Raw genomic sequence first — 144,179 nt, 5'->3', positions numbered from 1 at the left:
ATTTTATTTTTTTCCTGGTGACTGTGATGTGACTGTAGTTCATTTCATAAGAAGAACTAGAAAGCCAAAGGGTCTTAGTACATATACATGACAGCTTTCACATGATTGGCATGGCTTTCTTTGAAAATTTTTGGAAAAGTGTTCTGAATTGGTGTGTATTTTTTTAGGTCAAGTATAAGATTTAATTTTATAGTTTTGTTTCTTATTCATCTGAGGATATCTATATTGTCGTAATTTAAGTTGAAAGTAATTTACTCTAAAAGTTTAGTTTGTTTTATAGAATGTGGTTTCTGTGTCAGTAGCATAGCCTATTTTTAAACTATTTTCATGATGGTGTGGAATATTAAATAAGACAATAACAAACTTTCAGACACGTCTGCATGCTCCTACCAGAGTAACTATGTAAGCCTGTCATATTATAACTGCATTTTTTCGTACATATCACACAGTTTAGTTTTCAGAATTCCTCTTTAGAATCAGAAGAGATTACACATATTATAAAGCCAGTACAGTATAATGTTGTATACTACAACATATAATAAAGAAATTGGAGTTAAATAGTGGTGAGGGGAGGTAGTATTACGCAACATTATGCAAGCAGCATAGGGGAGGGTGTCTGACACAGCTAGAGATGTAGGTGGTTGTGAGCCAGCAGATGCACTGGGAACCAAACTCTAGCCATAACCCCTGAACCGTCTCTCCAGTCTGTATCATCATTCCTACAGTGCATGGTACTCAGTAAATTAGCAGCAGCAGGTAAGAGATTGTACATGCTTCTGTGCCATAAATACCCCATAAGAAATCACCTTTTTCATTTTTAAAAACTGTATTCATCAAATTTAGTGTCTTAAATTCTCTGAGTTGTATCTCCTGTGGTTTCAGTAGATCACTTACTATAATCACTTCATGCTTACTTCTGCAGTACTTTTATCTAGATGGTTCAGAATTTCTGATTTAAAGGTAATTTTTCGTTTTTTTAAACATATATAAAAGTGATACTTTTTTTCATTTCATAGTTTTGGAAGTTGAAGAAATACTTAAGCAAGCAGACTACCTCTATGAAAGTGGAGAAACAGAAAAGCTTTATCAGCTGCTTACACAGTACAAGGAAAGGTAAGCAGTGTATGATTGGCCTGGGTTTGAGGTTAACTCAAAAATATTTTGTTAAAAGTAAAATGGTTCGTGGTATTAAAATGGTATTAAAACTTTTACATAACACTTTTTTCTTCTTCAAAGTAGTATATCTTAGAATTCAGTTTATAATAAATAATCATTTAAAGTAAATGACTGAAAAGTGCTATTTAAATCTTATTGATTTGTAAAGATTGCTCTTTACTGGAATGTTGGAATTTTTTTTTTATTTTGCTTCAGTTCATAAAAGTGTCACTAAATATACACATTTCCTTATCACTCACATTTCTTGGCTTTTACAACAGTAATTTCTGACTGGTATAAGATTTAAATGAATTTACTAGAGTTTAGGTTGGTACTATGGCACTAAATGGCAGTTGTGTTTAGAAAGAGTTATCAAAGAAACACAAATGGTTGGGTTTTATGCTTTGATTTCTAGACTACATGGTTTGTGTAGAATGTCAGTGTGTGCTCTTTCAAAGGGGAGGCAGGAAAAAGGACATTTCCAGGTATTTACTTCATTCTCCTAATGTAGAAATATTGAGTTGTTTTTCATCTACTTTTGTTAGTAGTTTCAAAAGCCCTCCCACCCCCATTCCCACCAACTTTAGTTGATAGATGTCTATAGAATCAGTCTTTATCTTCAATCTGTCTTCATGAGTTAGCTTTTTTGGAATTTTACCCTGCTTTGTTGAGAAGTAAGCTGTGAGGTGTAATTATTCTGTGTAACTGAATAATAAACATACTGTTGATACCTTTGGATTCAACATTTGAGTTGAATTAAAAACAATTAAAGTGACTGCTATTGTTTGTTAACAAAGAAAAATATAGCCAGGCAATGGTGGCGCATGCCTTTAATCCCAGCACTTGGGAGGGAGAGGCAAGCAGATTTCTGAGTTCGAGGTCAGCCTGGTCTACAGAGTGAGTTCCAGGACAGCCAGGGCTATACAGAGAAACCCTGTCTTGAAAAAACCAAAAAAAAAAAAAAAAAAAACCAAAAAAACAAAACAAAAAAAAAAAAACCCAAACAAACAAACAAAGAAAAATATGTTAGGTTTAAATGCACACATTTAATAAAAAGTAATTCAAGGTTAAAAATTTTTATCAACTGTGATATTTAATTTGTTAGCCATTTTTGCTTTAGATGATTGCATGTGCATAACAGTTCCTCGAAGTGTCCACTGTCCTTACTTAATATAGGCCATTCAACATCATGGCACTGCAACTTAGTTCCAGATTGCATTATTTCAATCACTTATTCATGTACAGATAAGAACTATCACACACCTGTTGTTTGGCAAATATATTTGAGGAAAAGGATTTGGATCCTGGCCATAAAGCTAGTGTGTTTTATGGTACTCTCTGAACCAGGTAGGAATTGCATGAAATAGTATTAATAAGTCAAGTCTCATGTTACATTTTGAGCTTGAGGACAAGCGTTTACAGAACTGAAATACAAAAATATTTTCTAAGGAAGTCAGTGTTTTAGATATTACATATTGGTAAGCTAATATATGCAAATAATTTGGAAATTTTCAACAGATTTTAGCGAATGTGGATTTTATGAAAGAAAATAGTAGTATTGATAATGTCTCATATGATAATTGCTATATCCTAGTTAAGCTGAAAGAACTGTCATTAATGGTGTGTCCTTTAACAGTTTTTCAATGTGAAGTAAGATGTTTTTCTATCTTGTCTAAAATTAGTGATGATGGAGAGCTACTGTGGCGGTTGGCACGGGCATCACGTGACATAGCACAGCTTAGTAAGACTTCAGAAGAAGAAAAGAAAGTGTTGGTGTATGAAGCTCTAGAGTATGCCAGAAGAGCAATAGAGAAAAAAGAGGCAAGCTTTGCTGCTCATAAGGTGAGTCAGTCAGTAACAATGTTATCTGATGAAGGCTACATTGGGCTCTACTCACCTGTTCTCAGCAAGTTATGGAAGGAAAAGAAATTCATGTATTGTAAAGGATTCCTGTATTATAAATAGAATGGTTTCAATTTTGAGTTTTAACAGGTAGCCTAAATAGTTTAGTATGTTTGATCAATTAAGTTTGTGAATGCTTATAAGAGGCTGTTTTTATTCAGATGGTAGGTTAGCAATGTTTATTTGCAGTAGTACACCAAGCATTTGACACAGTATATTTAATGCCAAGCATGTTGGTATCGACCTGTAATGTTGGCCCTGGGGAAGTAAAGCCAGAATGGAGAGTTACAGGATAGCTTAGGCCACATTGTAAGACTCTGTCTGAACCATCCCCTATTGGCATTATATTCCATTGATTGTATATCAATTTGAGAAGTATGGCTGTCGAGTATTCTAACTCAGTTTCTATTTATTTAGATCCTTAATGTTTTTCAACAGTATTTTGTATTTTCAAAGTTCATTCGTGGACTTAACTTGATTAAATTTATTTTCAAATATTTTTAATTCTTTTAATTATTTACTTGAAATCTTTTTGAGATTATTTATTGCTCGTGTATAGGAATCCAACACCCTCTGTACCCCAATCTTATTTTTTTTAAAAAATGTGACATTTATTTAAATCATTTTATTCCAAGTGTGTTGCTTTTATCAGTAAGTCCTATTAAATTGGTATATATTAATCATACAAAACAGGGTTCACTTTGAAATTTTTATAGGTGCATATAAAATCATACTCACTACCCTCTCTTATCACCACCCATTTTATTTCCTCCCATATCTCTAATTGTCTTCTTTTAAATTCCTCTTGGAGGATTGTGTAAAGACAGTTTCAGTGGAGCATGTAATTTGGCCATATTCATCTCTTATACACTTCCTCTATTTTCTCTCCCATTTCCTTTTGATAGATACTTTCCTTTCTCCAGTTTCTTTGTTTTCATGTCATATACTTGCTTTTATCTGTATAAAATCTAGGATCCACAAGTGAGAAATAAAAACAGATGACTGTTTTCCTGACGCTGGCTGATTTTGCTTAGTAAAATGTGTCCATTTCCTAGCAAATCACATAATCTAGTTCTTTATAGCTTCTTAGGATTCCTTTATGTGTATATGCCATATTTTCTTTAGAAACTATCTCATTACTTATGTTAGCATATAGTTATACACTTTATCGTGACCGTATTTTCAGTGTTTATTCATTGTTGATAGACACCTAGGCTAATTCTATAACATGGAGATGTGGACTAGTGCTGCAGGAAACATCTCTGTGATATGCTCACTAAAATTTCTTTGTACCCAGAAATTGGGTCATATATTAGTGCTCTGTGTGTGTGTGTGTGTGTGTGTCTGTGTGTCTGTGTATGTATGTGTGTGTGTGTGTTTCTGCCCGCATGTGCGTGTGTTTGTGTAAAAGAAAGGGAGAGATTGTGTATGTGTGTATGTCTGTCTATCTGCAATCATGTAAGTATCTTGTCTTCAGCCTTTCATATTTTGTTGTCTATGTACGTATCTGATCTACTAGTGAGTCTTTCCACTGAGCTCTTTATTGGCCAATCGATACTTTCATTCATAAAGTTTCATTTTTGACTGTTTCTTTTTGTTGATTTTTTTCATGTTCTCAGAGTCATTTATACTTTCTATGTATTCATTCAGAGGTTTTTTTTTTGTGTGTGTGTGTGTGTGTCTTGCTTGACATCATTGGATATTCTTGCAGTCATCCTTTTGAGTTCTCTGGCATGTCATTTTACTCATTCTCACCAGGATCCATTACTTGGAATTGGTAGTTTTTTTGGAAGAGTCAGGTTGCCTTGGTTTTTTATATTTGTTTTGTTTCTTACAGTTACCTGGTATTAGCTTACTGATTTAAAAATGTATTTATTTTTATCTACTGTATTCTTTCAGCTAAAATGTTTGTGATTTTTTTTTCAGATTGACTAGTTGTAGTAAGGTTGAAGTGTTATTGTTCCTCAAATACTAAACAGTTCAGTAATGTAACCCCTCAGTTCATGTGCCAGGGCCCTGGACACAATCTCTCAGAATCATTCCACAGTGGTTAGAACCTCTAGAAAATACAGTAATAGTCTAAATCAAAGCCAACTTCCACTTCAACTCCAGCAACTTTGGGAGATTAAAAGAACAAGGACATCACAGTATATATTAATGCACTTATTGCCAGGGGTAGGTCTGGAAGGAAAATAAAGTGAGTAAGCCTAGTAATCTGTATGAGAGACTGACTGAGAAATGGTATGAGAGGAAAGGTGTAAAGAAGAGGGCCCCCCCCCAAAAAAAAGAAAAATAAATAAAAAAAAAAAAAAAAGAAGAGGGCCCATGGACAACAAAACAGATTCCTCTCTGCTCTTCTCACCCGAAATCACTCCAGTGCATTGTTGTGGCCCGAGCTGCCCCACGCTTGGGGGCCAGAAATGTTGAGAACTGCACTACCACACGTTTGGGGGCCAAAATGTCGCGGACCGTTCTGTCAATGTTGGGACCCGCACTGCCAAAAGCCTTGGGGACTAACTTGTTAACCCGTACTGCCCCAAGCAGCTCTGGTCTGCGGGTCGGGGTTCAGCAAGAGAGAGAGTGAGGACGGACTCGAAGAATGGAGACCAGACAGAGTGTGATTCAATCCCGTTTATTCTTCAGTCTCTCTTCCTAGTCCAAGTCCCAAGTCTTGATTTCCTAGTCCCTAGTCCCTAGTTCCTAGTTCCTCCAAGTTCCAAGTTCTAAGTTCTAGTCTGGAGTCTCATCCAAATGCCTGTGTCTAATGCCTAATACTTAATAATAATTTCTTCTGTCTGCCTCTTGCCTTTTATATGTCTCACTTCTAAGCCACACCTCTAAGTCACACCTTTACGTCATGCCCTTAGGTCTTATCTCTAAATCTGATCTCTAAGTCAAGCCCTTAAGTCACACACCTTAAGTCTCACACACCCAAGGGAAGATCCTGGGTATCTAAAGCAAGATGTTATCAGAGTGTGCTCAGCTGTTGTAGGCTATGGTAATGAAGTCTGTTGTCAGGGTATACGCTCAAGATGGCTGCAAGGATGATAGCTGCCTTCTATTGGCTCCCCACAGTGCATGGGCTTCCTTTCCCAGAGCGAGCGTCTCATTCCTATATAACCTTGCTATTTCAGCCATGCCCTCTCTTGGTTTTCTTCCTCCCCTGCCTCCATCTTCCTCTCTAACTTTCTTGCTTCCTCCACCCCATCTTCTCACAACCTGGTTCAAGTCTTTTGGCCATGTTCAATGTACCACTTTCTCTCCTTGCTCTGGACTCTTCTAGATACCTTTGGCTGTACTCCCCTCATATCTATGATAAAAACCAAACCAAACCAACAACAACAAAAAAAACCTTACCCTCAACTATACCTTAGAGCAGTCATGCTCTAGTCACTTTATGCGGGTAGCATCAATAGTGGAATGGATAGACTTGTAACCATACAACCTTAAAACAGTCCCTGTGCGGAAGAGGGTGAGGCAGGGATATCTCCTGCTCCAGGACAGCCTGGGTCCTTTTGGAAAGACTGTCTCCAGAGTAAGAGGGAGAGAGGAAGAGTGAGAACAATAATTAAAATCTTCTAATCGGATAGTAAATAGTGTCTGTGTTTATATAGTCACTCTCATGAGTACAGTTGCAGACTGAGTAGTCCCTTGTGTGTGTTCAGGGACAACATGTCTCTGGTCTTTTGTACTTATACAGGCACATACTATCTCTGTATAGTGTGTGGTTCACATGTGCAATAGCTCTTCAGACACCTGCTTTATCATAGATACAGGATGTCTAGTATAGTCTCTGGCATATGCCCAGGTGGAGGTTTTCTCTATGTCAGTGGTTCTCAACCTTCCTAATTCTGTGACCCTTTAATGCAGTTCCTCATGTTGTGTGACCCAAACCATAAAATTATTCCATTGCTACTTCATAATGGTAATGTAAATGTCTAATATGCAGGATGACTGATATGAGACCTCCAAATGGGTCAGGACCCACAGGCTGAAAACTGCAGTTACTTGTCTAAATGTATGTGCATTGTCTCAGTGCCATCATTTGTCTTAGTATAGATACAGATCTTTCTCTGTGTGTGTGTTCCAAGCTGGCAGGTAGATTCTGCTCCCTCCCTCCCTCCCTCCGTCTGTCTGTCTGTCTGTCTGTCTCTCTCTCTCTCTCTCTCTCTCTCTCTCTCTCTCTCTCTCTCTCTCTCTCTCTCTGGGTGTGTGCTCTACACAGCTTTTTATTGCTATTCTAAAAACTCCCTGGTTGACACAGCTCTCTATGCTAGTATAAATTCTAAAAACTCTCTGGATAGCTCATGGGTTTTCGGACCAATGTTAGAAAAACTGCTATTAAAAATTCTTGCATCTTCCAACCAAGTCAGAAATCCTGATAGAAAAATTCTAAAAGTAATGCTTGTGTCATTCTGATCAAAATCAGAAAGCCAGAAAAATTCTAAAAGAGCTGTGTCAGCTCTCTAGGTAATTCTTGAGATTTCTGACCTTATCCTGGTAGAAAAAAATTCTTGAAGAGCTGGTTTTGCTCTCCAGAGATCTTTAGACAGCTCAGCTTATACTAGAGAAAAATTCTAAAGAACTGATACTGTTTTCTGTTAGCTCATTTCTGTAGACCAAAAGCCCAGTTTGTATTTACATATCAATTCAGTTATTTATTTTTATTAATTATTTTATTTATTTACATTCCAAATGTTGCCCACCTTCCTGATCCAGCTCTCCATGAGTTCTTCACCCCCTAGCTCCTCCCCAACATACACCATAGACACATACATACACACATACACACAGACACACACAGACACACACACACACACACACACACACACACACACCCAACAAAAGTTTAAATGTAGACCCGCTATAGATAGTGAGCATTTTATAAGTTGAAATGGATAGATATGGAAATAGAATACACCAGTTAACATACTTCTTGATATCCATTCTTGATAGTATAAGCATTGTAGAATAGTTTTATAAATGACAAGCTCATCAAGGAGAAAATGCTTAGGAACCACCATGTTTGTTTTGAGTAGAGGTAATAAATACATAAATAAATTTCTGGAAGCTGGAAAGATGGTTCAGAGGTTAAGAACACTTGTTATTCTTGTAGAGGACCCAGGTTTTGTTCCCAGCACATGGTAGCTAACAGCCACCTGTAACTCCAGTTCCCGGGAGTCTGACACCCTGTTCTGCCCTCAGATACACACGTGGTACATATATATATACGTACAGATAAAACACCCATACACATGAAATAAATATCTTTTAAAAAAAGTTTTGTGGTTTTGGTATAGTGGATTGCACATGATAGCCCAACACACTGAACTATATACCCTTACCCCCTCATAAGGGATTATTTTATGCAATAGCTCGGATATGTGGGAGAAGACCTTTACAATCCTGTTTAAAATCTTGGGTAACCCTTCTAATGGACTGAATTTATACAACTGGATAACAATGGAGACTAAATGATAATAGTCTGTAGAGAAGTGTGTATATGTGTGCAGTTCAAAATGTGCCATTTTCAGTAAACATGACAGAACACAAAAAGCTTCTGTGGAAAGTATATTTAAGTAAATTTATATATTTTATTGTGTTTATTAGTATCTTATACAAATAGCTCACACAGAGGGCAGAAATAATAAGAAACTGTTATAGGTACAGAATTCAAAGAAAGGTCCTTCTGATATCCAAGAAAAACTAGCCCAGTTGTTCTGAGGCATCATAGAACATTTCCATTTCTGAGGAACATTTCTGAGGCTTCATATCCATTTTTTACTGAAGATTTTCCCCCCAATCCTACCCTAAATCTGCTGAGTCTCCAATGCACCTGATTTTTGAAGTTTATATATTTTATATGTAGGTTTTGGTAGAGAAACTCAAATTGGTCCAACAGTGGCTATGAAGTGACCTCACAGTTGACAGCTGTGGCTGTTTCTCTAATAGCAATACAAATGTTGAAAAGGGAGATGAGACGATAAATGAGTCATTCAGTTACAAACCTGTTTCAATTTCATACTTGGATGTGTTTTCTCTATTTGTTGGCAATTGTCTTAGTTGTCACTACTTTCTACCTTGTATTACAGGTCACTATAATGTGTTTTACCCTCTTGTTACTAGATGGTCATGTCTGCTTTTATTTGTATCTTTTATTCTTAACTCATCATTATGCTAAGTAACATTTTGCTAAAAGAAAATAACAATTGAAGAGTACTTATATAACTTTTTTGTATTATGTAAAATATTAACAGTATTCTCACCCTTTATTTTTCCTACTTTTAGTGGTATGCAATCTGCATTAGTGATGTTGGAGATTATGAAGGCATCAAGGTTAAGATTGCAAATGCCTATGTTATCAAGGAGCATTTTGAGGTACTGATTTAAGTTCATGTGTTTAGAAAGTCAATATTTTTCTGAGTTGGTATATTTTACTTACCAATTATTATATCTGGAACACATTACTACATACTTGTAGGCCAACTTCTAGAGGCATGAGATTGTTTGAGCCTAGGAGTTAGGAACCCATTTGAGCAAACAGAACAAGACCTATCTTCCAGTGGGATAGAGCAATACTTCATTATTCAAATTTTCTTGGTCAATTTGATGTATTTAGTGCTTCTGCCTTGACCCAGTTAAGGCCTTTCATATGCTTTCCTCAGCTAGGAAAGGTTCAAGATGGTTTCTCTACAAGCCAGAGCTTCTCTACAATATAGGAATTGACCTTCAAGAATGAATGTTTCAAAAGAAAAGTTCCAGTGTGCAAACTTTTCAAACCATTTGTAGCACAATTAATAACATTCTATTGAATTAAAAAATGCTACATATAGTGGCACATGCCTTTAATCTCAGTACTTGGAGGTAGAGATGGGCAAATATCTGTGAGTTCAAGGCCAGAGAGACCCTGTGTCAAAACAAAACACCAGAATGAAAAATAGAAAACAAAACCAAAAACCATGGCTGGACCAGTTTCTGTGAAAGGTTTGAATGCTGGTGGTTTAACTCCAATACAACTGAAGCAGCCCTCTCAGTAGTAAAAATTGTGCTTGAGATTATGCTATGTGTATTTTATATTGTTTCAGATTCTCCCTAAAGATGATCTTCTTGTGTTTAGTAACCTTTGTTCAATGGTAAAAACTCCATAGAAATCTATAGATTTCCTATTCTGTGTGCACACCTTTTCATAATTCTCACACAGAGAACAAACTATCACAAAAATATTCAGCATTTAAAAATCTTTTATTATTGTAGCTAATTCAAAACTACACATGAACGACAGCACAGGTAGGAACTGGCTGGGCCTGCTACTCAGGAGCTCTTCAGGAGCTTACGGACAGAAGTCCCAGGTGCTAGCTAACATAATTACTAGAGAACAATACCACTGGACTAGCAATCAGAAAACCAAACTTCTGAAACAGGCACCATTGCATTTTACAATGACATGTTTATATGCTTCATATTTTAATATATCTGAATTAAAATTGCATTAGAGAATTAGTAGTACCTTATAGTATAAATTGGGAGTTGTATTCTTTATTTTTCTTTGAGTGATTTGCCTGTTCGTAAGTGCACATGCAGTACCTATAGAGGTCACAAGAGGGTGTTAGAACCCCTGGAACTGGAGTAAGAGTGGTAATGAACTGCCACATGGGTACTGGGAACCAAACCCAGATCCTCTGCAAGAACTCTTATGTGCTGAGCTATTGCTCCACCTCTAGGAGCAATATTTTTATTCTTTTAAAACTAATATATGAAATGACTATGTGCCATACTGATTTGGTGGTTTTGTTTGCTTGCTTATTTATTTAAGGCATGTTCTTGCTGTGTAACCGGGACTGGCCTTAAATTCATGCTCTTCCTAAATCAGCCTTACAGATTCTGGGACTTTAGGCATATACCACCATACCTGGCAATGCACTTGTTTTGGTATCTTAGGTTCAGTAAAATACAGTACTATTACTTTGTATTTGAGAATATAGGGGTATGTCACACAAGGGACTCCTCCCTCTGTAGTCCCCTCCCATCTCCATGGTGCTCTGGAGCTGTTTGTTCTGATGAATCTTTACAGCCACCCCCCCCTTTAAGCATATAACGTGAGTTTCAAGGTGAGTAATGAAAAATTGTAGAAAACATATTAGTGACTATTTTTCAGTTTTTAAAAAAACACCAAAGAATAGGATGAGTCTGTGTGTGACTCAGTGCTGTAATGCTTCATATAAGTTTTCAAGTATTTGTTTAAATATGCTAAATATGATTATACTTAGTATTTACATACTGAAAGATATTTTTATTTCCGTTGTTGCATTATTAACATCTTTGAGTTTGTTTTGGAAGGCAAACGGATGGCAAAAAGACCTGCAAAGGTCCTATTTGAAAACAGCCCTGTAGCAAAAATAATGAAGGTTAGGTCTGTAGATCACTTGGTAGGATGCTTGCCTAGCATATCCAGATCTCTGGTTTTGCTTCCTAGCACAGCATAAAACTGGGAAAGCCTGAGATCCACATGTGACTAGCCTTAATTCTACAGCCATCAGGCCTCACTTCCTGTTACCATACTGTCAGCAGTGAACACAGCAATGATTCACTAGACAGCACTGCTGCTAAGCACACTTTGTGACTCATTTCCTTCTCACCATTATACTATAGGACAGTTTTCTCTTCTGCTTTATTCATGGCATTGGGATCCAACCCAAGGCCTCCAACATGCTAGGTAAGTGCTCTGCACTACACTATACTTCCAATTGTTTTTTTATAAAAGCAAAACCTTAGCTGCCACAAAAATACAGAATTTGCAAGGTTAACAAGTCATTGAGCTCTGATTTGAGTCCCAGAAGTCTGTCTACAGCATCATAGCCTTACCCAATATAAATATTTAATTTTGTTCTTCATATATCACCAAACTGTAAGTGAAAATGTGGGCTTATATTAGGAATTTTTAATAAAAATAATCAGAATAAACAATCTGTGAGAGTTCTTTAGTAGTTTTCAAAAAACTAGCAGATAGTACTAACTTTTTAAAAGTTTTTCTGCAGTGTGTGCTTTATAATTGATGCAGTAAATATAAAGATTTTATCAGCATGTTACATATATAATATGTTCTATAAATAGCACCATTTTTACTTTTATTTTGGATATACATGGGAGAGTTTAACAAAATTTTTATATGAAGAAAATTACCTACTTCTAGGTGAGGTCTTTTTTGGGTAGATAATAATAGGAAGACATTTCTTCAATATTCATTTAAAATGTGATAAAAGTGACATATTTATCTTTTTATTATCTTAAAGAAACAATGAAAATTGTACTTCATTAAACTATTTCCAGAATTAGATTAATTTGTGTGGTTTTTTTTTTTTGGTTTTCTTACCTCCTATACCAATTTCTGAATGTGTAAAATATCTTTAAGTCTTTAGTAATGCATTGGAACAAATATAAGCACTTAAGAATATAGGGACTGAAGAACACTCAACTAGCTGCTCTTCAGGAGGACCCAGTTTTAGTTCCCAGCACTCAACATGCCACCTCACAACTGTCATTCCAGTTCTAGAGGATCTGACACTCACAGGACATTTGTGGAGGCAAAACACCAATACACCTAAAAATAAAACCATTACAAAAGGAATATGGAGCTGAGAAGATGGCTATGAAATACTTGACGTGCAAGCATGAAGACCTGAGCTTAGCTTCCAGCATATAAATGTTAGGTGTGCACTTGTAATTCTAGTGTGGGGTGAAGCAATGGCAGAAAGATCCTGGGGGCTTGCTGCCCAGCTAGTCTAACCAGTCTGTAAGCTCCAGGTTACAGGACCCTGTCTTTAAGTACAAGGTGGAAAATGATTAGGGAGACATCTGGCTTTAACCTCTCACCTAACCACATGTAAACACACACAGGGGCGAGATGGGGCCAGTGAAGAGAAGGAAAGTGGATCATGAGGAAGAAAGCTGTTATTGATTATAATGCAGGTTTGTGGCTAGAGAGATGGCTCAGTGGTAACAAGTGTTGAGACTGCTTTCCTACAAGACCCATATTCAGTTCCCAGCAGCCACATTAGCTCACAACTGCTTGTGGCTCCAGCTCCAAATGACCCAGCACCCTTTTCTAGCCTCCACGGGTACCTCCACATATATGACATTTATTCACAGACACATACACACCTAAAAAGTACATCTTTAAAATGTAGTTATAATTTTCTTTTTTTAATTTAATTCACTGCTTCTTTGATGTTTAGAAAGGTTTTCTTATTTCTTAACAGAAAGCAATTGAGCTGAACCCTAAAGATGCTACTTCAATTCACCTTATGGGTATTTGGTAAGAAAATTTCAGTAGTTTCTGTCTTATTTAGTGTGATTTTATTTCACAGTATGTAAAAGCACCTTATTTTATAATTTATGTGTAAGCAAAAATAAACTATTTAAAAATACCATTTATCAGAGTTGAGTACTAAATCACTAAATAGCATTTGTGCATGTATCTCTAGGACACAGTCAAAGTAGTCAGGCATGGTGGTATATGCTTGCAATCCCAACAATTAGATAATGCCAGGAAGATGTAGAGTTCAAGTTCACCGTCACGTACAGAGGGAGTTGGAGGCAGGATGTTTCACAAAACTCTTTTTCACCATGAGAAAAATAAAAACCCAAGAAAACTAAAAATACTTTAGGATTCTTTTGTAGACCTTTATCTTTCCTCTTTTGGGAAAGACCTCATTTCCCATGCTAAGGAAAACCACAGTAGCATAAATACAGTAGGTTGTCCCATGAAGTCTGGTGTATCTTCAAAATCTGTCAGATTGAGATTTGATTAATCTGGAAAACTATGTAATCTTTCTTCAAGTTTTAATGTGATCTTCTGTCCAGTATGAGGAATTACTTTATTGTATGAGAGCATACAAATGTTTTAAATATTCGCTGCCATAAAAGTCCATCAAACTCTTTTACAAAAGAAATAAGTACTTTTCAGGTTAAAATACCCAGTATGGGATTAATAATTATCAAAGGACAGCTACTTAATCAGTAAGCAAACCTGCGATGCAATCTATGCCTCAACGAGTTCAAGTCCCTAGTCAAAGATCCCAAACAGGTTTTTACCTGCTTCAGAAAGTTGTAAATATTTTTGGATATTAATCATCTACTTCACCCTTTTTAAAAGGTGCATAAATCACTGACTGTTAACTGTTATTCATGTACAGTACATTAGTTTTATCATTTAAAAGAATTCTGAATTTCCTTATGTCATAACTAGTAGTAGTAAGCCAGACATAAGCCTAAAGATAAGGCAGAAGGATTAGTAGTTCATGACTAGCTTGGGGTACATATTAACATAACTAAATCTCAAAAGAAAACATAAAACAAATTGTAATAGCAATCCTGTATCACGTAGTTGTTCTAAGGAACAAATAAAGAGAGTAATATTGGCCTATACATGGCACAAAATGACTACTATTGTTTACACTTAATCACCAAGTTGTCCCAACTCCTGAATCACATCAGTTTCCAAATAATTAATTCAGTATGAATATTAGCTTCATCATATAAAGTTAAAATTATTTAAAAATATAACAGAAGATTCCTTTTATAATGTCCATTAAGATGTTTGGTTCCTTCAGTAAAAAGGTACAATTTGAATGCATAATGCCATCTTTTCCCCTGTAGGTGCTATACATTTGCTGAAATGCCTTGGTATCAAAGAAGAATTGCTAAAGTGCTGTTTGCAAATCCTCCTAGTTCCACCTATGAGGAGGTAGTATGATGTCCTTTCTTAAGTTACTATCGATTTCTTAACTACAGTACCATTCTGCAGAGTCCACACATATGGAGATCTGATTCTGTGAGGGACTCGAGCAAGTTTCTAATGATCCAATTCAACAATATCACAAAGGCTTAAAACTTACTGTCCAAGACTGGTGAGTGCTTTTTTTTTCTTGTTTAGGTGAGTGGCTGATAATTCTGGTATACTGTCAGCTAAAGTAGATCATGGCTGAAACAGACCTCAGCTTTCTATTTGTAACTTATATCATATAGAAGCCAAAAAGTAGAATAAGAATACAGTGATTCTTACCCAGCAAGCTTTAGACATAATATGTATAGAAAGTCATTTAGAAAAATGAAGAACATGTGAGAAGGGAAAATTCTTGAGTGTGAAAGGTTCCTCATATGGGTTGTTTGCTTTTCTTATAAAAATAAAATTTAAAAAGAATCTATACATAAGCTCTAAAGCTCACCCTCCAATCCTTTGGATGCTGGGGTTTGAACTCCCTATCCTACTGGATGAAAATCATGAGTTTACTTAGTCAACTAATTTAAAAAAATGTAAAGAAATTGACAATTGAAAACTTATCCTAGTATTTTCCTCATATATTATTGAATATTTGTTGTTGTTTGCACCTGGGGATCTATGGTATACAAGTAGATGTTCTGGGATCTGCTTTCTTTCCATTTCCAGAGAAAACCAAAACAAAATATACACACACAAGACACACAGAGTCCCTAACTACCTCACAAAGTAAAAGCAAAGTGTTATGAATTCATCATTTAATTATGTTTAGTTTGTGTAAAAAGCAACTGTTATGACTTGTAAGAAAGGTAACAGTGGAATTACACATGATCACTATCTTAACTTTGTGCCAGGATAGTTCGGTACTACCACTGTGTAGCAACCAGAAAATTACCAGAAGTGATTCTCATTATGAAAATCCCAGTCTTTGATGATTTAATACTTATATTCCCTGCTGATCTTATCTTTTATTTTATAATCATTTACTTTATGAAACTTTTAATAGTAAGAATAAATCTTCAAAAAAAAACCCTTTTTCTAAAGTTATTGATTCTATTTTATTTGTACTCTTTGTATTCTTAACAGGCGTTGAGATACTTTCACAGGGCAGAAGAAGGTAAAATAATTTTATTTCAGCTATTAATATAATATTATCTAAGTGTTGACTATGTCATGGAACATTTTCAATCAAGAACGTGCTATATCTTTCACACTGGAAATGTAAAAACAAATTTAAACAAAAAAAATTTATGTGTTTGGCTATTTCTCCTGAATATATGTCTATGTACCACATGTATGACTAGTGCCCGCAGAGACCAGAAGAGGGCATCTTTCCAGGACTGGAGTTAAACAGTCAGTTGTGAGTTGCCATGTTGGTGGTGGGAATTAAACCCCGCTCTGAAAGATCATCCAGTAATCTTGTGAGCCCTCTCTCTAGCCCCAAATTTTAACTTTTTTAAAAAATAGGAATTGCATTTAAATTCAGAGTTTCTACTCTGCAATGTTCTCTTCATTTAATGTAATTCTTTATCAGGAGGTTCTGGCAAATTGTCTAACTTGATATTTTATAGTTAATTAGAAGTACCTAAATGAAGACTATTTAAAACCAGGCTAATTTTTGGTATATTGCTGAATATTGCATTCCATTGTGAAGGAATTTAATGTTTTTCTTACTGTGATTAAAAAATGGCTACTCCTATAACACTGCTGCTTGCCTGTCCTACATATTTCGGGAACACTTTATTAAAAAAACCAAAACTAACACTGGGATTGTAACTTGATTGCACACTGCTTTGGTGACATGCACAAGGCCAGTCCTAAGGACTAGAAGAAACAATAAGAGATATGTCTTTGACCAAGTGTACCATAAAACGCACTCCAAATACCTTTTTGTTTTTTAAAATCTTTTTGATAGTTGTCAATATATAGCTCAAGCTGGAGTACGGATCCTCCTGCCTCACCTTCCAAACAATGGAATTATAGGCATGTGACACACGCACAATTTCTTATAACAGAAATTTAAGACATATTCTTTATTAATCTGAGATTCTTAAACTTAACAATAAACTTAAACAATTAGTGAACATTTTTAAAACTTTAAAGATCTATGGTTTAATGTTAAATATCTCTAACTCAAAGTTTTGTTCAGTTCCCTTTTATTGATTTTTCCTGATCAAATTATTTTACAAGTCATGAATATGAAATTATCTCAAGGGGTTTTAAAACTATAATATGAAATCAAAATTGGACCTTAAGGTATTTAAGGGTTGGCAGTCCTGGATAAAGGTGATAAAGCTGTGCTCGCTCCTTTGCTCCTGGAGTTGTGTCCTTGGTGGTTCCACTCACATCAGATTTTATACAAGCAGTCACTGTTTCTAAGTTGAAGGTTGCCCTAGTTCTAGTCCAGAAGCCTCACATAGTCTATGTCACTCACATCTCCAATATCAGCCTCCTTATTCTGATGTTTGTGTGTGTGAGCTTGTACATATGGGTAAGGTGGGATTCTCTTTCCTGTTTATGATTATATTTCTATTGCTTACATACAGTACTTGGATGACTTCCTAGATGAGGTAGTGACTACATAACCTGTACTTAACATACTACATAACACTGTACATAACAGTGTACTTAACCTTAAAATGTTTAAATCAATGAACTTAATGGCCTTTGAGTTTTAAGTAAATGCAGTTAATCATAAATTGTATCCAGGAAAAAAAGCAGGCTATATTCTTTTTTAAACTTATGTGCTAGGCATGTATTCTATACTAAGCTCCAGTCCTGGCCTCAGACAGCATGCTTGGCATACAGAAAGACTAAGATTACTAACAGGGAACTATGTGAAGAGTCAGGGACATTAGAGCTGAGTGTAATGGTGCGTGTCTGTGGTCATCAACACTCAGGAGGCCAAGGACTTGTGACAGTAACTTACATTACTACACTGCAGAATTCTGTTAAAAATTAGAGGATTCTTTTGTACTTTATTCATAAGGTTCTGAAAATTATTTAACATATAATTGTACATATTTATGGAACATTGGTACTCCAATATGTTTATACAAGATGTAAATCAAATCACAGCAGTTATCTCTGTCTCAAGCATTCATCTTTGTTTTGTGAAGTGCTAAAGTCTTCTATTTCTTCTAAAACTCTGCAGTAAGTTGTGCTAGTTCCCTACTGTGTTGGGTTTGTGGCTCCCTATCCAGCCTCTGTGGATTCCTCCTCCTTCCCAGATTCTGATTAACACTATTCTACTCTCACACTCCTGGGCTTTGCTTGCATTTTTTTCAACCAAGAATATTCTCAGCTTTTTCTGTTCAAAATCCTGTTCATCCTCCAAGATGCATAACTCTTAATTCATTGTTTTCTTATGTAGCTTCTTGTAACAATTTAAAGTATATACCTAGTAAACCATTTAGTTGTGTTCATCTTTCCCTCTCTGCTTAACTATAAGAGACATTTAGCAAATGAAGATCAAATTTATGTTAACCATGATTTCATTCATACACTCACATACTCACTCATTGAATGGGTGTTACTTTCTCTACACTGTTCTAGGCAAGTGGAATGTAATAATCATGGGTAGTTAAAAAAATAGTTCTTATATAGCTCATGTTCTATCAGCAGGAAGAAACTTTAAAGTGAGACCTTGGTATAATAATGTGCACAGTCCGTACGTACATTCAATACATCATAATTATTTTAGGTTTTTTTCTGAGATAAGAACATTTGAACAAAAAAGAATTGTATTAGCCTAATCATTGTTTGATTGCATGGTTTTATTAGAATTCAGACCAAAATATTAAAACTATAAAAATAAAGACACTATTTCTTTGGAGTTGACTTTGTTTCCCTTTTATGTACAGTGGATCCAAACTTCTACAGCAAAAACTTGCTGCTTTTAGGAAAGACATACTTGAAGCTAAACAACAAAAAGCTTGCTGCATTCTGGTTGGTAAAAGCCAAGGGTTATCCAGCACACACAGAAGAAGATAAACAGGTAAAATATCTATAATAAAGTAAGGCAGATAGGCTTTCTTTGAGGCATTAGTAAGTAAATGAACTGAGAACTTCTTTAAAAACATAATTATTTAGATGCATAGTATTGTGGAAAACAAAGTGTTCATTTGTATATTTACCTTTATACTTTACCATGAGAACGCCTTGGTGACTATCATCAAATGTTGTAAGCTGCTTGCTGCAGTGTAAAACTGAGGTACATCTATAATGTGTATCTCATCTGAGGTTATTTCTAAAACATCAAAGTCAGCTTGGCCATAGGTACTTACTAACATGCACAAGGACCTGGTTCAATTTCTGACACTGCAAGGGAATAGGATTGGGGCGGGGTGTGGAGGGTTTAAGGAAATGAACTAGAGTTCTCTTAGAATCTCATCTAATCATCGCTATCAAGAGAACTTATTCTTACCATGTGCTATTTTTGTCATGTTGAAACTCTTAGAAACCAGTCTATTTTATAAACTTAAGCTTTATAAATTAGGCTGTACTATTCATATGTAACATGTGTTTTCCACTTTAGATACAGACAGAAGCTGCTCAGTTGCTTACAGGTTTGTGACAAGAACTGAGAACATTTTGGAGAAGGCAACAACATACCTAATACTTTGTATTTCACTGACTTATAAACATGATACATTAACCATCATAATGATTGTATGGCTTTTTTTCTCAGTTCTTTTATGTGTGACCATTTTACAGAATACATGTAAAAAATTCTGGGTTTCTTCACAAGTAAGTAAGAAACTCCCACATTGCTCACAGTGGCATCAATACACTTCCCTGGCTCAGAGAGACATTTGGAACATCAAGAGAAAAAAAAAATGGTATGGGGTATGTAAGTATTGGTCACTTCAGGATGAAATGTTTTCAAAAGGCTTTGTGAACAGGTGGCACATGACAGAATGGTTTTCATGTTGCAATCGACTAAGTTGCTATTTTAGAGAAGCTAGGTGTTTATGATGTTGAGGGTTCCTAGCATAACTAAGTGATGCATGTCTTAGAGGCAACCTGAATAAGGAAAAACTCTGTGGAACATTTTTTTTTAAAAATGTAGTATACCTCCATAGATGGGTTGATTTGTCACTTGACAAACTATAATCCTTTGTAGAATGGAGGGACACAGATTTCAGGGTAAAAGGGAATAAACATTTACCAGGCAGAGTACTAAAATGTGAGTCTGATGTGGCACCACTGTAAACCTACATTTTGCAATAACTAGAGCTGAGAATTGTAATGTTTAATAAATTACAGTAAAATTTGTAGGTGTGTGTTGTTCCTGTTTTACTGTGTAAACTTTAAGACATAAACATTGGAAGTACATCCTGTTCTTGGATTTAAGGTATTAATATTTTGTTATGTGGTTTTTTTATATGTGTATATCTATTCACATATAATGCATCTTTAAACCTTTGAAATTGCAGATTTTATCTAATCCTTAAACTCAGCTGCTTTTCAAAATAAGTACATCTCCCAAAGCAAATACAAATATATTATTATACCTACTACATCACCTCCAAACAATACATACTCAGATTTTCCTAACTGTCCTCAAAACCTGCTTTTGGAGACCAGAATGTGATTTGCAGCACAGTTGGTTTTAATACAGAAAACGTATCACCTCTTCTTATAACACAAGATTTTTTGAGAGGCCAGTGCAATTGTTATTTTTATCAACTGTCCTTCAGTCCAGATCAACCTCTGAGCATCATGTTCCATCTTGTCTTGGACTCTAGTTAATTATATCCAGTCTTCTTTGGCTCTCATATTCATGACTTTTCATTTCCTAAGTTCATTTCCATTTTGATATACTTTGTTTTGCTTTAGGTGGTCTGATTGCTTAAAAACATAATAATTGTCTTCATTTTCTTTATTTTTTGTCTTTTTCTTCATTTCCCCCCTCCTATTCAATAGCCACTTCATGTCTTCCTTGTCTAGTTATGAACTTGAGCTACTTTTCATATCCAGTTTATCTAATTTGTATTAGTATTATTATGCAAAAGAATCTCAATGTTTTTACATTAAGATCCAGGTCCTTGCACTTGCTAAGCAAGGGCTTTACAGATGAATATGCCAGTTGCTCCTGTGCATTTATTTGTTAGAATGACTTTTTTAGTACAATTTTTGTTACCAGCACAAAGTTCTGGAATTATTTCTTAGCTCTCACAAAAAGAAATCTCTGAAGTTATTTTTGTGAAATGAAGTATTTTTCAGTAATATAGACCTTTATAGATGGGGAATCTATCTTTTGATACTTTATAGGACTTTATTCTAAAATAATTAAGATTCACAATAAATTACATAATGTAGTACCAGCGGGTTCTAAATACCCATCTTCTTCTTTGCCCTTGGATGACATGAAACTAAGGTATAATACCAAACTAGGAAACATACTGGTATCTACAGACCTTAATTCGGATTTTATGACATTTAGATGTCCTTACTTTATGTCTAGCTCTTAATGTTATTTTTAAATATTTTTATAACTACCACCACAAGCAAGATACAGATTTATTTCAGAGACCTAGTGCTCTTGATAGTCACACGTAGCCACTTTCAGTCCCTCTCACATTCTGAACAACACTACAACCAATCTATTATATATCTGTTATTTTAAGAGTCATAGGCAAATGTAATCTTAGAGAATATGACTTTTTGAGACATGGCTGTTCTCTTAGCCAGATCCTCTAATAACTAAGTTCAATCAATAGTTTTTCCTTTTAGTGTTAATATTTTATTATATGAATAAACCATTTTATCCATCTGTTGAAGGTATTTAGTTTTTTTTTTTTAATTTCTGGCTATTAAAAATAAAGGTATTTTACATTGATATTTATTGTAGCATTGTTTACAAACAAGTTATGGAATCAGTGTAGACATCCACCAAGTGGACAAACAAAATCTATATATTTGCAAACCAGTTTATTCAGTCATAAAAAGTGAAATTACCTCATTTTGCAGTCAAAGGATGGAACTGAAGATGATCTTGTTAAGCCATTATAGGATCAGATGACTACTGCATGTGGATCCAAATTTGTTTTTTAAAGACATTAAAGTAGAAGGCAGATTACTTGAGAAGAAAAAGTAGGTCACAGGCAATAGGTGATTTCCTCTCCTCAAGTGTGTCTGTTGTCTTTGAGGATGTGTAAAACCTGAATTCGGGTTTGTTTATTGGTAGGGAAGTGGATAGGGGCACCCAGGCCTCTGAGCACACCAGGAGAAAGCTGGTGGTCTTTTTTTGGTTATTCGGTTCCCCTCTTTCCCCTAATGTTCAGCATTGAACCTTTGTCACTTCTTGATAACAGAATATTACCAGTATGGCCTACCAACAGGCAATGGATGTTACAACATAACATAACTTGATAAGACTTATCTCCTTTTATAAAAATGCATAATGAAAGCAAGACACTACGTTAATCACAAGGACCAAGAGAACTGTTCATCAAAAAGACATAGAATCCATACTAAAAAGAAATACCATCATTTTAATTGCATTCTGTTCAATTTTGGAGTAGAACTTTTAGAATTTAGGAAATAGCACACTTAGATTACTGTCATTTCCAGTTGAATTTAAACTTGATTTCTATGTTCAACAGATTAAGGAAAGTTGGATATGTTACAGGAGAACTTTTATTTCATGTTTTAACAACTGATTTGTGACTTCAGTGTTTACTTAGATTATGTTATGTTTAATTAAACGTTAGGATCCAGTAAGCCTTGAGTAAACTACATTTTCTGGCATCCCTTAACTCAGAATACTGCAGTGCAGGAATCTTGACCAGCCACCAGTGCAAGGTTAGGCCTCTGAGAAAATGAACATGTAGTAGTAATGGAGCAGGAACATCACGTGGTTCTCCAAGATCCACAATCTCTTAAAGGGACAGTGTAAGGCATGCAATACTGAGACTTTTCAGATTCAGGGAGATGCAGCTACAGCTCCTTCCTATGTGTCAGGAGCTTTCTCAGCTCAGAAACAGCTTACTACTTAGGGTCTTTTTGAACCCCAAACATAAGCATCTGTTGATGGAGTGGATATACAATACCTAATTTAGAACACCTAGATCTAGGATAATTGAAGTCAGCTGGAGAAAATGTTGACATTTTTATTTTCAACTGCCTAGGAAGTATGGAAAAACAATACAGAAGAGAAGAGAAAAACAAAAAACAAAAACAAATAATAGCTTTTTTCCCCAAAACAGGTGACTGAGCTGATTGGCAAAACTTGTTTTATGCCGATGATCCATTCCCTAAGCTCAAGTTATTGGTGATGTTGGGAACTGTCAGTATAATAAAGTATCATTATTAACCTGCCTTCCGGTCCTCCTCATCTCCCATTTTCACTGACTGTATTCAGCCGGGTGTAGAGGGTCCAGTTCAGAACAGGGATGGGAAGGAGAGATAGCAGGAGGTGAATCACATCTCTTTTAAGACTTTATGTTGACTACTGAGTAGGTAAACAAGTCTTTAGGTCTGAAATCTATAACTGGTATGATGAAAGATAGAATAGTCTGATGAGGTCTGCAAACTAGTCTTCCCCAGAAGGCTGGTCTGATCTTGTGGGTTCTGTTACTCACATGAGGTAACTTAACAAAAGGGAACAGCTCTCTGAAATGGTACCTGAAAGCCACCTTGAACCATATCTGCAAAAGGATAGTCTCAAATACCTCCACTGAATGAAAGCCAATACTTTCTGTCATAGCAAGTTTATTATTTTACAGAATAATTTATGCAGGACTTTTGAAGACTGGCCATCATTTACTATATAACTTGTCATATATTAGAATTAAAAAGAAATCTTTAAGCTTGAGAATAACCAGATTTTCTATAGTTTATTCAACTAAGTAGCCTACTGCTTTTGTTTATTTTTGAATTCTGAATAAAACTGAAGAACACAATCTAAAGTAGAAAAATAAAATCTTAGCAAAACTAAACTAGTGGGTAGAAGTTATAATTCTAAGTGAACTTCATAGTTAGAAAAATTTAAGTTAATGAACTTCGCAGTGCATATTGAAAGGATAAAAATGGAAAATAATGCTTTATATTAATTAGGAAGCCCAGTTTGCTAAAAGTAGCAGTATCATTCACATTAGATTTTAAATTTTTTCATACACCATGAATGCCCTTATAATGAAAAAAAAAAATCAGTGTTATTTGGAGAAGACATGCCCTATATAAAATAGGGGGCATGAAGGGTTTTTTTATATACCTACTGAATTTAGAAACAATTTTGATTTTGAAAGGAAGGGGTGGGGACATTCAAACACTAATAAAAAGTACTTAGTGTGTTTAAATACTTCTGCAGCTTTTCAATCCATTTATAATATCTCTGATTTCATAAAAGTAAACCTTGAGCACAAAAGCAGCAAAGTTCAGTACCTTTTATGTATACCTAAGTATTAAACTATCAATTTATTATTAATTAAATTTGAAGAACATTACAAGTTTAAAAAATGTCAAGTATAGAAATGCCTGATTCTTTAAACTTCCACAAATACCCAACATCCAAAGTAACATGTAAATAGACCTCTGCTGTTCAGCAAATCAATTCCAGCTGCTTCTAGAGGCCACTGGATCTATTACATGACTTCTGTGTTTACTGATATAACAATGATGGGATTTTTTTTTAAAACTATTCATTTAGTACAACTTAGTAAGTTGAAGTACTTGTCTTCAGAAAAGCCAGCAGCATTAAAAAAAAAAAAATACACTTAAAGTAAGAGTTGGCTTAAGCCCTAAATACCTTCCTGAACAGCCATGCAGCTAAACACAATCCAATGTCACCTAGGGAGAAGAACATGTAACATTTGCACTTTTCCCCTGGATAACAGAAACAAGGCAAAGCAAATTCAGAGCTTTGTGAATGAACGCCTGCCATGTTTAATACACCTGGCGCTCTATAAAACTAGAGCCACTGTCATATATGGTTATATAGATACATACTTTTTAATAAATTCTCTTGCTTGCGTCAAAATTTAAGGATGATTTTTTTTTCCTGGTCAGTCATTTCAAGGGAACAATAAATAAAGTAGAAAATGATGAAATGTTTTGCATATTTCTGTGGAAGAACAGAAAACATTTATACTTTGAGAGGTTCAGAAAATTAACTGTACAGAATGAACAGCTTATATACACTGTCTGTGCAATTTTTCTTGGCTGGGGTATTTAAATGCAAGAGCTCCTCCAAGACAAGTCACATTCATTCTTGTCCAAATCCCTCTGTCTCTTCTATTGCAAAAAGAAGTTTTTCCTTTAGTTGTTCATAACTCTTATATGGTGGTAGATCCAAGCGATTAAAACTGAACAAAAACAAAAACAAAATCAGATGTTTTCAATGAAATAAACCAAAAATATTTCTAATATAGTATTCTTTAACAGCACATTGAAACAAGAATATTATGTATGTAAAAACTTTGCCAAAGGTATCCTAACAATATAATAACTAGTATGTTGACTCACCTTAATTAAATAAAGGAATCTATATAAAATTTAAGACATAAGACATCTATATATTTGCCAAAGAATAATGGAATTTTAAATAATGTCAAAATTATAAAGACTGGATTTAAAAATGGGTTTCCTTTTGCTATTCTGTTGTCATGGGTGATGAGTCTCCATAATTTTTCTTAGGTTAATTAATTTCATCCATCCACTCATTCATTTATTTTCTGAGTTTTTTGTGTGCAAGATGTTCCAGTAGCTGGTAATACATTCATGAAAATCCTAAGTCCCTTCGCTCACAGAATTTATGTTCTGATATAGTTCTGATATAGTGAATACATATATACCTTTATCTCCTTAAATAATTTCACCATATTAGATTCTAATCTATAAACTGACCATTTTCTAGTCCTTCTGACATAAATTCTTTTTTTGGGACTGAATTATTAAAAGTAAAATACTAAAACTTAAAACCTTTCTTTACATCGTTCACTTATTGTAGACACTTCTCATCTGTCCTTGCCCACACCCATGTAAGTTAGGAAAGCTCCTAATTAAGTCTAGGAAAAAATAGCCAACTTCAACAGTTATGCAAACCACCAATGATTTACTAATTTTTTCATATTAAAACAGTTGACTATATTGATGGTAGCAACTAAGAACATATATTGATTGCTTTCATTTTAAACTATGCTCCATGAAAGTGTCTTAATCGTAACTGAAGTTAGGAAAACAAACACCCCCCCCCCTTTTTTTCAGTATAGTCTTATACCAAAACAGTCTTACACACCCTTGGCCAGATTCTGTCATTCTGATAATTCCATTTTTGACTTTCTGCTGTCATCACACTTTTGTGTATACTTTTCTGGGAATTTGTGTTGTTTTGGTTTTTTTTCCTTCTCACCTTGTAACCACTTATTTTCTTCACACCCCTGTTGCTTTATATCACCTCCTGAGACACTTCCTTAGCTTAGGATGATAGGTAGAAGCCTAGTATCAACTTATTTTGTGCTTTTTAACATAATACCCATTCTACTCTATCATGTCCTCTGTCTCTCTTTGGCCTACAATATCCTTGCATGTGAAAGTCTCATCTATTCACCCACCAACAATCAGCCTAAATCCTAGAGTTTCTTCTAAGAAGTTTGCCTACAGCATCTTACATAGCTCTTTGTTTCTATTTTAGCATTTTTTATAATGACTGACCGACCCCCCCCCCACTAGATTAAAATAAGCGAGGTCATCTCTGAATTAATAGAAAATACCTAATTTAGTGAATGTTAAGCTGAATAACAGAAGACAAAGGATTATTTGAAAATAACCCAAAGAGATCTTTGTTTCAAGAAATTGACCATTATGCCCGTGTTGTTTTATAAAGGACAGAGACTGAGACTTGCCCATGTGTCTGAGAAAAAATGTTGATTCTAAATCTAGAGAAGTTTAAAGCTGTTATGTCACTATAAAGATGACAGCAGTAGGACCCCATGCATCATCTCATGAACAGTCATTAAGGCTAATTGTTTCGCAGATGAGATCACTGTTTACCTTAGTCATTACAAATTGTTGTTACAAACCAAAATCTTTATGGTCACCTATTTTTATCCAGATCCAGATCAGAATACTAATTTGTATTTTCCCTTGTTTTAAAGAAGTCCCAACCCCTTCTCAAACGTCTTTGGGTCTGGCCTGAGCTTCTATTTCATGGCTTTCAGTCTCTTACAGTCTTAACTCTTCATCTCTTGCCATTAACTGACATCCAGCAAGGTGGAAACATGTCATTTCCTCTGAAGCCAATCAGTAAAGGCATTCATTTTCTGAGGCATACCCTGTTTAGCTATGCAACTTTTCTGAATTTCTTAACTGTATGTTCTTGGTTGTGCTTCATCCATTTAAGGATTTGGTGCAGAGGACTTACTTTATAGCATTTATAGCATTCGTATGGATGAGCAACAGTGCTGTGGCCTTCTACTTCCTTGCCCTTGATCACTCTTGAGTGACTTGTTACTCTATTTTCTTCAGTTACTGACCTCAGGATCTTATCTTTAATATTTCACCACCAATGAAGAACTCTAACTTAATATTGTTTTCTGATCATGTTTTTCAAGTTTATTTCAATGAAAATGAAAACCTGTTAAGCCAATACTCTTTCCACCATACCAAAATTACACTGAGAGACTATAAACAACTGAAGTAGATTAAAACAGTTACCAATGTTCCCTAATTTTTAAGAAGATTTAAATGAACTCACGGATAAATGCCACCAGCCTTTTAAGGAAAACTAACACTAGCACTCCTCAAAACATTCTATTAAATAGAAGAAATTTACCAAATTCATCTTATGAGGCTAGTATTACCCTAGTACCCAAAGTGGCCAAAAAAGAAAGAAAAAAGAAAATTATAGGCCTTTATTACTGATGAACTGATGATATAACAGTTTTCAAGAAAATACTGCTGAATCAAATTCAAAAACACACCAAAAGGATCATTCATGCGGATGGAAAAATGGCTGAACAGTAAAGAACACTATTTGGTCTTTCAGAGGATCCAGTACCTACATAGTGACTCACAACTATCTGTAACTCTAGTTTCTAAGGATTCAATGCCTTCTGGATGATCTCAAATTACACAGACATGGAGCGCAGACATGCACACTCATACACATAAAATGAGGTGTGACATTTATTCATCATGACTGAGTTTCATTTCAGGAATTTAAGAATCATACAAAGTATGTGAATCAGTCACTCAGTAACTCATAGTAATACAGTCAAGATCTGAAACCACCTGATCATATCAATAGATGAAGAAAGGGTCAATATAAGAAAGGCCTTTGATAGTAGAACATTTCTTCAAGATAAAAGCCCTAAAGAGCCAAAGAATTGTAGCAATGCACTTCAACATCCTAAAAGGGTGAAACTATGTAAGATAAACCTGTAATTAACATTGTTGTAAGTAAGCGGGAAACAAAAAACAATAACAGCATTTCCACTAACCCAGAAAGAGAAATGAATACCTACTTTCTCTATTCCTATTTTATACAGTTCTTTTAGTCTTAACTAGAGCAATAATAGATAAAAACAAATAGCAAAGGAAGAAGTCAAAGTACCTTTATTTGCAGAGTATGATTCTGTATGTCAGAGACTATAAACTCCACCAGATGTTTTAGAATTAATAAGCACTTTGAAATTAGCAGGACACAAAACTGACACATAAAAATCGGTAGCTTTCCTATAGGCTAATAACAAACTTGCCAAGATTGAACTTAAGCAAACAGCCCATTCACAATTGTTTTAAAACAAAACAAAAACCATCAATGAACAAAGCTATCCATAAAAGTGAAAGACTTCTATATTGAAACCATTATAAAAACACTCAAGAAGACACTAAAAGAGGAACAGACCACTTACATTCACATATTAGTAGAATTAACATTTTGAAAATGACCATATTATTAAAAGAAATTTACAGATTCAATGCAATCTCCATTAGCATTCCAATGACATTCTATACAGAAATAGAAAACTCAGTTTTAAAATTCCTATGAAAGCTTAGTTATTCCATCCCTCAGCTGTATACTTAAAGGGCTTTAGGTAACATACTACAGTACTCTTATAGCTCTGATTTAAAAGATCCCAGATAGCCAAGGAATCCTGAGCAAAGAAAACAATGCTGGAGATGTCACCTTACCCAATTTCAAATTATACTAGAAACCCAAAGAACTAAAACAGATCATCACAATAAAGTAAAGGACCCAGAAATAAATCCATACAACTAAAGCCATTTGACTTTTGACAAAGATTCCAAAAAGACATGTTAGAAAAGAAGACATCTTTTCACCTGATACTACTGGAAAATGGATGTCCATGTATATATAGAAAATAAAACTAGATCTATTATTTTTCATTCCTTAACTATTATCAATTTAAAGTTTGTCAAGTGTAATACTTAAAACTACTCCAATATAGAGGATTATTGAAAAGGAGTCCTCTAATTCAGAAGTGAAACCAAGAATCAATAAATAGGTTTGCATAGATTTACAAAACTTTGGTATAGCAAGAGAAACAAATGAGTGACAAGGGTAAGAATCTGTCAGCTATACATTTGACAAATGAAAAGAAGATGTTTATTAGGAACAAAAAACTAAATACCAAAAGCCAAGCAATTGAGTCAAGTGAATAAATGAAATAAACAGAGCTTACAAAACAAAAATGCAAAGAAAACGAAGTTCATTGTCCTTAGCTATCAGGGAAATGCAAATCAAAATACGCTGAAATACCACATCATTCTAGTCAGAATAGCTATCATGAAGAAAAGAACCCATGCTGGGGAGGATGTGAGGAAGAGAGCCCTTATGTACTGCTGGCTAAAAAGTACGTAGTCCATCTACTATGGAAATCACTATGGAGAGTTCTCAAAAATAACAAATACAACATCCACATGATGACATCCTTATGCCATCCCTAGGTATACTTAAAGGACTCCAAATCAATACACAGTGATACCTATAGACTATGTTTCAAAAGTATTCACAAAGGCAAACTATACTAACAGCGTAGGGCTGTTAGAGAGCTCAAAACAGATAAATGGACAAAGAAAATGAGGTGTATATATATGCTAACAGTCTTACTCTGCCACAAAGAATGAAGTTATGTCATCTGTAAGAAAATATTCAAACAGATAGTCATATTAAGCAAAATGGAACTTAGACAAGCATCACATGTTCTCCCCCATTTATGGGTTCTAGATTATAATACATGTAAATGGAACATAAAAGTAGAAGCAAGATTGTAGAGGAATGAATGAAAATAATGGGGGAGGGGAACAAGAAAGGGGAAGAAGTTGAATTTGGTCAAAGGATATGATGCATTTACACGAAGATGTCTGTACCAAATCCATTACTATATACAAGGAACAGATGCCAATAAACTTGAGTATTAATGTTAGAAAAGACATATATTCAAAAACCAAGCTTTAGCAAACTTAGTATTTAGTGCTTCATAAAAGACAGGGTTTGTTTTGTTTTTGACAAGTGCATGTTGTTGAAGAGTATCAGGGAACAGCTTGGCACTCCTGCTTTTATTTGTTGTAAGACACTACCAAGTTTTAGCCACTATTGTTTCTGTACATATAGAAACACCAAAGCAACAACAAAAGCTGAATCATGGCTTAGGATGAAAATAGCTTTGAGCTCCTGAAAGAACCACTTATCGCTAAGCTATCACCTGGTAGGGATAATGTTAACATTTCTCTGCAATCTCTTTCATCCACTTGTTACACTCTTACTAGATGATTTCTCTCAAATACCATTACTTGTTATTTATAGTTCTATAAACATTTTAAGTTTCCTTATAAGGAAGTCCAAATTACAATAACAGTATGTGTTAAATCACATTTTTCCAATTATGTTCACTTTTTCTGCCTCCACAAGTTCCAGTCAGATCAGTCAATTATGTTCACGTTTTCTGACTCACTCTGTTCCACTCCCTGTAGTCAAATTCCAGTTCTTGAATCAGGGGTTTTTCTTCAGCATCTATTACAAGAATATTCTACATTTCCCCATACCATGCTATTTATTAAACTTAAGCTAAACATTGTCCTTTCCAGGGATCTGTCTATTTGAGTCCATAGAAGACTCACTCCAATTATTATACTACTCTTTCCTTTTAGCTATTTGTTCATCTCTTCTGCCCTACAAAGATTTCATAAAAATGCAACGAGTAATTCCATCCTACTTGCTATATAGTGGGTACTCCAAATATCTGTTGAACCAACAGACACCTTCTCAAGTATTTTTAGGGAAGCTATACTAACTTCTTCTAGGGCACTCAGTTACAGAACACTGTATGATTCTCCTCAGCAAGCTGAAATTCTATTTCATGAATAAATAGCTATAATGGCTCTTACCTGCTACCAAAACCAAAATAAAACAAGAACCTCTGTGGCCTTCACCTTCCTGTTTAGGACTCTTGAACTTACCATGTATGACTTCTTGGTAACCAGGTGTCTTTGCCAACTTTTTCAATACAAAACTTTTGAGGCCCATTACTTCCTAAATTAGGAACAGAAGATAAGATAATGCTTATTTGGTTGGTCCTTTAAAACTAACAGAACCATGTCACATTGTTATATGAATGATACAGAGAAAACTAAAAATTTCATAATATCTACACCGAGAAGCTTTTTGGAGAGATACTGAAGTTTTACACCCATGGAGAGAAAGGTAACTATTTTTACAGTCTTGGTTCCTTAACAATTATCCTATGGAGTGAAACAGTAGCCATGTCAACTTTGATGACCCTTCCATTTTATCTCACATGTCACTGTGGTTGGAATGAGAATGGCCCCCACAGGCTCACAGAGTTGAATGCTTGGTTGCCAAGGAGAAGCACTATTTGAAAGAATGTGGCCTTGCTGAAGGAAGAGTGTTAGTAGGGTAGGCTCTGAGGTTTCAAAAGCCCTTGCCAGGCTCAGTGTCTTTCTTTTCCTGTTGCCTGTGGATCCAGATGTATAACTCTCAGTTACTCCTCCAGCACCGTGTCTCCTTGAATTCTGGCCATGCTCGCTGCTATAACAATGGACTAAACCTCTGGAGCTGTAAGCAAGGCCCAACTGAATGCTTTCCTTTATAAGAATTGCTGTGACCATGATATTATCTTCACTGTAATAGAACATTAACCAATGTTTTCAGTATCAATAGCTCTTTCTTTTCTATGGTACCAACTTTCCAAATAATTTATATACAAATATACTGTATATCTAATACATACTATTCTCGCAAAATTAACTTCAGAGAAACTGCAATGAATCCGCATTTACCCATGAGTTCAGCAAATCCTCCTAGAGGCAAGCGACAGGTTCCAGTGACAAACTGCAAGAGTCGCATTCGTACTTCATTATCAGTCTCTTTCACAAACTGTATGACAAAATCAAATGTTCTTTAATATACAATAATAGCCAACATCCCATCAACAATGAGTAAACAGGTGAAAATGTTAAAAACAAACAAAAACCCACTGAAACTAGTTTAAGCAATTAGTGTAGTAAAGTGTTTGTAGTACCACAAGGTACACTATAGATATCACTTCAGTAACCCTCACAATAATACCACAACTAGCTACTATAATCTGTCATTCAATCGGGAAATAAATGAGAAGCTTGGAAACCTTATGTCACTCGACTACAGTAATCTCTCTAAGACGGACCCGTGTCTCTGAGGGCTGCAGCTGAGCACTATGCCATGTGTCTTCATTTACTTAGACTTCACAACAGTCTACAAGGCAGCTACAATCATTAGTAATCTCCCCATACATGCAAGAAAAGGGAGGCCCATAGAATTTAGTTAATTTGTCTTTTTTAAATTGCTAAAAAGTAGAACATTTAAACTCCATTCTCATTGAGCTTTCAGCCACTGTTAGGCTGAATCTACCCCTTTTTAAACTACAAAAACAAATGAACACTTCCCCATTGCTCTCTGTGGAATTTTCTGCTATTAAACATTTTCAAACCTTCTATGTCCTTCACTAGTACCTGAAAAACTACAGATGTCTCCAAAATTAACAAGTTTGCTGACAACTTCTTCTAAAAGAGGAATGTTAATGGGAAATATGGTAATGAATATGTTGGTTTGAATAGAACCGAAAGCCTTAAGAAAAGGCTTCTTCAAATAGGGAATGCACGTGTGCTGGCATTATGGACTTGACCGGATTAATAAAAGCCTCAGTGAGGAGCAAGTGTTTGGTGTGTCTTCGAGATGTTTCTAGAGAGGATTAACTGACCTTGGGAGTTACCATGCCACTGGGCTGAGAACCAGGTGTAATAAAAGTAGACGGGAGCAGGCCATCTGTGCTTCCTGATCTGCACAGCTATGAGCAAGCTCCCAAGGTCAAAGCTATAGCTGCTCGTACATCCTGCTTTCCTGTCATGATGGCTGGTACTCTTAAAACTGTTAGTCAAAATAAAGTTTTCTTCCCTTGTTTCTTGTCAAGAATTTGGTTATAGCAATGAGAAAGCAGATAATGTAACAGCTTAGTTAAACATAAGACAAAATGTTTTGCTAATCAGCCCAAAACCTTGGACAAACCGAACCTTGCTGAGGTATACAGCCAGCCCTAAGCTGATGGTCTTGTGCTTTTTGCTTACCCAGAAATGAACTCCTCTATCCTAGTCATTAGTGGTCAGATCTGAGTAATAAATAATTTTACACAGGTCCTATTTGATGACTATGGAGCCAGGCATCCCTTAAGAGCCTTTGACTTTTGTTCTGGAATGCCTGGAGACCCTAGTGGCCTGAAGGTGAGATAAGACAATGAGCTATGAGGTATTAACAGTTGCCTTTGCTTCTGGAAAACCTGCTTATAGCTGTGGGAAAGGGGTGAAGTGGTCTTTTTATTACTCTATAGTGGGAAAATAAGAAACAAATGAAGGAAGTAAAGTAATTTTCCTGCTCAGCTGTGAATTACATAGATAGCTGTAAAAGACACCTTTCTAATATATGCTTTAAAACCTCAGAAAGGGACTTAAGGCTGCCCTCCTACTAGCAGTAAGAAAAAAATTCACTTAATCTCAATTGGAATTGAGTCTAAGTCTCTTATTTCTCAGAGTGGATCTGAACATCATAACACCAAAAGACATGGGAAACACATTTTATTATCAACTTTGACATATATCTCACCATTTTACCTAAAGCAAACAATTCAGTAATACAAATACCTTTGGTTTATATGAACTTAAGTTCTAAATTATTTAGACACATTTTATACATGTTGATGAATATTTTAAGGCAGGTTTCCAGAAGGCAAAATATTATGCAATAAACTAATGGGAATCACTGTTATGAAAAGATGTACCTTTTGGAAAATCTCCCCATAATATAAAACTCTGCTTTTCACATAAATGTGAAAATTACCAGAAGTCCAACCATGTTGCTCAAATGAGCTGTAGGTAGTAAAATACTTATGGAAAGAATATGCCAGGATTAGAGATTTTAAAATCTTTTAACACATAAATTAAAGCAAAACAACATGTCTCTTAAAAAAATGTACTTAAGTATTAGTACGGTGCACCTGGATATTCTGAGACCTACCTGATCACCATTTAAGCCAAAACACAGTAAGAACAAATAAATAGTCATTCTTGTATATCAGTGTCTGAATCATTCCAATTCTTTAGCATATTATCACCTTCAGAAGAATTAAACCTCACACTGACCTTATCACTGAAAACATGCACCTGGCTGGATGTGATGGAGAATGCCTATAATCCCAGCATTGAATAAGCCCATCCTGGGCTGGCCATGCAGAACCTGTCTCAATGTAGAGCCCCAGTAAATCTAAAACCAGCCAAATGAAACCCCATACTCCTTCACTTCTCAAAGTGTGCAGAATTCATATAATACTGTGATACCAGTAAACATTATTCATACCTCCATCTAGAAAATAGTGAAAAGTATTGGAAGGCTAAAATACAGGTCTAAAGTCTCAAAAATTATTAATAAACTACTTAAAACTATTTTTATAAGACAATTCTTCAAATGATTTGTCTCAAGACAGATAAAGCAAGTACCTGCCAAAACCAAATAATTTGCTTGCTGTTTCTTGTATAATGTCGATAAACAGTATTTCTCTGCCAGTCTGCCAAGTCAACCTCTTGCATGCCACACAGCATAACCTAGAGAAGGAACACAGTATCAGCCACAGCAATGATTAGACTATGAGTTTTTGCTGTTGTTTCTTTGTCTTTTTATTATTTATAGGAGTTTCTAAGAATACATTCTGAGTAGTAGAATAGTTTGTCACATTAGTTTCTCCCAGTGTGTTGGTATTCTCCCTCACCTCCTTCCTGAGGCAGGGTCTCATGATGTAGTCCTGGCAGGCCTGGAACTCACCATGTATACAGGCTAGTCTAAAGTCCTAAGAATAGCCTATCTTTCCAGTGCTGGGAATGCAGGTGTCTACCAACAAGCCTAGCCTAGCCTAGCCTAGCCTAGCCTAGCCTAGCCTAGCCTAGCCTAGCCTATCCTGCCTGCCTTTTTTCCTTTCTTCCTTCCTTTGTTTTTGTTTTGTTTTCATAATTATATCCTTTAAAGAACAGAATTTTTACTTTTGATGAGGTCAGGCTGTTTTCTTTACAGTATTAAAAATATTCTGTAAGCAACTTGTACCTATATTATGAATATGTGCATGTTTGTGGAAACATTAAATAGAAGCTTTGCTAGGACATGAGAAAGACATACATTTAACTTTATAACCTGAAAAACTACCAAGACTTTCCAAATTGGAATTTTATCTAGGCTAATATTCTTTTGTTTAATTTTAGGCATTCATATTTATATTTAATATGAATTTTAAATTAATCTTTGTGGCCTAAGGTAGCAGCCAAAGTTAATTTTCTTTCCTGTGGATATCCAGTTGTTTCAACTTTATTTGTTGAAAATGCTTTCCCCCTTTCCACTGAAAATAATTTGGCAATATATGTTGGGCTCTGTTTATATGCCATAAATCAAAATACGAACATCTCTCAAGTATGTTCCTTTAAAAATTATTTTGTCCCTTCTACAGCTTTTGTAGGTTCTCATAATAAATGATTTTATTAACTTCTTTTGGGATGTTGACTGTTGCTATGTTCACAGATCACCTCAGAGAGAACTGACATGCTAACAATAATAAATCTCAAATTTACAACACATTCCATGTCTTATTTTTTATGTCTGTAGTTTTTTTGAGCAGTTTTTTGAGGTTTTAATATAGGGGACTTGTATTTAGTGATATTTTTTACCCTTTTCTGACTATTTATGACAAAAGTATTCAGCTTTAAAAATTATGAAACATGCTACATTGAGGACATTGTGGTAAATTAAATAAACAGTCATAAAAACATATGGGCTGGAGAGATGACTCAGCAGTTAGGAGCACTGACTGTTCTTCCAGAGGACCTGGGTTCAGTTCTCAGCACCCACATGGCAACTCACACCTGTCTGTAACTCCAGTTCCAGAGGATCTGACAATCTCACACAGACATACATACAGGGAAAACACCAATGCACATGAAATAAAAATAAATAAATAATTGAAAAACAGATAGACAGATAAATAAGTAACTAATGAAACCATAAATATGATATGATCCATTTATAGAGCATTTAAACAGTTAATACAAATAAAGTAGAGGGACATGAGGCTTTGTGTTTAATGAGTTTCAGTTTTATAAGATGGAAGGATTCCTAAGACTTGATGTATTATAATGCAGTTATGCTTAATACTAGTGAACTGCATACTTAAAAATCATTAAAGTGGTAAATTTTATATGTATTTTATCTTATAAAAACAGACTCACTTCTGATGTATACCCAATAACCTTCTTTACATGCAGTCAGAACCGCTAGTAATTCATTTAAAAGTCTCATCTTTCAAGAAAGTCACTGTTAAATTAAGATTTCTGAAACTTCCTTAAATTATTAATAGTAATTGAATTCCACTTTTTGACCCCTAATAAATGACAATGACTGATGATATTGTCCTTGAAATACCACTGTTCTTAAAACATAAAACCCAGTGCCACATACTTTTAGATAAATGAGAAGAATCAGTATTGTACTAAAGTGTGTGTAAAAGAATAAAACAAGCTATACATAGTAGAGCACTGCTGGCACATGGAGACTATGGAGGCTGAAACAGGAGAATCATGACTTCAAGGTCCACCTGAGCAGAAGCAGACCTTGTCTTAAAGTAAAGGAACAAACAACACTGAATATGGAGAGTAGAGATAAAGTGAGATTGGAAATGGAGAGGAAACACAAAGCCCACCCATTCCAGCAACAGCACCCCCTACAATCTTATAATAAATGAGCCTAACCTCCAATTCTTTTTCATCAAAGTACTGTAGCCACTGAAGGGGAACAACTTCATTAAAGCCATCAAGGAAAGCTTTGGTCTGTTCTTGTACTCCTCGAGAAAAACGCCATTCTGTCATTAAGCTGAAAATAAAGACAGTATTTGAAAATAGGTCATGTATATATAAAGCTAAGGGACAAAAACACCAAGAAAGCTTTAAATTTCTTTTCCTTTTCTAAATATACTACCCAAATATGTGCACACAACAAGCATGTATGTATATATCTATGTTATTTTTACACTTAACATTTTCCACTAACAAATTCATGTTATCATTTTTAGTTACTTCCATTTTTGAGATTATAATTTTTTGCTTTTTAAAAAAATGTTTTATTTATTTACATTCCAAATGTTGTCCCTCTTTCTTGTCTCCCCTCCAAGAGTTCTTCACCCCATCCACCCTCCCATTTGCCCCTGAGACAATGCTCCCCCACTCACCCTCACCCACCTCAACCTTTCTCCTTTCAATGAAAGAAAAATCCAGAAGAATACATTTCTTGACACATGTGATCTACCATAATTACATGAAGAGAATATAAACAACTTAAATGGGCCTATAAAAAGCAGTGAGATCAAAATAGTAATAAAGTATCTTCCAAGTAATATGGCTCAGGCCTCAATTGACTCACAGAGAACTAATATCAGTGCTCCTCAAAGTAATCCATAAAATCAGAACAAAGTTCATCAAAGTCATTTATAAAGACAGTTATCACCTGACACCAAAACCTCACAAGAATAGACAGACTGAAAACAGACTGAGGGAGAGAGACTGAGAATCTGAGATTATAGAATAGAAATCATGGGATCTCAGTGGATGGAGAAAAGGCCTTTGACAAAGTACAACCCTTCAAGACATAAGCACTAAAGAACGTAGTATCATATAACAACATAATGAAGGCTGTATCTGAGTAATTTACAGCCTTTGCAGTGAGTGGAAAAAAGCCTCAATGCATTACTGACAGGACTGAGACAAGGCACTTACTTAGTATATGACTTGAAGTAATAAAGACTACTGAAGCAAGAAAGAAACAAAGACTATAACTACACTTGTTATAGTAATTCTCAATTGGGGGTTTCTATCCCACCTTTGATCATTCAGTTCCCAGATAAAAGACATACAACCTTTATATTTACAATAAGCCTTTAATGCACCAGAGCTGGGCATATGTTATTATGTCTACTTCCTTAGCATTAACCCTGAGATATGACTACCTATGTTTCATCTGGGCTGCTCTTTAACTCCAATTGGCCAGCAGCCTTCATGTCCATGTTTTCATATTCACCTACTCCAATTTTCCTCTCTCCACCTCCTATCCTTCGTCCTCTTGTGGTCCTCCCTCAGACAACAAGCCTGGAAACCTTAACCCAGTCTTATCTCTCTTCTGCCCAACTATAGGCTGTTGGTGTCTTTATCAACCAAGTTTTAAATTAAGAAGCAACGTCACATAGCAGTTTCTCTTGTCCCTGGAGGCAATCAGGCCTTATGGGTCAGTATTTAACAATACAATACGTAGTATTTAACATTACAGTACAATTTCTATTAACAGAAAATATGATACTGTATATGACAAATGCTGAAGACTCAACACCCGAAAACCTCTTGGAACTAATAAATATGTTTAGCAAAGTAACAGGATACAATCCATACATGCATTGATCAGCTATTAATAATTTTTATAGAACTTAGTTAATAGCTTTTCTATACAGCAATAATGAACATGCTGAAAAACAAATCAGGAAAACAATCATACTGGTAATAGCCAGAAAATAAAGCTTTGGAATAAATCCAAGATATAAAAGTAAAAATACTAAAACACTAAAGAAGGAACCTGAAGACAGAACATGGAAGCCACCTGTGCTCTTGGAGCAGCAGAATTAGTACACTATTAAAAGCAAAGATGAGTGGAAACCTTGTCAAATTCCAATTACATTCTGCAAAAAATTAGTCAAAAGATCCTGTAGGGAAACACAAAAAAGAAAATTGGAACAGGAGATGTGGATCAGCTTTAGAGCACAAGGATCTGACCCAGCAGAGAAAGAACCTGATGGGAGTTTTCCAAATGTTTTGTAAAAGCTAATAAAATTGAGTGTAAATGTAGAAGATTTCTAATTATATTCCAAAACGACTACAGAATGAATTCAATCAGCTCTATCAACCTACCCAATATATTCATCTTTATTTTCTTCAGTCACCAGGATATTGGAACCTCCCAACTTTAAATCATGTGAAGTAACTTTTCCCAGAATCTCCATGTCTACAGAAAAGTACATTTCTAAGCCACATTCTTCAATATTGTTATCTCTGGATTAAAAAACAAAAAAACAGTGTGTGAGTGTGCACATAAACACAGTATAAAAATGGATTCCAAATAAATACCTCAATTAAAAAAATACTTCAAACCTTATCCAGATTAGAGAGTTGTAAAATTCAGTATCAATAGATTCCAAATCCTTGATAGTAAGTTTTTTACTTAGCATACGCTTGTAGAATGGTAAAGAGAAACCAGTATCAATAAACTTTCCATGGAATAGTGCCTGTTTAAAAAAAAAAAATATTTAAACTTTGAAAGTTACAATCTTTAGAGCACAGTGACAAAACAGATATCATGCGGCTTTACACATTAAAAAGCACTATTTAATGGTATAAACTGTTAAGGCTAGCACACTAAAATGCAAAGCATAGAAAACTAGAGTGAAAAATTTATTTCATAGGTCAAACAATGTACATAAGAACTATAAAAAGATGATGAGACTATTACCAACTTCTTCCCCATTTAAATATTTTAATAATTAACTTAAACACAGAAATATAAAGCCCCATGTATTTTTTTCCATTCCTTTCTTGTCTGTAGGACCTCTGTGTCTTCTTCATGCCAAACACGGCATGAATACAGGAAGAAGCACCAGTGAGTTTTGATTACATGAATATCTAAAACTACTCTCAGCCCCTTATTCTACTTACATTCAATCAATAAGTCATTTATACTGCTTCAGACCTTCTCACTGTATTTCTAACAAACCTAGACAAAAATCAACTTAGAATTTACTTTGCCTATACATTGGTAGAACACGCTAGAAGTACACATACCAAGCTAACTAGCTATGACCAGCAAACCTCACAGGAAGCATTGTTTACTTACTACATTCAGTTTCCCTGTCTCAGCTCCTTTGTCCCTGTAGCTCTTTGTCCTCAAATACTTACTAAACTTACTACACACAGGAAATAACAACCAGGAGCACTTTTGTGTAGTCTACCCATCTGCTCACCACTAGCATCTGAACTTTCATACTCCTATTGCAAATAAGCTACTACTTTCGTGAGCAATACAGACTTCTCCCTTTTATTCAAGGTCATTGCTCCAATACTTCTTATATTATGGGGTTCATCCAATTCTTTGTCCTTAGCTGAGCTTGGTGGCACATGGCCATAATCCAGCACACAGGAGGTTAGGGCAGGTTATCAACCTGAACTACAACAATGGAATACTATTAATTGATTGTTAGCAAATTCTCTATGATACTGCACTATGAACTTTTCTAAAGCAGATGCCTATGTTTGAATATTCACCAATCTTCCCAGGCCAGCACTCATAAAGATTTCTCACCTTGCTAAATGGCTGACGCCAGACCCCTCAGTAACATAAGAAAGGGCTAACTATGGCAGTTACTTTCAAATACCCTTCCTTCTACTATTTTCTTCTGAGAATCACTTACTTGATTTTCTAATCTCAGTTAGTTTTTTTTTTTTTTCACTCCTTTTCATTGCCTCAGTTTATAAATATCCATTAATTCCTCTGTCCACATTATTTCCTAACACGACCATGAGCTTTTGATATTCTCTATGTGCTTCAAATCCCCAAATGCCTCTTTCTGACCTGGACATCTTGTCACCAGATTTGGATATCTATCTTTTGTACATCTCCACTCGATACTTATAGGTACCCTGAATGCAGAAGAAATCCAACATTCTTGATTTCCCTTACTTTCAATATTTGTTCTTGTCACCAAAGCACCCTCTTAGGAAATGGCAATTTCAAACAGATGCATAAGCCATTCATTTTGGTGCCTCATTTTTACTCTTATGCCTTCCCCCCAATCTAAGAAAACCTATTTCTTTCAAACTTCAGAATATTACCTGAATTCAAACCACTTCTCACATCTATTACTTCAGCACAGATCCAACATCTCCATGAGGTCTCATTATGACCTCTACAAATGGTTTGTGTCTCTGCCTCTGTTTTCCACTGCCCACAGTAGAGATTTCTTGTTGTTATTATTCAGCTCATGACACTTAAGTGACCACCTCAAAACCTTTACATGAATTCCCTAAAAAGTCCTACATGGTATTTCTAAATCTCATTTCTCACCATATTCTCTCCCATATGAGTCATTTCCAAACCCTGTAAGCATTGACTTGATGCTCCATGAGCCCAAAGTGTTCTTCTCCAAGGTATCCATGTGACCCAGTCTCTTGCCTTCTTCATATTTCCACTTGTGTTCAGACTTTAGAGGGCTTCTTTAATCACTTATATGAAAAAAACAGTGGCCACCCCCAACCCACATTACAGAATTTAGATCCCAAGAGTAGGAACTGTACCATTTTGTTGTTGTTATTCTTTAATACCCAGTGCCTAGAAAAGGGCATGGAATTATTATAAATTTCTAATAGATACTTGCTAAATGAGTTACTGGATAATGTAGTGTAAAAATTATAAACACCTCTCAAAAGACAACAATTCACAAAGGCTACTGCAAAGCTCTGAAAATTCTGAAAGCACTAAGTTAGTCAGTGTACTTACTCAGTAACTCAGATTTTCCTTGAAGTAAATAACACTTTTCTCCACATGAAGTAACAAAGCCTTTTATTTTTTCTTAATTTTACTTATTCTCCCTAAATTTAATCCATACATAATGTACTTTTTAATCATATTCCCATTATCATATTATCCCCCCCCCATCCACTGCACTTTTCTTCCCAAAAATTCTATCCCACTTTCATGTCAGTGTGCGTGTGTGTATATGTGCTAGCACACACATTCCACTGTCTTTAATTTGGGTTGCTTGAGTAAGCATGGGTGGAATATTGTTTACTTAAAACAGAGAAGTTTACTGGTAATGCCCACCACTAAGGAATCTGACACTTCCCCCCAGCAACTGTAAATTGCTTGTAACTAAGGGAGGCTAAAAAGTGTTTTTCAAAATATTTTTATGAAATACACTTTTTTTGCACGTCTGTGTATGTGGTGTACACATGTGTGTGTAGACCCAAGACTGGTATTGATTGTCTCCCTAAATTATTCACCACCATATTGAGACAGAGTCTTTCAATCAAACGAATCAAATCTGAAAGTTGTCGTTTTGGCTAATTTACCTAGCAAGCTTGCTCTGAGGATTAAGTATTGCCTTATAAGTACTGGAATTAGAGGAAGGCCACTGGCGATCAGAATTCCAGTCTTTGAGCCCACTGAGCCATCTCCCTAGCCCCTAAAACACTTTGAAGTAAGCAATATGTAAATAAGATAACTGAAAGTTGGAAACTCACCATTGCAATAAAGCGACCAATAAAACAGAAGTATGAAAGATGGTCAGGATTTATAGTTGATGCTGGATTTATCTGTAAACAATAGTTATTCTTGCCTGCATACTCAAATAAGCAATACATTGGGTTCAAAACTTCATGGGAAAGCAAGAAAAACCATTCTCTATAAGAAAATAAGTCAAGATTACTTTTAGTATTCATATATATGTGGATTTTAAAACGATCTTAAATAGATCCATAAATAAATAAATGCAAGCACGTACGCATACACACACACACACACACACACACACACACACCTCTACTCATTTATTAGTTCTCCTCCATTTCTATTTTATGATCCAGCTTTCCATTCCAAGTTCTGCTAACTCTGCACAAATTGCAAGCTCACTGTTTTTCACACGTATGTCCTTTTCTACATCACAATTTCATTTGGGTATCTTTTTTCACATTTAATTCAACCTATATAGATGACACTTTTTGTGAATTCACATTTCATTCCAATTTTAGCAAATTTTGAAGCAATGTCAGAGCATAGTATCTATCTATCTATCTATCTATCTATCTATCTATCTATCTATCTTTCTATCTATCCATAAATCATTGCATTCATTGTGAAATATCAATCTGAAAAAAATATTTTTATGCACATTAATCTCAAAGGTAAAAGCCATGTGGATATATTTTCAGTATTCTTAACTCTTATAGGCATTCTGTAATATATACTTTAAAAGCTTTTTATTTTGTTTTGGGTTTGTTGTTGTTGACTCTAGGTATGTAATCCAGGATTTCGTTTGTGCTAAGCCAGGGATAAGCCAATCCACTAAGTATTTATTTGAGGCTGACATTACAGCACATAACACTGCTGCTACAAAATGGTAAGGTGTTTTGTCTTGTTTTTTTGAGATAAGGTCTTCCCCTACAGCTCAGGTTAGTCTGGAATTTTATATGTAGCCCAAGCTGGCTTTGAGTCTGTAGCAGCCATCCTGCCTCAGATTCTTAAGGGCTGGCATATCTGGCTTTAACAGAACAGTTCAAATTGCATAGTAAATGTATTCAAAATAATCCTAAAATTAAAAAGTGAAATCTTTAAATGTGATAAGTACTTACTAACTTTTAACCACCTATTTTTGGTTCACTTTAAAAATTTTTAACACACAAAAAAATGTACAAAATGTTCTAAAGTGAGAGTACAAACTCAAATATTTACTGTGATCAGTGAGTTCATGGGTCTTTGCCTTGCCAAAATCCCCATTCCTCATTATGAACCTGCTAATAAATATGATAGACCTTAAAGAAAGAAAATCTCTAGGCACATTAACCTAATCTTTTTAAATACAGTGGTGGGAACTATCTATCATGATGAGTGCATGTTATCCTAACAGACTCATCCAGTTGGTGCCAGTAAAAGAAAAAATTGGGGATACTGTTTTTAAAGAAAAGCCTGCACTGTTAACATTTTTTGCTTGGTCTTTTTGTTTGTTTTTTAAAGACACTATGTAGCTTTGACTGTCCTAGAACTTGCTAAGTAGACTGAGATGGCTTCAAATAAAATCTGTCTGCTTTTGCCTCATGCATGCTGACATTAAATCTATTACCCCATCTGGTCAAGAAAAGACACAATTTTAATTCTTCATTTCAATCTGGTAATACTGTCAAGAAATTTGAAAATTTTAAGTCATCATGGTTCACCTCTATGGTGATTCTTTTGGTCTTCTATTTTGTTTATAAATGATTACTAGAATTTTAAGAATATTCCTGAAACTATCTGAGGGGTACAGAAGACAGTGACAAAATAAAATTAACTATAAATTAATATCAACTCATATAACTAAATCAGGTTCAAAATAGTAAGTTAACTAAGTAACTTCACTTTGTGGTTGGGTTCAATTAACACATTTTCCTCAGAAAAAAGAAATAAATAAATTCTAGTAAAAAATGTGTTTACATGTAAACACACACACAAACACACACATGCTAGAAATAAACTTTTCAATTGTTTCAGATCACTTTTAGAAAGCAGCAAACTAGAGAAAACTACACTGATCCAAAAGAATGTCTATCGATGACAAAAGCCTTTACCCTAATACCAACACAAAGAGTTCCTAACTAGAAAGAACCAAGAGAATCGACTTTCAACACAAGCTCAGCTCCACACTCTCAAACCACACATATGAGGCTGAAAGAATCATGAACCAACACATAGGAGCTAGCAGGGCCTAAGGAAGAAAATGAAGAAAACAGTAAAACAGCAAATGAAGAAAAATCACATGAGAAGCTGCAAAACATAGGGCAATCCTGCAAACAGTGACATGAAGACAGGCTTCAGAGAAGCAAACAGGAAAAGCACTGGGATCAGAATGATTAGAGAAAAGATGACAGACACGTTGACTGACAAAGGAGATTCCACATACCCATGACTGATGTTCCTGAAGAAAGAAAAGAACAAATAGAACAGAAAAAAATATTCAAAGATAAAATAGAAGAAAACTTCCCTGAAATTAAAGCTCTTAATATGTTCCTTAAAAACAAACAAACAAACAAACAAACAAAAAAAGATCAATCTGCAATGAAACTAGTGAACTTTAAAGGACAGCATATGCCCTCAGAGAAGATTTTCTGACAACGGGTTGGTCTCATATTTCATAGTATTCACATTCAATGCTGAAACAACAGTGAAGCAGTACCTAGGACTACTGGATAGACAGTGCTGTGCAAGACATTTCTATCCACTGAAGTTGCTGTTTATATTGAAAACCAACAAAGAAAATATTTCCAAACACATAACAGCTATAAGGAACATATTGCCCTAATGAATTCTTAGATGAGCACCTCAATGAGTCTCACCATCTAATACGTGATTCAAATAAAAAATTAGAAGAAAATAACGATACAGAACAACAGTTTAACTGTTTAAAGTGTTAAAACATATAACTGGAACCAAATTACTAAGACAAACAATAGTTCAAAAAAAGAATTTGAATGTTATCAAAACAGCGAAGGAAAAAAGATATGTTGTCTCATTTCTAAGATGTACATTTCATTTCAATGTCTGGGCATTTCAGAAACTGAGAAAAACTCAAACTACATATACTATGAATATTTCTTGGATAGTAGCTAAGAACTGTAATAATTATTTGGATAGAGAATGATAATAATATAAACACTGACAAACCCACAGCAATTATCTACTTCTATCAGTTGTGACCTGGTCCTGCATTTTGTCAGCTGAATTGAAAGTGTGATTGTTTAGTTCTATAAAATTCTATGAAAATCTGAATTCTTAAGAAGTCTTAATGAAACTATTAAAAACACAAAAACAAACAAATAAAAAAACCCCACCAAATCCTGTTGCCAGGTGTGGTAGCTCATGCCTTTAATCCCAGCACTCAGGAATCAAAGGCAGGCAGTTCTCTGTGAGTTTAAGACCAGCCTGATGGACTGATTTACAGAGCGAGTTCCAGGACAGCCAAGGCTACACAGAGAAATACTGTCTTGAAAACAAAATAAAACAAATGCCACTATAGATGTGTGTGAAGCAACTGATGGGGAAAACATAGAATTTTTACTAACTACTTCACAAGTATCCACTCTTAATAGTATCCAGTCTATTCAGTAAATGAAGAAAATTTCACTTTCCAAATAAACTCAGATCAGAGCAAGAGCACAAATAAAAGTGGCATGCAACATTGAAATAGCAAAATTAATAAAGAACCTTCTGTGAATTATGCTATAGCCATATGTGGAACACTATACAGTCATTTAATAAGAGCATTAGCATGTACAGAAGAGTAATCATAGTGGTTGGACCCTGTGATGGCTCAGTGCATAAAGCACTTACCATGTAGGCAGGAAACCCTGAGTTCTCTCTTCACCAGAGCCTGTGGGCCCTGGGTAGGTGGTCATGACCACCTGTAATCCCAGTACCTGGGATGTGGAGGGAGGAAATGCCAGAAAAAGCTGGCTAATCAGACCAGCTCAAATACTGAATGCTAGATTCAGCAAGACACAATTCCTAGACATAGAAAGGTAGAGGGGGATGTCAACGTCAGGCCTCCACACACATGTGCACATATAGCCATACACGCACGTGTGTGCCACACTCATGCAAGTAGACATACACACATACCATACACATATACATATGCAAAAACTTGTAATAATGGTTATCCAAAATAACTCTGGTTGCTACTAAAAACCGTAAGTTAATATAGTCATATAATTTTAAAGAATAAATCTACCACAGATGACAAAATAGATTTATTCCAAAGCAGTACATTTTTAAGTTTACCTTGCAAGGCCACCATAATCAAGGCCTTCTTCTCCTCTAAATATTACATATAGTCGCCGCCTCAAGTCATATGGTTTTAATGCCATAATCTAATTAAAGACAAAAATATGAATATTTAGACACTTATATATGACATAAGTTACTTACAAAACAATTCAATTTGTATTTTCAAAAGTACACATTTCTTCATCTCATATTTAATTCTGCAGTTCATCTAGTTTGTTCTATAAACTGGCTAAAAACAGATAATCCCTCAAGTTCTCTCTGACTCGCTTTCATATAGTTTTCCCCGTTCTAGTGTTAACCAGTGGTTGTACTTTAGTGGTAAGCAAAGACGAGCTGTATAGTCTTTCCACAGGTGACCAGTAACCTTTTCTCTGTAGCAATACTGTAAATTGGAAGTACTTTTGGAGTCCCACCACAGCACCATCTACACCACACCTATCTCTTGAGGATCGAAATCCATCTGCAATATTTACTTGATGATGTATGTTTATACAACAGCATGTCTTGAAATAAGATCCAAATACATTCTCATAATCTGTAAGTTTTCCTCAGAGCTAATCATAAACATGCTTTACTTGTGGATAAAAACTCTATTACCATCCACCAGAACCACAGCCAACCCAGGTCTGGGTCCTAACGCAGCTCACTAACAGGCTTCCTTAAAGGGCAATCATGGTCTCAATCCATATCTGAACCTCATATCTCAACCCCATATCTGAACAGACTTAAGACAGACAAAGTAAAATAACAACTAACATAAGTTTGGATACACACTTGCTAAAGCAACTCAAATATAACTCTGAGCAAGCCATGTGTAATACACTTGGAAACTTGAGGCAATTTTTTGGCTCAGAATAACTCATACACACAGGCAGCTTTGATAACACCTCCATTAGTTATCTTTTCTAAAGCTTAACAGCTAGTAAAATGAGGCTGTTATAAATGTCTCTAGACCTTCAGTGTTACCATTCCATTTTAACCTGTTAAAAAAAAATAGCAAGCAACATTGCACAACAATTCTAAGGGTGCAGTAGTGGCACAATACCTTGGCATAACAATCTGTAATTAGACCTAAGTCCACCTCAACAAGAGGGGCATCATGCTTAGTACTGGAAAGCTACTAGTCAACTCTACCCAGAGCTAAGAAAGTCAGAGATCTTGAAGGAGAACCTATAACCACCACTTATTAAACCAGCATTATCTCTAACTACATTCTAAATATTTGTCCTTATACACACAGATGTGTAGTTCTCATCGCTCATCAAAGGTTTCTGCAACAGACAGCAACCATTACAGAAAATAACTATAGAGATATACTTGTCTTGTAAGAAAATACAGAAAACAACCAAATATAAGAGATTGTAATATAATTATGTCATTTCCTCCCTCCCCTGGCTTCTTTTCAAATTTATGGCCTCTTTTTCACTTGAAGAGGGAAATGATATAATTTTATTTTAATTTCAAGAATAAAAGAAATAATTAAAAATTAATGAAACTTATTTAAGTATAAAGAAAGTTATAAGTCATTGGACTAGAAAACAGTGAAAGGTCATGAAAAATTCTCCACTTCATCATTAAAAAAAATTTGACATTATTGTTTTAAAAATATTCTGCAAATGACTCCAGAAAGGTAGGCATGTTACATTCATGTACTCATTCATTCATTATTTCCTGAATAACTATTATATTGAAAGCATTATTCTAGGTACTGGACAGAGGTGAAGCAAATCAATAATCCATGCTCTCATGCAGCATACATTCCAGTAAGGAGACAGGGAGGGACGAGCAGTGTTATGAAAATTAAGTATCATGAATGGTTGGAAAGCAGCCATATGTCAGGGAGGAAGGCAGGGCTATCGTTTTAACAACATGCTCATCTTGATCATGGCTCAATGAAACCTAGAGGTCAGAATGAACTTAAGAGTTACTAATGGAATAGTCAATGCATTACACAATCTATCAATTTGATTTGATTCGTTTAAACTTGATTTTCACAAGCTTTACTATTTGAAGTAATAAAATCCTAACAAAGTAAATGTCAAAACAGACTTGTTCCAAATGCTGTTTAAATTTTATTTTAGTAAGAATACACCTAAATTTTTCTTTTCTTTTCTGTTCCTTTCTTTTCTTTTATCCACTCTTCCCGATGCCCCTTTCTTTCCTTCTTAGTTTTTAAGATAGACTTTCACTCTGTAGCTTTATATGACCAAGAATTCACCTGTCTCTGCTTCTAGAACGCTGATCAAAGGCATATGATAGGACACCCAGCTACACTTAAATTTTTGGTGGAAGGACTGTCTTTCAGTGTGACGCCTTTATCTATAAAATGGAGACGACAGCAGACAATGAAACACTGCCCCTTTTTGCAGTATTCTCTGAGTCTTAGGTATGGGAGTTGTTTGGGAGATACAGCAGTTGAGAATGGGCTCTACAAGGATATATTTTAAGATTATATACAACATCTTGGCTATCTAACACCAAATGGCCATTACAGATTCTGTGATGAGGAAAGAAAAGCAATGAAGAAACTGTCAATAATTGGTCAACAGTCATGACTTACTACGTTGTGAAGTTTATTTTTATTTTAGGTATATGAATGATTGGCCTCCATGTCTGTCTCTGGTCCACATAACACTTTAATATAATTATTAATATAGTCACTCAGGGCATGAGGGTTAATATAAATGTTTAAAGAGTCAAAAACTTTTAACTCTCTTTAGAAATTCAGAATTAGACAAAAGTACGGCTTCATTCTGGTAATATCTTCCTTACCTGTTGGAAGGAATCTTCAAATAATGTCTGTCGGGACACATTGATCTTTACATGACTGGGTAGTGCATTAGACTAAAAACAAAAACATTGTATCATGTAAGCCACAGTGTATATATTATATAATGATCTGACTATTGATTATAAATGAGATTTATTTACCACTGTAGTACCTGGCACAAGTAACGGAAGTGAGCAAGCTTCCACCTAAAGCTGCGTTCATAAGCAATCTGTGGACCACCTTTAGTTCTAAAAAGAAACAAAACACATACAAGTATAATATTCAGTTAAATCAGAGTGTACTATATCATTATATGACTAAGAAACGTTATTTGCTGGCAATAAGTACAGGTCTGTTTGCTAGGACAATGGTGGCCTGAGTCATGAAGGTTGCCACAGCAATGGTACATGTGTACAAAGGGAGACCACAATTTGGGATAGGTTTATCAATAAGCCTTTAGTTTACTCATTCCTGAGGTCTACTACAGGCTCCTTAAAGGAAAATTTGATAATACCTAAGGCTAAGGAAGTCAGAGATTCTAGATAAGGAAACCTTGGGCTGGGGATGAGGGGTCTGTCCTTTGTATTAAACCTGATCTGGACAAAGATAAAGCAAGGCAAAATTAAATTCTTTGGAGTGAGTTATATGCAGATCATGTGACTTAACTGGACAATGAGACAAGAGGCAGCTACAAGACGCAGCTCAGAATGCTTGTACTGCCTAGAAAGAGTCTTAACAGATGTGAATAAAGCATTTCCATGCCAGAGTGAACACAAAATGCTGTCCTCTGTTGTCATATTCAGGAGAGTTCGTTCATCCTAGAACATTTACTAGATGCTTAACAGGGACCTGACCTTCTTCTAGACAATGAAAGCTTTATTTGCTAATAACATGGAGAAAGTGACAGTTGTGTGTAACATATGCACTAATGAGCAATCAAACTATATATTGTTTATTTTTTAGAGAATAAACGGCTCATCATTTCTTAGAGAAAAAAAAGGCCTTGTTAAAGAAAAAAATAAACAGCAAAATAATAATAATCTCTTTTAAAGGTTATTAAAAGATAAAAAATGAGCTAACACATTTGGCACATATATGGTATTGTTATATAAAATTTATATATATATAAAATCTGTTATGGAATAATATAGAGCAAAAAGAGTTAAAGTTGGGTGTTACCTGTGTGTGTTTTCTTGAACAAAAGCTATCTTGTTTCTAAATCTGGGGCTACATTCAAGACTAAACTTGTCTTCACTAAATAACAGTTTTAAAGTTCAGACTTCCACTTACACCGATGACTTCCCATTGCGAGGATCTTTGAATGTTGTTGTTCTTGTATTATGATCAACAAAGTACCTAACACCTTCCCGGGTGTACCTAATTTCCCAGCCTTCTGGCAGGGGTTCTTCATTTGGTAAGCTAAAAGATAAAAGTCACAATCATAAGGTGAGTATGTTTTAGGTACTTACAGCCCACTGATTCTATCCATATATCTATCCTGCAAGATGAATTAAGACTGTAGTACACACATACCCTTGAGTTCTTGGATCTTCCCACTGGGTTGTTTTTGTATTATGATTCACAAAGTAAACTCTGTCTGTCGAATCCACTCTTTTTTCTAAAACAAAATATGACATTTAATAACAATTTGATACCTCTATACCTCATACATATTTTTATCAATGTCATATCAGCTTACCCCAGCCTGGTGGTAAGGGTCCATATGGATCATTTTCTGCAGCTAACATTGAAGCCTGGTTAAAAAAGAGGTTGGGGAGAGAAATAAGATAACATTTTTAGCCATAAATATGTTAATATACTGAGCAATTTAACAGTCATATCTTAGAAATTTTTTGAAAAATATATGGCAAATATGAATACAGCAATTTTAAGAAACAAAGTTCCAAAAATATTATGAAGTAAAAGCAGGCATCAGCTAATATAGTTATTAATGATTTATAATAAATGATTTAGAAATAATGTGCTAATATTGTTTAATTTCCTGATCCTTCTAAGGAGTAAGAAGAGATAGGTGAAGAGTATATAGAGAATTATACCATGCTCAAAAATAGAAAACTATTATAGTAATAACTATTATGCAAAATAATTATTCAATGGTAATAAACATATATCTTGATAAATATTTGATATTACTGTCACAGACAGTGCTAACTGTACTCATTATCCATCTTTATCTTGTTTCTCTTGATAATCAAACCACTAAAACCACTAGTTTTGTTTGGAGTACCAATGAGTTCATGTGGAATACTGCACTGAATCTAGATTTGTAAAGTATAAAGTGATCAATTCTGGCCAATGAGATAGAAGCAGAAGGTCCTGATGAGGGTATTCTTTGCTAAGCATGTACAGCAGCTGGCTAAGTACAGGGCTTTCTATAGGAAAGCTCCCCCTTTCAGTTTACCCTTCCCTTTCATGGCAGAGACTCTGGAAATAAGACCAAGGGCAGCAGCTCTTTAAGTTCAAAATACCTGGCAAGATGCATGCCAACAGAAGGTGCAGGTAAGGGGCATGCCAACAGAAGGTGCAGGTAAGATGCATGCCAACAGAAGGTGCAGGTAAGGGGCATGCCAACAGAAGGTGCAGGTAAGATGCATGCCAACAGAAGGTACAGGTAAGGGGCATGCCAACAGAAGGTGCAGGTAAGGGGCATGCCAACAGAAGGTGCAGGTAAGGGGCATGCCAACAGAAGGTGCAGATAAGGGGCATGCCAACAGAAGGTGCAGGTAAGATGCATGCCAACAGAAGGTGCAGGTAAGGGGCATGACAACAGAAGGTGCAGGTAAGGGGCATGCCAACAGAAGGTGCAGGTAAGATGCATGCCAACAGAAGGTGCAGGTAAGGGGCATGCCAACAGAAGGTGCAGGTAAGATGCATGCCAACAGAAGGTGCAGGTAAGGGGCATGCCAACAGAAGGTGCAGGTAAGGGGCATGACAACAGAAGGTGCAGGTAAGGGGCATGCCAACAGAAGGTGCAGGTAAGATGCATGACAACAGAAGGTGCAGGTAAGGGGCATGCCAACAGAAGGTGCAGGTAAGGGGCATGCCAACAGAAGGTGCAGGTAAGGGGCATGACAACAGAAGGTGCAGGTAAGGGGCATGCCAACAGAAGGTGCAGGTAAGGGGCATGACAACAGAAGGTGCAGATAAGGGGCATGCCAACAGAAGGTGCAGGTAAGATGCATGCCAACAGAAGGTGCAGGTAAGATGCATGCCAACAGAAGGTGCAGGTAAGGGGCATGCCAACAGAAGGTGCAGGTAAGGGGCATGCCAACAGAAGGTGCAGGTAAGGGGCATGCCAACAGAAGGTGCAGGTAAGGGGCATGCCAACAGAAGGTGCAGGTAAGGGGCATGCCAACAGAAGGTGCAGGTAAGGGGCATGCCAACAGAAGATGCAGGTAAGGGGCATGACAACAGAAGGTGCAGGTAAGGGGCATGCCAACAGAAGGTGCAGGTAAGGGGCATGCCAACAGAAGGTGCAGGTAAGGGGCATGCCAACAGAAGGTGCAGGTAAGGGGCATGCCAACAGAAGGTGTAGGTAAGGGGCATGCCAACAGAAGGTGCAGGTAAGGGGCATGCCAACAGAAGGTGCAGGTAAGGGGCATGCCAACAGAAGGTGCAGGTAAGGGGCATGCCAACAGAAGGTGCAGGTAAGGGGCATGCCAACAGAAGGTGCAGGTAAGGGGCATGCCAACAGAAGGTGTAGGTAAGGGGCATGCCAACAGAAGGTGCAGGTAAGGGGCATGCCAACAGAAGGTGTAGGTAAGGGGCATGACAACAGAAGGTGCAGGTAAGGGGCATGACAACAGAAGGTGCAGGTAAGGGGCATGACAACAGAAGGTGTAGGTAAGGGGCATGACAACAGAAGGTGCAGGTAAGGGGCATGCCAACAGAAGGTGCAGGTAAGGGGCATGCCAACAGAAGGTGCAGGTAAGGGGCATGCCAACAGAAGGTGCAGATAAGGGGCATGCCAACAGAAGGTGCAGGTAAGATGCATGCCAACAGAAGGTGCAGGTAAGATGCATGCCAACAGAAGGTGCAGGTAAGGGGCATGCCAACAGAAGGTGCAGGTAAGGGGCATGACAACAGAAGGTGCAGGTAAGGGGCATGCCAACAGAAGGTGTAGGTAAGGGGCATGCCAACAGAAGGTGCAGGTAAGGGGCATGCCAACAGAAGGTGTAGGTAAGGGGCATGACAACAGAAGGTGCAGGTAAGGGGCATGCCAACAGAAGGTGCAGGTAAGGGGCATGCCAACAGAAGGTGCAGGTAAGGGGCATGACAACAGAAGGTGCAGGTAAGGGGCATGATAACAGAAGGTGCAGGTAAGGGGCATGCCAACAGAAGGTGTAGGTAAGGGGCATGCCAACAGAAGGTGTAGGTAAGGGGCATGACAACAGAAGGTGCAGGTAAGGGGCATGCCAACAGAAGGTGCAGGTAAGGGGCATGATAACAGAAGGTGCAGGTAAGGGGCATGCCAACAGAAGGTGTAGGTAAGGGGCATGCCAACAGAAGGTGTAGGTAAGGGGCATGCCAACAGAAGGTGCAGGTAAGGGGCATGCCAACAGAAGGTGCAGGTAAGGGGCATGATAACAGAAGGTGTAGGTAAGGGGCATGCCAACAGAAGGTGTAGGTAAGGGGCATGCCAACAGAAGGTGTAGGTAAGGGGCATGATAACAGAAGGTGTAGGTAAGGGGCATGCCAACAGAAGGTGTAGGTAAGGGGCATGCCAACAGAAGGTGTAGGTAAGGGGCATGCCAACAGAAGGTGCAGGTAAGGGGCATGCCAACAGAAGGTGCAGGTAAGGGGCATGACAACAGAAGGTGCAGGTAAGGGGCATGCCAACAGAAGGTGCAGGTAAGGGGCATGATAACAGAAGGTGCAGGTAAGGGGCATGCCAACAGAAGGTGCAGGTAAGGGGCATGATAACAGAAGGTGCAGGTAAGGGGCATGCCAACAGAAGGTGTAGGTAAGGGGCATGCCAACAGAAGGTGTAGGTAAGGGGCATGACAACAGAAGGTGCAGGTAAGGGGCATGCCAACAGAAGGTGCAGGTAAGGGCCATGCCAACAGAAGGTGTAGGTAAGGGGCATGCCAACAGAAGGTGCAGGTAAGGGGCATGCCAACAGAAGGTGTAGGTAAGGGGCATGACAACAGAAGGTGCAGGTAAGATCCAGGTAAGAGGATGTCCTAAAAGACAGAACTCAGCTGCTTGATGGCACTATAAACTAGATAATGATTAATTCTTATCCCATCCCTGGGATTCTATTGGTAACTAAACTTGCATCCATCTAAGAGGATAGCAGAAAGTGTTTTGACACATACCCAATACCTAATTTTTTCTTGTTTCCAAATTTTCATGTACACAAAGTCCTACACAGCACAAAAGAAATCCCATAGTACAAACTTTCTTATTTACTGTATACAGGATGAGCATCCAAATCTAAAATCTAAAATATTCCAAAGCCCCAAAATTTCAGGAATGCTTATTTATGCAAACTACAAATAATATTAAAGATTACCAAAATAAAATGAAGCAAGCAAACAAACCTTTGATATGTAGTTTATATATTTTAGAAAGCTACCAAAAGAAAAAGATGACATTAATGTAGTGGGAAATTCCTGCAAATTGGGAGGAGCTAAGGTGCGAAGAGTAAGGACAGATGTAGGCGGCACCATGGATGACCACGCGTGTACTGGGAGCAGTCCTGGGTAACAACTTATATCTATGTTAGTTAATTGGGAAACACCTCTAATTGTGTGAGCATCTTGTTTATTGAGCATTACCAAACATATAAAGCCTTTGTTAAATCATTAAGTCTTAGAGTCTTATTTTATACTGAGTACTGCGTGGATGGCGGGATGGTCTGGGCTCAGCCCAACCTTGAGGAGACAGTGTGAAAGATTGGCAGAGCCATCTCCCATGCTGGAGTCTCATGGGTGGCAGGGCCAGTGTCTCTGGCGGAGCCGAGCAGTGGCTGTACACAGCGGCTCCCGTGGTCACAGGCCTAGGCTAGTCAGGAACATAGTGGCTGATTAAGAAAAGCCAGATTGAATGCAGCCGTCATAAACATTTCACTCAACACATTAACATTAACACCATCTAATTTGCTAATTACCGAATAGAGGTATCGTTGGTTGAATTGTTGCATAGCTCCCTGCAATTGATTCCGCTGAGACTGCCACTGTTCAAAATTTCGAACAGATTCCATGGTAGGTCGCTGCCAGGTTGTTGTTCTGGTGTTATGATCCACATAATAAACTCTTCCACGGTCATCAACTCTTCTTTCCCAACTACAATAAATAAGCAATAAAAAAGAAGTAATGAATTATCTCCTGATAACTATGCCATCAAATCTGGTTATTTCTTATTGTTCAACAGAGCATATGTAGTATGAAGCATTTATCTTTCCTAAACTACCTTACTCTTCTATCACAGACTTATACCTTGTTTCTTCTTGAGAAACAGCTTTCAGACATGTCTAGAAGAAACATTCACCGTTTCAGTTTCATTTCCCAGTACCATGTGTGTCATTCCTCCATGCCATTCTTTTAACTTCAGAAGGTCGGATGTCCTGTTCTGCATCTCTTAATAAGAATTCTACTCAGGCTCCATATTCTGTTCATTAGTTGTAATTTTTCAACACCTGGGCTCTATTAAGCCAGTTTTTGACATTAACTTTATACTATGACTATCTAAGAATCTTTTCAAGAATCAATTCGAAATTCTTCCAAAGTTATTATTAAAAATATAATAAGTTTCAACAAATAATATGTGTGATTCTCCATAAATAATGACGTACATTATTAGATTTCATGAGATTTAAGGTATGTAAGCGGTATTAAGATCTACAAACTTTGTTACACGTAAGCTCATATGATATTATATCAAAAATTATAGTTTTAAATAAGCAAAAACATACTAAATAAAGTTCCTGATATTATTCAGAGTCAATGATAAACTGATTCCTTTGATTTTTAAAATAATTTTTTACATACTGCCATCAACAGCGAGTTGATTATACTATTGAATTCAAGTCAAACACTCTCCTATGCTTGGAATATATTTCCTTCAGCTTTTGACGCTTGAACCCTTGGCTCTTCAGATGACTGTGAAAATTATTGAAGAAAGAGCTCAACATTTATTCCTATGGTATTGAGAACTTATCACTGGAAAGCGTAAATGTGGTATTTCTGTTTTCTTTTTTTTTTATTGGATATTTTATTTACATTTCAGTTGCCATCCCCTTTTCCCATTCCCCCCCCCCATAGAAAACCCCTATCCCATGCCCCCTTTTCCTTTTTGCTTTTATACACTTTTTAAAAATGTTAATCAAAGGCTTTATAAGTTTGGTAATGCTCAATCAGAGGTGTAACCTAATATCCAACCTAGATATATCAACTATCTTTGACTGGTGGAGACACGTGAACAACTGCCTCCATATCCCCCCTCTCTTTCTCTCTCTTTCTCTCTCTCATCACCTAGCTTCTCCTCTCCTTTTTCTCCTCCTCTCCTTACTCCTTCTCTTTCTCTCGGTAGCCCTCCCACCTTAGCTCCTCCTACATATCACCCTTCCTGTTAAAAAAAAACTTTTCTCTCAAAATACAATTAGAGCATAATTATGCCAATTTGTACCAGTGAGGTACAAGATAGACCTAATACCCAGTCCATCATTTTGTTGACATACCAAAACCTCTGTCATCTCTCCTAACTAAAACACTTAGTTCTGAACCTGGCTTTTTTCTTGGCTTTAGAATGAAAACCATCCACTCAAATCTTTTCTCTCAAAGTAGATAGCCAGGATTGGCTATGACACTATAGGTCTTCAACCCCGTCAGAAACCCAGAATGACTGACTGGTATTTCAATATAGCATATCCTAAGGCTCGTTTTAAATAAGCAGGTGCTCTATGTTATAGTCATGCATTTTATCCAAAGATAACTATAATATAAAGTTTATTTCACCAGAACCATTATCCAAGAATTATAAAGAGATTTTAAAATCATTATTCATGGTAGTATACCAAATAAATTTAAAACTTACACACAACAAAAATATAACTAAAGACACATAAGAATGCTGCATTACCCTGGAGGCAAAGGTTGTGGTCTTTCCCATGTAGTAGTTCTAGTATTATGATCCACATAATAGGTTCTACCATGAGGATCTTTTCTCTGTTCCCACCTGCAATAAAAGTACAAAAATAGAAATAAAAAACAAAAGATTAAAATGTTCTAGAATCAGGAACATTACAAGCAGGCTTTACTTAACAAAGTCCACACATACATAATAAACAAACACACACACGAAAACTATCTAAAGGTATTTTGATTTCTTAATTATTGCTTATTTACAGCAGAAATGGAAACTAAATAATTATAGTTAAGAAAGCATAGAATAGTTAAATAGTTACATTTTTTAATCACCAATTTACACTCTTCCAAATTACCAGAAAAATAAAGCAATCAAGAGTTAAGGGACTGTAGCATAGAACAACCATGAGTCACTAAGTGCTAATAAGCAATATCCAATTTGTCTTGATTTCAAAATTACACATCCAAAAGGTTCTTAGCATAAGCATCCTTGAAGACATGTGGTGGTACTGCTCCTGACAGTTCTGCCACTTTGTGCACACAGGGCCTTACTATGCACATCTTTTCCACTCTTCATTTTGGTAGTCCTTTGAATGAACATCAAAAATTTATCTTTTCCAAAAGTGTCTCAATCCCTCGTTTTCCCTACTTTGATTTGCTTTTATCAGTTCCCCATTTCATCTTCTCTATTTTTTCAATATGATACTTTTGGGGGGGGCAGGGGTTAAAAACATAAGCATCTTGTCATACAGATCTTTCACTTGCTTGGTTAGATTCACACCAAGGTATTTTATATTATTTGTGACTATTGTAAAGGGTGTCATTTCCCTAATTTCTTTCTCAGCCTGTTTATCTTTCGAGTAGAGGAAGGCTACAGAACACCAATGGCTTATGATCTAAGATCAAGAATTGACAAATGGGACCTCATAAAGTTACAAAGCTTCTGTAAGGCAAAGGACACTGTCAATAGGACAAAATGGCAACCAATAGATTGGGAAAAGATCTTTACCAATCCTACATCCGATAGAGGGCTAATATCCAAGATATACAAAGAACTCAAGAAATTATACTCCAGACAACCATATAACCCTATTGAAAAATGGGGTACAGAGCTAAACAAAGAATTCTCAACAGAGGAAACTTGAATGGCTGAGAAGCACCTTAAAAAATGCTCAACATCCTTAGTCATCAGGGAAATGCAAATCAAAACAACCCTGAGATTCCACCTCACACCAGTCAGAATGGCTAAGATAAAAAACTCAGGTGATAGTAGATGTTGGCAAGGATGTAGAGAAAGAGGTATACTTCTCCATTGTTGGTGGGGTTGCAAGATGGTGCAATCACTCTGGAAATCAGTCTGTGGGTTCCTCAGAAAATTGGACATAGCATTACCTGAGGATCCAGCTATACCACTCTGGGGCATATACCCAGAAGATGCTCCGACATATAACAAGGACATAAGCTCCACTAATATGTTCATAGCAGCCTTATTTATAATAGCCAGAAGCTGGAAAGAACCCAGATGTCCTTCAACAGAGGAATGGATACAAAAATGTGGTACCTTTACACAATGGAATATTATTCAGCTATTAAAAACAATGAATTAGAGAAATTCTTTTAGGCAAATGGATGGAACTAGAAAATATCATCCTGAGTGAGGTAACCCAATCACAAAAGAACACACATGGTATGCATTCACTGATAAGTGGATATTAGCCCAAAAGCTCATAATACCCAAGATACAACTCCTAGACTACATGAAGCTCATGAAGAAGGAAGACCAAAGTGTGGGTGCTTTGGTCCTTCTTAGAAGGAGTAACAAAATACACATGAGAGCAAATATGGAGACAAAGCATGGGACAGAAACTGAAGGAGGGGTCATCTGGAGACTGCTTCACCTATGTGCAGTCACCAAAGGCAGACACTGTTGTGGATGCCTGGAAGTGCATGCTGACAAGAGCCTGATATAGCTGTCTCCTTAGAGGTCTGTCAGAGCCTGACATATACAGAGGTGGATGCTCACAGGTAACCATTGAACTGATCATGGGGGTTCCCAATGGAGGAGTGAGAGAGAAGACTAAAGGAGCTGAAAGGGTTTGTGGCCCCATGGGGAGAGCAACAATACCAACCAACCAGAGATCCCAGTGTCTAAACCACCAGCCTGGGAGCACATAGGGCAAGACCCATGGCTCCAGCTGTATATGTAGAAGAGGATGGCATTGTTGGGTGATAGGTGGGAGAGGAAGTCCTTGGTCTAGTGAAGGCTGGATGTCCCAGTGTGGAGGAATTCATGGGTAGGGAGATGGGAGTAGGTAGGTGGGTATGGGCACATCCTCATAGAAGCAGGAGGGGGAGATGGGGTAGGGGGTTCCTGGGTGGGAGGGAAATGGGGAAATAGGATCACATGTGAAATATAAATAAAAAATCCAATCAAAAAGGAAAAAAATAACAAAAAAATATAAGCATCACCCTAATAGCTAACTTTAATAGTGCTTGTGAGAGTTAAACAGGGTGCTTAAAGAGAAAAGAAATTGACAGTCTTACCCAGCACTGGACCCTGCATGCTACAATATTGACCTGCCAGGCAAAATGTGCCCACTGGTCAGACAGTGGTTAGACTGGTTATGGGGTAATCAGTGTGATTGGACTTGAGGCTTGTTCCACTGGAGAGAATTCATGCCTGGTGCTATTTCCTGATCAAATGCCATAGCTAGGATAGTTATAGGCCCTAGGGGAGAAGTCATTGATGCTGTTTGTGAAAGGGTCGGGTTGTCTACTAACATTTATATTTACATGCATATGTTTGTGCTGTTCTCAACTTTGGTCACAGAAGCTTATTAATGCAGAGGTTAGTTGTTAAGGCAGAGCCTTCTAAGTGCTCAAAGTCCTCAGAATAAGTGACTGACTTCTATCCCTCCCCTCCCTCCCGCTAAGGCTCAAGGAACATTATGGAAGAGGCCATGGAAAGAATGTAGATCCAGAGATTGGAGAGGAGCTGTGAAATGTCCTCTGGACATGGCCTGGCTGTTGCACACATAAACTCAAGTGGCAAAGCTACCAGCTTAATAGCTGCACAAGATCAAGCCAGTTAAGACTTTAACACAGAATGCAAAGGAGTTTCCAAAGTCCCACCCCCAGTTGGGGAGCTACTAACAATTGATAGTAAACTGACAGTCACCTGTTGGGGGTACAAGAACTAATGGGTTCACTCTGCCCCCAAAAATGATGCCACACCTATGTGCTTATAAACAGCATTAACTGAGGTAAGCAGAGTAATAGGGAAAAAAAGGACATGAAGTCAGGAGCAAGCTGTATTGCAGGAATGGGGATAGCCGGAAGGAGGGATAGAAGATGATCAAGATGCATTACATGTATGCATACTATTGTTGAAGAATATATTAAAAATCCTAATGTTTCTGCATTTCCCCTTCATTTTCAATTTTGAAGTAAAACAAATTGAAAATGTAAACAGGACTCCAATTTAATTTAACTGATTCTCAGAAACCTTATATTATTGACTTACTGTCCCCTTCAACTGTATTCACATACTCAGACTGCACATAATAGTTATTTTCTAAGGCTAGGTTGTACCCATATACATATACTTAATACCATAAACAAAAATTCATTCAATAACTTACTTGTCACACCTAAGAGAACTAAGTCATAGAATACTCAAGAAATACCCATGAACAATAAAAATTCCCAAGTTTACACTTACACCAAAATCATAGAAGTTATTAAACCTATTAAAATTATCATAGCATACAATACTACACCAACATTTATGCTATTCTGTAGCTTCAAAAAAAAAAAAAAAACCATTCCTCTCAGAGCATATCTCTTAAGTGATATGAACTTTTAAATGTATTCTTTATTCTTTTAAAACTAGCTTTGACTTTTGTCAGAGTAATACACACTTTCAAATAGTGTGTAACCCTTCACGGTAGTTAAATAGACTCCCACAGACTGTGGGTCACACAGCTCAAACAGCATCTGCTGCTCCCATCACTTCATATTGTCATCCCCATGGCAACATTTTCAAACCATCTGTTCAGTTCTGGTATTTACCTCTTTTTGTTTTCTTATTAACATGCCTAGTACTTAATTTCAAGTAAAATATATTGACTTCTGACTGTGAAAAGTGAAGCCACAGGTCTCATTTCTGAATATTGAGCTCTGGATTATATATAAGTCCCTTCAGCACTTAAAATACATTTGCTTCCAGATTCTACTACTGATTCTGACAAGTCTGTTGTCATTATTATTAATATAAAACTTGCTTTTATTTGACTTTTAAAAAATCTCTAGGGGATGGAGAGAAGCTCAGCAGTTACAGGCACTCACTTGTCAAACCTGGGTTTGACTTCAGCACCCACACTCTAGTTCTGAAGCATCAATAACACTTACTTCAGTCCTCCACAGGCATGCAGTGCCTGTGGAACACAGATATACATGCAGGCAAAACAGTCATGTACGTAATACAAAAATAAATCTTTAAGAAAACAAAAAACCTTCATACTTAAGATTTGTTTTATGGCTGGGGACAGGAAGACACTCAATAGAATAAGACGTTCCCAATGAATAATTTAAAAATAGGTCTCTTCACTTACTTTCAGTTTTGGTAAGTCTTTTCTCTAAAGAAAATTTGCCTAACATATTTGTGAGTTTTCTTATTATTTTATTATAAATCTCTTCTTTTTTCTGTTACTTTATTAGACTCTAACTGATGTTTCAACTTGATTTGTACATTACAAATTTATCTTTTCACTGTACTTACCTGCAAATTTCTTTACCTTTACCAATTAAAGCTTTCACTGAGCTACTTTTCCAGGCCTTAAATTTATTGAGCATTCCTTTGGTTAGTACCTGGGTATGCATGTGACACCTACTCCTACCCTCTAACAATATTAAAATAGTCTCTTTTCTTTAGGCAAAGTTTTCTTTTTTAATTAATTTAAAAAATTTATTATTGTTATCATTACCCTGCGTGTATGTACACGCACAAGTATGAAAGCCACTACATGCACATAGAAGTCAGAACAGAATTTGTGGAAGTTTGTTCTCTCCTACTACATGAGTCCCACAGATGGCAGGCTGCCAGGCTTGGTGGCAGTTATCTCTTAAGTCCTAGTGTAGCACCTTCTACATTGAACGTTTTGTCTCTTTTCACATTACAAGGTTTTATGGATGATTAATGAGTAGAATTCTAAAACAGGACTAATGTGGTATAGTATTAATTGAGGGTTAATATAAACTGTATTGTGGCTTTGTTAATAAACGTGGTATTTAGAGTCTTTGTGGTAGGCAGGGGCAGGGTATCTTGAATATAAGTCACTTCCAGTTTCCTGGGTAGAAAGGTAAAAGTCCTAGTTCTCAGGATAGGGTGTCTCTGAGGGAAGCATATTTGAGGCTTCACTGTCTTTAACTCATTAGCATCATAAAGTTCTCATCCATGGTGACGTGACATGAAACAAAACATTCCACATACCTGGTATTGCCAGAAGAGAGGCCCCAACACAGAGTAGAAGAACTAGCTCCAGGGAGGAAGACTAGAGATTTGCTTCTTTTAACTTTTGTCTCTCTTCCCTTTGCAGTACTGGAATTTAACCTAGAGCTTTGCAGCACAAGTGTACTGCCACTGACTATGAATATCCCCACCCTCTAAAATTCTGTATTTTGAGACAGAATGTAAATTGGCCAGGCAGGTCACAACTTCCAATCCTTCTTGTACTTGGCCTTCCAAGTACAAGGGACTAGCAAGCCTGTGCCACCAAGCCCAGCTTTCAAGTCTGTTGAGCTTTCTCACCAACAGCCCTGAATTCAGTTCTGCTGGAATGTTAAGTTAGGCACATTTATGAGTCAGCCCCCACTAAGAGTCTGAATGCCAGTTCATGGGGACACTAAGGTGAAGTACCTGCCATTTCCTGATCTCTGATCAGACATCTCAAGATAACATGTACAGTTTTAAACCACCTAATTTTGAATAAATACTTATGATTTACAGTCAGCTTGAGAACACTTCTGTAAAATATGTTTTAGTCTCTATAGCCTTAGCTTTGGATCACTTTATATAGAGGTAGCTGACCTGTGCATAGGTTTGGGAAATCTGGTAAGTGTGCTAGTATTTGTTATTTCTCCAGAGAAACTAAAAGTAAGTTCTGGATCTTTTCTTGTCCCCAAATAGTACTATATTATTAAAGTGTTCTATTGAGCTTCTCCTCAGCCAATTAGGTAAACCTGCATATGTATGTGTGAATGTGTATACACAACACACACACACACACACACACACACACACACACACACACACACACATATATATATATATATATATATATATATATATATATACACTCACTACTGATGTAATAGTCTGCTCAACCCTATCACCCTTTTAAGATTATTATTTATTTAAAGGCATGTTGTTTGTATCTGTGTTATATCTGTGTACACATATGTGCACATGTGTGCAGGTACCCAAAGTAACCAGAAGAATATGTTCATGGCCTGAAGCTGGAGTTATATAGGTGGTTGGGAAATCCCTCATATGGGTGCTGGAAACTAAACTTGGTACTCTGAAAGAACACAAGTGCTCATAACCACAGAACCATCTCTCCAACCCCTCTGTCCAGAAACCCCACGTTTTTAAAAACATTTATTTGTTTATTTGTATATGTGCTTATGTAGATGTGCATGTGTATTTACCCACCATGCCATCTTTCTTATCCAGTACTTCATCACAGGTATAGGGTACATGATAGGAGACTATCAATGTGAGTGATGTGGACAAAGCCAAGGCATCCTTCATTACCCTACCCTACCCCTAGTACCTTCTTTTCCATTGCTGAAAACCCACTCTGGACAACTCTCGGGTCCCACTGGTAGAATCTTACCACTAAAATGACAGCTCAGCAAGTAGCCTCCCCTTGGAGCAGCTGACAGGGGAGGACATAAGGGCATAGTAGGATCTAGGATTCTCTGGGCAATTAGTGAACCCAGCCAGGTTGCCTTAGTCATAGTGACTGTTCACAATAGAAAAGTAACATTAAGACAGGCGTCATATTTTTGTCATTGCACTGTCAAACTATATTGTACATACATGGTAACAAGTCTAAGCTTATGTCTTGAAGGTAGACAAAATTAATGAATTAATATCGATATCATAAGTAACAAAAAGATATATAAGGAGTAAGCAATATTTAAATAAAGATAAAGAATCATTCTTTACAGAAAAGCATTGGAAACTAAAATATTCATATAAAGAAACTTAAAGGAGAAACTAAGAAAAAACTAAGATTAGAAAAATCCAGGCTTGTAATAGAGTCCTTTGGAGACTGTCCCTGCATTCACTAGTGCTGGGAATAGATGGCCAGCTTCTATGAAAGATGCAGACAGATCATACAGAGAGCTAGAAAACTGGAGTTATGACAAGGTCACTACTATAGACAATGGAAATGAAATCAAAAGGTCTTGCAGATTCACATCTGGTTTGTTCACTTCAAACAATATATGTATTTCGACCAGATAAGTGACTGTTCTTAACTCTAAAATGTGGTTTCACTGGAGCAAATAAGTTGTATGAATGTTACCACTTAGAGTTAAATGTTATGATTTATTTTTATTATTTTTAACTACGTATATGTGTGTGTTAGAGTATGGTTGTGTATATATGTATGCACATGAATGCAGATGCCCATAGAGGTCAGAGGCATGGTATCCTGGAGGCGAGTTTCTAACCTTGTGTTAGGCACACAGGAATGAAATTTGAGCCCTCTGCAAGAACTTGTACTTTTAGCTGCTGAACCATCTCTCTGGTCCCTACCTTAATTTTTTTTTTTTTTTTAAAGAATCATTTCATATAAATATCCAATACTCATACTTCATCAGAAAATTTAGACTTAAATGGAAGTCAAACATTAAAAACATTTTCTTGACATACCCTGATGGCAAAGATTCTGTGTTGGTGTTTCCAGACTGTGGCCGCAGAGGTTCTACACACCCTTCTGGCTGCCTTACTTTGTCAGAAACAGAATTATTTCTAGAATCAGAGTCGGGGTCTATGAGGCTCCGAGCTTCTGGTCCCACTTCTGCACTGACAGAAGAAATACATTCACTGTGTTCTGGGGATGCTGTGGGTTCTTGTACAGGAGGCTCTTGGACGACGGTGCTAGTGCAATTGGAAGTCGAGGTGGTATCTTCAGATGGTAGTGAAGTATCCATGGTTGAAGTATTATCAGCTAGGACAGATGATGATTCTCCATTAACTACAAGGGAAAAATATCAAAATGACCTATGACTCAATTACCTAATCAATGTACTAGACTTCTTCAATACTTATTCAAACTGAGTAATGTACCAGACATTAAAGAACATAAAATAACAAGGGAAATCAATTTTTAAGAATAAAGTAAGTATATAATAAAAACTTTAGGATTTTTGAAAATAAACTGGTAAATGATAAAAATTTAAGTATATATACTAGCATTAACTCCAGTAAAAAGACATCAACATTAGGAAAATAAGTATTTTCCCTCCAAATTATCAACTCTAAATCTCCTATCTTATATGTAACTGGTAGCTAGTCTCAAAGCAAAACAAATGAAAACCATTATTTTGTAGAGTCATACATGATTGCATTAATTCTTACAACAGTACCAAAGGAGACTAAAAATAAAAAGTCCAATAGTCCTATTGTAACCTTTTCTTTCTTAAACTTGATACCCTCTCGCTTTGCCACCTGAGTTGCTAGGATTGCAAGCACACAACAAAACCCAGCTTCCATTCTACATCTACATATTTACGTAAGAAGTAACCTCCTCCTGAGATGTCCTTACAGTCTCACCACAATTGTGAGATGTGCAATATATCTCTGGTGCTACAGAAGGGAGACTTTTATTGACAAGATAGTACTGGCTGCTACTTGATGAAACAAAAGTTTCTACACTTTCCTAGAAACTTGGAAGAAACATTTCTGTACTATTTCCATGAAAGTCTACCTTAAGATGTTCTAGCACCATGGAGTCTCTGAAACAACCCATGGACTCTATCCATGTGGTGGACTGATTGTGGCAAGGTAAACCTAATTTTTTTTTTGAGACTATTGGCTTAGGTGACAAACTTTGAGAAAATTGGCAGTCATCCAAGAGGATGCAGGGGAGCTAGGGCATGAGTGGGGTTTCAGGACTGTCAATCACCAGTGGCATACTGTGTGGACCTACACTCCCCTCCCAAACAGTTGCCACATCCTCCAAGTGGATTCACAAATGGCTCTGGAACTCAAATATGCTGCAGTGTCTAGCATCAACCAAGTCCTAGGAACGCACAGTGCAAATTTCTCTCCTATGAATTTCTGCTTAGTGGGTTTGCATCTGGCACCCTGTCCCACTGGCTAGCGGGGAAGCTGAGAACAAGAGGAGTGGCTTCAGTCTGAAACCACTGCATTGCTACCTGATGAGCAACCGAAAAGTAAGACACCTGGAGTGGCTCAGCTTTATTTACTTTGTTTTGAAGAAATTTATAAGGAACTGTCTGTAAATCTGAATTTTAAACATATTACCCAATGACTTTATGATTAGAAAAGTATGAAAAACTACAGCAAGGTTTGTATAGAATAATAAAATTATATGAGTAAAATCAGAAATACACAGAACTTAATCAAAGTCAGTCAGAATGTATTAAGCAAATAAATGAAATTTTAAATAAACAATCATAGTTGAAATGGAAAGGCAATGGAAGAAATATTTTCCTCAAACACAAGGAGTGGACAGGTTTTGGAAAAAGTTTTTTTAAGTTTTATAGATAATTCTTGCATTATTTGAATTGTTATATTCCATTAGGAAAAAAAGAGCTTCCCAACCCACACAAAACATTATCCCTAAAACCATGCAGAGCCCACCATGATGCATAATGCAAAGCTAACGCAATATTAGTGAATTATGATAGGAACTGTATCATCGTAACTGGGCAAACGATAAAAGCAATATGATTATTTTTAACATTAGCTAGGAAGTATTCAATAAAATACTAATGAACAAAGTAAGGATGATCATAATCACTAATACAATTCAATACTGCTGGTTATATTTGACAATTAAGGCTAGAAAATCAAAAACACTGAAAAGAAAAGAATAAAACTCACATACATTAGAAATTATTTAGAACACACACAGTAAATAACCAGAAATGAGAACTAATAAATTAAATATAGATATAATATATTGGCAGAACGAAGAGCCTTAAGTTCAGCCAAGATCATACTGAAATTCTATAAGAAAATATTGAAAGTTGGTATTTGTTGGTTTTGTTGTTGGTTTGCTTGTTTTTACTCCAGGCAGGCCTGGAAATTGTAATCCCACCAAATGTTTGGGATTATAGGCATGTACCATCATGTCATATACTAAGGTTTTTATAGAAATAAAATGACTTAGGTATAGATAAAATTGTCTTTAGGTGAGAAGGTTGGAAAATGTACTGCTTAAATAAAAACGCCTGTATGAATAAAGAACAACAACAATTCTCATTCCTTGTTGGTGGAAATGCACAGCACAGCTAAGACAGAAAACGACTGGGCTGCTTTCCAGCAAACTATCATACATTCTACTGATCCCACTCTTCAACCCATATGAGACCACACTGAAAACCTGAACAACATGTGGACTGAATCTTTATTTCTAATTTCTTACAATTCAAGAGACTCAAGTACAAAACTGAAATGACTATATGCATTTCTCAGAACCCACATAACTAATATGCCATAAGAAATGAAATGTAATGAAATTGTACATTTCCATCCAGTGTTTCTTTCTATCTGATACTGCTTTCAAAGTGATAGTGTTCCACAGTTTCTAGTTACATAACTCATTATCAGTTTTCTTCATTATTAAATTAGTTTGATGTGTGTGTTTATGTGTGTGTGTGTGTGTGTATGTGTGTGTGAACATTTTGGTTTATTCATAATGGTTTGCTGGCTGTAACAAATATCCCATATATAAGATGTCACTGGAAAATGCTAAATACAGGAGCAGATATATGAGAACTGTATAGAATCTAGCTAAGTTGTTTAGACCCTCAAGTTCTAGACTGAAGAGATCCTCCTATGTTGTCCTCATCCAAGTAGCTAGGTCTCCAGGCATATGATACCTGCCTCCAGTTTGATTTGACTTAATAAATATATCTTTAATCACTTTTAGCCACTAAGATATTGGAGTTACAATTCTTTCAAATAAAGTAGAAAAAAGGTAGAAATACTAACATATTTGAATTCTACTTGTTATGACTTCGTTACGGTTTGATTACAATATAACATTTTTTTAAGAGAGAAGTAATCAGGCCATTAGAACTGCTGCCTTTGGAAGGACTGCAGTAGTTCTCATTAAATCTTACTCCCAGTCGTTCTCTGATTTCCTGTTTCACCACTTGATTTTGGTCTTTCATATATATTCCAGCCATGATAACATCCAACATGACGTCCTCGCCACAGGTCCAAAGGAACTGAAAAACTGAACTCCCAGACTACCAAGTGCTGAACTGAAGTTGTAAACTAAATCTCCCTCTAATCATTCCTTTCTTTCTTCCTCCCCAAAGCTTCTTGACAGGGTATCCACTATGTTGCCATGCTGGTCTAGAATTTACTATATAGATAAGGCTGGCCTTGAACTCACAGGGGCAGCCTGCCTCAGCCTCCTGAGTGCTAGAATTAAAGTATCTCTTTCTTTATAAGTTACACAGTCTCGAATACTTTGTTATTTGAACATAAATAGATCATGATACCATTTTAATACTTTAAAAAACTATCACATGAAAAATATTTGTTTTCCTGTGCAATTTCCTTACAGGTAAAGCCATTTTAGGGTGGATATAGCTATAAAGGGAACGACTGTGAGGCAGCCCTGTGGGAATGACCCAGCTCTGTATCTGATATAATGGTAGTTAGATGAACCACATTTCTGAAGAAATTAAGCACTCAAGCACAAAGCAAGTAGGCCGAACTGTTTACAGTGGCAAGCTCTGAGTTTGTATCAGTGACAGTTTCCTGACTGGTAACTTACTAAAGTTTCATGTAGGTTTAGCACCTGTAAAGGCCAGTGCACAGGACTTCCTGTACATTTCTCTGAAGTTTTCCCAGTATTTATAATTCTCAACAAGTGAAAAAAGTATAACACAGCTACAAAATCCATTTGTCTGATCCATATTATACTTATCTTTTATTAATAAGTAATAATTATATATTAGAAAAAGTCACTTCATACTAGAAGTTAGAGAGGATTAAAGTAAAAAAAAAAAAAAAGTATAGTATTTTTCTTATACCACTTTCCAAGAACTATGATAGATATTTTTGATTTATCTCATTTAATCTTTACAAATGTTATAAGACAATTAAGAATATCAGTCCCCTTTTATGTAGAGAGATGCTAACTTTGATTATATTTTTGTCACGTTAGCAGGTCATCTACTCTTTTCAGGTCATCTACTTTTTTCAGTCTATTCTTCACTGTCTCATCTTCTCAATGGAATCTATAATAAATATTTATGGCAAGTAGACTTCTCAAATGAATCTTCTTAATCAAGTGGCAGAAAAAAAAATCTTTCATGTACAATACTACCTCTGGTGTGAATTTATCATTTCTCTGTACTCCGTAGTATTGGCCCACATCCATTATCTGAAACCCATGGAAACAATGTATTCCAGAATTCATGGTTTAGAATTTAGAACAGTTATGTGGCATATGTATTATATACCACACCAATACCCGAACAGGTTAGAAGCCAATCATGGTGGAAAGTACAAATAGCCTCCTGCCAGTTCTATAATATTGCTAACAAATGAATTTACAACACAGCATACACACACATACACACAAACATACAAAACCACACATCTTTAGTGATTTCAGAAGCTCTGGAGTACAAGTATATTAGTTTGCTTTTCATACTGAAATGGAGTTTAAGGCTAGGTAACTTCTTGGAGAAAAGAGATTTACTGAGCTCATAGTCCAAGAGCTTCAATAGTATATAGCAGCATCAGCCTCATCTTGCAGACTTGGTGGTGAATGGGAGAGCATATGGAGCTCCACATTCATCATCACAATTACAATAACAAAAGCTGATGTCAAGAGTCCTAAATTGAAAAAAGGGAATATTAGCAATGAAGTTCAATGGTAAAGTGTTTGCTCTCTATCTGTAGATATGTGACAATCCCGAGCACCCACCTTCCTAAAAGGGATGGAGGAATGCTACTTGGCATCTTCATCTTAAAGGAACAGGTAATGTCTGTCCATTTCTTGAAAAGATATCTAGTAAGGAATAAGCTATCAAAGATATCAACTAAACGGTTGCTGCCAACACAAAAGGTTCTAGAAACCCTTTAAAGTAAATGAAATGAGGACAGTCACACTATTTTGTAAAAAATCATAGCAGGTCAAAAGGTTGTGAGGCCTCTTTCAATATAAAAGGTAAGTACTGTCCTTTTGAGACACCCTAACTAAATGTGAACAGGAGAAGGTTGTAATAAGTTGACAGACACAGACGGATGTTAATTCCTGTGACCTCTCTCTACTTTAATTCCTTCAGGGCAAATGGAAAATACTGGTCCATATACCAAAGAATGTGAGTAGCTGGGAAATGCACATTCAGTAGCTATTATTGCATCACTGCTGTTAAGACTGCCCTGGCTTTATAATTTTACAAATGGCAGGGCATTATTTGTGATGGAATGATTATTTCTAATTCCTCATGTGCATATTTTATTTTCATGCTGATATTGCAGGACTGTGAAAAATGAATGTATCTTCAATGGAGAGAGTATATAAAATAAAAGTATATAAAAGCAATAAAGTATACACAAGAGATTCTACAGTGCTAATTGATAAGGGTTATTCTTTCCTATTTCATAAAACCTGAATATGCCCAAGGTTAAAACATACAATAACTATAGAGAGTGAACACTTTGACTAACCTTGTTATACAGCTGTTTCAAAAGGAAGAGCAAATTCCGTACATTGAACTGGCCTTTCTGAAGTGCCCAGTCTACATTTTTATCATCTGATTCCTTTCATGAATAAGGAATTGACATCTAATTACTGCAAGAAATGATGCAACTTGTTCAACTCCTGAATCCAACAATGGCCACATAAAACAAACTTGCCTGGTTTGGTAATATGTGAGTGAGCAGGTTTGGACTTTTATTTTGTTATTTTACTTTTATATCCTATTGGAAGAATTCATAAGGAAATAACTTAAATGTAAATCTTAAAAGATTTTTGTTTTGCTTTGTTTTTTTCCTGTTTTGATATAAAATAGGATATACATGTGAATATAAAACAACTATTGACCCCTTGATGTGTATTTCTTTACACCATATATTTAAGTCTGCAATTTCTAATTTTTAAATTGGCCCAAAAGGAAGCTGAATGTTCTGAATGTGTTATTTTGTCTAGCTATAGGATGTTTTTAAAAATATTAATTCCTCGAGAACCTTATCTATATGTATTGATCACAACAGATCTAACACCCGTTTTCTACTCCCTGCAGCATCATGTCATCTTTTTATTTTTTTCTCTTTCTAAAAATAACCTACCGAGTCCAATTTGTGCTTTTCATATACTCTTAGGTGTGGGGCTACACCCTTAAAGAAAACTGACTCTCAGAAGCCACCAACTGTCAATAATTCTTTAAGGGTGGGCTCATGAGGCCCTCTTCTTTTGTAAGATGATGGATCTTCTTGATGTTTACTATCGTGTTATATCATTCTTTTTTTAAAAAAAGATAAGCAACAAAGTTCACTGTTGTATCTGCCTTCTTGGAAGTAAGGAATACTTTGTGGTGTCCATATCATGGTATATTTTCAGAAAAATTAAAAAAAAAAAAACTTATAAAGTCTTCTTAGGACATTCTACAGTAGTGTAATTCTCCCTTTGGGGAACTATAAAATTTTCTGATAGCAATATCAAATCACAGCACATGCTTCTAAAATGTTAGCTACTAAAGAAGAATTCATATGCTAAAGACAGGTTAAAGAAACCAATAATAAAAAACAGACAGGTTGATCAATGGAATAGAATTGAAGACCCACAAATAAACCCACACAACTATGGACACTTGATTTTTGATAAAGAAACTAAAAACATACAGTTAAAAAAAAGAAAGCATCTTCAACAAATGGTGCTGATGTAAGTGGCGGTCTGCATGTAGAAGAATGCCAATGGATCTATACTTGCATAAATCTCTGGTCAAGTAGATCAAGGACCTCAACATAAAACCAGATACATTGAATCTAATGAAAGAGAAAGTGGGACATAGCCTGGAATTCATTGGCACAGGAGAAAATTTCCTGAATAGAACACCAATGGCTCAGGCTCTAAGATCAATAATTGATGAATGGGACCTCATGAAACTGAAAGGCAAAAGGCAGCCTACACATTGGGGAAAAGATTGTCACTAACCCTACATCTGACAGAGGACTGACATCCAAAATGTATAAAGAATTCAAAAAGTTAGTCTCCAAAAAAAAAAACCCAAATAACCCACTTAAAAATGGGGTACAGAGCTAAACAGAAAATTCTCAACAGGAATCACAAATGGCTAAGAAACACTTAAACATCCTTAATCATCAGGGAAATATAAATCAAAATGACTCTGAGATACCTTTTACTAACAGATCAATGAATTCACTCAAGTTCTTTCAAAAATACACTTAATCACTAATTAAATAGTATCTTGTGGCCTAAAACCCAAGAATCTTACATCACATTAGTACTTGCTAAAAATATTGTGATTTCTCAACTGTTTTTCACATGCCTTCCACATTTTAAACTTAGAAATAAACTTTGGTGTCATAATTTTATACTTTATATTATGAAACAAGATTAAGAATGATAGCATAATATAATAAAGAAAATGGTGGCCTAAATACATAAACCTCTTCAATTTTCACCAAACAGTATGACAAACAGTCAAGGTTACCCGTGTCAGTGGTAGGCTCAGATGTGAGTGGTTTTGGAGCTGGAGTATTTTTGGGTCTGGCAGCAACCTGAGACGGGGATGAAGGTGTGTTTTCTCCATTAACTACATGTGAACAGCATGAGTTAGGAACAACAGTATTTGTTGATACATGATTATCAATTCCAATAGTACCTTCAACAGCCAACCTTGAAAAAGAAAAAAAAAGTCTTACTCCAATGAGTTAAATACAATAAACAATATCAGTAGACTTTACATTAAAAAAATACTGACTTTGTAACATTGATGTGGAGTGCTAGAGCAAAGATAAGAGATACAGCTTGCTATTGCTACATTAAATTGAGACTAAGAATTGAAACTTGTAAGTTGGGTATGGTGTGTACTTGTAACCCCAGCACTTGTGTGGTGAGAGCAGGAGGGCCAGGAGGGCTTAGAGGTCATCCTCAACTGCACTGGAAACTTCAAGTCACTGTGAACACCCACCCACCACCACCCAGTAGTGCAATCCTATCAGTCAAGAGACTAAAGCAGAAGGGTCATAAATTTGGAGTTAACAAAAAAAGTAAATTAAAAACACACACTTCATGCTTGGGAAATGTTATACCATGTTGCAAAAATACTAAGATAAAGGACTGTACCTGGGAGTTGTCCTTGTTGAAGGGTCTCCATTCTCATGTAAGGCATCACCATTTTGCTGAATTTCTACTAAACATGAGGAAAGAAAGCAACTCAGTTTCTATGTATTTCCAGTCAAAGTTCTTTATTTAAATTAAAGATACATCAGCACAGCTTACTGGTTGGCGAGGAGCTGTGGTTTGTTACAGTTTCTTGCTCAATCACTAATCCATCAAGGACAACTGTCAGTTCCCCAGTTTGCACTATTCCATTCTTGTTTTCCAGGGAAAGTTTTAATTGTTCTTTCACTTTTTCTACTAGAAAAAGGAAAATTCTAGTTTAAAAACATTTGTCACATACAAAAACATGTTTTAGACATACCTCAGTTAAAAACTGCTGTATTTCAGAACTTGACAGTACCATTTGGAAGTAACTTTTTGCATTAATATCTGTAGACCCTGTACATATGACAACAGAAATAATGCCATTCAGTTAGCTGAGTAACTTTTCTTAAGCTCCACACTGTTGATACCATCTTTCATTGCTTTTGTGCACAGTACAGCCTTCAGAGAACAAGCTAATACTATCTAACTAATCACAACAACCATGCAAACTTGTTCCTGAGCAGAAGCACAAAGATCCTGTGGATGAGGCACAGTTTCATCCTGAGAGTCAAGTGTTTAGTTACCAAAGTCCAGCTCTGCCACTTACTAGACATACAAAGCTAAGTCAGTCAAGCTTCATTAGGTCTGTTTCCTCAACTACAAATTGGAACAATAAGAATAACAAAAAGGAAATAAAAGGAACTTCAAGCCCAGTGCAGAGTCATAGGCACCATATCAGATATAGTTGGTACTCCATAAATTCAACATGCCATGATAACAGTTTACTGTTTCTTTCGTATAGAAGGCCAAATCCTCCTATTATATCTATTCTGATTTAAATGCAAAGTCCCTTGGATTCAACTTCCATGCAACACAAATCTACATTAAATTTACTCAGGCATGAGAGAAATTTGTGAAGACAACAGTGTAAGGCATAACATGTCAAATATACAAAAGAAATATGGGATTTTCATGCTTGATATACATTACATATAGTGAATTAGTAATTATGTAAAGTTTGAAATTACTGAAAGTTTAAATATGTATCACAAAACAGGGTACATGAATAGATTAATTAGTTTGTTTTGATTATTTCATTTTATAGGTAAACCATAAGATGACTTTTTACACTGTAAACATAATTTGTCAGTTAATAATTTAGAAAAATAATACTCTTTAAAACTCATCAGAGACCTCTTTATTATCCAATATAGAGCCGATTCGATTTATTTTTTGTTGTTGTTTTGGGACATAGGGTCTCCTATGTAGCCCTGGTTGTCCTGGAACTCTGTACATAGGTGGCCGCAAATTCATAGTGATCTGTCTGCCTTTGCCTCCCACATGCTGCCCTTATCAGTAGAAATTTACTGACATAGACACATGCAAAAGGGGAAGGTAGCTGAAAACTTGAGGAAAGGATGGCTATCTACAAGTCAAGGTAAGAAGTCTCAGAAGAAAACAACTCTATCACCACCTTGATCAGATTCCAGCCTTAAGAAAAGTGAGAAAAAAGCTTCCACTTGTTGAAGATCTGAGTAAGGTGGACAAGACAAAGTCTAGCTCTCAAGGGGCTGAGACAGGAGGATCGGGATCTGAAAGGGTCTGGCTACATAGTAAGACCCTACTTCCAAACAAAATAGAACAAAAATTTAATGACTGCCTAGGGTAATGACTGCCTAGGATACTACTGCTGTAATTTTTAAAGGCCTCCATTTATAGTAGAAATGTTTATAAAATATTTTTCATCTAAACATATTCTGTTCAAGTCGATCAACCAGATACCTAAGTTTATGCAATTTACGAGGGTTTTATCTCAAGTTACATTGACATTACAAGTTTCTTAGCAGATGACTGTATAAAATAAATATCTTTACATGGAGGTTAGGTGACTGAATATTTATATGGGGGAAAGGGGCTGAGTACAAACTAACTTTAGAACAGAGTTAGAAACAAGCTAAATGTGCAGCAATAGGGACACAGATAATGATATCCAGGTGAGATACTATATACTTGAAAAGCCTACTAATTTTGTACCATGACAAATGACCAGGACAAAATAAGTCATGCAATAGCAGATAATTAAATTAGCATAAACCACAGATAAGACACTTTCTTCCTTAAAACTAGTGTTCAAAAAAACATGTCAAATGTATCGAAAACTTTCAACTATATGTAGATTTTCAGAAGGAACTTCCTTTTTTATGTTTTTTTTCTTTTGAAACTAGGGGACAATATTATTAGAGTTTAGTAGAAAAACAGCCCAGGGCAAGCACGTTATAAATCTCAACAGCTGCCCATAGGCGAAGAATGGAGGCAAGAAGGAAAAGATCCTGGTGTTTGCATTACCAGCATGGAGGTCTCTGCCTCATGGCATTAGGCAACGACATGGTGAGAAGAAGTTTTAGAGAGAGGACAAGAAAGCCCAAGGTATCAGAAAGGATCCTTCGGTTCTCCCCAGCATCCAAAATAAAGAGAAAGAACAAAAAGCAAAAGCCAGACTCAACCAAACTCATGGCAACTGCATGTTAGCTTGGAGGAGGAATTCTGGGAGAAAGTACTGTATACTACTAAAGGAGTTGAGAAAGGCAAGCCCATCTTCCTAGAGGTGATCCCCTTCTTCCTGAGGGGTGGTCCCTTGGCAGGGTGATTGGCAGACCCAACTGATATATCCAGCGGAGATTCTATCAACCAGAAAATTTCCTCAATTATTTCTACTCTAACATTTCCACCTCTGAAGGGATAATCCTAAAATCATCTGGGGATCAGATCAAGGATCAGATTCTCTCAAACTTATGAAGTGTTCTCTTAAAAAGAAAATCATGAACTACAATTCTGGTTTTTAAATCTTCAGGGAATCCCGTAATTTGAGATTTGATAAAATTCACAAAGCCTTTCTAAAAAAATTATAAATCTATGTATATGCATGCCAAGTTTTGTATATACTGACAAGAGGCTTAACATTACTGTAGTCTGAACTACTTTATGAACCCCAATGCTCGAAAATTTTCAATCATGGAAACCTGGTACTTATAGTATGATGTTGGGTTTTTTTGTTTTGTTTTTTTGTCTTTTTGGTTTTTTTTTGTTTTAAGAGCAGTAGATGATAAGCTCAGGGGAAAAGTATGCTTAAGAACAAGAAAGGAGAACAAATTACTGAGTGGTCATCTTTGGATACAATTATAATTTCTATACTCCTCTGTGATTTTTCATGTCTCCATACTTTTAACAATGAACTGATTATGACTGAAAACTTTAACACTAGAATATTTCATCTAAATAAAGACATCACTGTTAAGGAAAATAAGAATATGCTCAAGGGCCAGAGAAACAGTGAAGAGGAAAGTCCCTGCCTGGTTTGCACAAGGACCTGGGTTTGGGCCCCAGCATTGGGAGGGGAGGTGTTGTCTTGTTTAAGCGGGGAGGAGAGAGGAGATGCTATTTATTTATTTACCCTAGGCCAGCCTGAACTTCACAATTCTTCCGCCTCAGCCTACTGACTCCTGGAAGTACAGGCATATACCACCATACTTGAATCAGGTCTAAGTACACAAGTAAATAAATAAATGAGTGATGGTAACTGGTACTGAAGTATTCTAGATAATCTACAGCACAGAGAAAGGACAGAAAAATAGTGCCTACAGTTCATTACGATATAGCTCTATAAGCAACCATTGGCAATTATAAGTTCTTTATAAACACAACACTACACTTCACTTCTGGACTTTAGAAGGATGTGTTTAAAGTCTCTTAAATGATGCGTAAAGAAACAAAAGATTAGAAAGCCACTTACATTTTCTGTTGTGTGTTAACAGCACTTGTTTCAAGTCCACTGTTGCTTTTCCTAATAGAGCATCTGCCTTTAAAGTATGATGACTCCAAACTCGAAACTCCAAGGTGGTCTGTGGGGTCACATTTCTGCATGAATAACATTATAACAAAAATAAACATGTCATCACTGTGTGTGCTAACTCTTCTAAGTTATTTATACTAATTATTATTTTTCTAAAACCATGAATTGAGTTCAATACTGTATAAACCAGTAAATAACAAATACTTTCAAATACATTGTGGCCTTGATAACTACTTCAGGATTGTTGTAGTTAGTGACCACTGAGCCATACAGGACTGAGTGTCTTACTGAGACCTCAGAAAATCCTCCCCCATAGGAAACTATTTCTAGAGATGTTTTGAAAGGCTGACATTAAAATGTTTCCACTACATGCAAATTTATATTTCACATGCCAAATTTATACTTCAAAATGCCAAAATTAAGAATGGCTGACTTTATTTCTATATAAAACGATCAGAGAAAAAAGGCTATATAGATATAATTGTCTGTAAAATAAAAATACAAATTACTATGCTTCCTCTTTGAGAAAGATAAAAAATTTCTTCATATGTTAAATTCTTCCTTAAAGAAAAAACTTCACTACTTGAAGTCTACAAAATACAAAACACAGGACATGTGATTTTCTATTCTTACACATGATACTCACACAATCAGCTGCTCGTCCCATTTTGGATTAGAAGAACTACTGGATTTTGCTGTTTTCTTAATTTCTCCATCTACAATGACTTCAGTGTATATTGCTGTTCCAAACCAGTTCTTTTTTCTTTTTAGTTTGGCACTAGAAACTAATAGAAAATGATAATTACTGGTGAGGACACACACACACACACACACACACACACACACACACACGAAACCAAAAAGACAAAAAGGAGCATTACCTATTAGTAAACCAATAAAAACAGAAGTGTTCTTCCACCTCTAGTACATGTCTTACAGGCAAAATGAGAAGCTACTAATGTTTAAAGCCATTTAATTTCTCAGTAACCAACTTATTGACATAATACATCCATTAGAATAGGATGCTTCATTTTAATAGATCCAGACTTGTACATACATATCCAAATTAATTTTAAAACATTTTTGTTACTTTACCTAAAGAACACCTGACCATTAAGTAGTAATCTTCCATTTTCCCCCAATGTCCCTTGTTCCGTCTCTATAGATTGCCTGTTGTGAAATGTCTATGTAGTGGGGTCTTCATGGCTGCCTTCCTTCAGTTAACATATTTTCAGGTTTCATCAGTGTTGTACCATGCCTCAATACTTTACTGCTTTTTCTGCCAAATACTATTCCATTGTTTTATTTTTCTGTTAGTTGACAGACATTTAAATTACTTTGTACCTGTTGTGTCTAAGACTTTCATAAACATTTATGTGCAAGTTTTGCTGTGAACATGTTTTAGTTTGTCTTGGATATATTAGAATTGCCAAGTAGTCCAAAAGTCTCTGCTGAGTAAATGTCAGACTATTTTTCCAAACTGGTTCTATTATCTTACACTTCTGTCAAACACAGCAATGGACGCTTAGCTTTCAGAAATCATAGGCCCAAATAACTTTTTTTTTTTTTTTCCCTGAAAGTTCCCTTGGCCAGGGTGTTTTATCACAGGAAAAAAAAAGTTGGTACCAGAGAGTCATCTGTTGTTGTGAAGAACCAAACCACGTCATTTTTGGAGGACTGTAGAAAAGTTTGGAAGTTTGGACTAGAAAAGCAGTTGAACAGTGTATGCAGAGCGTAATGGGCTATCCTAGCAGGGGCTCAGAAGACAGTAATTCTGACAGCAATGCTGATAGTGAAAGCCACCTCAAAAGCTGTTTCAGAGGTGAACAACATTAACCAATTAGGCATATGGCCATTTGTGTAAAATTTTGGCAAAGAAAATCTATCTGCTTTTTGCCCTTGTCCTAAGAACTTGCCTGAGGCAAAAATTAAATAAATAGTAATTGGCTGATTTCCTCAACAGAGGCAATTTCAAAGCATCACAATAACGAATCTGTGATGTGATTATTATTTAGAATGCTTATTCAGGTCTACAATGAAAAAGAGCAAATGAGCAAAAATAAATATAAAATGTGCAGTTTGGAGAAAAAAAAGAACAGGAGATCCAATGATGTAGCCAGGGCTTGTGTTGACAGAGATAGGGAGATTAACATCATTAAGAAGAAGCCTCCTGCTTAGCACTAGATAATGGGAGGGGTGAACTCGGGGCAAGGCCCAACACAACTAAGCTTCCAATTTGTGAAAGACTTTGGCATTTTCTGCTTCTAGAAAGCAACAGAATAAAAGCTTTATAGCTAACGTGATATCATCCAAAGCTGGCAGCCTGATCATGTGGCTTTGAAGACATGAATATTCAAGAATAAAGGGGTCATGGATTCTCTTACTCCAATAACAGAGAGGGCCTGGCATGATGGCAGCTTACAATATCAAAAAATAAAAGGGATAGAGGAGTAAACTGGACTAAGGATATAGTTCAGTGGTGGAATGCCTGCCTAGCATGCACAAGGCCCTAGCTTCAATCTCCAGGACCAAAACCAGGGAAAAAAGGGCCCAACCAGCATCTTCATAAGCAAGATGAGGTACTGATTCCTCTGATCTGTCCCTTCTGTATAATTGGAAGTACTATTTTTTTATTATTCAAGTTATTGTGAAATCAAGATCATGGATTTTACAAAGTGATTTTTACTTCAAAACAGACTAAATCATGATAATGTCAAGGCAAGGAAAAAAACTAGACAGAATATGAAGGCGAGACACTAAATCCCAGTGCTGCCCAGCATCAGTCCAACATCATTCTATATGTCTCAGAAGCATCACTTATAAAACATACTTGCCTAATTATGTATGCAAAATTTAATTTAATCTAAGCACCACAATGCTACATCATTATTAACTTACCCGTTACCTTTAACTGCAACCTTCTACTGTGGTTATCACTACTGTCAGACCTTGGTGAAGCAGTGGCCATGTCCCAAAATTCACCTTGACTCTACACACACAAAAAAGATAACTTGTTCATGTGTCAGGAAATTTCAGTTTTCAAGATGATTAAAACTGGTCATTTAAATCAATGAAAATTACACCATCACAAGTTCTCAGTTGTCTTTCATTTAAAATTAAGACAGTATAAAAACATTATATAAGAGTGTGACCAATTAACCATATCTGAGTCAATTTGAGCAACAACACAAATGATAACACTAAGAATCAGGATCATATGTTGATGCAGAAATGAATATATACACAAATATGTTCAGATACTTATATATTTAAGCATTATTTAAATCTCCTGAGTATGTAGTCCTTTATTCTTGAATATTTCAGTGTGTATTTCCTAAGAATAAAAACTTTCTCCTAAATAGTCTCAGTACAATAATCATCATGTTAAGTAAAATTTAAACTGTACAATTAACCCAGAATTTTTGTTAAAAAATAAATAAATAAAAAGCAAAACTAACTATAGTTTTCTTCTACATAGCAAATATCTCAAGGCTTAACCTTTAACCAACTAAGCTCTACACACACTTGGAGTGCAATGTGATTTTTAAAAAATTTTTTATGTGTACAGTGGTTTTGCTTGCATGAATGTGTAACGTGCCACATGCATACAGTGACCATGTAGGCTAAACAAGGGTGTCAGATCCCCTAGCACTCAAGTTAAAGAAGGTTGTAAGCTGCCATATGGGTGCTGGGGACTAAAACTAGATCCTGTGGAAGAGCAACCAATGCTCTTAGCCATTGAACTCCAGCCCTCAATCGCAGCAAGAATGCTTAGAAGGCAGATTGAACACAGAATGAGCTGATCTACAACTAATGATGTAACATGGACTACAAAGCTGACTCAGTGGTTGCAGAGAATCAAGGTTCTAGTCACAGAACCCACACAGTGGCTCACAACCACCCATAACTCCTGTTTAAGGAAATCTAATGTCCTCTTCTGTCCTCCAATGGACATCAGGCATACATACAGTGTTCCTATACACATGCAGGAATAAAATAGATGCATAAAATAAAAATAGATATTTTTAAAATAAATGATAAAATGTAACTGCTACAAGTCTTTTGGGGAACACATAAGGCATGGAAAATCTGCTGAGAAACCAAAAAAGTATTGCCAACAGAAGGCCTTTACTTCGAGAAATGAAAAAGAGCATTTTTCATACAATTATCAGAAGGGTGATCTGAGGAGTTAGAAAGAGAGGGATGAACAAAGAAGCTAAACATACAAGTAAATCTATATATGTTGCCTAAACTTTAGGAACCTTTTATTATAATTTTAATTACATTTAAATGTAGAAGACTAGAACAGAGATAAAATCACTGCTCACCAGAGGTACTACAACCTGGTTGAACATTATACGACAGAAATTTCTTGACAGATTTTCAAGGTTGGTCATAAAGAAATAGAAGGATAGTTTCTAAATTATAAAGGAAAATAAAGAATGAAAAAAATCAACCAAAATGATTAGAAAGCACAAATAAGAATTCAAATACAGAAATAGAATTATAGAAACAGATTAGTGTAAAGAACCATATAAATTAAAGACACTGATAATAATGAAAGGAAAAATAAACACACAAATAAGAAATTTGGGATTCCAGCAAGAAGAAAACAGCATTATTAAGGTAAATGAAACAAGGCTCTGTTCAGTTAGAAGACATGAAGCCAAATTGGAATGCTTTAAAAACAAGCAAGCTTACATACTCTTTCTCCCATACAGTAACCTCAACAAGAAAATAAATCAAGAGGAATCCTACTTTTTTGATAGATAACTTGCTAAATATGCCTCAAACTAATTAGCTGAAGTAATAGAATGGCTGACCTAGGAACAGATGTCTCAACTGCTTGTCACAATGATGACGACAGCAGGTATAGGACATCTCCAATTGATGGCTACATCCTTCCCATTACTCTACGGGTGGTTTGAAAATCCAATATTAGCCAGTGTCATCTTCACAAATTTAGACATTACACTGCTTTCCAGGGAATTTGATTTGTGATGGGATAGATACCTCCATTAAAGAATCCATTGGAGCATTAAATATCAATCAATTAACTACACGATCCCAGCAACCTAGAGAAGTCAGAAGGCTTTGATTACTTCAGTTTTTACTTTTGTAAGATAAAGTATCGCTGTGTAGCTCTAGCTGTCCTGGAACTACTATGTAGACCAGGCTAAGTCTCAAAACTCAGGGATCCATCTACCTCTGTCTTCTGGGTGCTGGGATTAAATAAATTAACTTTAAGGACCAGGATTCTATACTTACTGACCTTTGAATCAATGAAGTCTTTAAGTAAGAGAGTAGGTTGATTCTGCTTATGATGTACAGGACAAAGACAGGGACAAGCGATTATTTTTTGGCCATGATTGAATTCAAAATAAGGATTAAACAAATAAAGAATGGGCAGTCAATTCTGCCAAAGAGAGCTTTGATAAGTCTCAAATCTAGAAGAGTCAATACTTTGAAGGCAAATGAGTGTTATGGAAACAACAGATATACAGATTGCTACAATGACTGAGGTTGTAATACTAAGATACTGGGGTTGTCTTCAGAAAAAGCACTTGGCAGGTGTCTCCTGAAGCAAGAGCAAGTGTGGACCACTAAAATGCCCATGGCAGATGGCACAATTCTGCTTTGGAACTCCAAAGACAGTGACCCATGGGATCATTACAAGAATGGTAAGATTTCAGGGTTTTTATGGTGACAGGCTCTCTCTCCAACAGTTGTACTTGATACAAGTAGGATGCGAGACATTTACTGCTACCAAAGACCAACCTGGAACAGTAACTTCTGAGTTTACTCTCATACCAAATATTATTACAGACATGGACACTCATAGGAGCAAGTAAAGCAAAATCCAGCTTTATTGAAAGATAGTGAAGAAAATACGGGAAAGTAAAAGGAAGTCTCAAAACTAGAAGAGATGCTAAGAGAGGAAATGTTGAACTTCTTTGTTTTGTAGTTTTTATAGAGCTGTGACAAAAACTGGGCAAGGGATGAGATAATCACTATGAGATTGGTCATTCCTCTGGGCTATCACAGGCTGACATTGAAAGGTTCTAGGCATGTCCCCTGTCTCAACCAAAGAGATGACCATTATCTGTTCACATGAAGTTCACCAGTGACAAGTACCTCCAATCCTACTTTTTCCTCAACTTCAGCTTTGAAAGTTGTTGACCTTGACTGTCTGCTAGTTATTACTGGCTAGTGTTGCTGCCTCCAGTACTGTAGAAATTTCAGTGATGTTAATTATACTAAGCTTTTTTTTTCCTCGGATCAATCAGAAAATAGCTACAGATGCTGTTCTTAACTCCTCATTTATAAATCAGGTCTGGGTCTCTTTTCTAAAATAAGTAGAGGCTTTCTTAGAAATTACTTCTACTTTGTCTGTTGTAACTGGCTACATTAGAAGCAAGAACATGTAAAACAGCAATAGTGGCCAGCATACATTCTCAGGAATGAGGACAAGATTTACAAAAGATAGCCTGCCAGTCTACCAATACTGGCCCGTCTGTCTGTTTTGCCTATGTCTCCTAGGTTATCTCATACTCAGTTTGTTTTTCAGCCTTTGTATTTCTGATTAAGCTGTTCCAACACTAACCTTCCTTCCTTTTAACAACAGCTCGTTTTTCATTGCAACACTTATGAGCTACTTGAAGTTTTCATAATGGCCTTTTTCCCTTACTACCTTCAAAGATCCAGATCATGAATCAGTAATAGACATCCCTTTCAAAACCTCAAATGTGAGGCTTCAGGTTACCCCTAAGTAAAATAACTCCTGCTGACACCTCCCAATCCAGCCCAGCAAATTTGTATTGTGAAAGACAACACCTGATGACTAAGTGGAAAGTAAGAAGCAAAAGAGCAACTATGAAATGAACAAGAGAACAGAGCTACTTTTTTTTTTCTGTTTTAGAATTTTGTTCATTGAATAAACCATAATGGCAAGTTTCAAATGAAAAAAACATGAATGCAAACAAAAATATTACATATAAGTCTGTGGAATGTCAAAACAGAAAACTATGCTTACAAAAAAAGTAACTATGCTACTTAGCTATTTCCTCTGAATTGAACTATTTCCTACTGGAGGAAAGAGGGAGACCCATTAAGACTCCAGAAGTTAAAAAAGTTGGGCTTAATAAATAAGATTCAAAACTTGAGGCATTTTTAAGATTCACAAGGTACCACCCCAAGATTATGCAATCAGTAAGCAATTGCTGAGAAGAACTGCCTGAGAGTTGGTCAGGGAGCTCGCTCTAGGAATGCAGTTTCTCTAAGTTGTCTCCAATGCTGCAGTAATGCAACTACAGAGATATTCATGTTCTTCAACCATGCTCTTAAAAATAACTCTAGTGAACCATGGGCTCACCTAGCTGGACTTGGATGCAACTGTTTCTTTGGTCTCTTATCAGTGCTCTACCTGGAAAGAATGAATATTCATTCACATCTCCAAGGAAAAGTAACAAAACAACAGGAAATGAATGGCTTGCAAGATTGGTGAGGAAACAGCCCTAAAACAGAACAATGCACATAAAAACATACCCATGTGACAGATGTAGTAATACAGAAGTGAAAGAAGTTTGAAGAGCCACAGATTTGGAGTCCTTTGAGAGTCAGGAGCTTAACGTAAGGGTAAGAAACCAAGTGGTGGCCAGTCAGGACTGACTAGACAGCCCCAGTTAGCATCAGTGAATAAAACCCAGGCTACACTAAAAATGGTATGAAAAGCTGTAGAGGAATGTTAATTCAGCAACATGGCTGCTCTGGCAAAGGATCACATCCAAAGACCTTCTAGATCTCTGAGATCCAGCTGGAATGGCACACCTTTAATACCTCTGTTTGGAATACAGACATACCCTTAGTATGCACCTTTAATTCCAAACAATGAACGGAAAGTTAGTTTGTAGAAAGAAGCAGCCATGTTTGAAAGTGAGGTCTTATTGTGGGGTAGACAAAGTGATGAATCAGAGAAAGATTTGATAGAATGAGTCAGAAATAGGATACTCCCAGCTCTCATGAGAACAGACACAAAAAGGACTAATTAAGAGACCAGTACAGAAAAAGAGAAACAGAAAGAGACATACAGAAACAGAGAAGGGGGAGAAAGAGGAAGAGAAAGAAAAAGAGGCAGTTTTATCAGGACAGGTTGCAGCTGAAGACAAATGAGCCAGAGAATGAGGAGCCAGGAAATTAGAACAGATTACAGTTAGTTTGAGGCCAAGCTGAACAATTCAGCCAGAAGCCAGTCTAAATCAGTCAGCTTGGAGAGAAATTTGGCCTAGAACAGAAGAGCTGAATCAGCTAGCCAAGGTTTAGAAAGAATAGAAGTAAGTAGAAGTAAGTAAGCAGCAGTAAGCCTCCTAGAAGACAACAACATCTGGCAAATAAAAACAACCAACCAACCAAACAACAACTTACAAGAGCCCAGAGTGCAACAAGAGCAGAGCACAGGCTACAGCCCACAAAGATGGAAATGATGACCTGCCCTGTCAATGCCGGTCTATGGAGCCTGTCATGACAGCAACAGGACAACTGCAGACAGAAATTACAACAGAAGACACGAAATTAAATGGTCCTGAAAATACCAATGTAAAAAAATATGAAACTGGATCTCCCTCACATCAGTTCACATGTAAATAACCATTTCAGGATATATTAGCAATGTAAATATGAAATACAAACTAGCAAGGTAAATATAAAACCGTTTCTTAACTTAATGTTTTGACTACATGTAAACTGAGAACTTCCATGCATCATAAAAAAAAAGCTATAGTAATTAAATTTTCAGAGCTGACAAGATGACTTAGCAGGTAAAAGATATTTCTATCAAGCCCAATGACTTGAGTTTAGTCTCTGAGATCTCCATGGTGGACAGAAAGGATCAATTTCTGCAAGTTGTCCTCTGACCTACACATACAAGCCTGGATATATAAATGTAAAAAAAATTTTTAAATAAGAAAATAAAGAACACCAAAGACAAGCTATAAGCTGGGAAATGCCTGTTAACAAAAAATCTAATTAAAGATTAATATCTAAGCTATGTAAGAATGCTTACGAGGGCTGAGAGGATAGGTCAGTCATTAAAGTACTTCCCTTGCAAGAATGAGTACCTGAGCCTAATGCCTAGAAGCCATGTTAAAAAAAGCCAGATGTGGTCATGCAGCCTACTGTACAAGGTGAGTTCCAGGCCAGTGAAAAAACTAGCTCAAAAACAAAACTGAAACAATCGGGGTTGGGGGACTGAGTGAGAGGACAGTGCCAAAGACAACAGCTCATGTTGTGCTCTGGTCTCCACTCATGCATGCACAACACATTAATGCATGCTAACACGTATCTGCATGTACACATAAAACACAAACACTCTACGAGTAATAAGAAAAAGATAACACAACAATCAAACAGTAAACTCTTGACTGAAATTCCACAGACAAGAAAGCTTATGCGATGGACAAAATAAATGAAGAAATGCAAGATGTCGTTGTCCATCAGTAAACACAACGTCAGGCCACAGGATGCCATTTTAAAGTTCTTAGAATAGTAAAAGCTAGAAGAATCAGCATGAAATATTGACAAGAAACACAGAGTAGGAACATATCTAATAGATGTCACATAGGTATAAAACTGGTAAAATCCTCCTAAGAACTAATTTGACAGTACCATGTGGAGTTGAACATTCACATGCTCATCTATAGGCAATTCTCAGTTTTATAGTAAAAATACTTTTATATTTCTCTTTTAAGTATAACCACCCTGCATAATGAAAACAATAAAATTCAAATCTATTCAAATATACCATGACAAAAACAGCAGACACTGGCTGCTTTACATGATGGAGCTATAGAGTGGTGACAGTGAGGGAACTAGAGCTGTAGGCAGTGGCAGGAACGTGAGTGGGGGAAAGGAGAGGCTGCTGAGTAGTAGCATCTTCCTCACACCCAGGCCTACACAAATACTTAGTACTGTGTGCCAAGAGATTCTCCTAGTCCTATCAGCAAAGAACATGGGATTTTCTTTGTTTGGCAGCTACCATGACTTCATCTTTTGCTACTAATTTCTTTTGAAAATACCATGATTCTATGACTGAAAAATCAGAAATGTAAATGTGGCATGACCACATCCGACTTTTTTTACATGGCTTCTAGGTATTAGGCTCAGGTACTTGTTCTTGAAAGGCAAGTACCTCAAAAGCTTATAAAGCAAACACAAAATTAAATAAAGGACATTTGAGAGCTGCTAAGGTCCAAAGAGGCTACCAAATGGCAAGCTGTCACTTGATTTTTTTGCAATTATTTTCTAGTTATAAGTCTGAATTTACCTCATTTACATAATGTGATGTTTCTGTGTGGTCTTTTATGTTCCAATATTTGCCTTTAAATGTATAAACATGGGTAAATCTAGTATTCCTTTAAAGTAAAATACAAGCTTCATTTAAAAAACATTTTGAATAAATATTATAGTGATTTGAATGAGAATGGCCCCAATAGGCTCATGTGTTTGAACACTTAGTCTCCAATTGGTAGAACTATTTGGGAAGGATTAAGAGGTGTGACCTTGTTGGAAGTGGTGTGTCTCTAAGGGGCAGGCTTTGAGATTTCACAAGACTGACAGCAAGATGTAGGTTCTCAGTGGCCACTCCAGCCACCCACCACCATGCCCTTGCTCCACCAGCATATATGCTAACCTTACTGAACCAGAACCCCAATTAAACTCTTTTAAATGGTGCCTTGGTCATGGTGTTTTAACACAGCAACAGAAATATAAGTAAGAAAGAAATAATTTTCTTTTTGTATTAAAAAAGAGACAAAACCAGGCATGGTGGCACATAGCTATAATCCCAGCAAAAGAAAGAAAGGCAGAAGCAGTAAGAGTTTTAGTCCAAATCTGAGGCCAGCCTGAACTACAAATCAAGACCTTGTTGGGGAAAGGTGGGGGAGGGGGAGAGGAGCAGGTATGACAAAACCAAATTCAACATGGCAGGCTCACCTGGGATGAGAAAGAAAGGCATGTACAATACGGGAATCGATCATAGTTAGTTCCTTAACCCTGTTAGCAGTGATCTAGGTTTAATTTTGAAATGGTTGGCTCATAAATATTTATTTTTACTACCAGCTTCCAAATGTGACATATAATCTGGCATGATCAAATCAGGTTTCTTTTCTTTTTTTCTGTGTGTGTGTGGGGGGGTGCATTTGTATGTAAGTTCATATATATATGTGAAAAGATGGTATTGTGTATATGGCTGCCTGAAATTGACTTCAAATGTCTTCCTCAGTTGCACTCATTTTATTTTCTGGCCATCTCTCACCAGACACCAAGCTTACAAATTCTTGTTAGTCTAACTGCCTGGCTTACCTTGCCTGGCTTATCCCATCCCTACCTCTTTTGTGGTAGCATTAGGCAGCTGCCAAGTCTGCCCAGCTTCTACACTGGTTCTGGGGATCCAAACTCTGGTCCTCATGCCTAGACAGAAATGTATTTACTGACCTCTCACCCCAGCCCTAGCAATTCAAACAATGCACAGAAGTCAAAAAGTAGACAGAAAATAGGGCAAGTCACTAAACTATCAAGTGTGGTTTCTAGAGTCTATGGTGGAAACAGGGAATAGTAGAGCTCTCACCATTTAATTAGTCTTAAAGGTACTTCTTTCTCTAGGCATTAAATGACACATAGGCTAAAAGGTTTTTGGTATTTATTTATTTATTTATTTATTGGTGGACTTAAAATCAAACAATCAAAAACAAAGGACTTCATTATTCCGTTAGACAGCTACTTGCCGAAATGTAAGACAGACATGCATCAGATTAGTTCTCTAAGAAGAAATTTGTAAGTTTAGAACACTACACAGATGGCAGCTTGATGCCAGCCTGTTGAAAGACTGCTCATTTTTTTCTATCCTGAATAACCTATTTCTCCTTTCAGTTTATATAAACCCACTATACATCCCAATTGCCATACTCAAAGAACACACACAATACTGGAAAATATGATGAAATGATTTAAAAACTGAATCTCAGGAACTATGTAAAATGCAGAGCCTCAGTTTTTAAATTTTTTTATTTATTTCTTTTGAGACAGGGTCTGTCTATATAAAGTCCTGGCTGGCCTGGAGCTTTGTGTGTAGACCAGACAGGACTCAAACTTAGAGAGATCCACTTGCCTCTGCCTTCCAAGCACTGGAACTAAAGGTGTGCACCTTGCAACTGTCTTATTTTTCATAAAAATACATTAATTGATATATATATATAAATGATAAATACATTAATTGATATATATATAAATGATAAATACATTAATTGATATATATATATAAATGATAAATTCATTAATTGATATATATAAATGATAAATACATTAATTGATATATATATAAATGATAAATACATTAATTGATATATATATAAATGATAAATATATTAATTGATATATATATAAATGATAAATACATTAATTGATATATATATAAATGATAAATACATTAATTGATATATATATAAATGATAAATACATTAATTGATATATATATATATAAATGATAGACGTACACTTAGTTTTACCGCAAGTACATAATTTTCACTTAAAACAAAAAGGGTTAATCACTCACTGTGTATCAGGAATTGTGCCAGACACTGAGGATACAAAGATGAGTAAGACACGATTTCTTCTGTCAAGGAGCTCATAGTCTGGTGAGGAGACAACCCTGCAAACATAAACAGTTTTCAGTGTGACACAGAATGCCCAGCACTTCCACTGGAACACATCAGGAAAGCATATAACCTTCAGTCAGGGAGCAGAGGCATCACAAAAAAGTAACCTGAAAATATAAATTGTAACTATTTATTTATGTGTTTATTTATTTTAAAGAAGGCTTGTGCCTGACACAGTGACACATACCTTTAATCCCAGCACTCAAGAGGCAGAGGCAGGCAGGTGGGTATGATGCTACCATGTCTCAAAAGAGGGAAAAAAATTATGTGTTGTGTGTGTTTTGTCTGCATGTCTATCTGTTGTATAAAAAACACATTCCTGGTGCTCAGGGAGTCAGAAGAGGGCAGTACATCCCCTGAAATTGGAGTTACAGAAGCCTGTACAAGGAATAGAACCTGAGTCCTCTGTAAGAGCAGCCATTGCTCTTAAGAACTGAGCATCTCTCTAGCCTAACAATACTTAAAAATATGTTTTTATGTAAGTGTGCATGTATGTATGTCACATGTATGAGGACACCTGCAGAAGTACTTCAGATCCCTGAAAGTGAAGTACAAGTGGTTGTGAGCTTCCCTAAGTTTGGAATCACACCTGGGTACTGTACTAAAGCAGTCAGCTCTACAGCCACTGAACAATTTCTCTAGCCCCTGAAGAACAATTATTCAAGACATAATTACAAAAATTTAACAATATGGCTTGGGCAATGGTACAAGAGGTAAAAAAAAAAAAAAGCTAATAGGGAAATAAAATTCTAATAATAATGTGCACCAAACTATAGGTTTATCCTCAAATATACTGAGGGGCTTCAATAATGAAAATTGCATTCGGAATGACACCTTTGGCAACTATGAGGCTACTACATTCAAAGGAGACTGAACAAGCACACTGGCAACATGAAAGAAGTACTGGGGTACTCTGACCAGAGGCCTATGCTATAATAAAATGAAACAAAATCTGAAACTACGATTTTTCTACTTCAATGTGGACAGACAATGGTGTCACAGCAGCAGAGGGAGAAAAGGATCAAATGTGAGGAGACAAAACATCACAAAGTTCACAAGAGCCAGCTCTATGGTCACATGACAAGGACTTCATTTCCAGTGCTGCCATTTTCGAGCTGTGTGCTATGCTGTATTTCCCATGGGTCATTTTCTGTATCAGCAGAAGAAAAAGAGCAGAGCCATCCACTCCATGCTCTAAGGAGCAGGACATGAAACACAGGACACACACACCTTAGGACTTTGATTCCATGGTGCAAAGTACCCACTTATCGAAAGCTAGTTGCTATTCTAATTTTGAGACGTTAAAAACTTTTCACTTGAGGTATGATGTTAAAAGAAAACCTGTTAATATTCCTGTATCAGAAACAGCTAGGTTTAAGTTGAAGGAGAAGAAATATTTGGAGTCAGTTCTGCAGAGGTATTAAACACAGATGGTAATGGGCTTGCTCGTGGTGGAGATTTTTCTGGAATAATTACTGAAAGGACTAAAAAAAGGTGCTGATCAACCATCACTAAGCAATATTAATACGTTTTTTTCATAACTCACAGGGACAACATTCTGCATGTTAGTATGACTATTCCCCAGACATACTTGGGATGCAGCATATAAGAACAGGGAAAGACTGTAGGGTCAATTCCAATGCAAGAACTCAGAGAGTAAGCAAGGCAAGGGAAATAGCAAAGTCTGACTTCACCAAACTCTTCAACAAAGTAGATACTCAGCCAAGTAAGAGTAGTTTAAAAATCTGTGTAGGGGAGACAGAGAGCACATCTAAGCCAATTCTGTCCAGTTCAACCCTTGGAAAATTCCACAGCGATGTTATTCAGCTGCAGAGAATAAAAGAGAATCTTATGTATAGGTGATATACTATATTTCTAGTACTCTGAAATTATAGACCTATCATACCCTCATGTAGATACTGAGGGAAGAAAGCTGGGCATGGTAGTGCATGCCTTTAATACAGAATTGAGGAAGCAGAGGCAGGAGGATCTCGGTCAGTTCAAGGTCAGCCTGGGCAACTTAAAGAGTTCCAGGACAGCCATTGATACATAGTGATACTCTCATAAAAGCAAAGAAACAAACAAACTTAAAAAAAAAAAAAGAAGGCGGTGGGGTGGGGGAAGGGTTGTTTGTTGTTGCCTCTGAGAACGGTCTCACTCAGAAGCCTGACGACCCTCAGATCCTGAGCACTAGCGCCAGATCTTGCACTGCCAGCTCTGGGAGAGCTATCTAATTGCCTGCTTACTTCAAGATGCTCTGATAAAAGCAAAGCAATAAAACCAAACAACAAACAACACTCCTAAAAAATCAGATCAGATTAGAATGACCTGAACTGTCTGTATACTCAACATAACTCAGCACAGTATTCAGCTTTAGAAGGCCAGTAAAATACTGTCACAGCTCCGTAGGGCTGAATCAGTGAACGGGCATTCTCACTAATGGTCTAATCTGTAATAATGGCACAAATTAAAAACATCAGAAGGCGATGTCCAGATTCAACAACAGGGAGTCTAGTTTTGGAAACAATATTAAGAGAAAGGAAATAACTCAGTAATAAGATACAGAAGAGAGCATCAAGTGCTAGGGAAGTCTGGCTCAAAGACAGGGAACTAGAAAGTTACAAATCCTTTATCATAGTTACTGTATCAACACAAAATTTAAAACTCAGCGAATATAAAATGGTAACTGTGAAAAAACCTATCAGCCTCCCTAATACCCAATTTAACAACTCTAAAGCACACAAAGTGTTATTTTATAAAAATGTAAACTATACCAAATCGAAGAGCACATCAAAACCATCTTTCATCACGATCAAATAGGCTTCATCCTAGAGATGCAAGGTTGGTTCAAAATACAAAAATCCATTAACGTAATCCACTATATAAACAAACTCAAAGGAAAAAAAATCACATGATCATCTCATTAAATGCTGAAAAAGCATTTGACAAAATATAACATCCCTTCATGTTAAAAGTCTTGGAGAGATCAAGAATTCAAGGCCCATGCCTAAACAAAACAAAAGCAACATACAGCAAACCAACAGCCAATATCAAACTAAATGGAGAGATACAAAGCAATCCCACTAAATGTGGGACAGTGAACGGATGGCTTGCTTTCTGGTAGAGCACTGGCTTAGAGATAGCCAGAGACCCAACAGATGTCCATGCCTGCAAGGGACAGCACATATCTTGCCACACCCCCAGACTCCAGGGTCCTAGCATGAGGACCCCCTACCCCCATGACCTCCATTGATACGCAGCTTTTAGTCATGTAGGACAGCCCCTCCCAGAGAGGTTTGTGTCACCTAGCACAGATAGAGGGTGTGACTACAGGCTTCAGCCTCAAGAGATCTCCATATTAATGAGATACCTGAAGGCCAGAGGGCGTAGCCAATTAAGCATTCTTTACCAGACTCTCCTCCCTCCTCCCTCCCTATTTAAGTCAGGTCTGCCATGAGTTTCAGGGGGGTGTAGTCAGATCCATCTACCATCCACCATGACAATAAAGCTTTATAAAACTCTGGACTTCCTCGTGTCTTTGGGGCCTGCTGTGGACAACTGTGGAGGGGCCCTCCAAATATTGAGCTGCCATCTAATCTCCCATGGAGGGCTTCTCTGTATTCCCTCCACAAAGGCCACCAATTCAAGCAAGCCAGCGATCCAGCCAAGTGAGTACAGTAACAAAAAGTCTCTTTTCTGGGGGTGGGGGTGTGGGGGTAGAGCTGCCGGGCATCCCTCACCTCTCTCTGTTCTTCCGAGGTCCCCAGCAGCATCTGGGAGCCCGAGGACAAGACCATCGGCCTCTGGATCCACTCAAGAGCTCTACCCCCGAGGGACTTCAGACTGAGTTCGCCCCATACCCGAGCGACTGAACTGTGGCAGACACATGGGGACCACAACTCTGCCCAACAGAACCCACGCACACGCCCATAGGCAAGCTAACAACCCCACAGCAAAATCAGGGACAAAACAAGGATGCCCACTCTCCCCATATCTATTCAATATAGTACTCAAAGTTCTAGCTAGAGCAAGAAGACAACAAAAAGAAATCAAGGGAATACAAATTGGCAAAGAAGTCAAGGTATCACTATTGCAGATGATCTGATAGTATACATAAGCAGCCCCAAAAATTCTACCAGAAAACTTCTAAAGTTGATAAACAACTTCAGCCAAGTGGCTGGATATAAAATTAACTCAAATCAGTAGCTTTCCTTTATACAAATGATAAACAGGCTGAGAAAGAAATTAAGAAAACAACACCCTTCACAATAGTCATAAATAATATAAAATATATTGAAGTAACTCTAACCAAACAAGTGAAAGATCTGTATGGCAAGAACTTCAAGTTTCTCAAGAAAGAAATCAAATATCTCAAAAAAAATGGTGAGATTTCCCATGCTCATGGATTGGTAGAACTAACATAGTAAAAATAGCCATCCCACCAAAAGCAATCTACAGATTCAACTCAATCCCTATCAAAATCAACACAATTCTTCAAACACATGGAAAGAACAATTCTCAAATTCATCTGGACAAACAAAAAAACCCAGAATAGCGAAAACAATTTTTAACAATAAAAGAGCTTCTGGGGAATCAGTATCTCTGACCACAAGCTATACTACAGAGCAATAGTGATAAAAACTGCATGGTTTTGGTACAGACAGATAGATCAATGAAATAGAATTGAAGACCCAGAAATAAAACCACACACTTACAGACACTTGATCTTTGACAAAGAAGCCAAAAATATACAATGGAAAAAAAGAAAGCATCTTTAATAAATGGTGCTGGTCTAACTGGCAGTCTGTATGTAGAAAAATGAAAATAGATCCATATTTGTCGCCTTGCATAAAGCTCAAATCCAAATGGATCAAGGACCTCAACATAAAACCAGATACACTAGAACTGAATAGAAGAGAAAGAGGGAAAGAGCCTCGAACTCATTGGCACAGGGGGAAATTTCCTAAACAGAACCCCAATGGCTCAGGCTCTAAGATCAAGAATTAATAAATAGGACCTCATGAAACTGGAAAGCTTCTGTAAGGCAAAGGACATAGTCAATAGGACAAATCGGCAACTTACAGATTGAAAAAAAGTCTTCACTAACCCCACATCTGATACAGGGCTAATATCCAAAATATATAAAGAACTCAAGAAGCTAACCACCCAATCAAAAAAAAAATGGAATATAGAACTTTAAACAGAATTCACAACAGAGGAATCTCAAATGGCTGAAAACCACTTAAAGCTATGTTCAACGTCCTTAGTGATTAGGGAAATGCAAATCAAAAATGATCCTGAAATTCCACCTTACACCAATCAGAATGGCTAAAATCAATAACTCAGGTGACAACACATGTTGGCAAGGATGTGGAAAAAGAGAAACATTCCTTCATTGCTGGTGGGATTGCAAACTGGTAAAAAAACACTCTGGAGGTTCCTCAGAAAACTGGAAATTTTTACCTAAAGACCTACTTTTGGGCATATACCCAAAAGATGCCCCACCATGCCACAGGGGCACATGTTACACTATGTTCATTCGGGCCTTATTTGTGATAGCCAGAAGCTGGAAACAACCCAGATGTCCCACAACAGAAGAAAGGATGCAGAAAAGATGGTTCATTTACACAATGGAACATTACTCAGCTATTAAGAACGAGGACATCCCGAGTTTTGTAGGCAAATGGATGGAACTAGAAAATATCATCCTGAGTGAGGTAACTCAGGCCCAAAAGGATATGCATGGTATGTTCTCACTAATAAGTGTGTATTAGCCAAAATATACAGAATACCCAGGATACCATCCAGATAACTCAAGAAGGCTAGCAACCTGAAGGGCCCACGTGAGGATGCCTCAATCCCACTTGGGAGGGAGAAGAAACCAATCACAGGACGGGGATAGGGAGGGAGGGACCTGGGTGGGAAAGACAGCAGGGAGGGGAAAGGGGGAGCATGATCAGGTATTGGAGGGAGAACAGAACTGAAGTCCTGAGAGCCAGTAGAAAGAACTGAAACAGACAACCTCGAAAGGTAGGAAGTGGGGGTGGACTGTACGAGACACCTGGGAGGTGAGAGACTCTCAGGACTCAAAGGGAGGGACCTTAGATGAAATGCCCTACAGTGGGGAGAGGGCACTCATAGAGTCCACCTCCAGTAGAAAGACAGTACATCTAGTGGAGGGATGAGGTTGCCATCTCACAATCAAAAACTGGCCCAGAATTGTTCCTGCCTGAAAGAACTACAGGGACAAAAATGGAGAAGAGTCTGAGGTAAAGGAATTCCAGTGACAGGCTCAAATTGGGATCCATCTCAAGGGGAAGCTCCAAGACCAGACACTATTACTGATGCCACGGTGTGCTTACAGACAGGAGCCTAGCATGGCTGCCCTCCGAAAGGCCCAACAAGCAGCTCAAAGAATCAGATGCAGATACTTACACCCAACCAATGGAAAGAAGACAGGGACCCCTGTGGTTGAATTAGGGAAAAGTTGGAAGAAGCGGAGGAGGAGGGCGACCCCATAGGAAGACCAGCAGTCTCAACTAACCTGGACCCCTGAGATCTCTCAGACACTGAGCCACCCTAGGTAGCATACACCAGCTGATAAGAGGCCCCACATATACATCAGAGGACTACCTGGTCTGGCCTCAATGAGAGAAAATGTATCTAATCCTCAAGAGACCTAAGTCCCCAAGGAGCGGGGAGGTCTAATGGGGTGGAAGTGGGAGGGGGGACATCCTCTTGCATCGGGGGAGGAGTGAGGTATGGGATGATGTCTTACTCAGGGTTTGTATTCCTACACAAAACATCATAACCAAGAAGCTAGTTGGGGAGGAAAGGGTTTATTCAGCCTACACTTCTACATTGCTGTTCATCAGCAAAGAAGTCAGGACTGAAACTCAGGGGGGGTGGGGGGGCAGGAACCTGGAGGCAGGAGCTGATGCAGATGCCATGGAGGGTGCACTTACTGGCTTATTTCCCCTGGTTCACTCAGCTTGCTTCTTTATAGAGCCCAGGACCACCAGCCCAGGTATGGCACCACCACAATGGGCTGGGCCCTCCCAGCTTGATTACAGCTGGATCTTATGGAGCCATTTCCTCAAGGGAGGCTCCTTTCTCTGTGATAACTCCAGCTTGTGTCAAGTTGACACCTAAAACCAATCAGTACAGATGAGGAACAGTCAGAGGGTGAGTGAGAAAGGGGGCAGTGTGGGGTAACGACTGGACTGTGAAAAAAGATTTAAAAAAAAAAAAGATGAATGCAGGTGAAGCTGAAGTTCATAGTCTGACTTGAATTTGCCACAATTTTGTCAGTTGTAAAGAACATGGCTACTTCCAGGTTTCAAATGTGACAGTGTGACTGCCCATCACAGAACTATGTGACAATGCTTGGTGAAGGTGGATGGAAACATCCTACTCAAGCGAGCCACTGCTCCATGGCTTGCACTTTTGTGTTTGTATTATTACATTTGCCACGCTGGTTGTACAGGTTGGAATTTGACATTCTTTTTTAGAATGTAGGCTTCTTCAGACTGTTTCTATTTACTTCACCGGACCCCCAGCATGCTGTCTTTGTCACTTGCATGAATGAGCCTTCAAAACAAATGAGCTCATGCTCACCTTTTTTCTCAACACCATAATAAGGTTAAAGACATTTTTCATCTCCCTCTCGGCATTATTAAGCTATATTTGGCATGTAAGAATTATGTGCTTTTGCAATGTATATCATGGCATTATGATACATGAAATCATTGTGAAATAATTAAATCAAATTAACTGCCAAAAATGTAAACTATAGAATATAATTTAACTTATTAAGGCAAGAATGTTACTTCTACATAGAAAGATAATTTATAAAAAGATGTTGCTAAGTATTTTAATAAAAATATAAATCAAGATGACAGGAAAATAACTTGGTTAGCACAGGACCATCAGTCCACACTTTAGTCTTCCATCCTTGGAAAGTTCTCAGTTGTGTGTAAACAGGGACAGTCAATAGTCTTAGTGACTAGTGTAATGAATGAGTCCATCTACACTTAGCTCTTCTTATGGTCTCAAACTAACAGAATTCTGCTACAAAGCAGTTTCCTACTTATCTGACTCTTAAAACTGTAGAAAGAAAACCAGATCAGTTATACAGAACAAAGCAGGGTCCAAGATCACACCACATAGACTACATAGGAGCGACAGGGAGAAAAAGACACCCAACATCTCTCTTAGCTCTCAGACACATTTTTACAAACTCTAAATCATCACTTTGACTCCTAAAATCCAAATGTTGTGTAAGCTTCCTAATGTTCAGTCCCTCTGTTGTCCCCATTCCAGGCTCTCATCCCCTTGTCACTGTAAGGCCTTTAAAGCTACATCGGAACCTCACCATCTTTCAGCTTGCCAGCCTTCAACCTTTTTGCACAAATGACCCTTATCCTAATCTGGCTGGCCCTTCTCTGCACACAACCCAGCAGAAATGGTCTCTACCACTGTGCTCCTTCCTTAGAATCTGCCCACTTTCCTTCTCAAGGATGCCCCTCTGGGTCCTCTTTGTCTAGAGATATTGGCAACAGTACCATTGAGCCTTTACTTGCATGCACTCTACCCCTGGGCTACATTTCCAGCTGTAATTTAGGTGGCTTTTGTATTTTAGTGTTGTCTTTTTTATTTTTATTTTTTTCTCTTTTTCTTCAATACCATCATCAGAATGACTATGGGCAGGTGTGCATTCCTCCTCTAGCTGCCCCAGTTGAGTTAAAAGAATCACTTGAGCCCAGGAATTCAAGTGCAACATGAGCAAAGTGAGACATTACATGAAGGAAAAGAAATAATTTATCATCATAATTTTTATCAAGTATACAAATTAATCCCAAAATAACCCTCCTCTAAGAGTCATCAGTTTAGAAAGTATTAGTTTACATTAAAATAAATTTAAAATCCCGATTAAATAACTGAGATTAGGTACTTAAATAAGAAAAGGGTGACAGAACACAGTTTTTAATCAAAGGCTTTATAAGTTTGGTAATGCTCAATAACAAGATGCCCATACAATCACAAGTGTAACCCAATACCAAACCTAGATATATCAACTATCTTTGACTGTTGGAGACATGTGGAACATATGCCTCCATGCCCCCCCCCCATCACTTAGGTCCTCCTCTCCTTCTCCTCCTCCCCTTGTTCCTCCTCTTCCTCTCCTTACTCCTCCCACCTTTGCTCCTCCTACATATCACCCTTCCTGTTAAAATAAAACTTTTCTTTTAAAATATAATTAGAGCATAACTATACCAATTTGGGTCAGTAAGGTACAAGATAGACCTAATACCCAGTCCATCATTTTGTTGACTAAGCAGAACCTCTGTCATCTCTCCTAACTAAAACACTTAGTTCTCAACCTGGCTTTTTTTTCTTGGCTTTAGAATGAATGTCAGCTGAAAACCATCCTCTCAAATTTTTTCTCTCAAAGTAAATAGCCGGGACTGGCTGTGAGACTATAAGTCTTCAAGCCCATCAGAAATCCAGAATGACTGAGTTAACTGAAATTATGGGAAGCACAAAGCATAGCTTCTAAAACTTAGCCAATTTATAGAGACTGGTGAACACCTGAACAGTCCCTATACTACAAAACATTGGAGCATCCGATCTTCAGCCTTCTGGCCCAGGATCATCTGGCAGACCTAGTGATGCAGAATTATTAAGGGCTGATTACTCTGTCTTGGCAGATATAATCAGTTGACTATTCCACAAGTGTGTCCTTTTCTGGACAGTGATGTGTCTGTAAATGAAAAGAGGCAGTTCTTGTCTAGTGGCTGTCTCACCACAACTGGAGTAACTCCAAAGATGCTCAATTTCTTCTTAGAATCCAAGACAGGAAGCTGTCAGGAGCAGACAGGTCTCTAATCAAAATGAACATTAATACAGAAATGTTTATAATGTCAATTCTGTGGACTTCTGACGTTTTGAAAACCAATTATTCATGTAAGGCAATCTGGACTGTTGTCTGTTAACTCCTCTCAGCTATTTCTAAATAAAATATAGAAAACACACTAACAATAAACTCAGAGCCATGAATTTGCTATAGGCCCTTAATTCACAGGCTGACCATCTCAAATCAGCAGAGCAGTTTTTAAACTTAGAATTACTTCACTAAAAATATGACTTATCTCATAAAACAAGGAGTATTAGTAAATCACCCACTACTGCACCAATTTAACTCATAGCTGTTTCATTTTATTATGTTCCTCAATCACACCTTTTATTTTTTACTCTACAGCCCCATTTACAAAAGTCGCCAAATGAAGGTCTGGTGGAATCCTTGGCTAACATCAAGGCATTGAATATTTAATTTATGCTCATGTTTGGAAACTCTGAAAACAATATTCTAGAACACCACAAGATGGTGATATTGCACCATAAAAAGAATGTTTTAAAAGTTACTTTTTTTTTTTTTTTTTACCAACTTCCCCAAAATAAAAGTTTAAGTCCTTTCCAAGAAAGGACATAAAAGTATGCATGCTATGTTTACTAGAAAACACTAGTCAGAAAGGAAAATGTACTCAAACTTAGCAGCAACCCTTCCAACTTTTAGCCAAAGGAGTTTTTAAAAACCCTTGACTAACAAAAACCCAGGGCTGGTGGCTCTACCTATGCTGACTTCCTCCCCTGACCTGCCCTACCTAATCATCATCATAAAAATGTTCAATTCAGCATATTTTCTTTTACTAACTATGCCTCTATGCCTAACAATTTCTCCTATACTTAATTAAAGAAGTGATTTCTATTTTTTCCTTCTTTCTTTTGGTATTATTTTTTTAAGACAGAGTCTCAAGATCGGGCTGCCCTCAACTCAGCAATCTTCCTCCTACTTCAGCTTCCAGAGTATTGGGGTCAAAAGTGTGAACCAGCATACCCAGCTCAAATTCCTTTTTTTTTTTTTTTTTTTTATTTTTTTGGTCTTAAAAACACTGATGATAAGTTTCAGTTGTACCAACAAGAAATGACACCTGAATGGTGCTCAGCACTGGGAGCTAGGTACTTACTTTTGTCCTAATGTGTTACTTCTCAGTATCTTATAATATGCAATATTGTTTTCAAAATGGTTAAAAACTGACTTTAGAGCAAAAAATTGCTCATTTAGTAATTTTTTTCTTCTTCCCTTATTGAGCATTGCAGAAAATAGATTTCCCACTCAAATACTATCCAATATTAATTTTTAAAACGCTATTCAAGACTAAACACATCAAAACTTTAGTTCAAACTCCAAGACTGAATTACTGTCTAAATACTATCAATCTTGGGTACCCGTGAGGAATACCTATAACCACAGATGTGGTGTCAACTAAACGCAATGGGACAATATCCGTATAAAATTACATCCTACCATACACTCTAGTCACTTGTAGATTTCCTATAAAACACAACGTAAATCCTATGTAAAATACTTGTTATGCTGCATTGTTCTGGAAATAAAAGACGAGGGGAGATCATGAGTATGTTCAACACACTAAGAATTTTTCTCAAATATTTTTAATACAAGGTTGCCTGACCTTGTAAGTGCAGGACCTACAAATACGGAGGGCAGACTGCATTTGCTGCATCATGAAACAGCAAAAAACACTATCATGAGGACTTGGAGCTGAAAAGGAGCTTATACACAGACAAAAGAGACTCAGAAACACAAAGCCCACCCCTCCTGACTAGGTTAGTATTCTTCTACTGTGCAACACACCCTCAGCTATCAACACCAAAACTATGTTCCCCCCAAATGTTTCTTAATTATTTCTAAATGTATTACAAATTCTAATTTACCACAATTTGCACAGCCATGATTACAATTTACCACAAAATTACAGCCTAACCTTGAATTCCAAAGTGACACTTTTTAGTTTCAGAAAAGCATGTTACGGGAAGTTAACAGAGAACAGTTTTCAATTCAGACATACCTGAGTCCAACCTTTGCTCTCCTATTTGTGTATATTTAATTTCTGTTTATTTTATCTGAAAACTGAAGTTACCAATGCGAAACAAGGGAAAAGGCAGAACAGTGCTAACACCAACCCTAGAAAAGTGGAAGAAATTCTTGCTGGAGTCAAGAATACAGGAAATGCCTAGGAAGTGGAAGAAGTGAGATCAAGGCCAGCCTGGACTATAGAGCAAACCCTGTTTGGAAACAAACAACAAAAAAGAAACAAAGCAATCTTTAGGTAATTAAGAGCTAGTCAAATAACAGACATGCAATATTATCTACTATTTATAAAACACACAGTAAGATGTAACTTCTCATTAAATAATCTTCACTCTTGGAGAAAATTAGACAATTACATAACCAATGAAAAAGCTAAAAATCCATTCCTAGAAATAATGTAATCTTTACTAAGCTTCAAATATAGTAAAAATATAATGCATAATGCACAGTCATAAGAACTGAAAGTCCCTCTTTCTTACTTGCTTGTCAGAACCTATTTTAGTATTAAAATCTGGCTATTTATTGTCATTGCCAATTCACACTTCCCAGTTTCCAGAAGCTCAGGTGCTGCCTCAGACCTTCACAATTTTATATAAACAGTATAAGGAATTCACTTGCTTGCTTGATTGCTTGCATGCTTTTTGTGGGGTGGGGGTGGGGGTGTATATGTATGAGTAGGTACTATTTGCATGCATATATGTGTGTACCCTTGGCCAGAGGGTATTGGTTGTCACCCTCTATAGCTCCTCTGCCTTACTCTCTTTGCTGTTTCCAACTAGGTTGGTAGACACAGAGCTTCAGAGTCCTTCTGCCTCCGCCACCCCTACCCCACACACCCAACACTATATGTGTGTACCCTTGGCCAGAGGGTATTGGTTGTCACCCTCTATAGCTCCTCTGCCTTACTCTCTTTGCTGTTTCCAACTAGGTTGGTAGACACAGAGCTTCAGAGTCCTTCTGCCTCCGCCACCCCTACCCCACACACCCAACACTGAGGTTAGAGATGCAGACTGCTTGGCCTTCCTATAGGGGTGTTTGAGATCTGAGTCCACGTCCTCATTGTTGCACAGCTAGGCTCTCACCTACTGAATTGGAATACCAGCCCATCTTCTGAAACTAAATTATGAAACAGATCTGAATCAATGAATGAAAATATAGCACAAACATCCTAGTGCATGCTAAATGTCAGGCTTAAGTCAGCATATATTTCTATAAATCAGATGCTATTATTCTCATTTCATATGAACAGCTAACAGACACAGATAAAACTCCCTAAGTCAGGTTTTCAGAAGCACTGTCATGTGTAAAATGAGTACCAGAATACAAATCACAATTTATACTCCTTTCTATAAGGTCTGGGCTTTTATTAGCTCACGCTTTAAATAAAAGTTTAGATTACAAAGAAATTTTAAAATGTAAAATTACATTTTAAGAGTTTTCAACCTAGAAAAATAGAATTTCCAAATATAATGTATACCTTGCATTCTGGATATTCACATCTTAATACTAACATATTTCACACATCAGAGGACAAAAAGAAACGGTCTATTGTTGCCTTCTCCTCAGTGAAAACAAACAAAAATAATGGGCACCTTGACAGATGCTAACTCACTCCAGCTTACAAGGCAGCAGGGCTGGGTTTGTTTTTCACCACGACGTAAGCTCTGCTTATGTTTATTTCAACCCTACTTTTGGGTTTTCCAGGAACTGCCTCTAGTGTAAAAGTCTGTTGTTCCCATGTAAGATCTGACTGGGATTGGAGAAAAGGTTCAGCAGTAAGTAAGAGCAATGGTTGCTCTTACAGAGGACCCAGGTTCAGTTCATAGCACCCACATGGTAGCTCAGTCATCTGTAACTCAGTTCCAGGGAATCTGACATTCTTTTCTGATTTCTACGGACACCAGGCACACATGGTATATACACATTCATGCAAGTAAAACAGCCATTCACAAAAAAAAAGTAAATAATTTTTTAAAATTAAAAAAAAAAAAAAAAAGTCTACCAGGAATGGTGGTGAATACTCTCAGCACTAGGGAAGCAGAGGCGGGCAGCTCTCTGTGAGTTTGGGGTCAGCCTGCTCTACAGTGAATTGCATGGTAGCCTGGACTATATAGTGAGAGCCTGACTCCAAAAACAAACAAGCAAAAACTGTTTCTAAATCTGATTAAATTCTGTTGGTCACAGAACTAAGTGACAGAGAAGCATGCAGTCATTACCAGAAAGTAAAAAAGAGTTTGAAGTTTTCTCCATGTTCACTGACTTGAAACTTGAACCCTTTTTCATGATTTTCTTCCCAAGTTAATGTCCTTATGCTAAGAAATGGCTTTTTCCCAAAAGACATACCACGCCCACAGTTAACCTACTTTCTATCCAAAAGCCCAAATTCCAAATTTGACACACTTCAATCAATGTATCTATTTCTGAGTTGTCTTGTCTAAGCTAAGTAACATGCAGTAAGACTATCTAACAAATCATTAAAATATTTAATTTAACTCTTTCAAGATTACATTTAGAAAAAAGAAGAACTATCTTCAGTCAAAGGAATTCTTTAATAGAATGATGTCTTCAACAAGGAAGCCAGGACCACTTGCCTGCTCAGGGTATCAGCTTTCTGTAGTTTGTATCCCATGTAGTTTGTATCCCTTTAACAACTCTCTAAAGCCTTTTAAAACAACCAGAAGGTTCAGATGTTAAACTCTTTTTATTTTTACTTTTAACATGGGTAAGAAGGAACATCTTACCTAGAATAACAGTCACATTAAGGTCTCAAATTACAGTCAGTCATTGTCAACAGTTAAGGCTCCCAAACAACCTTCTCGAGACAATATCCTAGACCCTGGAAGACAGGAATAATCTAAATGCTTAGAAAACATCCCCCACGACTGTTGCGCAGAGACTACATCTTGACCAACTGGTTCATACTGCACTAACTTGATGATGATGTTAACAACTTTTAGCCCCCAGGTTGTGGAGCCTAACCATTGCCAACTGATACACTGCCAGTCTGTTGAGTCAGGATCTTTCCCACAATAATCCTTAATCTTTTTACAACTTATCTGTTCACCTGAAAAAGAGAGATTTGATAGACACCTTTGTCTATACCCAAACTAACCTCTCACTGTCCTTAAAAGTAAGTGGACCATGGAAAACTGCCTGCTGGTGTGAACTATCAACTGAATACTTAATTACAAGGAATAACAATTTATGAGCTTATAATATTGAAACTACAATGATTTCTACTTTATAAGTATCCTTTCGATTGTTCCTGACCAAAATCCAGAAATGAAGACAGTCTTTGTTTTGCAATTGAAGGACTAGAGGCAACACCACAAGTAAACAGCACAGGCAGAGGTCAGATCTGCTTAGCTGTGTCTCTTAACTCCTAGGTCAAGAGAGCTTCTGTTTTTAAAGACTGCAAGAAGGGAGCAAGGCCTCAAACTGGAAATCCTCCTGCCTTAGCCTCATAGTAAATCACCATGCTTGGTTTACTTGTCCACACCTACAGAAAAGAAGATCTTGCAAAAAGAAGGCTCACTTCCCTAATTCTCCCCACCCTGACTTAACACATGCAAAGAGCAGTGCATATTGGCAAGTTAGGACGGATTTATGGCCAAAGCATCCTGCTTCAAGTCAGGACTCAACTATTTGCTTCCACCCACCTTAATAATTATAAGTGTAGCAAACAGCTATCCAGAGAACCTGTTTTCTTTAGTTAAACAAAGCTACAATTCCTGCACTTCTGTTAGTGCTGGGACAGTTTTTAACTATCCAAGTAATTAAGGGGCAGGAAGAATGCCAAGAACACCTTAATACAATTCCACCCATCTTTCCTGACTCCAGCCTAAACTGTATTTCTCACCACACTCAATCACCAAACTCAAACTCCTTCAATGTACTTTTTTTTTTTTTTTGGTTTTTCAGAAACATGCAAATTTATTTGCTGTAGGCTGTAGAGGCTGGATTTTCAGGATAATTGTTTCAGTGAAATGCATTACCTCACTAATCTACAAAAATACAAAGTAATAAAAACTAAACCTTCATTTCCTTCATCTCAGTTAATCACGCACGCCATTACTTAGTAGCTAATTTGAACATTGCAGAAAGATACTAGGAAACTGAGACAAAGTGCCTGGAGGATTAAAATAATGAGAAAAACCCAGCCAGCTACTGATCACTTGTATGGGGAAGAAAGGTATCTACTCCTTCAAAGAAGACTGCAGACGCTAGGATCCTACAGAGTATTTTCTCCACTATAAAGGCATCCCTCAAAGGTTTATACCAACTTTTTCAAGATATTAAAAAAAAAAATCTGTGAGGTACACATGGCTCAAGAATTGTCAAGCAACTCTGTTCCTTTGGGTCTCACATTTAATCATAAGGGGTGGCAGAATAGGTCTCTATTTACCATAGATCACTCTCTACATGGGGTATGTCCAACTAACACATGAAACTGGTTTATCAAACTGAATCAATCTGGAGTCATGGGACATGTTCTTTCTTAAACCCAACTATCCTCAAAAAGAAGTAGTCAGCCCTCCCTGCTGCCTTAGCATGTCAGATGTAAATGTACAGCATCCAGCTTCTCTGAAGCCCAGCCCTCTCTCATGTATGCTACGCAAATGTTCACACAGACTGTGCTACATTCCATCCTCTATTAGTTACTTTCTCAGGACAAAAGACATGAAAAAAGCACTGTAGGGAAAGAAGTGTCAGTTTGGGGTACTCCTTCCCAGCAGAGGCCACGGCAGCAGGAGCATGCACCCGCTGGTCACACTACAACAGAGTCAGGGGGCAGACTGCACTGCTCCACCTCCCCTTCTTCTTTTCAGTCAGTCCCCAACTCCAGACCCTGAAATGTGCTGCACACATTTAACGTCTGCTCTCTAAAGAGTTACACCTTTGTACAACAAGGTCAGAAACACCCACAGGTGTCCTTCTAGATTCAGACTAGTTACAAAGATTAACTAGCACACAGCTCTTTTACATTTCTAACCAAGGACAGAACCAACTACTCATCCTACCAGTGAAGTAAGCCAAAGGTACTGTCATTTGCACTTTAGATTCAACTTTCTCTCTGGCAGGCCCAACTTTAAGTTTTGATTGCGGAAGGGAGTAAGCAGCCCTTATAAGCTTCAGCTTCCAGTCTTTACATAACTGATGCTGTTATGTAAAGCCATCATCCATTACACGGTAGCCCCAAAAGGATCCAAGTGCTCCCTGTCCCATTGTAGGCCACAACTGTGATTTCACCAGAACAAGACACAACTGATTCTCTGCCAGTCCCCAAAACACGTCCTTCTTAAGAAGGTCTGGCTCCTTCAGCACTTGTACTCTTTAGAGTTCTAAACTCCAATGTAAAGCTCACAACCTTGTTGCAAAGGCTACATGGAGATAAACAACTACAAAGAGAGGAGAGGCGTGTACACAGCCCCAGCTGAAATGTCAGTTGGCTATGAAGTACAAAGCCAGACAGAGCCCCAGAAAGGACAAGCTGAAAGCAAATAAGACAGTTGTTTTCAGTCAGTTGGTGTTAGGGTTGTTTGTTACAGAGCAATAGAAGGCTGAAACCACATGACTGGGCTCCTTGTACTTCTGTATGACTTGCCCAAATACCCCAGGAAAAGAAATGTCATTAATTTTACTTTCCCAACATCAGCAGATAAAGTCTGTGCTTTTCTTGATGCAAGTGACTCTACTGAGTTCTAAGTTCTAGAGAATGGGTTTCGGGTATATTGTCTCTAAACTTTGTCCAAGCAGCTAGCACAATGCCTGACATACAGTAGTACACAGTGTATGCTACACTTAAGAAATGTCAAGGCTAAATCCACATATGCTATTTTTCACTGTAACTTAAAAATTGTCTGACATGTTGCTTTAAAAACCCATAGACCAAAAATGTTTAAATATGATTCCAAGTGAAGTAAGCACCTTTAAACATGGAAGGGGTAATATCTAAAGTTGAGTGTACAATAGAAAGAAATCATAAAATATCAAAATATTATTTTGGAATAAGAATCTGACCTATAAGGCCCCACCATGCACAAAATAAAATGAAAAATAAAACTTTTCAAAGCTATGCTTTCATATACAAGATAATAAAACTTAATCTTTAAAACCAGAAATTAAAAAAAAAAAAAAAAATCAACAAATTTTCCAAAGTAAAATGATATCAACATTTTACCAGTGTTTCTTCCAGGGAGGATATCTATCTTTGTATATCTGCTTTATTCTTGACTATAGGTTAACTATTTGGTGATAAGACATTTCTAAATTTCCAAAGTACCAGCCAGCAGCCACTTCAAATGAAGTTACCATGTCAACACAAAGAAGGCAACAAACACTTCTAATAGGTAGTCTTCATACATCTTATAACTTCATCGTTCCACTGGAGGCACATGATCAGAAATTTGGCAGAAAAAATAATGAATTAAGGACAAAAATGTAGGTTTTAACTCTAATTCTAATTTGGGTTGCTAACTAATCATATAGGACCCTTTACATTTAAGGTGTCAGTGAACCACTAGATTAGAAGATGATGCTTTTCCCGCTACCCACCTAATTCTCAAATGTCACAGGAATCACAGGAGAAAGTGGAAAAGCTATTATAAAAAGAATGAAAGTATCATGGTCATGCCATGAGCTATTCATCTCAGTGTCAGCAAATTGAGGAAAATCCATGTGTGTTTCTCCCAGGCATTCTTTCACTTGTGTTAGTGACCAGCTCCTTGGACACTGTTTATAATGGGTAGTTTTCTGGGTTTTCCACTGTTCATTATAATTACATCATACTGTTATATGAAAAGCAAAGCAATTCTGCCAGGTATGCTGACACAGGCCTTTGGTTCCACTTCCTGAGAGGCAGAGGCAGATCTCTGTGAGTTCAAAGTACATACAGGGAGATCTAGGCCAGCCAGGGTTACAGAATAAGACCCTGTCTCAAAAATAAAATAAAATAAAATAAAATAAAATAAAATAAAATAAAATGTTAAATGATTCCAGTCTTTGCAATAATTATGAAGTCAAATTTTCTAAAATTAGAAAAGAAGGGAGACATTCCTTCCCCAAGAGAAACAAGTTTATATGGCTACAGAGAAGTCAACCCTTTACTAACCAAACTATGCCTTAACTACCCTCGTGAGAACTAGCTAGTTAATCCTTTCTAAAAAACTGACTGACTCCTTCCATCACATGCTACCTTATGAATGAAGGACAGGCACATTCTTACGGCAAAGAGGAACAGAAAAGACTAAGGTGCCCTTCCGGTTTCTTCTTCCACTGGTAGTGCCTCTGTCATATCTTCCCTGACCCCCAATCAGGAGCCACAAAGACAGTAATAATCAACATGTCTGACCTGATACTGCTATCTGTTCTCTACCTACCCACAGCATCCTCCAGCTTCACCACTTTTCAAATACACAAAAAGAAAGATGAGTACAGATGTTCCAATGAAGACCTAAGTGCCAAGAGTGACAAAACCTTAACTGGAAGAAATCTCCTGGAGCCACTAATTCTTAACTTAAAAGACATTAATTATATCCAATCAACAGCAAATCAGTTATGCTTTTCTCTTCATAGGAGAAAAAAAAAAAAAACCCACTACTTTTCACAAACTCCAGATTCTATTTTACCACTTGCAAAGAGCCTTGTGACAGATGAACTAGACTCTTGGGGAAGTTTGTTCCATCATATAACAACAAATTAAAGGCAATATAATAGAATAAAATTCTCTGCGGAGTGTGAGCCGCAGTACAGTGGATTACTATCTCTAGGTACTTACACAGAATACTTCTACAGTCAGGGTTATTAACTTTCCAGTATTCTGAAAGCTGCCCCCAGCAAATAGGCAGCCCATGGTTTTCATGCAGGAGCTTCAGGTAATTCATGGACTCCCCTAAAATCATATCCACAAAGTATGGGTGCACATGACCTATTAATACATGCCTTTTGTTTCAACAAGGGTTAATAATTCCACAAAGCCTAGGAACATTATACAGGCCTGCTAAGGATAACACTTCTATGCTACCTTCCCTATGGACATGGACCAGAATCATTATTCTGATTTTTTAAAAAACAATTATTTCAGCTGGGCATGCCTTAATCCCAGAACTCAGAAGGCAGAGGCAGGTGGTTCTCTGTGAGTTTGAGGCCAGCCTGATCTACAGAATGAGTTCCAAGACAGCCAGAGCTACATGGTAAGACCCTACCTTCTAAAAAAATAAATAAATAATTCGTGGAGGGAAGAGAATGTGTTTGTGTCACTGTGCAAGGATGAGGGTCAGAGGACAACAACTTTGGAGAGTAGATGACTTTTCAAGGTGGGGTTTATGATCAAGCTTAGGTCACCAGGCCACCAGGCTTGGCAGGAAACACCTTTACCCACGGAGTCATCTTGCCAATTATTTTAACTTTAACCTGCTTACCAAATTCTAGCCTACTTTCCTATTCAGATCCTTGCTGTCTATAATAATAGAAATCTTGGGGTAATTTTTGAATTTCCAGGTTCTTCCTACCACAATTCATACTACACAATGCTGCTAGATCAGTTCTTCTAAACAAAGGTATAAAATTGTTTCTTAAACTCAACAATCACCTGTGGGCCCCACACTGCCTAGTAACCTGAAATTCATCTGGATTTAACAATAACTCAACAGTGGTGGCACATCCTTTAATTCCAAGGCTGAGAAGGCAGAGGGAGATAGACCTGGTCCACACAGCAAGCGACTTCAGGGCCAGTCACACCTATACAGTTACATCTGTTTCAAAACAAAACTGAAGAAAGAAAAACAAAAAGAAAAATTACTTTGTTACTGGTCTTGGTTTTTATTTCAGGTTTTGTTTTTTTTTTTTTTTTTTTTTTTTTTCCACTATATCCTAAGAACAAATCCTGCAACCTACATCCAAATCCTCTTAGATCCTTCTAGTGAACTACCTTTCCCTGTTGAGTTCTATTCATCCTTCAATCCAGCAGCCTTACAACAAGAAGCCCCTTAACTCACCTGAGAACTACCCTCTCTGAATGAGATAATGTTTATGTTTATGAAACATACACACATACACACAAAGCTGTTCTGGGCATAGTGGCATACGCCTATGATCACAGAGACAGGAAGATGGCAAGTCAAGGCCAGGCTGGGCTACACAGTGAGATCCTGACATTTATTCACTCGGACATAAAAGGAGCATCTGTATAAAATCCAACACACAGACCTCCTCCATAATCTGCCAAGACAGAAGCTGCTAATCATTTTATCTACATATACCCCCCCAAATACCTCACACTGTCATGCAGTTGGCGTTTAATAATTGTGCAAGGACAGAGCAGAAATTTCAGCCAACTTAAGAGATTACCATCTCTTTGAAGGCAAGAGACCTGATCAGCCATGTCCTGGGTTTCAAAAGCACAGTGTCTTAAAAGCAGCTAGCTATACATTGTAGTTGAAGAAATTATTTGGAAATGTTAACAATCTCTCAAAGAGCTAAGCCACATTTTTTTTCAAGCATCTCAATTTCAACAGCTCCAACACTTGGCCACTTAAAATGCTAACTATTTATTTTTTAAAAAATGGTAATTTTCAGTCAGTTTATATATATTTTTATAGCTCAAGGAAGATAGATAAATGAAAGAATGTCTTCTTTAAAAGGAGAGTTTTACTAACAGTTACATACAGACTTGGTGAGATATGTCAACTGGATTTATACACAAGCAAAAACTCTTGCAGAAACCTACATACGACTGTGAACAGGGTATTTCATCAGGAAAAAATAAATTAAAAAAAAAACACAACACCAAATGGGGGGTGGGAAGATAACTCTGGCATTATTTTTTTTCCATTACTGTAAGTGGAGGCATTTTAAGAGTAGGAATTCAATTTTATGCACACAAAAAGATAAAATTTAACAGAAAAATACCAGACATTTGTGAATTATTTTATGGTGGAAGAGTAAAATATTTCAAAGCATTATAGACACCTTCTTTTTGGTGGAATCGCTTAGAGCAAAGGAACTTCCAACTCCAAACCGATGAGTAAAGGAGAGAGCCATCCAGCCCTAAGCCACAAAACTGATCATTTAAAGACTGTAAAGGCGATGGGCAAAGTACCAATCCTAGCAATACTAAATGTTAAAAGAAGATTTAAAAGAAAAGGGCCCAAATCACGAGATGAGGATTAGAAGATTTTGCAAGGTCACTTGAACCTACCAGGTCACCAAAGGTGGAGATTGAGACTGTTGGCGAGAGGAGGTGCGGAGTCAGTGAAAAATGCTGAATGCTAGAAACATATCAGAAAAGGACCCTCGTTCCGAGGCTGGAGTCCCGGCTCGCGCCGGTGGGATCCGGGTGAAAGTCGGGGCAGCAGTTCTGAGGCAGGGAAGCTGGAACGCTTGCAAGCCGCCGGCCAGGAGGCTGAGCACTGCAGTCACCGAGACACTTAGCCGGGCTCCGGTGTCACCCACTCAGGCCGGTGCCAGGGCCAGCTCGGGGCAAGCCCGGCGACCCCACCCCAGCGAACTCCGGCCCGGCCGCCCTCCAGAGCCCCGCTGTGCTTACCCGCGCGAAGCTGCGGCTCCCGGGGCCCGCGGCCACCGCGGCGGCGCCTCCTCAGCCCTCCGCGCCCAAGATCGCCATCTCGCAGCAGGCGTCGGCCGGGCAGCCCAGGCCGCCCGCAGCCACTCGGATCCCGCACGCCAAGCGCGCCGACACCCGGCCCTCCCCCCACCCACCCCGGCCTACACCTCCCTTCCTCAGGAGCGCGCAGCGCACTCGCGACGCCGGTGCCGCGCACAGGCGCGCCTCCCCGCCGCGGCCGCTCCGAGCCTCCGGTCCAGACCGGGAATCCAGCTGCCTTCGAGCATGCGCAGCGAGCGCGCGCCCAGCCCGCCTCGGAGCGACTCCGCTCCTCCGGGTCTTCGCGACGGCCCGGCGGAGAAGCACGCCAACCAATAGAAGGGAAGGGGCGGAGCCACAGCCGGAAAGGGGCGGGGCAGCCGCCGGGAATCCAGGGGTGGGTGACTTCTGAACCACAGTTACCTGGTCTGTTCAGTCAGCTGCAGAGCTTCCTGCATAGCCTCGGGGAAGAGCCTCCAGGCACTTCGGTGCTTTATTCCAGCACCTCGCAGCAAAAGTAGGCTGCGAAAGAAAACCCCTTGACCCCGCTTTAATACTTGATTTAGGGTCCAATAGTAATGGTGGTCACGCGAGACCATTGTGTTGGTGATCAAATTGTTCCCTTCTCTTGGCACCACAGTGGCCCAGTAACAAAGCTAGTACTGATTGAGCAAGCACATATATCCTTTTCCATACAGTTAATGGGCACAGTAATTCTGGAAGGTAGCGTCTCTTGATTCCATGACACAATGAGTCAACTGGTTTAGAGTCAACTGGTGCGAGAAAGGTCACACACAATGCGATGACCACATTATTCACCATATGGCCCGCTGTTGTACTTCAGAGAAAGAACAAAGTTCTTCCAGCATAAATAATACAATTAGCCAAACACCTCACCTAGGCCCCACAAATTATTTAAACCCACCCCAGAGCCAACTTGTTCTCTTGTCAGAAAAGTTCAGAAATCCGGGCTTCTCTTCAAGGATGAGCTCTCCACTGTTGCCTGTGACACCTTTAACTTCACTGCTCCATAGGTAACAAGTTCTCAGTGTAGTCACCTTGTAACACTTCTGTTCTAAATTTCTTGTTAACCTTAAACCAGCTTTCTGATCCACTCTGTTGTTGTTATTGTTAATAACTTTTGAAAAAATAGTATACCAAGAATACCAAGACTCCATGAGCATTTGTAGGACTCAGTAAATACCACTTGAATGAACAAATGTACATTCTCTCCCACTCTGGTACATTAGTTACTAGCCTCTGACTTTACATATAAGTTAGGGGCATATGCACATGATGCACAAAAATCTCTAGTAAATGTACATGACAATGTTACTTGTCTTCAATCTCTTCCTCTTGTTGTGATAAATTACTGGACGAAAACAACTGAAGGGAAATGGAGTTTATGCTGGCTCATTTCTAGTGACAGGAGCTTGAAGCAGCTGGTCACAATAAACCAGAAGTCAGGAAGTCGAGAGAGAGTCATGTGCACCACACTTTTGTTGCAGATAGTCCAGGATCCTCTGCCCATGGAATGGCCCTGCCCACAATTAAAATTTGTCTTCCCACCTCAGTTACCATAATCAAGATAATCTTTTGCAGGCAATGTCAACAGGCCATCTCCCGGGCAACTCTAGATTCTGTCAAGTTTCCAGCAGACACCAATCATCATGTCACTCTTCTGCTTAAGGTCATTGGCTCCATAGGTTTTATGACAATGTACTTTTCAGAGCACCTTCAAGTTCATATGCTGTTTGTAGTGCCCTTGTGTCTGTGTGTTTAAACTGTGTTGCCTTTACATTTCCTGGACCCTTTTTTCCTGAAAGATCTCTTTAAATAAATGCACTAGATGCTTCCAAATGTCCTTCACGGGGGACTGCCTATCTCCAGAGCTTGTACAGATTTCTCCTTCTGTCTTCTCTATCTCACTCACTCTCTCCTCTAGACTTTCCTCAAGGCCCTAAAAGAAGTTCCTAGGTCCCCCTATCCCCTAAGTTGATGCCCAACATCAAATATTGTTATTGTTGGACATTTTCTTAGTTTCTAGTGAACACTGTTCTTTGTATCTTTTCATCAATCATTTCCCATGTCCCTGTTTACTGTCTCATGTTCAATCTGCCAAAGTAATCACTGAGTGTGAATTAAGTTTAGCCCTTTTGAAACATATTGGCAAGTTGCCTTGTAGGGAGAATGTGGGTTTAGGAGACACATTGCTGGGATCAAAACACAGCTCGGCCACTGCAGATACATTCTCACTTTAATGACCTTAGAAACTACCTGCGGGGCCTCTTTTTTCATTTAAAAAAAATCAAGCAAAACCCACTGTAAACTGTATCTTATGATTGCATTGATCCATGAAAAAATGTGTTGGCATTATACTTAAAATATTATATTTGATATTTACATTTTTTTTTTGCTTCAATCTTCATAGGAATTAAGCTGGTTTTGTGGGCGCTGGAAGTATTGTGAGCCAGAAAAGCATTGCACCTCTGTTGCCTAATACATGAGCCGGCCCAGGTGACAGCACAGCCTGATCCGATTATACCTAAGCTAAAAAATTGGTATGGTGATAACTACATGACGGAGTAAAAAACAAGTGATTTGCTACAGGTACAATACTTACATCCATCTAACACATAGTCAACAAACGCCTGCTGCTGTGATATTACCAAGCTCTGAATATCACTGCTTGAGATTACTGTGCCCGGATGATCATGGTATATTCCATGTGAGCAAATATATGCTTATCATTGATCCATCATCATCTACTTTCTTACAGAACTATTCACTGGTTCTTTGTATAATACAAATATTGATGCAGGTGAAACATTTGTCTTTGCTGTTTTTGTTTCTTTTTGACTTTGTGCATTGATTTAATCCTAAGAGCATATAATTTGTCTGTATTCTAGTGGCTTAACAATTTTCCTTTTCACTAAGCAATCAGGTAGCATTTGGTTTAAAATAGCTCATGGTACTCTCTATTCTATTTGCCTAAAGACTTCTTTGTCAATAGTAGTCTGAAAAACTGTGGTCACGAATCTGCAGATACTTCTTTCCTCACAAGCCAGAGTCGAATTCGCTTCCAAGAGGGCCCACAGTTGACAACTTGGTTCCAACATCTGTAACAAAGCTGAATTGTCACTTCTGACATCGGGTCATAAAAAGACATTGTAAATCCACGCCTCCATTCCCTCAGATCAGTAACAGCTGCCAAATGGCAAGAACATGCTTAAGCTTCCTATGAAGGACCATGTTGTAAGAAACTATGGCATCTTGCATGAGACCAGGAGGGACCCAAGGCCCCCTATCAATTACCACTTGAGTGACAAAAAGGAGTGGATCCTCCAAGACTTCAGAGAATGTCTTGACCATGGCCTTACAGAGATATAAAACCAAAACCATTCAATTAAGTCTTCCACATGCCTGACCCACAGAACAATGAATTTAATGGAATGGCTTTGTTATCGTTCAAAGCCACTAAAGGGACATAACTTGATATCCAGTTATAGAGAACAAGTTCCCCAATCCAGTGGTTCTCAATATAGTATAATTTTGCATTGCAGAGGAATTAAGTGATGTCTTAAAGTTGCCACCCCCCCCAGAGTGTTTGTGTGTGTGTGTGTATGTGTGTGTGTGTTGGTCCTTTTATAGGAAGGTGGTTTTGACTACCATCTAGAGAGTGGTGTTAAACATCCTTTAATGCACAAGACAGCTTCCATCCCCCCACAAGAACCAACCAAAATTCTCCAGCACCAATCTGTCTACTTTTCCCTGTACCTTAAAAGTTTCCTCTTCCCTGTGTGCTGTTAAGTAAGGACAGCTTTGCTTTACATCCATTATGTTACTGACTTGAGTGTTCCTCTGCTAGCCTTTCTTAGTTTTCTCACGCTCTACTGCTAGTGAAAGCCTGAACTCTACTTGGCAGTGCCACACAAAACAACCTGCTCCTTCCTTCAGGACACCTTGCAAGGCCGAGAAATTAAGATGACAACATCTAAGCAACTCTCTCCTACTTATTGTTAGGTAAGACACAAGGGTATCGAGAATTTTAGACTTAAGTGTTGCTAAGAACCAGGCTGGATGGTGCATATCTTTAATCCCAGCACTTGGGAGGCAGGAGCAGGTAGATCTCTATGAGTTTAAAGATGGCTTGGTCAAGATAATGAGTTCTAGGACAGTCAGTGCTACACCATGAGACAATGAGACTCTGATTTAAATAAGTAAATAAATAAGAGTTAGGAATAAACTGAAGCAATTGTATCTTGCAAAACTGCATCTTCTTCACTGTATCAGGGTTCTTCAGAGAATCAGAATTAGTGGAGAGAGAGAGAGAGAGAGAGAGAGAGAGAGAGAGAGAGAGAGAGAGAGAGAGAGAGGGAGACAGAGAGAGACAGAGAAAGACAGAGAGAGAGAGATTAAAAATTGGCTCATACAATAACAGCCCCAGGAAAAAAACCCACCTTGTTCAATGAGAAATAATCAGAAAGAACTTTACACTTCTTGCCTTTTTGATCCTGTTGGCCTCTACCCAAGGATAATACTCTCTCACATTCAAACTAAGCCTTCCCCACTATACTTGAAACAACCTCATAGACAAACTCAAAAGAAATAATCATCCTGAATTCCTCTTCCTCTGTTTCCTCTCCTTCCTTCTTACTCATTTTCATTTCATCCTTTTTCTTCCTTAGATTTTTGGGGTTTCATCGAAACAGAATTTTATGTAACCTAGATTAACCTTGAACTAACTATGTAGCTGAGGCTGGCCTTAAGACTCTCATCCTCCTGTTTCTATCTCCCAAATGCCAGGATTATAGGTGAGACTGAGCTGTATCCTGGTGGCTGAGATACAGTTATCTCTCTGCTATGGTCAAAGTACAAGTTGGTTATATAAGTGTGAGAACAAAGAGAGCTTAGTTTAATTAGCCATCAGCAAGGCACCTGCACAGAGGACCAGGGGAATGCCAGCCACAGCTAAGAGCCAGCAAATAGTCTCAAGGTCAGCTGCTATGTGAGTCATTGTTCTCCGGAGTAGAACTAGTGGAATGAATCATCTATCCATCCATCCATCTATCTATCTATCTATCTATCTATCTATCTATCATCTATATCTATATTGTATTTATATCTCTATATGTAAAGAGACACACACAGAGGGGGAGGGGGGTCCAACTGACAGGCTATGGTCCAACTAATCCAGCAATATCCAGCTATGAATGATAAATTCAAGAATCCAGAAGTCTTTCAGTCCACAAGGCTGAATGTCTCAGCTGGTCTTCAGTAGATGCTGGAATCCTGAAGAGTGAACTCTAATGCCAATGAAGGAATGGACTTGCTAGCAAGATGATGGCAAGGAGACAAAGAGCAAACGTTTCCTTCTTCCATATCCTTATATACGCTGCCAGAAGAATGTATGGTCTATATTAAAAGTATGTCTTCCCCTGTGAAGATTAGGATCAAAGCTGCGTGTCTTCCTACCTCAGATTAGAAGGGGATTCACCCACTTTAGACCAAGCAAAAAAGTTCACTCACATATGCCCTCCATTTCTGGGTTGTAGTTCATTCTAGATATAGTCAAGATATCAATGGAGAATGACCATCATAGCTGCTAAAAAAGAAAAAGTCAGAGACAGACATAGGGAAGTTTTGGCTGCTCCTAACTGAGTAGATAGAGTATGAACCAGTTATCTTTCTGGTTGGGCCAAGAGGGCATGTACAGAATGTGTGGGCCCTACTTTGGCTCAGCCCATTGAATACAGAGAACCAAGAATCTCATAGTTAACTCAGCCTTTGTCCAGTTTCTGTTATAGCCTTATAAAAATGTAAGACAAAACAAATGAACAAACAAACACACTCTTGATCTTTTGTCCTTTCACAGGCACCTCCTACTCTCAGGAGTTTCAGTTTTCCTTCATTTCTCACCTTTCTGTAGTTTTCATGTTAAAAGCTTCCTTCTGCCTTACTGACGCCTACAGTGTTCATGTCTTTAAGCTTTGCTGGAGCCATGGTCTCAAGTCATTCTTTGGTTTCTGTGTCTGATATCCCAGATCCCTGGATTAAGCACAACTGGACCCAGGAAGATCCTGCCTCACCCCAAACCCCTGCATGACTTCTAATACTTTGTGAATTTCTATTCACTATGTAGAGACAAAGGTTGAGTTTATCTTACTCCTGCATCTTATAAGCCGGGGCATCCTGTGTGGATCCAATGCATACTTGTTAAACAGGTTACTAGAATAATCCTAAATCCCCCAGATCTTTCCAAAACTTTTATCATCTAATTTACTCTTTTCATTTATTTATAAGAACTCATTTTCTTGAAAAAGTTGCCTTGCCCAGATTGTCTTCAGTAAATGATTGCTTAGTATATGTTTTACAGCTCTCCCTACTAGAAGATGCTACTCTTCCAAAAAATATTTTTATTAGTTATAATATGTGTATTTGAAAGAGTAGATGGTTGGGTGCACATTCATATGGGCCAATATACTTGTGCATGGAGGTAAGAGGTCAACATTTCTCTTTTGCTATGTATCTTGTTTTTTGAAATAGTGTCTTCCACTGAACTGAGAGCTCACCAATTGGCTAGAGTGCTGTCCAGCAATCCCAAAAGGTCCTCCTGTTTCCTCCTCCCTAGTGCTAAGAATACTGACACATATCACTGCACCTGGCTTTTTTGGATTGGTGCCCAGATTGTAGACTGAGGTCCTCTTGATTATATGACAAGCATTTCATGGTCTGAACCATCGCTCAAGCCCAACTTTTGACTTTATTACACTACATTTATAATTAATTTGTAGCAAATAGTATACTATCAATATTGATAGGATGAATAAAAGAAAAAAAAGCAAGAGTTGCTTTTCATGTTTTATTATTTAGATGCAGTTGCATAAAAGCACCTATCATGGTAATATAGACACAAATATTCCTAGTGATACATCTGTTACTTGAGAGACATAATCATGGGGATATTGCAAGTGATCCCATTGTGGATGTCTTAAAACTCGCATGCAACATTGACCGTGTGCCCTGATCCATAGATTTTTGACTTAGTTTCTGTGTAAAGTGAGAATGTTAGCCAGTGTACTTGGTTACTTGATTTTGATCAATAAACATTAATTTTAAATTCATGTAAGTTTTGTAATAAATATGGAAAATTCAAGGAAGAATTAAATGAGATTCTTGACCATATAGATTTTCTACTTCAGTTATCTATAAACAGAGAGAAGGATGATCATCTATGACTATCACACTAGACTCTGTCAGAGAAGACTTTCTAGATACAATTACTCATCTAGGTGTTTAAGAGTGACTATGATCTTGTAGAGAATAGGGTGGTTTACAAAAAGAGGGAGGCGTGCTGGAGAGAAGCAGTGTGTGCACACATAAGAAAGGCTGCCACCACCACTCTAGCTTCTTGTAAACTATGTGTGAAGCACATTCTTGTCCACTCTGGCTTCCTACTTTGCTATACCAATCCAGGTTTACAAATATTTTTCAAAATGTTTGTCCTTTGTAGGTCTGCAATCAAGTTTCCCTTAGAAAGAGGAACTCATTTTGAGCTTTATTCTGCTCCTCTGATGTCAATTCGCATTATTTATACAAAGGAACTTGCATCTTAGGCAACTGCCTATCAAGTCCACACAAGATGAAACTTTGCTGCTCTTCCCCCTCCCACCCCCACCCCCAAATTGTTGCCTCTTTGGTAGCTGTGGGTGATCACTGAATTTCATGGCTTTACCAAGCCTTTGTAATTTCACTGTATGTTAATCACTGCCTCACTTCTAACCCTGCCCACTGTCTGAGGAAAGCTCCCCTCTTAACGTACCTATGGCTACCATTTACGCCACAGTCATAAACTCACCATTTCTAGAGGCTTGGCATCCAGGGGAAATAAACTCAGACTTCATCGAGTCAATCAGGTTATCTTTCATAAGAATTTGAACTTAGAGACCTGGAGCTTTATTCACTGATGACTGGGGGTATGGAAGTGGCAATATCTGGCCAGGCTTGAGTCGAATGGCACCACTGCAGCTCTGAATTCTCAGGTTACCTGGAAATCATCCAGGAGCAGAAACCAAGGACCTTGTAAAGAACCCCAGATCTATAAGGAAATCAACCCAAGAGAGGATCGGAGAAAGGAAATGGTATTGTCTGAAGAGAAAAAAGAGAGAGAGATGGTAATTTTTTGGAGATTTTCAACATTTATGAGGTTCTATAGTACAATTTGTAGTTGGATAAAGTAAGATTCTCACTTATCCTTTAAGTAAACGTTCTTTTCACCTTACCTATTGGAGTACCTTTTAAAGATTCTCAAGCAAATGATTTTGGAACATACATTGACAGTGTCTAAAAGTTCATGTGTTAAAGTGGTAGGTAGTATAGACATAAGGAATCCTAATGATACGTCTGTTAATTGAGAGACGTAATCACGGGGGGGGGATCACATTTGTGGATGTCTTAAAACTCCCATGTACCACTGACCTTGTGTCCTGATCCACCCTCAGGTTTAGTCACCACCCTCAGTGTTCAAGGAACATCATGGAAGAATAGGCAGAAAGAATGTATGCGCAGGGGAGTGGGAGGGAAGGCTATGAGATGCTGAGTTCTGGGTATGGCATAGCTCTGCACTCATGGACTCACAACTGTAATTACCAGCATAAAGCTGCCTAAGAGCAAGCAGCCAAAATCCCAGTATGGGTGATAGAAGAGGTTCCAGAGGTTCCATCCCTAGCTGAGCAGCTTTTAAGAACTTATGGGAGAGAATCCATTTTATTTGGGGGTGTGGCCACTGGTTGGCTGCCCATATCCCAGTGGATGGCCCCACACTCATGCATATATAAACAGTACTAATTATACTCTGTCAGTTAGATTTTTAGTATCTTAAAAGAAGATAGGAAATATAAAGTTGGGAGAGAGAAATGTTTGGGAAGTCCTAGGAAGTTAGAAAGGACAGTTAAGGTCATGGTGTACACATATAGAACTCTCAGAGAATTATAAAAACAGTATATTAAAAAAAAAAAAAAATGTTAACATTTTACTATCTCCTGGACACTTAGTTGTACCATGACACCAGTTTTTAAAAATTAAAAATTTAAATCTGTGAAAAAAAATTGTTTCCTGTTAGAAGATCCAATCCCTGAGTGGAGATTAGATTACGAGGGTGTCATGGAAAGAGGCATCTTGTCCTCTGACTCTTCCTGTCTTCTGCTGGCTTCCTGGTCCACTCTGGGATAAGCAGTTTGTCTGTGATGTACTGCCTCACCACAGCCCCAGAAACAACAGAACTAGCAGCCATGGAGTGAAACCTCTGATACAGTGAGGAAAATAAACCTTGTCTCTCTCTCTATTAGTTCCTTTTCTCGAGTTTGTTGTCATGGTGATGAAAATTGCTTAATGCAGCCCTTCAAAATCTTGGCTAGTGTGACCTCAAACCTGGCCTCATAGGTTTTGGTCAGGTGTATGTTCACACAACTGCCTGTGCTTCCTCTACCTCTGACCACATGTCTACTTCCTGGACACCTGACATTTTAGAACCAACTGATGAAGTTTTCTTGGCAAGTAAGCAGGCCTAGAATTTACCTATTTCTTTTAAGATCCTTACAATCAATGCGTAAAGTATAATTTCTTACCTTCAGTTTGCAAACCTTTCTCATGTAATACAGATTTACAGGATACCACAGGGCTACAGCATACTGAGTAATTGAGCATGTGTGAAACCATGGATTTGAGTCTCAACACTGGAGAGGGAAGATACAAGAAACAAAAACAGAAGAGCATTTGTCAGAATAAACATACTGGCAAAATTCCTAGCATTGACATAGGGAAGGGAAAACCAAGTTCTGCTAGAATCACAGTTTTGTGAAACATGGTGCCAGCATGTGCCATTCAAAGCTCAACAATTAGAGAGGGTAAGGTCTTGGGTCGAATCAAGCAGATTTGACTCGTTTCAGAAAGCAAGCAGAATATTCTAGACATGGTAGTACAGAAGAGGTAAGATTCAAGGTTAAACGAAATCTGATATCAATGGCATTAAAGCAATCAGGAAAAATAAACAAGCAGACCGTAAATCAGGGCATGCTTGGAGGGAGCAGTTATTTCAGTCAAGGAGTGTCTGCTGAGAGAGGCTCAAGAAACTGGCACAGCTCCAAACTACTAGACAACATTAGTGTTTATGGATCATAACAAACCTTTGTGGCCAGAAAAAAGCTTCAGAACCAGTCAAAGAACTTCAGAGATGTTGTCTGGTAGGATGATTGCAGTTTCAGACTTTGACTGGTCCACAATTCCCTTAAGGGCTCTAGGGGATGTGGGAGTTGGGGGTGAGGGTTCTCTGGAGCCACATTGGCAGCTTGAGGGGATTTTGTTGAATAACAAAGTCAGTCTTTATCCCACTGTTCTGGCTTAATGTCTTCATGGCACTTAGCATCATCTGAAAATTGTATTTATTTGCTTGTTATCTGTTTCTCCACTAGTGAAACCCAAGATTCTTTAGAACAGAGACTGATCTGCTTCTCCCTCCTGCCCCATTGCTGTGTTCTTAGTACCTTGAACAATGTCTAGCTCGTGTTCCATTCTCAGTAAATACTTGCCAAATAAACAAAGACTGTGAATTGGGCCAAGGGCGTACACTGCAGTCCCAGTGTGATGATTCTGACAGTCCTTGGTTAGAGTGACTGCATAGTAAACACTTCTATAAAACAAATGGCATTGATCTTTACCCGTTCTGTTCTCAAGTCTGATAATGCAAGTTTTCTAAGAAGAATAATTTTATGTAACTGTCCTCACTGTTTGCTTCTATTTTGCAAGCCCTTAGCCATAAAGGCTTACCTCCTTCCATCTGCTTCTGAGATGTTTCTTCAAGGCTCCTTAATGCCAACTTTTATCTAATTCTTCTCAATAAATAAATTCCTCAATCCTCACAGCTGATAAAACACACTTCTCAGGAAAGCGTCAGTGGGCACTATTTTAGGAAGCAGATGCAATTGCTCATGTACTTTGCCCTTTGAATAACAGCCCCATGGTCCAATATGTATACAGTACTTGCTTACTAATTAACAAGCTACCTTCCACTGAGTCAGTCACCTTTCTGTAACTTTAACTCTTTTCTAAACCTGTTATCATGAAGGTTCTTAAATGCTTTAACCTTCCTTTTAGCCCACCAGAGGTAGTGGGAAAGAAAGGATATACTGGACCTGTTTAGAAAGGTCCTTTGGAGCAACTCCTGTCTGTGTTGTCTGGAAATCAGCAATTCATTTCCTATTTATACACCTTGCCATTCTATTTCTAACTAATATATCTATGATACACGTTACTAAGTTGGTCAGATGTGGTGGCGCATGCCTGTAATCTCAGCACTTGGAAAATGGAGATAAGAGGAGCCCAAACTCACCCTCAGCTATAGAGTGAGCCTAGGCCATATGTGACTGTAGCTAAATAAATAAATGCAAAATAAAGGCACGGGGTGAAACAGAATAACAGCACAGAAGAACTATTTAAAACAAGAATGGGCTGGAGATGTGGCTCAGGGGTTAAGATAACTTCTTTCAGAGAACCCATACTCCTAGCACATGTATCATGTATCTTACAATCAACTATGGTCAGCCTGAGAGGATGCAATGCTTACTTCTTGTCTATGTAGGCACCTGCACTCATACACATACACACACACACACACACACACACACACACACACACACACACACACACACCCCAGTAATATAATAATAAAATTTAAATAAAAATTGGGCTGTAAGTTTTTATTCTACTTGAAACTTACAAGTTAGCGTGCTACAGTTTTCTGGACATTGGTGGAGACATTGGACCCCTGGGCTGTAGATCAAGTACTGTATCAGTTACAGTATAAAATCAGCATGGACTTCATGTTCACATCTGTTCCTCAAGCAGCAAGCAAAGTGGAGGATTATAAAAGCATTTTGAATGTGCCATGGGTATATGTCCCTCCTGAGGGAGGCATCTTATCATTAAGGGGCTGAATTTTCTTAATGCACTTCAAGCAAATTTTGTCCTGAAGAGAGACAGTGTTCTTGTTACATTTCATGGCAAAGAAGCCGCTCTTTCCTCTAGGAGGAGATACTGACATCTGTGAAGAGTCCAGGACAAAAGATGATCAGTACTCCTACTCCCTGGAGCTAAATTTCAAAGGAATGAAAATTACCCCCATAAGTGGATATCATAATAGACAGAGATGATATACTCACTAAGATTCATGCTTCAACAGCTTAACCCTGTCAGCCAGTAGCTCTGTTTTAGGGGCTTGTGAAAACTATGGGGGACAGGCCTGCCTGGAATCAATGGGCACACAGGGAACATTAGCCCCGGACCTTGCCTGTTGTTCTTTGTACTTCCTGTCCTCCATGATGTGAACAACTGTCCTCTACCACAATCTCCCACCCCACCCTCTGATACTCTATCCTGGTACTCATGTAGAATAGCTGCAGACAACTTTCTGAAACCATAAGCTGAAATAGAGCTTCCCTCAAATGTTCTTGTAAAGTAGTTCAGTCACAGTGACAACAAAATGTAATGAATACAGAGAAAACCTCTGAGGAATTCTGAACCTTGACATAAATGCTTCCAGGGCACGCATATTAGTGTCTTTCTGGTCTTTCTGTAAGAGAGAACACATGATGGACTTTTTTTTTTCCCCATCACCTTGTCTGTGTCCTGGACCATTGCTAAATCGTGCAATTTCATCATTTATAGAACTTAATCAGATAAGACCCAGGTTAATAGTGCTCGACTTTGTCCAGAATTTTAATGACCAGCATATTACCGTTATAGCTCTCAGTGACACAAGATATGGACTTGAGAGCCCAGGCTGTGTAATCAATCAGTCCCCTTTGAGCAAACTGCCAGACTTCTACTCCCTGGGATTTACCCTTGGCCAAGTTTAGGAAAGATACTGCTGTGTAGTGAGAGAATCTGTGCAGACTTGAGGCAACTGTCTTCACTTGTGGGATTTGCCTTCCTGCGCTGAAGCCATGCTCTTCCACACCAGGGGAGGGTAGAGAACTCAGCCTAGAATCCTGTAGCTACTGCTTACCTTTAAGTTTCCAAGTGGCAGGTGAACATCTAGAACAGGTACAGTATTCTAAGAGCCTGAAAACCGGTAGAAGGAAGCTTTCCTTTTGGGTATATGCCCAGGAGTGGTATAGCTGGGTCCTCAGTGGTATAGCTATGTCCAATTTTCTGAGGAACCGACAGACTGATTTCCAGAGTGGTTGTACCCGCATGCAATCCTGCCAACAAGGGGAAAGCTTTCTTCAGTAAAAGGGGCATGTGGGTGCCAGAGGAGGGCAAGAGAATGTGTCATGCATTCTGAATGCCAGGCGGCTATGTAAACACTCCACCTTCTTCAAACTGTCATCTGTGTCTCATATTACTGACAAAAAAAAAAAAAAAAAAAAAAAAAAAAAAAAAAAAAAAAAAAAAAAAAAAAAAGACTATACCCAAGTGTAATTTGAGAGTTTTCACTGAGACCAGGTCTGTGCTTGTGTCTTTTAAAATCAGAAGTGTCTGGGTCACTTAGGCAAACTTCTGTTTGTTTCTTAAGTAGTAGACACCAATACTCCTGAGCTAATTTGTGTCCAAGCCTTGAGGAATGGAAACAGGCTTTTTGGAGTATCTGAGAATCACTCCACTATTATTTCCAAAACTGCTATCCACGTAAGCATGTGGGCATGCCATTTGATGTAGTAAATAGAAAACATTTATGATTAGCCACAGTCTAATGTGCGTTCACTTGCCAAGCCCCAGGGATGCCCAACAAGTGTTTGGAATTTGTCTCAGGTACACTTTCTTTCCGAGTGCGTTCCTCTTCTCTGCAGCTTCAGCCTCTCACTTCCTGATTTAGTAACCAATTCTCCTTACAGTGTTAATTGTTACACTGCTTCCCTCAAGAGTGTTTTCCAGTTCCACAAGGAGCGCAAATACACAAGCTCTTTAGGGGGAAGAGAGAAATCTAATTGTGGGGTGCAAAATCTGAGACTGACTGTAGAGATATTTTGGGGTAGTAGAGAGGGTTTGCTTCTCTCAAATTATATATCAGAAGTATCTGCCATTTTAAAATTTTTTTATTTTATTTTTTTATTTTTTGCCTAAGTGGCATGCTTTAGCTCAGACTCCCCAGAGTGCTAAATCAAGGAGAGAACAGTGTTGGAGATTTCTTTTTTCCCTGGCAGACTTTAAGGAGATTGGCCAGGTTTTCAAATTCCCTTCATATTCTCCATCCTTCCACAGCCTGAAAGTATACTATTTAGCACTGATTTTTTTCTAATTGTAAATAATAATCAGTTCCACGGGCTGTGGTGGTGCACGCCTTTAATCCCAGCACTTGGGAAGTAGAGGCAGGCGGATTTCTGAGTTCGAGGCCAGCCTGCTCTACAGAGTGAGTTCCAGGGCAGCCAGGGCTACACAAAGAAACCCTGTCTCAAAAAAAAAACAAAATAAAATAAAATAAAATATAAATAAATAAAAATAAAACAATCAGCTCCAAGACATTCTTTTGTCTTTTCACTGGTGCTTTCCTACTTTGAGATTTGTCAAATGAAACACTGATAAGCATGCTGGAAGTAGACACAGTTCACTCTACTTTGTTTAGCAGCTTGCTCAGCTTTAACACCATTGTTCTAAAAGTAGGTCAGTGATTAATCAATCTAATTCCCACATGATAAGAACGGGCTATATCCTTAAAGAAAAGCCTACAAGTATTCAGTGACCATCAAATTGGCTAAAAGCTTAATTTTAGATCTTTCCTTTTATTAACTTACCTTTTATTTTCTTGATTGTTTCAGAAAGAGGTGTAAAATTTTATCTGCATTTTATATGTACTACTTAAAAATGTTTCCATGTTATTGGTCAAGCAGCCTTAATATCTGTTAGGCTTTGATCCTAATAATGCTGATAAATTTAGATACATTTCAATCATCATTTTTTTTCCATTTTGCTAGAAGAGACTGTGTTAAAATTAATTTGAATGGCTCTTCGATTTTCTTTTAGGTGTGTAAGGGAAAACACTGAATGCTTAAATTTTTCCACTGGGAAAAGCTCTGTATTAACACAGTTAGGCACACAGTTTCTTACACAATACCTTAAACATGAACAAAAAAATGAAAACACAACTATATGAGATGACAGCATTGTGTCTTTTCTTAACACTATCAGAGGTCTTCAGATACAGAGACACTGTGCTGGAAGTTTTTGAGTTCCTTATTGTATCCCTCTGAAGAAGACACACCCCTTCCTAGTCCTTTAATAGATATGGCAGTAGATTGTAAGAAAGCCACATAATCTCACATGGCATCAAAACCACAAAATGAGCAGGCTGATAACACGAGCCTATCATCCCACCACTCAGAGGCTGAAGCAGGAGGATTGCAAGTAGAGGGCCATTCTGGGCTACAAAAGAAGATCTTGTGTCAAAAAATAAAATAAAATTATTATTTATTTTATTTAAATGTTTTCTTCTCTAAGGTGTCAGAAAAGTGATTTTTTTCAAATTCTACATAATAATGAATCATTGGCAAAATTATTAATATGAAATTTTTCCATATCTTTTAGAGATATATCTAAATATACAATCTACATTTACTATGTATACATAGTGTATGGTATATAGTAACAGGCATTATTTATAGCTACATGTAATTTGCCCTAGAAAGCACTTTCCTTTGTTAAAAGGAAAACAAATTTTTAGGCCACCAGAACTTCTTAAAAGTGTGCAGGTCAGTGGCTACTGCCCGCTGGTCTTGCTTGCTTCCACGCCCACAGGAGAGCTCCATATGCCCAGAGCAGGCATCTTTTATGATGGCACAGCTCCTTCCCATTCATATCCTGATAAGATATTTGTGGCTTCTCCCACATTTCCATTATTTCTGTTTAATTTTCTTTCACTATTAGCTATGTAGCATACTCTATAAAACTTTTTGAAAATGTTCTTTTATCTTTTCTGAAATATATCTGCAGCCCTAATTTCTAGTTAAGAAGGTAACCCTATTTACTCTTCACAAAATATTAGTGCCACCATCTTAAACTTAAAAATTAATTTGCTTTTTTCTGTGCCTACCTCCTCATATTCTTAAATCTCTGATGAAAGTATTACTGTGTTTTACATGATCAAAAAGGGCCCACATGCTAAAAGTTGTTTTATCCTTGCAAATTATTCTCAGTTTTCAGCACAAAATTATTTTGCATGGTACAGATACAAAATTTTACCCATTAACCTACAATACTGCATGGTCCTGTCATGTAAACTACCAGGTAGACCAATGAAATGGAAGAGCACAACCAGAAGCAAAAGCACATAGTTACAGCCACTTATCCCTTTAAGTATAAAGATGCCATAAGCATACATTGGAGAACAAGCTGTCTCCGGAACAAATGGGACTGAGAATGTAGATTTCTCCAGGTTGAAGGCTAAAACTAGATTCCCAAAGACTGTAATGTTCAACTAGGAACACTGGAATGGCTGGAGGAAAACATAGGTAAAAGACTTCAATACACAGACAGAGAAAAAGACTTTGTGGAAAGAATTGCAACAGAATAGGAAGCAATCCTGGAGATGACTAATTGATTACATGAATGAAAAAAGCTTCTGCATAGCAAAAGAAACATTCATGAGTCTCAAGAGACAGCCTAAGGAGTGGGTAAAAACCCTTGCCAATTGAATTAGTCAGGGTTGTCTAAGTGGTGTGTGTGTGTGTGTGTGTGTGTGTGTGTGGTCATTACATTATCTAACAGGGTGTGGTTTGTGTAGTCCAGCAATAGCTGTTTCACACTGGAGAGGCCAATAATCTAGTAGTTGTTTATTCCATGAGGCTGGATGTCTCAGCAGTCCCTGTCTTACTCCGAAGACCTGGAGGGCTCCCAGAGAGCTACTGATTTTCACCTGCATAGGAAGAAATTGGCTCTAGGACCAGTGAAGGAGCTGTTCACCAGCAAGAGAGATAAATTTGCCAGTGAGAGTGAGAGGAAGAGGATAGGATGTAGTTTTTGATGTTCTTTTATTTGAGCTGCCACCAAAAGGTTGTGTCTTGCTGCTTCAAGCAATCTGATCAAGAAATTCCTTCATAGGCATGCCTATCAGCTTGCGTTTTAGTTGATGCAGTCAATTTGGCAACTAAGATCAGGCAAAACAGATATATATACATACATACATACATACATACATCTGTCTGTCCATACATAATATATACATGTATACATACATACACATACATGCATATATACACATACATACATACATACATACATCTGTCTGTCCATACATAATATATACATGTATACATACATACACATACATGCATATATACACATACATACATACATACATACATCTGTCTGTCCATACATAATATATACATGTATACATACATACACATACATGCATATATACAATACATACATACATACACATATATGTAGGATTCAAGATTGACATTCCACAGAGATGCCTTCATATCCATATTCATTTCCATACTGCTCATAAAGCTAAGAAATTGAATCAGCATAGATGGTTGAGTAAAGAAAATATGGTACATACATACATACATACTAATATACATACATACACATATACAATGGACTTTTGTCTAGCTATAAAGAAAGTTTAAATCATGACATTTGCAGGAAAACGTGTAGAAATAGACGTCATTATGTCAAACTAATTAAGCTAGACTAAAAATGACAAATACAAAAGCAAACATGTTTTCTCTCAAATGTGGACTCTAGTTCTAAAGGGCGTGTGTGTGTGTGTGTGTGTGTGTGTGTGTGTGTGCGCGCGCGCGCGTGCATTGCACATGGGCACACATGCAACACAGTGAAATTTATTGCTTTTTATGTTGACTTAATAAATTAATTTAGAAAATTCTGATTTTTGAGTTTAAGATGTATCTGTGGTGAATGAAGCACCTTTGCCTATGCCGATGGGAAGATCTGAGTTTTACTCTCAGCTCTGAAAAAAAGAAAGGGTTTCTGCTTGTTTGAGCTTATTTACTAAAGGGACAGGGGCCAGACCCTAGCACTTGGGAGGCGGGGGCGGGGGCGGGGGCGGGGGCGGGGCCAGGGATCTCTGAGTCTGACATCAGCTTGGTCAAAGTGAGTTCCAAGACAACTAGGGCTGATCAAAGAAACTCCTGTCTTGAAAAAAAAAAAAAAAAAAAAAAAAAAACAACCTAAACTAAAACAAAATTTTTATTAACATGGGTTATAATTACAGAACCATTTGTACTTGCAGGGTTAAAAGCTAAAGGAGAAATTAAAAACATTCATTAGTTAAGTTTAAAACAACAGTAATAAACATGTTAATATAAATGGCATGTTTATAAAAGTATGGTTTTCCCAGACGAAAGTGTTTCACATTTTTGCGAACATATTTAATATTTATCTTGGCAGTAGAAAGCTGAACTGTCAAATCTACTTCCATATTCATTCCTTTGTAATATTTTGCTTCCACTGAAATATATGAAGAGAGTCTAGCATCATACAAACACACAGTAACAAAACGGAGGAGCAGTGTAGTCGTCTTTTCTAGGTGATCATAGAAAAATAATACTCAATGTGAAATAAAGACAGTAAGTATCCTCGAAGAAGCCTGAAGGTTTGGCTGATGGAACGGTACCTCAGTAGGGGATGGAGAGACCAGAGGAAGGTTGAGGGGAGGGACACCATCTCCTGCCTCCCTGCTCCATTTTCATCTCACAGTTCTGAAGACAAGATAAGATCAAGAGAGAATGTAAGTGTCTACTGACTGATACTAAGTTCTGAATGAAGCTCCTTTACGTCTGGAGTTTTCTAGAGAGGAAATTCAGAAGGTTCCTGGCTGTCTACAGAAAACCTTGAGCCTGCACACTTCCTTCCGTCCACTAAGTTTCCGTGACTTATCTGGTGTCTATGCTTTGTTTCATGAGGATCTCATGTCTTTCTAATCTTCCAGGACTGATGACGGTAGCATCAAGACTTTAAGTCCTGTGCTGTGAGGTAGGTCTTCCATAGTAACAGATTCCCTCTTAGTCTGGTTCACAGCCCAGAGTTCTTGATCCTGATCTTTCTAAACACATTCACTTTCTCAGTTCCTGGCATTGAGGAACCTGGACACAAAGTGGTTTCTGGGACCCTGTGGTAACTCAGAATAAGGAGACATTATACGCTATTATCCCTAGTAATAATATTTAAACAACAGAACAATATGCACAAATTCTTACATGACACCAAGTGCTGACAGGAAAGTCTCAGCCCGATGGTCTATGCATCACCATTTTGAAAGGTTATCACATTTGAAAATAGCTTCTACCTCTACTGTTTAATTTTGCTCCACATATTTGTCATAAACACCCCTGCAAAGGTCCCGAGAACATCTGAGTGTTATTGGATAAACATTTACAGTGTTTTTTCACTTTGCACAACGGTCTTTTCCTCCAAAGCATTATCAAACAGTAGAAAGGTTTCCATGCAGGAAAAATTCTATGGAATTCTGTAGTCATATTTAATAAACAAGGGGCATTGTTTATTTCTTACATTGTCTTCTCCCTTATCCCTTTTATTCTTTGGACTCCATATCTAATGGTCAGTCTTGCTTCTGTGTACACACCACTGTAGCCATATTTCCCCTTAGATTTTGCTTCTTTTCTGGAACCATCCATTTTTGGATAACACGGGTACTTCCCATGCATTTAGGGATTCTAGTTAGTATGCTGTGGAGCAGATTGGAAAACAGACGAGTTTCCAGATTTTTGACTTTTAAATACTTTTTAAGACTATCTCCCCTAGAGAGAAGCAATTCTTTTTGGGAACATATGCTGGCTGCTATGATTGTGAATTTTTAGTCTAAGTCAAAAGGAAAATAAAAGAAAGAAAAATGAGTAACCAAACTTTTATCTTGGAGAACTTTCCCCCAACACTAAACAAAATCAATATCTCACTGTAATGCTGTGGTACCGTCTCTTTTTCCTGGGGCTGTAATAACAAAGCATCACAATTTGGTCTCTTAGAGAATAACATTTTGTTCTCTAGAGGCAAGACATCTAAGATAAAGACGTGAACAAGGTTGGTTCCTGTTGAGAACAAGACCTCTGCTGGCTTGGAGATAGTCATCTTTTTTCCTGTATCCTCATTTGGTCTATCTGTGTCCCAGTGTCGGACCTAGTTACCATGTGTCAGGATCTATCTTAGTGCTGGCGTTTTAATGTAACTAGCCCTTTATACATTCTACAAACATGTCCTTTCTCTGAGAGACTGGGAATTGATTTCAGTATCCTCAGATTGTGCTGCGAAAAAGTTTTTGCATGATTCTACGATACATTCCAATGTTTTAAAATTCTCCACAAAGGATGTCTGCTTCCTGGAAGAAAAAGTAAACATACCTTTTCACACTGTTCTTGACTATAACAATATGAATTCCGTAGTTAAAACAACAGAAAAGTTCTGAAAGGCACAGAAAAAGTTGGACCAGCAAGGGAGCTTTATACCTCTGGAATGCCATAGAAAAAGCTTTAGTTGGTTAGTTGTTTGTTTGCTTGTTTTGGCTTATATAGTAATCCTTCACTGTGTGTCAAGATTATGTTAAAGAAAAAAATCCTAAAAGATGCCTGCGACCAGCACTGACAGTATATATACTAAGCCTTTCCCTGCATACATGTATATATATATATTATATGTACTATATATGTGTGTATATATATGTATATACTATATATATATAATTTATGTTAGACAGAATAAGAAAATAACAGCAACAATAAAATGGAAAAACTATAATGATACATTGTAATAAAAGTTATATAAATGTGGTTTCTCAAGATCTTACTATACTTTCACCTTGCACTTGAAGCATCTGACTGCTTCTCTGTTACATTTCTGAATTGTCAGCATCACTATTCACATACTCTGTGGCTGTTATTTTGTAAAGATAAGGGTCAACTGAATACAAGTTCTGTGATGCTATGACAGCCTGAAAATCATGCTGGCTCCTAAGTGTGTAACTGGTGTATGCAGCATGGATCTGTTGGACACACAAGTGATTCTTATTCTAGATAGGCTGTAGGAGATGTTACCTTATACTACATATTAATCTCAAACAGTTCAAATGAACTGGGTGCAGAGGCATACTCCAGCTCCTTTGTCGACTGAGGCAGGAAAGTCTCTGGGCAACATAATTGGATCCTGTCACTTAAAAAAGTGCTCAGTATCACGTGGTGCCCTGAGTTCAATCCCTCAAGCCTACCTGGTAGAAGGAGAGAACCAGCTTCCCATAGTTGTCCTCTGACTTCCACATGGAAGCCATAACCCCCTACCCACATATTAAATAATAAAACATTGAAAAACATTAAATTCAGGGGGCTGGCATGCTCCTTATCCATGTAATAAATGCATAATACAAACATTGAAACATTAAATTTAGAGTAGTTCAGCAGTGAAGAGTAGTATAACTCTTGTAGAGAACCCAAGTTTAACTCCTAGAACCATCATCAGCCAGCTCCAGGGAAATTAATCAAAGCCTCTGACCTCCGAGAGAACCTGAACATATCTCAACATATCTCTTCCCAAACATGCACACAAAATACAAATATAAATTTTTAAAAATTAAGTTAAAAAATAATTTTCTCCTGGAATTTCACACTTAATATGTCAACTCAGCCCATCATAGGTAACCAGATCCATGAAAGTGAAAATTCCAAGAAGAGGTGATTTTTTTTTTTTTTTTACATGCCAGAATGGCTCCTGGGGAGGCTGGAAACACACAATGCCAATGAGCTCAAAAAAAAAAAAAAAAAAAAAAAAAAAAAACTCCCAAGAAAAGTTTCAGTGTTTTAGTCAATGATTAGAAATGCTTAGTGAAAGAGTGCAGAAAGCTTGTAATAAATCTAGCCAAACACCATAGTGTTCTAGAATTACTTGAAGGAAACAGACACAAATAAATCTGTACCATTTAGTAAAAGAAGTATCTTAGAATATCATGAAGAAACCACAATAACAACACTTCAAAAACAAACAAACAAAACCCCCATTAGGACTGGAGAGATGGGGGGTTAACAGATGACTGCTCACGTAGAAGACTGTGTTCAGCTCCCATCACTTGAACCAAGCAAGCTCATATCCAACTGTAACTCCAGTTGCAGGATATCCAATGCTCTTCCCTCTGGCCTCTTCAGGCACCTCCACCTATAGTGTATGTAAATTATGCAAACACACACACACACACACACACACACACACACACACACACACACACACACACAATCAACTTTAAAAGAAAAGGAAATAAAAACACAAAATTGAGCTAAACTATAGTTAAAATTAGTAGTGGTTATGCTTGGTTCTCAATTCACATGGAGGAGATACTTCAGTCCACTATATTGGGGCTAGAGGTGTGGTTTAGTGCTAGAGTTCTTGCCTAAAATGTACAAAGACTGAACTTGATGCCCAGCACAAGAAGAGAGAGAGAGAGAAAGAGAGAGAGAGAGAGAGAGCGAGAGAGAGAGAGAGAGAGAGAGAGAGGAGTGAGCAAGCGAGTGAGCAAGAACATGATAGAGAGACAGATCACTAGAGGAGAGAAAGAGAGAGAGAACTCCTGAGAGATGTGTAAGGGTACTTGTTGAGTTGAATCTTCAATCTGAGGGACCCATATGATGTGATGAATGGATTGACCCCTGTAAGTTCTGGAGACTTCCACAGGTTAATTAATTAATGAAATAAAAATAAAAATTTAAAAGAGTTACAATGTAAATGACAGAGTGTAAAGAAAGACATGGTTTTTATACTTCATTAGAATTGGTAAAAGATCAACTCTAGAGACTTAGTAAATTATATGCTAATTTAATCTATATTAAATAAAGTTTTCTAGATAATAACTAATTGAATGGTTGATAGATTGGATTGGTAGATAGATATGTCATGTGATTTTTTTGTGTGGTGTTGAAATACTTTTATATAGATGGGTAGTGCTCTAATATTGAACTATATTTCCATAGATAGATATTTTTAAAAACTGGCTTGCACAATAAGGCAGGCTGTCAACTTTTACATTTTCAGAAGTTGCTGTTAATAGTGAGGTTCTTCCAATATGCCAGTGCTTCTGAAGTGAAGTTATCTCCTCTAAACTGAAATGTTCCCCCTCTGGAGAGAGGGGGATGACTTAAGACTGAAGAAATAGAATTTCCAGTAACCAACAAGCTCCTGGATGGAACAGGATTCACAAGGATCTTCCCCATCATTATATAAACCTTTACTGGGGAAAGGAGACTCTGACAAGCATGAGCTGCCTATATACAGGTAATTCAGGGAGCCACAAGGACAAGCTTTTTTTTTTCAGTCCTATCTCATGCTGACATCCTGGGCTTTTTAGGGATATGTGTTTTGGAGTTATCTATAGATAACCTCTCACCCATATTATTGTAAGTAACACTATATAGTCCCTGTTTCACTAATCTTGTCTTTAGGATGCCATCATGTCCTATCCAGGGTAAGAAGAGATACCTATGTTCCAGAAAATGTTCCGAAAGAGCTGCAGTTCCAAAGGCAACTCTCGGCAGGGTAATAATGTTTTGATGTGGAGAACTCAGTCTTCTGTTCCTTTTAATCTTTCATCGTATGGGTAAGGTCCACCTGCATTAACAAACCTAATCTGTTTGACAATTCTAATTAGTTTTTTTTAAACCTTGCATGCAAAAGAATGGGTTTTATGATTAAATTTTCATGTACTTTTTCTTGTTGATCCTCACTCCCCCAGCTCCTGTTGGACCACTTCTTCCCCTTATCAATCCCCTTTTGCTTTCTGTATTCTTTTTTTCTCTATCCCCATGTCCTCTCTTGAGATTTTCCTTTCTCATGAACCCTTTTTATATTTAATGATTCCTGTTCCCCACATATACACACTAAGGTGCACATATGAGAGAAAAGTACATGGTTTGTCTGAGTCTGGATTATTTCAATTAACATAATGGTTTCCAGTTCCATCCAGTTCCATTGTATTTTAAAAGTGATGATCTTATTTTTTTTATGGCTGAGTAAAGTTTATTTTGTGTATGTATATATTATCTGTTGAATTCATTCACGAGCATTGTGCTCTCTTGTTCTCTGCTCTTACCTATAAGCTGATTTCTCCCATAATCTCCCTTCTATTTTCATGCCATATGTACACATACATATATATGCCATATGGAGAAACTAGGTATAAAAGTATGTTATATTTATATTATATTTGTAGGTTGTATGTCAGGGAAGGCACTACACACATAAGTACAGAAGTAAGTTTCACAAAAATTAAAAATAAAACTAGCATATTGACCTACCTATAGCAGTTCTAGGTTATATCTACAGGGCTTTAAATCCTTCCATAGAGGTATCTGTAGATGTTTACTGTACATTTGCACTATTCTCAAGAACTATGAAATGTAAAACTCATTTTCTACAGAAAAACAGCAGGATGAACATAGTGTATTTATATAAAGCATAAACTGTGGAAGTTTTAGAAGATAACAGAAATGAAAATCTCATAGCTAAGATTTTTATAGCTATTAAACAACATACCATGAACATGATTCATAAAAACAAAAATTAACAAACTGCTGTATCAAAGTTAAAAGCCTTTTCTCTGAGAAAGACATTGTTGAGAGAATGAAAGGACAGTTTACAGACTAGGGGAGAACCATTCACATTCTGTGTATCTAGGAGACAAGAAACCAATTCCTCCACCAACCAAGGAGCATATATTGGCTGGTCCTGTAGAGACCTGATGCCTCAGGGTAGAAGGATACTGGGGAGGGCATCCTTTCACAGGTGAAGGGAGAGAGGGGATAGGGGAATAACTCTGCAAGGGGGGAGGAGAAGAGGGCAGCATTTGGATTGGGAAGGAAGGAAGGAAGGAAGGAAGGAAGGAAGACAGACAGAGAGAGAGAGAGAGAGAGAGAGAGAGAGAGAGAGAGCAAAGAAGGAAACAAAAGAACAAAGAAACAAAGAAAGAAACCAATTCCAATGTGAAAATAAGCCAAACACATGAAAACATTTCAAGAGAAGACATATAAAGACGATAAGCAAATAAAATGTGTTCAACTTTATTGGACACTTGGGTAATGCATATCTTTTAGGACAAGATTTTTTTTCCTAATAGGGAAAACAATAACTGCAATATGTAAAATGATACAGTCACTCTGGAAACAACATTAGTTGTCTGCTAAAGCAATTAAATGTACACTTATGAGATGATCCAGCCACTACATCTCTCATCGTTTGGTCCACCGAAATGAATACTTACTCAGGCTAAATTTGTACCAGTTATTCAGAGCAGCAATTGTTAAAATATGTAAACAACCAAATGTCTATTTATGAGTTAATAATTAAACAATTTAGCACCATAAAATACCATGATTGATTACAATCAATACTATGTATAGTACTTGGCAGAAAAAGAAAATACTGCTAAACACAAAATCTGGATAGATTTAAAGAGCTTTATGCTAAGCAAACAACCATCTCAGTAAGTCATATACTATCTGTTTTCATTTACATGTTTAGATAATAGTCTGTAAATGAACCAATTATGGGGATGGAAGGGGTTGATTAATGGCTGTCCAGGACAGTTATAGTGAGGAAGAAAAGAGGAGTGTGTTTGCTATAAATAGGCACCACAGGTAAGAACTTTGCAGTGATGAAATCATTTTGTAATTTGACAGTAGTGTGTTTATGAATGTACTTTTCCAATTAAATTGTATAGAAGTATCCACACATGTTCTGATGTTAAATCTCTAGTTTTGATTTTATACTATACACATGTAAAATATTACCATTACATATGTGAGATATCCCCATTGAGTAGAACTGGGAGAAAGGGGCATGGGACCTCTGTGCAATTTCTGTAATTACTTGTAAATTTAGTTATTTACATTAAACAGCTTAAAGGTATGGATAAAGTATTTATGAAGTGAAATCACTTCTGTGTTTCATTACCCAACTATTTCAAGAGGGGCAATGATTAGATCAGAACTAGCAAAGAGAGATGCAGATGATCACTGAGCAATTCAGATGATGACTCCTCAGCCAATCAGAAAGTCTTAATTAAGGGTAAACCCAGACATGAATTTCCAAAAAAAAAAAAAATTATCAAAACTGTTGGGGTTCAGGAGTCACCTCATAAACCATATGAAAACTGATCTCAGTCAGACAGAAATTGTTTATTGAGCATGCACCCCAGGAGTGACTGCTCATGACCACTATTCTGCTGAATATCGAGTTAAGACTCTACATGGCTTTCTAAGCCTGATATCTACAAACATCTGTGCCAAGTTATTCCACCACAGGATTCAGGGATAGATTTCCTTAAGAATATATGTTGTACATTTATCCTGTTACCATTGGTTGGAAAATTCAACTGTGGCAGGGGACAACTTGCCTTGTCTAACATTCGTGTTTTAACTTGCCAACCAGGATGTGAGTTACCCATGTAGATGTCTCTTTCTGCCAAGTAGGATGTTAGTTCCCAGGGAGGTCTTGGAAACTTAAACTTTACTCAACCCTTACTCAAAGTGGAAATCTTATTTATATTGATATAATTTACATTGATATAATAATCTTATATTGCTGCAGCTGTCTCTCTTATGTTGTGGTCAATCCCAGGGTAGCTTATAAAAGCAAATACCATAAAAAATACCATACATAGGTGGAGGAAGTGCTGAGTCATTGGTTTGGATCCAAGCTTATTGTGGGTAACTATACAAGACAGTTCTACTGACTTCTGTTGGTTTCCAAGGGCACAGAACGTAACAGAATATGTAATTACCTTGGGCATGAGAAGGTTTCTTAGTAACAACAGAAACAACATATGAGAAATTTCCTTCTAATATCAGTAACAGCACAAAACGGCAGGCTAGCCGGTTAACAGCTACCTAGGTCTTAACATTGACCTAGGCCTTAACATTCCATCTCGGACTTAATATTTTACCTGGACCTTAACAAAAACTTTAATATAATATAATCACTTGTTTCTTTGTTTATTTATTTTAAACTCCAGATTTTATTCTCTTCCCAATCCACCCTCCAACTGTTCCACATCTATAGTTCCTCCCCGCCTCCGTCTCTATCCCCACCACACCAGACCTCTAAACTCCCTGGGGCCTCCAGTATTTTGAGGGTTAGGTGCATCATCTCTGATTGAACACAGATCCAGCAGTCCTCTGCTGTCTATGTGTTGGGGGCCTCATATCAGCTGGTGTATGCTGCCTGGATGGTGTTCTAGTTCTGAGAGATCTCGGGGGTCCAGGCTAATTAAGACTGCTGGTCCTCCTACAGGGTTGCCCTCCTCCTCAGCTTCTACCAGTTTTCTCCTAGTTCAACCACAAGGGTCAGCAGCTTCTGTCCATTGGTTGGGTGCAAATATCTGCATTTGACTTTTTCAGCTACTTGTTGGGTCTTTTGGATGGCAGTCGTGATAGGTCCCTTTTTGTGAGCATTCCATAGTCTCAGTAATAGTGTCAGGTCTTGGGGTTTCCCTTTGAGCTGGATCCCACTTTGAGCCTGTCACTAGACCTTCTATTCCTCAGGCTCCTCTCCATTTCTATTCCTGCAGTTCTTTCAGACAGAAACAATTATGGGTCAGAGTTTTGACTGTGGGATGACAACCCCATTCCTCACTTGATGCCCTGTTTTCTGCTGGAGGTGGGCTCTACAAGTTCCCTCTCCTCAATGTAGGGCATTTCATCTAAGGTTCCTCTCTTTGAGTCCTGAGAGTCTCTCACCTTCCAGGTCTCTGGTACAGTCTGGTGGGGCCCCCCAACCTCCTACCTCCCAAGGTTGCATGTTTTCATTCTTTCTGCTGGCCCTCAGGGATTTTAGTCCTTTCTCCCACTCATTTTATACTCAAACTATGAATTATTATAAAAGGAGAGGCAATCAATCAAAAACTTGCAACTAGTCAACTGCATTTCCATTTATTCCAGTTTTTTCCAGTGGTTTGCTCACCAAATTTTGTCACTTATTGAGGCTGGTAGGAATATTTTCACATTTCCAAAGATTATGGTGAGATTAAAGATTTTTCTGACTATTGTTAATTTTTTCTTTATTCCCTATGCTTTAAAATTAGTGGCTCATTTTATATTTGCTTTTGGTGAGAATTTTATGACTTTGGTCCCTGCTTCCTACCCATGCTTATGCACTCAAGAAAAACCCAGAGCAGACACTGGGATGGTAGCTGTCCCATCTCATCTGCTTAGTCAATTGACTGATTTTGAGTCTCTTGAGACTCATTTTTATCATCCCTGAAGTGGGTTTATACTATTTTTATGATGTAGCGGTGATATGGGTTGTCTGTAGTGCCATAAAATGGCTAATTTCATGAAAGGGAATAATTTATGAAGAAGAACAAAGAGAAGTTTGACTCAAGCCCAGGAAATTCCGACTTGTCAAGATCCAGTCAAGAAATTACATCCTGTTCAGAGAACTCTAGGAAGCTTTGAGAAATCAAGCATTTATTAATTGAATTCTAGCCCACAGATAAGTGGAAGAAAGTAAAATGAAATGTAGACATTTTTGGACTGTGTTTGAGGTTACTGATCACCACCAGAGGGAATGAGGGATGAAACCACATCACATTGATTCTGTGGTACCAAGAGACAGCTATTTCTGTGATGGTGCATGAAAGAAAGGCATGACAGGATGGTGATATGAAGGTAAGGCAGAATATAACTTCCACCTGCAGAAATCTACTTGCTTCATCTTATTCCTCTGCTGAGTGGGGAAGAGCACAGTTTGGTATCAGACTCTAACAGCAGGTTTCATGGTGTTGGTACTTGGAAAGTTCCCCAGGTCTCTCACCACTACTGACACTGCAGATTTCAGTAAGAATAAATCATGTTTACAGTTAGGGAAATGTCACTCGTGGGCTCATGCAGTGCTTATAGCTTGAAATATGCGTTTCTTGCACATGAATGATTTAAAGTTGTTTAGTTGACTCACATGAAAACTATTTATTCTGTCGTGTCTTGTGTCTAAGATGATAAAAAGCATCTTATTGTTTTTAATGAACAGGAATTCTAAGCTTATTTCTTTGTACAAGTTTTATTTCCTGTAAGTGAAAACAAGGATGTCAGAAAGACGCCAATAATCTAAATTATGTGATATTTTAGTGATTGTGTTGGAACAAAGATATATGGGCAAAGAAGACATAATATATCACAGAAATCTCAGACAAGGTAACATGTTAAACAGAAAAGGCACCTCCAAGGACAATGAGAACAGTTAAAAAAGAACAGGGCAAGGAGTTAGTAATTTTTGAAATAAAGCAATAAGTTTCATTTACTTATTTACCATAATCACTGAAAGCAAATTCCTCCTGGGTTTATGAATGTTTCCTCTGTAATAAATAGCTAAGGACTCTGAGAAAGTTTCTGTAAAGATTTAATAATTTCTATAGCATTGTGTGCTTTAAAATTGTACTGACTAGATAGATGGTGTTGGATTTTAATCACACTAGCTTTACTAGACATGTGTTTTCCATACCACAGCAGGATTTTTTTTAACAGTGTAGGGTAAGCCAATTTTAAGGCATTTGTGTATGAATAAGAAATGATTAATTCACCTCCAGTCTGAAGTATGCATACATTGTGGATATTATGCCTTGGGCCTTTACTTAGTTTCTCTAAAAATGTTGTCTCTAAGACATGTTTGGTCATACTTTAATTTTCAGATGTTTAAAGTATACTTTTTGATTCTACATCTATATACTTATTAACTCAGAATTGCTACTGGATGCCAACCATATGCTAGAGATTATCTGGTACTTGGAATGTATAGTGAGAAAAAGAAGATTAAAATTAGTTTTCATAGAGCTTAGATTTTAGCAGAGGACGACAATGAAGAATACTTATAAGTAAGATATGCTGTGTGTTAGATGTTCTGCTAGGAACAAGGAAAGAGGAATAAAAACAGTGGGAAAAGGACAGTGTACTCAGGAGTTCCAGAGGAATGATGATGAGAGGCTTCATTGTAGACCTGACACTTAAGCAAAAATTCTATAAGGAGTAAAGTCATCTCACAGAATTGCTAGGAGCAGAACATTTGAGATAGAGTAAAATGCAAAGTTGCTGTCTTACTGTTCTATTGCTATGAAGAGACACCATGTCCAAGGTAACTCTCATTAAAAACAAATGTAATTGGGTCCGTGATACAGTTTTGAGGGTTAGTCCATGATCATCATGGTGACCAGCAGATAAGCATGGTGCTGGGGCAGTAGCTGAGAGCTTTATATTTTGAACCTTGTGCAGCAGGCGTGGGAAAGAGGACAGACAGACAGACAGACAGACAGACAGAGAGAGCAAAAACACAGAGACATACAAATATACAGAGACAGAGACACCCAGAGAAAAAGACAGATAGAGACAGAGGCTGAGACCAGTGTAGGCTTTTGAAACCTCAAGGCCGACTCTCAATGACACATCTCCTCCAACAAATCCACACCCCCTAATTTTTACCAAACAGTTTCACTAACTGGGACCAAATAT

At 37.4% G+C, this 144,179-nt stretch overlaps 2 protein-coding genes and 1 long non-coding RNA gene across 8 annotated transcripts in view; 1 reads left to right on the top strand and 2 right to left on the bottom strand.

The window, feature by feature from the left end:
* The window catches only part of Rmdn1 (regulator of microtubule dynamics 1), a 29,730-nt gene extending 9,620 nt beyond the window's left edge, over positions 1-20,110 (top strand). The window contains exons 3-10 of the mRNA XM_076924108.1: positions 1,017-1,113; positions 2,838-2,997; positions 9,346-9,435; positions 13,314-13,369; positions 14,713-14,800; positions 15,920-15,950; positions 18,697-18,830; positions 19,371-20,110. Of these exons, the coding sequence (XP_076780223.1) occupies positions 1,017-1,113; positions 2,838-2,997; positions 9,346-9,435; positions 13,314-13,369; positions 14,713-14,800; positions 15,920-15,950; positions 18,697-18,830; positions 19,371-19,409 (695 nt within the window). The 3' untranslated portion in view covers positions 19,410-20,110. The remainder of the gene's footprint in view (positions 1-1,016; positions 1,114-2,837; positions 2,998-9,345; positions 9,436-13,313; positions 13,370-14,712; positions 14,801-15,919; positions 15,951-18,696; positions 18,831-19,370) is intronic.
* Positions 20,111-22,936: 2,826 nt separating this feature from the next.
* Positions 22,937-113,861, bottom strand: Wwp1 (WW domain containing E3 ubiquitin protein ligase 1). Of its 5 annotated transcripts, none has more exons than XM_076924103.1 (25): positions 113,623-113,861; positions 91,021-91,116; positions 81,315-81,405; positions 79,063-79,201; positions 78,357-78,481; positions 74,642-74,779; positions 74,486-74,552; positions 73,851-74,035; positions 65,830-66,154; positions 57,883-57,978; positions 55,913-56,087; positions 51,479-51,533; positions 51,313-51,397; positions 51,070-51,198; positions 49,952-50,027; positions 49,782-49,853; positions 47,004-47,092; positions 42,716-42,875; positions 39,575-39,708; positions 39,335-39,475; positions 37,136-37,256; positions 34,847-34,951; positions 32,102-32,198; positions 31,262-31,334; positions 22,937-25,143 (listed from the first exon to the last, which is right to left on the bottom strand). In XM_076924103.1, the coding sequence occupies exons 3-25, from the start codon at positions 81,382-81,384 to the stop codon at positions 25,044-25,046; spliced, it is 2,757 nt and encodes a 918-aa protein (XP_076780218.1). In that variant the 5' UTR covers positions 81,385-81,405; positions 91,021-91,116; positions 113,623-113,861; the 3' UTR covers positions 22,937-25,043. The 5 variants fall into 5 exon arrangements, with proteins under 5 accessions (XP_076780218.1, XP_076780220.1, XP_076780219.1 ...); XM_076924105.1 differs by having other exon boundaries at positions 23,535-25,143; positions 74,486-74,549; positions 113,623-113,765; XM_076924104.1 differs by lacking the exon at positions 113,623-113,861 and adding an exon at positions 113,275-113,395 and having other exon boundaries at positions 23,535-25,143.
* A 473-nt stretch (positions 113,862-114,334) lies between these two features.
* On the bottom strand, positions 114,335-124,653 carry LOC143438496 (uncharacterized). 2 transcript variants are annotated; one of them, XR_013107290.1, is made up of 5 exons: positions 124,504-124,653; positions 123,864-124,105; positions 123,306-123,413; positions 121,538-121,827; positions 114,335-116,798 (listed from the first exon to the last, which is right to left on the bottom strand). It is a non-coding gene; the product is annotated as an uncharacterized LOC143438496 (long non-coding RNA). The 2 variants fall into 2 exon arrangements; XR_013107289.1 differs by lacking the exon at positions 114,335-116,798 and having other exon boundaries at positions 121,359-121,827.
* Between the last annotated feature and the right edge of the window lie 19,526 nt (positions 124,654-144,179).

Source organism: Arvicanthis niloticus, chromosome 25 (assembly GCF_011762505.2).
Source record: "Arvicanthis niloticus isolate mArvNil1 chromosome 25, mArvNil1.pat.X, whole genome shotgun sequence".
In the NCBI taxonomy this organism is placed as follows: Eukaryota; Metazoa; Chordata; class Mammalia; order Rodentia; family Muridae; genus Arvicanthis; species Arvicanthis niloticus.
Note: the sequence above shows the minus strand (reverse complement) of the source record. Positions and strands in the feature narration are given on the sequence as shown.

Excerpts from the sequence above, each read along its gene's own strand:
- Wwp1 (XM_076924103.1), bottom strand. The coding sequence starts at position 81,384 with ATGGCCACTGCTTCACCAAGGTCTGACAGTAGTGATAACCACAGTAGA. Across the intron at positions 51,534-55,912 it reads ACCAACGATACCTCTATTCG|GCTTCAATGTTAGCTGCAGA; the intron begins GTAATTAGCAAA and ends TTTTTTAACCAG. Across the intron at positions 49,854-49,951 it reads ACTTCCGTTACTTGTGCCAG|TCTAATGCACTACCCAGTCA; the intron begins GTACTACAGTGG and ends TTTTGTTTTTAG.